This window comes from Epinephelus moara, chromosome 1, assembly GCF_006386435.1.
Source record: "Epinephelus moara isolate mb chromosome 1, YSFRI_EMoa_1.0, whole genome shotgun sequence".
Classification (NCBI taxonomy): domain Eukaryota; kingdom Metazoa; phylum Chordata; class Actinopteri; order Perciformes; family Serranidae; genus Epinephelus; species Epinephelus moara.
In genome coordinates this window covers 21,492,424-21,636,602 of record NC_065506.1, presented here as the reverse complement: position 1 = coordinate 21,636,602, position 144,179 = coordinate 21,492,424, and the positions used below count along the sequence as shown (strand labels likewise).

The following is a 144,179-nucleotide window of genomic DNA, read 5'->3' as shown; positions in this document are numbered from 1 at the left end:
AAAAGTGTTTTTGTTAAATTAAAAAAAAGCATGAAACAGCTACATGAGTGTTAGTAAGTAAGAAAATAAATGGTAAAAGTCTCCATCAAATGTTTGGTTCTTTTACTGACTTAGAGATTTGTTAAACTAAAATATTCTATTTTCAGTATATGTGTCAAAATCCTGCATATCTGCACGTGTATGACTGAGTAAAAATTACACATATTCAAAGCTTAAAAAATATTTTAAGATGTAACCTGACATGTTGTCCTAAATGTAGACTATTGACCGGAGACATTCATCATCATTTCTGACTCCTCTGACTCATCTGTCTAGTAAAATATTTCCCACTTTCAAATTGAGTTACCAAACAGATGAGGCAACAATATAAACGCAAGAGACGTCAGAAGTGTCAGAGTCAGAAGTTAACAAAACATGTGTTGGTAAGGTGTGTGGTAATAAAGGTATCTGTGTTTTCATATTACAAAGTTGAGTGACTTTTTTTGTTCAATATATCAGAGACAAGAACATGTTTATAAAAGACTGGATTGAATCACACAGATAAATGAATTGTACTCAAATTTTAAAAGTGGTAAAACATGCACACCAAAAAAAAAACATGCTCTGAATTGTCCCAGTTTGGGAATAGCACTGTTTTGCTTAAAGCAACTCGCATAAACTGCATGGCCTTGGAGCAAAGCCACATCACACAAAAGGATAATTATTTATTAGTCGAGGAGAGGGGGAGTTGTGTGTGTGTGTGTGTGTGTGTGTGTGTGTGAGCGCTTCAGAGATAGAGGTTTCGACCTTAGCTCAAGCTTAACTCAATGTGGAGCTACACAGGAATGCAGTAAGTTGGAATATGCCTATAAATCCAAGACAGCTGCTGTGGATCTTTTAACATTATAATATTTGTCAGATCAGCGGTTGGGTTCCTCCTTTCCTTGAAAGCTTGAAGCAGTGACAAAGTTGCTTTTTAAAAATTATACTGTGCTAAATTTGGTGTAGCGTAACAGTCAGATACAGTTAACCTGTGATTTGTATTACTGTAAAAGTCAATATAGTAAGATTTTAATAAGTGATTGCAGCTTGGATTTTGACAGAATACTCTAAAAATGCTGAATAGGTGGCCAGGTCATATCTGTCTATCTGCATTTGCTGGACTTTACTCAATGAAAATTAGGAAGAAATCCCCTTTTATGACAGAAAAACAGCTAAAAGCAAATACAAGCTGTCAGTTAAAATGACTTGCTTTACCCCTGAACTAATGGCTGATTGGATATCTTTAACATCTAGTCCACAACATGACACATAATAATAAATTATCCACTAGGAATTTGTTTTACAGAGTGACTTAACTCGTTAACACACACTAAAGTCCAGATGGCATTAAAAATTTCACTCCAAATTTACATGAAAGACTGGGGGACGACGCTGCGTGGTGAAGAGTGTTAGCCAGTTCCTGTCATCACCATCTGGAATATTAGTCTAGGATTCCAGAGAACGTCAGTGACCCCTAATTCAACTTATAAAGAAGTGGTGGGTGTGGGAGGGACAGTAGCAATGGGCAAAGAAAAGGGGAAAAGGAGACAAAAGGACCGAGAGAGAGAGAGAGAGAGAGAGAGAGAGAGAGAAAGAGAGAGAGAGTCTGAAGTCACTGTGAGAGTGATGAAATCAGTTGGTAAACTGCTGAGGTGGCGTTAATTATTGCACCATGTCACTGATCATTCAGTGTCCTTTTAACTCTGGTTTTAGTGAATGTCCCTTTTCTTGCTGCAGCCCTGAAGATACTGCAGTGTTACATTTATTGATTATAGTGTGAGTGGATCGAGAACATTTAGGACGCTGGTGCATAACCAGTAATCTTGACCAATACCAACAGCGGAGACAAACCCCCATTCCTGCGACACGACACATTGGCCTAGAAGAAGAGGCCTACTGCCAGATTAACTCCTCTAGGACTACAATAAAATGCTGTTTATTTTCCCAGTTTTTGAAAAACAAGGGAATACATAACAGTCTTACAGTTGGAGTGTATCTGATGACTTCCATACAAATGCTCCTATAAGGTAAACACAGATTTAACTGGGTGGTTTGTGACTATGTAGAAGATAAAGTGCTCTCTGGCTTTACTCTATTCTGGGAAATAAATGAGTGCAAAGGCAGACCCATACCCCTGAGGAACACCCAGACATTTCGAGGATGTCCACGTAGCTGACTTCAAAATAGTAGCAAAGAGAATTAATATCTCCCTGAGCGGTTTGGAAAAACCTTCAGTGGTCCACCCACTACAAACAAACACACACCAAAGTAATGAGCTACATGTACAAAAGGTTGTGGCACAATTAAAAGTATCTGCAGAGATTGAAAGAAAATGCAGTGCCTCTGAGCCAAGGCAAATGCCGGCCATGCCTTCCCCAGCGGAGTCTTTAGCGGGGATTCATCAAAGGTGACGGGCCCGGGAGAAAACAACCCTTTCAGCCCCTATGACGGATGGCAGTCCCCAAATACACCCATTCTTGAGATCAATCTGTGGTTTACTCAGGGTTTAAAACAACATCACTGTGCGCAGGAAGGGAAATGGTCAATACTGCCTCTGACCCCTAACAAGAAATAAAACAAGGCTCAAACTTTCTACAGCGTGATCAGTAAGAGGGAATCTGAGAAGGGTTTGTTTCAGCCAGGGAGGTGTATGATAAACTACACAGACGTGTGTCCTGGCAGAGCATGTGAAAAAGAAATGAATTTTTCCATTTTAATAAACATCTGTAATCATGCTACTGCATCTGAAAATAGACAGTTATTAAGGTGCCCCGGTTTAAATCACAGTGATTTAAAGTGACATGACTTCTTTCCTTAAAATATCAATAATCTGTATTAAATTGATTTTGAGAGGACTGCCAAACTGCAACAGGTGTTATTTTGATGTGCTGATGGTGGTGTAAAAAAAGGCCTCAGTCCTTCACTTCTCTGCGTGGGCATGAAAACAAACATGATAACAAAGCTCACAGCGCTGTGCTGTAATGTTTCATCATTTCCCTCCTATCTGCCTGTGGCCTCTAGGAGATGTTTACTATTGAAAACAAAACTCAGGCAGAACAATAATTCCTCTGTGTTCCCTCACCACTTTCTCAGAGCACTATTTGGAAGTTTGTGACAGCCAGGCTTCTGCTCTGTGTGATAACAAAATCTGAACATGCTGGCCATCATCACTTGTTGCTTTACACATTTAAGGATACATTTGGAAACATTTATATCGTGCCTGAAATGAGTTTCTCTTGAGGACAATGTCAAACTGCGCTCTAAACAGCATGCACATTGTTCCTCTTCCCTCTGACCCACATAAAAAAACAACAATCCGCAGCTTTTAATTCTCTCTCGTATCATCTCCGAGTGCTCTTCAAAGTGTTGCATATCACACTGGAGATAAGAAACAGAGAAGAAAGATCTGTGGGAGAGCGGCCATTTCCATGGTTCATGTGTCAGACACAACACTGGTCCAGTGATCTTTCACACACCCGCTCTCCTCTTGTTGTTGATGATCACCTTTCCCCTCTATCACCAAACCCAAGATTCCCTCCTCTCCGGTATTCATATGCATTCAGAAGATACAGAAGATATCTTAGACAACGGAATATAAACACCAAAAAAAAACTAGTGAATACAGACAGTCATCAAAGGAAAGGGCTGACAATATTCTAAATCTTTGATATTGTCAACAATCCTGTGAAAAGACTGAAAACAACAAAGTCTGCACTCAGGCCCAAGCCTACTGGTTCCCTCTAAAGACATTAACTTTTATATCGTACTTTTATACAGTTTAATTTATTAAAAGCTAAATAATCTGCTGTAACAGCTGGGCACTGTAGTTTTCAGCAGATGTTACTCAAACAGAAGTAAACAGTGTATTTGTTGGGGACTATTTTCAGCTGTGGATTAAGACACATTTGGTATGAGTATTGACAGCAGCAGGATGTTGTTTTTGGGACTGACTCAAAATAAACTAATGTCCAACAGTGTGGCCCATTGATGCATTTTTAATAGTTTTTGGACAACAATGGAGCTCAGTGGCAAAAACAAACAAACATCACAGTTTGATGTATCAGTCACGGCTTTTGGTCACCCCAGTCGGCACTGTACATTTCTGCAAACCACAAACCACTTTTGTACGTTTCATATGTATCATATCACCATTTGTAAGGTTACATATTTTTGATGATGTGTTTGAGCTGAGTTTCTCATCAGGAGGGGGAGGTGGTGGATGGTGTCACACCTAGGCGAGACAGCTACCGAGCAGTCAAGCAGCAGAGCTCTGGTCTAGTCATGTGTTTTAACGACACATCAGGACAGTTCCAGCAGCAGTTGTTGCAACAAAACCATGTATTTCAGGCCAAAACATGAGGTTTTCCTAACCCTAACAAGTGTTGTGCCTTTTTTGCCAAAACCTAACGACACATTAACCACAGTGCTGTCACAAAATAAAACTGGCTGTTCTCGTGCAATGTTTGTGTGTGTATCTATGAAAAGTAACGCACCAAAATTTGTATATAACCAGTAAGCCAGTAATTTGTGTATAACCCATGTAATCGGGAGGGCTGTGATCATGTGACCAATGCACTGACAGGAGCAAAGAAGTAAGTGGTATGAAGAATTAAAGTCTGCTTAGGTAAGCAGGTTAGGGTGGTGGATGGGTCAAGCAAACACAGGAGATTGGTGTTCGGGACCATGCAAACCCAAGTGAACTATGAGCCATTTTAAGATACACTGTCACCATGTTTCATTTCCTAAATCTAACCTACGTAACTTTATGTTAAGTATCTAACTTTACGTGAAGAACGTAGCGTCATTCGTGGGATGCTATTTGCTACATAGAAAACATTCCAATGTAACATAGCTGTGATTTTCAGAAACGTTCAATGCCAGCATTTATTCTGGTGATTGGGTTGTCTCGGTGGGATCAGTTCAAGGTTCAAGGTAGTTAGGTTTTCTAGGGTTTGCTGTTTAAAAGAAAAACATAGAACACAGTATCTACATAGTATCTAATAATTTTGAGGGAGTACAACTGAGCAGGCGACAGCAGCGAGGAAAAAAAACATCCTTTTTACAAGCAGCCAGTATAAATTACAACATTTAAATTAAGACAATCAATTTCCCCCTCTGCCAGTTATGGACTTTAATTCAATGTAATTATATACAATTTATTAATGAAACACATCCCCCATATTAGTGATGTTATCAGTGCATTGTTGAATTTTGCAGAACAACCTATGGCTCATCCCAGCAGGTGCCTGTGTGTCAGAAACAAGGCCAGCCTTTATCAGTTCTTTACTGTAAACTACAGCCTGTTCCGTGCTGTCACACCCCAGCAGCTGTGTCCGTGGTGTAAGCAGTCATCAGAAAACATTTCAGATATCTCTAGCGGTTACTGTCTGTTGTCATACCCTTGAGCCTGATTCTGAGAGTTGACGAGCAAAGGTTTACGGGATGACTCTGAGATGTGCACAGTGATGGGAAAATATGAAAATTGCCACACAATCTGCACAGGCTGTGACTACAGGGGAATGCCGCTTTACTGCAACTTTCTCAATCCTAGGAAGACAATACATGTGGCGTTTTCATTGAACTTTGCTTGATTTGAAAAGGCAAGGCTATCATGTTGTAGATTTAATTAAAATAATTCCTTTCAAACACATCTTTTGTGAGAAAAATTACATTAATCTTTTTTAATTTTTTTTGTCTTGTGTCTAAGCAGCTAAATTCATTACTGAGAAAGTTTTAATGGTTGCCTGTTCTCTGTCTTCAGCATCATATTTATCAGCACTAATGAAACAGTCTAAATGGTATCTCAGAAGCAAAGGGTCACACAGTTTAGCATGCCTCTAATTAGTATTTGAGATCTGGCATGTATGGCTTCACGCCAAATATTGTGCAATGCAGGCTATCCCCGATTGAAACCAATTTGACTCTTTGTTGGACTGTGCCTTTTTTAAAGTCCTAGTGCTGCTGCTAGCCTGTGAGTGTGTGTGTAATATAAACACTCTCTGATGACAGGAGACCACTCCATCATTAACAGAGCCGCAGTTCCACAGCAGTGACTCGATCTATCCAGACAGGAACGTCAGAATTCCTGGAAAACTGTAGCTTTTTTTTTTTTTGCTGCCATTAGGTTGAAACAGAGCACACACATTCCACAAAGGGGGGGGATTAACGACCTCAGATAGCTCAACACCACAAATGCAAACTGGCTTTGATTGATTGCTGCGGTCTTTGGTGTGATATGAAGCTGGTCATTAAGTGACATGGCGAGATAACGGCGGCAGCTCATGTACCAAGCTTTTTCTTCTGGTGATGCCTGAGTTTTTCAGTGTATAAGGCTCGTACAGTGTAGCCAAGTACGAAACCTCTACTGGGGAGTTTGTTTTAAATTATGCAGCCTGATTCTAACATTCAAAATGTTTAAGTTATCTAGGGCTGCATCTATGAAAAGTTTTTCATTATCAAATAATCTGCCAATTATTTCCTTGGTCTTTATGATATCAGAAAGTTGTGAAAAAATTGCTCCCAGAGCCTGAGGTGATACCATCAAATTTCTTGTCTTGTCCACCCAGCAGAAGATATTTAACTCATTATCACATATACGGATGGGAATTTATAAGATTTTATTGATAGCAGAGCCATGGTTGATTCTCAGTTTCATTTTTTATCGATTCTCTTAGTGATTCCTGATCAATTTTCTGTGTGCAAAAAAAGTAGGCCTACAAAGGTTTTCATTGTCAACGCAACTGCATTGTTATCTCTAAGTCTGCAGAAACAGAGTAGAAAAAAGGCATGCATGTGACTGTAGAAAAGCTACTGTTTAATTGTTTCCTTAGTCAAAGAAAAAAAATGTTGAGCCTGCCTGCTTGATGTTAGTATTATGTAACATAGGATATTCACCCTTGCTAATGGATGTACTGCTTGTTTGGGAAACAGTGGCACTCGTGCGTAGAGTGTGAAATACATGTCATTCCTGAAATTCAAGTTCATGTTGCATTGGAAGATGTTTCATCATATTACCGGTGTTCCCATCCTTACTTGAAATGATCACTATTACAAGCAGCACTGTTGTCGTCATTCTTAGTGAAATGACGCCCGGCTTTGGACTGTTTATTCATGTCTACCATGACTCTTTCTCGTGTCAAGTTTTCAGATGCATAATTTTGGCTTTTTTTTTTTTTTTTTTTTAGCAATGTGCAACTGTCAGAAAAACATGTCAGCATCAATAAAAGGTACTGATATGCTCAGAGGCATATGATTCTGATGGATCAGACAATTTGGAAGTGGTTCTCGATTTCCACCCCTAATCACATATGACAAGGAAAGGCGGCAAATCCTCACAACTGAGGAAATTTTTGTCTTTAATTTCGTAGAATTTTGCAACAATTTTACTCAACTTCTTACCAACTAACTGATTATCAAAATAGCTGCAGATATTTTTTCTGTTGCTTGACTACACAATCAATCGACGACTCTGTTCAGCTGCTTGGTCACTTGAAAAATGCAAAGAAAGAGGAAAAATGACAATGGGGCAATGTTAAGTGTACAGCTGACAGTGGATAATAAGGTCAAAGACAATGACAGCAACTGCACCTTTTTAACAAGTCAGCACTGCTCTTAGCATGACCACGCTAGTATCAATAAGTGTTTACAGGCTCTTCGGCTCTGATCTAGACGTATGTGAGAAGTGAGCTGAGATAGTGTAGTACAAGCAATTAACAGAGGATACCTAGTCATGCTGTGAAACCTATCTTTAACTATCAACTGTTGGATGATAGCCATGCATATTAAAATATCAATGCTGCATTAAAAAACAAGTGGCATGTGAAGGGGTCACAATATATCTCTGCAGTCTTGGACAATAAAAGTCCATCAGAAGACCCTGTGGGATTTTGCACACCGTGAACCATTATGGACCTCTGTTTAATACCTCGGTTTGTTTGCTTATTTGTTTCTGGTATTCGTGCATACGTGTGTAGGGAGGGTGGGTCAGCCTATAAGTAATTAACAAGCAATTCGCTCCACCTAGGGAAGCAGGGAAGTTACTCATGCGATGCACCCTGACAAGGTCACTGGCTGATAGATGAGCCTGAGCAAGGGGATTTTTCAGAGATTGTGGAGGCAGGCAGCACTGTGGGAACCAGACAATTAGTGGGTGGAAGGTAGGCCGCCATGTTGGATGATGACCATGAGACGGGCTTACATGGATACTCACCACTTGGCTGGCTGACAGGATGAAAGTAGACACCTGGGCTCAACTAACTCTTAACACACAGTCATTTATCTTTGAGGAGGCTGAGCGGGCAATTTGCCAACAGTTTAGGAAGAGCATGCGCTATATCCAATCAAACGGACATGGATGAGGTCAATATAGACATATTGGCAACATAAACAATTCAGACCTACAGATTAACATGAACAGATATTCATTGTGGCCGTTTGTCTTACTATACTTCTATATTTCCTAGATCTTACTATATGTTCTTACAAATAAAGAGGTGTGATCGACACACTAAATGCAGTATATTTGCCAGTAAACATAAAGTTAAAACCTAGTGCATCAACATTTCACCATCGGAAACCAAGGAAAACAGTTTTTTTAACCTGTCCCTTCCTCAATTTTAAGTTACAGCATTTACACTTCAGGGAAATGTTCAGTTTTCTCCTGTGACAAATGAGACTCTGTCACGACAAAGGTGAGAAAAATTTGGGATTTCACATAGAACATTAGGTTTTCCTGCATAGGCAAGATGATATGAATAATCTTTGGCAATATCTGTAATGATTTCACAACCTCCGAGAACTTGACCTCGAGAGACACACTGCATGACAAAAGCAGAATGACCAACACTCTTCCACTGAATTCTGTACACACGCACACACACACACACACCAACATAAAACACTCTAGCAACATCAGTGCAAGCTGAACGTGGGCAGTGTCTGCTACTAGGTTACGTATACATGTTCTGAAAACTACGTTGCCATGTTAGATAAAGAATGATACAAAACAGACTTAATCCTAGTTTAATACATGTACCAGGTACAGTCTCGTTGGAGTTTAAAGGTTCACTGTTGTCCAATACCCATGTGATTTTCAGGACTTCTGCAATGAATATTACAAAGGCTATCAAGCATCCTAAAACACCGTGGCATTTTAAAGACCTTTGAAAGGAGACAAAAACATTGTCTCACATGCACCTGGGGCTTCAAAGCCTCCAAAACTCTTATTCTAAACTTGAAATACACCAGGCACTTGACAACAGCTGTTAATCAGATAATGAAAGCCTCGCAGTTACACAAGCAAACTTGTGGAGAAGCAGCTATAAATTCTTTGCCATGACAGCATACGAGGGCAGGGAGAGACAGAGGGTGGGATTTGGTACCAGGCACTTTCTTTCCCCGCAGAATGACGCATCGCATCATACCAGCACTATGGTGAAACACACATCAGGCATTTCCCTTCAGCACACTATTTCTAGGTATTTATCCTGCAGAACGCGACACAGTTGAGGCCCCTTACTGAAACCGCAAAGAGAAATATGTGGCAAGCAGACTGTCAAAGAATTATGACAAGACACAATGTGTTTCCGTAGTCTATGAATCCCCTAAAATCCACATTTTTTTCTGACAGATGACGTGCGAGCTCCGGTGCGGCATCGAAATGGAAAACACTCCACAGTGTCTTCACCCTGGGACACAGTTTGCTCAACACCTCAGATGTTAGTAACCTGACTACATAGTTTTAGGGTGACCTCCTGTTCCACTTACCCTCTTCACCTCACTCACCTCAATCACCAAGTGACCTGCCATGGTAACAATACACAGGATCCCATGGCAGAGAGGCCCATCAAGCGCACCCATAGGTCAGCGGGTGTATGGTGGAAGAGTGCTGCCCTTTGACACTGACGGGGTTTCCGGGTTGGAGAGCTCTGGGCCAGGGCTGCCATGGTGGTCCACACAGACAGACTGTGGCTCTATCAGATAACCTCTCCCGGGGATCAGGTTCACCTCTGTAACTCTCATCCAAGACATCCAGGGTTAATCTCCCAGAGTGGAGACAGATATCTAGGTAGGGTATGGTGGTAGAAGTCTGGGTGAGAACAAAATATAGAAGGTTGTCTGACCTCTGAAGAAAGAGGTGAACAAGCTGAGGTTTTGCAGCACTCACAGGGATTTCTCAACACATCTGTAAAAATATTAATATGTTTTATAAATTACATATAGCTTTCAAAAGTAACAATACATGGAGCGGGACTTACACTACCACAGTCAGTGATAACCCTCTCATGAGCCGACAGTTTTAGGTTACTGTCGCTTTAAAAACATGACCCGGAAGTAGAAGAAGTTTCACCGGCACTGTCGCCTTTTCTTTTCCGCTCAGGTCAGCAGTGGTGGGAGCGTGGATTTTATCCCCAAGGCTCACAAAATCACCCAAAATGAGCGTCCCGGCATTTATCGATATTACGGAGGAGGACCAGGTATGACTTGTGTCTTTAAAAACTCATTGTGCACCGTCCCGCCTGCGGATGAGTCGGTAAAATGAAACTATCGAACCAGATAACTTAGCATGCTAGCTGGCTAACATGCTAACAGTTGATACATGCTGGCCGTTAGCGAGCTACATGGTGATAATGTGACATATGGAGAAGCGGGTTGTCAGTTACTATGTGATTTCACTTATCGTTTAGATGCTCCGTGTGGAAATATGTTGAGAATCGATTTCTTTTCGTTTCCAGGTCAATGTATTGACGGCTAACACTCACAATTGTCCACTGAGTTTTACGTTGGTTAGCTTACAATGCTACTTTCATAGCTAGACACCCAAATAAACAAAGACGTATAAAATGACAAGCACCTAAAGCAGCAGTTATTCTTGTTAGTCAAAACCAAAGACATGACACATTATGATAACCGATTATATCCTAGGTTACCCTATTACTTTATTTAGATATATGTAGCTTGGCACTGTTTGTGGTTTGGGGTTTTATGCAGCCACTAATGCTACTTATTTTACTGCCTAATGTTACAGGCTTCAGAGCTGAGAGCCTACCTCAAGGCCAAAGGAGCTGAAATATCAGAGGAGAACTCTGAAGGTGGACTTCATGTAGATCTGGCTCAGATCATCGAGGCGTGTGATGTATGTCTCAAGGATGATGATAAAGGTAGGTGGTGATGAAGAGCATCCATGCCTCTCACCCACTGTGAGTTTTTCATGAAATGGGCATTAACATGCAATGGACTCTTTGCATAAATAGGTATTTTGATTTGTGTTGCCAGGAAAAGCACACCAGTAGTAGCATTTATTATTGCTAAGTGTTATTAGGCATCCCAGACTCATTATGCACAATATCAGGACCCTGGAACTGGCTCATCTAAATGCAGTAGAGTTGTCATTAATTACACCTGCTGTGCCATGTCAAATGTGCCATGAATAAGACCTTTTATGTGTTTAATGCAACTGACTTTGATACCACTCCTCACTACTTATGAGCCTCTCTCTGTATCTCTCTGCAGATGTGGAGAGTGTGATGAACAGCATCGTGTCCCTGCTGCTGATCCTGGAGACAGAGAAGCAGGAGGCTCTCATTGAAAGTCTATGTGAGAAACTGGTGAAGTTCCGCGAAGGAGAGAGACCCTCCCTCAGGATGCAGCTGTGAGTCCTTTCACTTTTTGCCCTTTAATGTATACACTGCATTGCTTCTTGTGATTGTTGTTTCAAAAAATCTGATAAAGTATATATTCCACATGTTTGGACACTGTTTTGATGTTGGTTAATATAAGAGCGCTGTTCTTGCGAGCATAACCTAAGGTTACTGCTAATAACATCAATAGGCAGGAAAGCAGCTGTCGCCTTTAAAAACAAATATCATTTGAAAATAGCATGGAACAGTTAAAAAATTCATTTCCTGTTTAGAGTTTTGCCTAGAAAATTTGCTAGGCCAGTATCTTTGGATGGGGCAGCGGCCAAATGGCTTTTTTGACAGGGACCAGTGACAGACTGTGTTTTGATTTTGATTTCAACAATGTAGCTAAGTTAAATTAAGATTTTCTTACATGTTAAAAATAGCATTTGGTGTCATATGCTTATAGAATATGATGCAGATTTGGTGTGGATCCATGAGTTATGGGGGGCAAAAGAAGATTTTGCACAGGACCCACAAAACACAAGACAGGGCTGTTCTAGCTGGTGCATTTACTGGACAACATGCACCTGTCATGGGGAGAGGAGCAGCATGTCGCCAAAACGTGATGGAGAGATCTTATTGCAGCCAGCCTTATGACCCATAGGGGATGAACAGGACTAAGTGGTTAACATAATTGAAGATTTTGCAGAGTTTTGAATCCGCATAGTTAACGTTATTGTCAGCTCACTCACTACAAATGCAAACAGTGGCTGCTGACTCGTTAGCTAGTGTTAACTGTAGTGTTACCATTGACGCTAACCAGTCTAATGTCAGCTAACTGTAAATGTTAACATTATACCAGCAAGCTCAGCCTCTTTGACTTGGGCTGAATTTGCCATCGCTGCTGCGGCTATCGTGAGGTCAGAGGCTGGCAGCGCTGCACTGTGTGTTCCTGTGCTCTCAGTTTAATCTTTATTGATGTTTATTTTAACGTTAGCAGAGTGCAGTTTGTTTATAGTCTCTAGGCTACTACTGTACTTTAAAAGCATCTTAAAAATACATTTTTTAAAAATCCCTGATGCTTAGGCCAGGCAGACCACCTTGCTTGCAAAACACTGGCTGAAACCCTGTTGTTCAAACACTTGAGTTTGTCTTTTGATGTCACAGGCTGAGTAACCTGTTCCACGGCATGGATGAGAACACTCCAGTGAGGTATACTGTCTTCTGCAGCCTCATCAAGGTGGCTGCAACTTGTAATGCCATCGCCTTCATCCCCACTGACCTTGATCAGGTATATATTGTGTATTTCTTTACTTTAAGCTGCAGAGACAGCAAAAGGGAAAAAATGTCTGTCACATTTTTCAAATCTCTACTGGTTGCATTTTTTCCTGTACAGTTGATTTATGATACCTGTTTGTGCTGCTGATCAGGTACGCAAGTGGATTATCGACTGGAACCTGAACACAGAGAAGAAGCACACACTCTTGAGGCTGGTGTATGAAGCATTGGTTGACTGCAAAAAAAGGTAGCTACATGTAGGGTCCGATGTGTAAAATCTGTGTTTTGGTATGCACAGATGCAGGGACATGAATACACAGAATTTAGGATTTATATACATCCTGAAAAAAAAATAGTACACATTTGTTTTTATGCATGTATATCCCTCCAGGCCTGAGACTCTATGCGTTATCCTTTAAGCAACTTGCCTCAGTACAATTGAGTTTTCAATAGTGTATCTACTCATTTCATAGTGATGCTGCAGCTAAAGTGATGGTGGAGCTGCTGGGAAGTTACACAGAAGACAACGCTTCACAAGCACGTGTTGATGCCCACAGGTAAACCTGGAGACATTGTTTGTCATTTGTCATTAAGCCTCAATATAATGTACATACCTTCATACATACATTCATCTGTGTCCCTTATCTGTAGATGTATTGTCCGTGCTCTCAAAGACCCCAACACCTTCCTGATTGACCACCTGCTCATCCTGAAACCTGTTCGCTTTCTGGAGGGAGAACTCATCCATGACGTGAGTGGAACTGAAGGATTTACAGTGCCTTGTGGTGTTGCATATAAAAAACGTTACTGGCTTTGTCATATTTTTGCTAGAAACATCTACCCTAAGGGTCCCACCATTTTTATTTAAGGGACAGTTCACACCGAAATCAAAAGCATTTCTTACCTGTAGTGCTGTTTATTAGTCTAGACTGATTTGGTGTGAGTTGCTGAGTGTTGGATTTCTTTCCAGAAACCACGACCTGGTTACTCAAGATAATCCACAGACCTTGTTGTGAGCAGTTTCATATCAAAACTGTTCTCTTTCTACCGTACTACACCCGCCAACCATACCAACATTCAGAAGTAAGCGTGTCTACTACTAGCTCACCTAGCACTACTGAGCTAGCTAACATTACAGCTCAGCCAAGGAGGATGCCATTGATGTTAACATTTTGTGCTGTCATGCGCACAAGCCTCTCTTCCGTGAGTCGGTGGTTGTAGTTCGTTAGAAAGGAAATAGTTTGTAAATGTAACTGCTCACAACAAGGTCTGTTGATTACCTTAAGTAACTGGGTCATGATTTCTGGAGAGAGACATTGCTGTTGAGTTGTTCAATATATTTTTTGGCATTTTGAGCACAAGAAGCTGAGTGCCATCTAATTCCATTATATTAGAGAGAGGGCAGACATCTCTACTGCCAGTATCTCTCGCAGTAACTCACACCAAAACAATCTAGATTGATGAGTAACGCTACAGGTAAGAGGAAGAATATGTATTATTGAATGAGTCAGATGAGACAGATAGTGATCTGTCACTCTGTCTGTTCAAAAGTAAATGGAAAGCATTGTTTTTCAAAAACAACTTTTCCATCAGTCATGCCACCAACCCTGTTAATCTTGTATGTGTAGAATGCCTACTTAGGTAATGTGATTAGACTTATGACACACACTGATGTGAAAGCCTTTTTGATTGTGTTGGTTTGACGTGTAGTTTCAGTGACAGCTAAGGCAAGCACAACCCAATATTTAAATGCTGACCAGTTATAAAGGTTGAACGGTGAGTAGCAGGAATGTTTGTACAATACCAGCGAAACGGGTTGAGACAATGAAAAAAACATTTCTTAATAGGGCGTGTGCACAGTTTCTTTAAGCTTTTTCATGGGTCACCAAACTGGCATTTCTAAAGGTATTAATAGTTGAGCTCAGTGGTTCCCAGCTGGTCCAGCCACGGGATCCAGATTTTTCCTTAGTCATTAGTTCAAGGTCCACACAGTTTGATACATTCAGCATCATAATTGTGTTTGGCCATGTCTTCAAGCTAGTTTGCGGTCTCTGTCAAGTAGCTGTCCATTGTCACAGGAAACTGCATTTCAAAATAAAAACTCTGCGCTGGAAATTCACTGTACTTAACAAGTAAAGTGTGTTTTTTACAAACTTAACATATGTGAGCTACTTCCGGTCCATTAAGAATGGACCTGCGCCCCACCAGTTGGGAACCACAGGTTTAGCCCTATGTTCAAGGACAACATTTCTGCATTGTAGACAGTGATCTGTCTCCTCTCCTTACTCTGGACACGGTTATCATTACAATTTCAGCCTGTATGGACACAAAGATGACGTGACTCTGTTTCTAGAGTGTTAAAATGACATTTCTCTCTGTTCTGACTCTCTTTTCAGCTATTAACCATCTTTGTGAGCGGAAAGCTAGCAGCATATGTAAAGTTTTACCAGAGTAACAAAGACTTCATTGACTCTCTTGGTAAGTAGCCACAAATTGAGACATAAGTTTCATCACCTCTACGCAAATACACATAACTGACCATGCAGTACACAGTAAATAAATTGAGGACAAATTAACATGTACTGCAATAGTCTGATCAACCTACAACCTTAGCGTACACGTAGATCTTGAGTGATTAAAATGTGTCTCTGCTCCTTACCATATTTATAAATCAGTATTGACATATTCTAAGTGTACTATAATGTGATATGCTTAATAAGAAACCTGTTTCATGGTATAATGCTGCCACTGTAAGAGTGTATCAAAGGAGTACCATCTTTAAAGTAGTTTGTATTATTTCTTTGACTTTATCTAGTGTTTAAACAGTTTCAGACCTGTCTCACTGTAAGGACAGCCTTATTGGGATTAGAACTGCTGTTGCTATGATACGGGAAAATGTCAAAATCTGTAATAGGGGAAAATAAGCTTGCGGCATGACAAATTTGATTACCAGGCAAGTTGTTAGGTTTAAATACCTCTGCAGTACAAAAGTACACTCAAAGACCATCTGAACCACCTTCTCCTGTATTAAACTCTTATGAACATGGAGCCAATGAACTGTGTGCTGTTGACACAGTGCAGGAATGTGTGTGTGTCAGCACTGTGTCTCTTTGTCACTACCAAAGGCTTTGGTGTAATTACAAGCATGTGTAGGATGGACTCTCAAAACAGACAATGTGTGAGTGGTGTTTGTGTTAATGAGTAGATTCCCTGACTGCATGCCCCTAAATGTAGAAACAATTATCACAGGGAAACTCCCCGAGTCCAGAGTAATCGACTGTGACCGCTTTGTGCTTAATGATCCCTGCGTGTTGCTCTCCAGGCCTGTCTCACGAGCAAAACATGTCCAAGATGCGTCTGCTGACATTCATGGGCATGGCTGTGGAATTCAAGGAGATCTCCTTCGACACCATGCAACAGGAGCTGCAGATCGGCGCCGATGACGTTGAGGCCTTTGTCATTGACGGTACAAGCACTTCACCTCAAATTAATCCTTGCTGTCGACACTTGTTAAGTTTGCTGTTATTTTCTCATAGGTGTCTAATGGGGGGGGAAAAGGTATATTGATTGAACAGTGGTAACAAACAGACACATCCTTCTGACTTTTCTTGCCGTACCAGAAAGAATGCAGTGGTGATCGTATAAGACATGAGAAGGGTTTTTCAATGAAAGAATGACATAGAACCAAGTATAGGACTTAAAGTAGTGCTGACTCAGATTAGCGTCCTCTCTGTTTTCACTGTATAAGTGCGTTCTCTCTTAAAGCTTTTTTTTTTTATCAGTAGTTGAGGAAGTACTCAGATCTTTGACTTAAGTAAACATAGCAGTACTACAGTGTAAAAATACTGAGTTAAAGCCTTTGCACTCCGAGTCTGTATTTTTTTATTTTATTATTTTTATCTGTCATCTGGTGAGAAATCTTACACACCGAAGCCTTGCACACTGAGTCCAACGCATTCTATTGTTGTCTTTGTTGCAAAAACTCGCAATATAAGACAAAATGGAAAGACACATTTGCTCCCTTGCTTCGTTCCACTGGAGGTACTTCCCTGGCTGTCGCCACTCTCTGCCCGCGTGTTACATTTGGTACTGTGGCTCCCTGAAGGCTGAACTGTCTTCTGTGTCCACATACTCACACACTCACTCTCTCTTTCCTTTCAATTCATTGGCATGACGTTTAACATGTGTTGCCAAAGCACAAATACAATTTAAAGGCAGTTAATAAAATGTACAACTGATTACACAAATGAGGAAACACAGCAAAATAGGTAATTAAATATATATATATATATATATATATATATATATATATATATATAGACATACATATCTCATATGTCTCATATATTTCTACCTATAAACATATGTTTTATGTGCTTGTGTGTGAAAAACAAACAAAAAAATGGTGTAGAGGAGTAAATAAAAAGCAGACTGAGCTATAAGGAGATGAACTTCAGCTTTTATGTGTTGTTGTAGTTGTCGTTGTTGCTTTGACGGATGTGAAAAAAAGGCAGAAAATTAAACCCATTCCAAAAACTTTAATGACAGACAAAAGATGTAGAGTCTGTGTAAAAACGTTACATGAGGCTGTATTTATTTTCAGATGTGCAAGAATTCTGTATGACAAATACAGACTTGGTGTGCAGAGGCCTTCACAAGTAAAAGTCCTGCATTCAAAATTTTACCTAAGTCAAAGTACAAAAGTATTGGAGTCAAAATGTGGCCCCTTTCAGTATAAAGTGTATTATTGGATTATAATTATTGCCGCTTAATGTGTTTATCAATCAAATGTTGCAGCTATTAAAGGTGAAGGTAATTTTGATTACTTTATATACTGCTTAGTAGTTTAATCCATATTAACACATTGAAATGTATTTGTTGACTTATATTTTCTATTCACAATCTGATGTGAAAAATATCTAGGTACTAAAGCTTTGAAATAAATGTAGTGGAGTGAAAGTACAATATTTGCCTCTGAAATAAAAAGGAGTAGAAGTATAAAGTAGCATAAAATAGAAATACTCAAGTACAGTACAAGTACCTCAAAACTGTCCTTAATTAAAGTACTTGAGTAAAGGTGCTTAGTTACACCGCTGGTGTTTTTATTGCTTTCTCTCAGAGCTTTTGCTGCTGCTTTATTCCCTTCCTGTCTGCTTTTTCTTTCCAGCTGTTCGGACCAAGATGGTGTACTGCAAAATTGACCAGACACAGCGAAAAGTTGTTGTGAGGTAAGAACCGTTTCCCCCAGATTTCAATTTTATTTGTTGCAGTAGCTGACTGACTGTGGGGGGATGCGAAACGAGTCATCAATGATCCGGCGGACCTCTGCTGGGGGATGGGCAGGGAGCTCTGGGTGCTAGTGACACGGGGGAAGCCAAACGCCATTCATCTGCCCACTCTGCGATGACACAGAGTTGGTTAAAAATCAGCAAAGTTTCCCCTTAACTTGAACTTCAGTGTGTGCACGGAAGGGAGGCGCTACTCACGACTGAACTGCTGTTGATGTGTTTGTGTTTTTGTCGTCTGTGGAGTCATCTGTTTGATCTTTTGGCATTGTTTCTCTAATTGTTAATGATGGGCGTGTACGTGGCTGCAAGGATTGACTAAATAACTAGTATGTGGATGAGTTTGTATTCCTGAATCTGAGCAAAGCTATCTGATCTCTCTAGTCAAGGTTAAGGGTGCTATTTGTTCTGGTCTGCAGAGAAATGTGTCATTTTGTCGAAACTAGAAAAAGTGTCATTGTTTATAGATTTCCTTCAAAAAAATATTTCTGTTCATTTTAATTCACATGATTCTGCCTCCGTATGGCTGTGATTTGACACCTTAATACAGAATACAGGCAATGGCATGTCTCGTCATAGTTACATTTGCTATAGCTCTTTTATTTTCTCAACGTTGCGAGATGTGACCTTGGCCTGCCTGTTTTTTTTTGTCAATTTAACATTCTTGCTTTTCTGTTTTCCACTCAATCAGCCACAGCACACACCGCACCTTTGGCAAGCAGCAGTGGCAGCAGCTGCACGACAGCCTCAGCTCCTGGAAGGCCAACCTCGCAGCCGTCAAGACCAGCCTGCAAGCCCTGTCACCTTCTTCTTAATTCCACCTTAACCCAACTGTCTAGACTGCCTGGCCCTCTACTCATATCTGCTTTCCAAGTTCCCAGACTGAATTGATCAGCTTTTATATTCATCCAATAAAAGAACAATGGAGATCCCCTGTGAATGTTCCTTACTTGTTTAATAATTAAAGATTGCTAGAGTTATTTTGAAGTTGTCACAAACACTGCAAGTTGTGTAACACATGAGAAACTTCATTATGCCGTTAATGGATAATACATACAGTATACCATCAGTCTTCATCAGACAACTACCCCACCAGTTGCCTTATGATCTGTTCAGTAAGCCACACAGTGACTTTAATGGGGGCTCGTCCTCCAGCGGCTCTCAACATCTGGTTTCAGTTAGAGGACGGCATGCCAGTATTAGATGAGCTGTGACTTGGGGTGAGAAATAGCCTGCAACAAGAGGGTCACTTGTCTGGGAACACATGAGAGGTGACAATAGTAATGTGAACTCAAGATGACCCTGTCTGCTGGGGTCAGAGCTGCATTACTGTAGCATCAACACTTAAAACCTGTGGTGCAGGCTGATTCACTGCCATTACAAATTTGAGGCTGTCCACTGGGTTAAAGGATACTGTTGAGCTGCAGTCAGCATGACTCACTGTCTTTTGATGTGTCTGAATAGTGGGAAAACAAGGGCCGCTAAATTCCAGTTTTTAGTCTACCTCTCCTTCGCCCATTGATGTAAAGTTAAGTGCCATTTATCCAGCGCAGAGATCTGTTCTCAGGCACCAGTCCAAAGCATTAGGATGTGAACTCTTAATGATATATGGCCCAGGCATTAGGTGTAAAAGGGGTCTGTTGGAGTTCGCTCCCTCTGGGGCGGTGATGAAATCAGCACAAACTGACAAAGTGCAGACTACTGACATTGCACTCTTTAAATCCCCACCCCCACCCCGAATACACAGCGTTTTCTTTGACTAATTCAGCCACAGCTCAGCCTGTTTGATTTTTAATGATGTGCCACTCCAACACAATCTGATCATTTCAGCTCTGACGCTAAAATATTTCCACTGATAAAATTGACATTAGACATACACATTTATTGCTGCGGTGTGTTCTTTTTCCTATCATACCAGAGGTCTGCGGAGGCTCACTGCTCACTTCTGTCCAGTTGTCCACAGGGAGCAAGCATCTCCGACTCTTATCAGCGAGTGTAAATCACAGAACACATTGTCAGGAGCATAACCTCATCACAGCCACCTGCAAGCTCCGAGCGTAGAGCAGATAGAAACCAATGTGACTCAGGCTTAACACAATGTTTGTGAAGACATATCTTGGTTTCCATCGCTCCGTATATGTTCTTTTTCTCTGCAAAGAAATTGCTTCACAGCTACTCTTTTGTCATTCTGTAGAAGTGATGTCTCTGTCTTCTTGTCTATAATTTGTCTCACTGGATTTTAGTAGCTGTTCTGTAGATGGTCAGTGACATGAGATGTCCCAGATGTAAATACTGTGCACTGTGCTTGGTTTATCTTGTGCAAGCCTCACGACCTCTTCTTATCACAGTCAGATAGAGGTAGGCCTGCATTGTTCAGTGATGAAAAGCAAATGAGTTGATACTCCGTTTGGGAGCTGAGCCTTGTTTGCACATGCAGCTCAGGTCATAAGCAGATGTGGAAAGTAACTAAGTACATTTACTCCAGTACTGCACTTACAATTTTGACTTACTTTAACATTTTCTGCTAATATATACCTCCATTTCAACACATTTCCGAAGGATACATTGTCTTATATTAACTGCACTCCATTTATTTTACAGCTATGAACAATAGTTACTTTTAAGATTAAGGGGGAGCCCAGTAGCTCAGTGGGTATAGAGCAGGCATCCCATGTACGAAGGCAGTGTCCTTGCCACAGCGACCACAGGCTTGATTCCCGCCCATTGCCCTTTGCTGCATGTTGTCCCCTCTATCTCCCCCCTTCAGACTTCAAACTGTCCTGTCACTAAAGACAAAAAAAGGCAAAAAAAATAATCTTAAAAGAAGATTAATATCGAATTTTGTCTGACTTGTTAGCAGTTCCACAAAGATGTCCTCTCTACATTACTCAGATGGTTTCATTTACATAACTGTGCACCAAAAAGGTAAACTTATACAACATTTACAGATTACAGAACAGCAAAACTTGTTCTTGTTCTTTGTTCTCACCGAAATAATTATGTCCCAACACTTCATTAATTTTGTGACTCTTTGGACAGAGCTTGACCCGTTGTTAAGAATGACTAAACCACATAATTGTACATAAACTGTACATAAAGTGGCAAAAACTAGCTCCAGTGTCAACCAGCTACAACAGTAAAGGGTCATTATTTTCTACACAAAGAGCACTTTTACTTATGATATATGAATTATGCTCGTGGAAAAGCAGGTATACTTACTTCTAATTTAAGAAGTAGTTACAGTATTTTTACATTGTGGAGATGGATCTTTTACTTAGGTGATGGATTTAAATACTTCACCACTGGTCACACCTTCCTGTGCATGAGCACAATCTTGCTATGTGAGCTGATGTTTGGATTTCCCGGCAATGAGACACTATTACTCATTATAACATTGATATGGCAGTATGTGGTGTAAGGTGGCAATATCATCTGACGTCACACTCTAGATAAAGTCTGGAATCTCTCATTTGTGTCATGCATTTTCTTCATATCAACGGTCATCTGGGTAAATCTCAGACCCTGACGGTATCCAGAGACGTAGCCAAGTATGAGAGATGGGCTCTCACTGCCCTTCAATTAGCACCATCCAGTAGTCAGCCAGATAATGTTCAATTGCATCCTATCTCTGCGTTACATAAACACCGACCCAGAGGCCCAGAGGCTCACAGACAGATATGTGTATTTACATGGAGAGTGTAAAACATAAACACTGTTATGAATGGTTTGCCAGGCAGAATGGGGAGCTTTATCTTTGCTATGTTGCTGGGTGTTTAGCTGTTTGTGGTGTCTCTAAAGTTGCTATAGTAACCATTCTTTGTGGTGGAAAATGTCAGAGTAAGTCTATTTTAACACAGATGGCTCTTCTCTGTCAGAACGACTTCAGAAGCCATTACACAACTTTTTCCCATACAAGGCCTGTGCATGGTGATGTACTCATCAGCTCCGGAGCAACTGAGAGATCATAAAGGTTTATTGTTTTTAAAAGAGTCCTGATGCAAAGATCCCAAAGGATAGCATCGTGTTACAACAGTAATTTGTGCCCACCCATGAGAAGTGAAGATACAACATTGATACTGAGACAGAATGACCCTTTAAGCTTTAAGTGTCATTAAAGTAAGATGGCTCTTTATATCCTAATAAATCTTAGTGGGGAAAATCACCCAGAGGTTACATGACAAAACACAAGCCATAAAACCATCACATCAGTCTCTAACATGGAAAAAATGTAGGTATGTCATTTACATTTCATATGGTAAAGGCCTACTAGTATTCTGTATGTCTATTGCATGTTAGCCCCTTTTAAAATGAGAGTCTGATTGTGTAGATTGTTTAGCATAGGGCAGTATTCATATTACTTAAAAAATTACTATTTGTTTTGTCCTTTTAAGAAAAACAAATATCTCTGCCTATTTATTTAGATATTTTACTTCTTTATCAATTAGTCATTTACTACATCCCTCTGTCAGTCATGCCTTGTTACCTTGAATTTGTGAAGAAATGTTTGTTTTTCTCTCATGCGTCCACAGAAAACGGCAAGCATATGATTTATTGATTGACTGGGGACCACGATTAACAACAACAAAACTAGAATAGAATAGAAAGCTTTATTGTCATCATATATTAAATATAATGAGATTACGGCTGCCACTTCATTAGTGCATTTAAAAACAGATACAATAAGACAACCAGCTAAACATGACATAAACACAGCTATATAGTAACAGTAATACTAAACTAATTATACTACATACTAGAACTACTGAACTAACTAATACTAAATACTAAACTAAAACTATATCAAAACACGACATGAAAATGCATGTGTCTGGGAAGTACACAGCATACAACTGGATTAATGAGACTTATACTGCAAGAGTTTGTAACCAGATGTTTTGATAGTTTTTTTGGTTCTTAAACATGGACCCCAATCAATCAATAAATCAATCTGTTCACCATTTTCTGCAGAGATATGTGAGAGAAAACTATTTTTTCTTCATGAATTCAAAGTAAGAAGGCATGACTGACCTGCTGTCAGGGTCCAAGGACAGAGGGATGAAGTGTGTTGTAAACCCCTCTGAGGCAAGGTGGGATTTGTGATATTGGGCTTTATAAATAAAATTGAATCAAATGACGAATTGATATACAAATTGTATTTTGCGGGTGAAGTATTCCTTTAAGCTGTTGAACTTAAAAATTTGCCCTGAAAAAAAAGCAGCCGCTAAATATCTATAATGAAAAGGCAGAGATATATGTTTTTCCTACAAGGACATGATTTCAAGGTAACATTTGCAAATGGTCATATTGTGGGTGAAGTATTTCTTTAAAAATACACACAGAAAGTGCTGCCTCAGTATGATCAGGAGTGAAGGCCTCACAATGATTTGTCACTGGGAGGAGTACAGTTGTGGCATCTGACTCACAGTCAGAAGATAGATGATGCATGAGTAATGCTATTTTATACTTAGGTGTGAAAAGTCTTGCTGAAAGTACTTTCACTTTCCTGGCTTCAGCTGCCATCTAGCGGCCTTTTCCTCACAGAACTTATCACAGTATCCAGGTAAACGTGGTCGATTGGTCTAGTCTGCGCAGGTAGTTGAGGAGTCACTGAGGCCACATCTGTTGGCAGTAAACAAAACCTTTCTTTTACCCCACCGGGACCCTCCTGAGCTCTCCATGGACTACCACAGCTGTAGTGTACTGTATTCTGTATTTAAACGATGAGCCGTGTTAAAGTTGTTGTGAGGAAGTTGGTGAACTGTGCTGTTGTTTGTGACTACCGCTGAGCGTTTCCTGAGTCGTCTTATCAGCGCCGAGGCTGGGACACGTACCTACCACTCCTCGGTCTGTTTCTCTGAGCTGTTGTTGAACTCTGCCCGTCAGTATGTGCCTCTTCTCATCATAGGTAAAGTACAATACATGTATCTGACGCTGGGTGGTGAAATATAAGTGTACATATAGTGGTTTGAGGTGAAAAGGTGTTGTTAATGGTACTCTGCCCTCTGTACCGCCAATTAATGCCCCACCCGCTGTCCGCGCGCAGGTGCACGCGTGACCATGTTGTTTCATCTGTTCATACTCCTTCAACTCCTGTCATGCGGACATCTGGCCTGTACGAGGAGGTTACTGTCGCAACATGAAGACCAAGAAGGTGAGATACTGTAGGAGAAGTTAACCCTAACCATTCAGATGTATCTGTTCAGCTGTTGATCATATCACCTGTTTGGACACTAGTGTTTGTAGATGAGGGGGACGCCAACTCGTTCCTGGGTCGCCATCTGCTGTTCAACCGGTTTGACTTTGAGATTTTCGTCCCTGGAAATCTGGAACGGGAGTGTTATGAAGAAGTGTGCAATTACGAAGAAGCAAGGGAGGTCTTTGAAAACATCCCGGCTACAGTTAAGTGGTGATGTTCAGTGGGCTGCTGCTCATGAGCACTAACAGAGAGACCTCACAGCAGAGGACATACTAACCATGATGCTTTGTTTTGCAGGATGATTTCTGGAAGAAATACAATGCAGGTAAGAGAAAGAAAGAGATACCTTCATTTGTTATATAGATCATTTTAGATTCATGTTATCAAATATATTGTGCAAAATTGTTTACTAAGAGACATCTTTTATGGATATTTAATGTAATATTTGCATAATAACAATGCAGAACAACTGATAAACTGTGTCATTAACCCAAATATTGATCACAATAACAGCAGGGAGATTGTGTAAAATGAGAGATTTGGATGAATGTGTGAATGTGACATTTTCAGGGACATTTTATTCAATTTTCTGCCCGTGTTATGTATTATATTTTAATTTTTAACAATTTCACATATTTAATAGCCCTATTTTTGGACAAATTCAGTGTTGTTTTCTCCCCGATGCTTTGCCATTGTTCTATTAGCTCTTTGGTTGTTTTAATTGCGTACTTTTCTAATGCAAGAGGAGGCTGTTTAGCAGGGAGTGAAGGCTCTTTGAGTAAAGCATGTGTTCAGGGCTTCACTGTGCCCTAAGGTTTATATCTTAAGTAATAATCTTAACATTAACAAATAACAATGTCATTTACTTTTCTTCAAAGCAATGAACAAAACCCTGAGCCGTGAACCTATTTAATATATTTTTGAAAAAATTCTTACACCCCTTAAAATCAAGAACGCATCACAGCTTCCAGTAAAGCTTTGGTGACCCCCCTAATGGTGTCAGGACCCCCAGGTTGGGAACCAGTGGCGTAGGCTATGTGTTGTTTAGGAACACTTGTGCCTTGCCTGTAGCAAGCACAATTATGTTATGCTGCTTTCAAAACCAGTTTCACCACTTGTTTTACAGCGTACTGTAGCTGTGAAAATTATTGCTAGGTATGCAACCTATTGCTCAAATTCCAACTGTGAGGTGCAAATCACATCTGTACTCTCTTGTGTTTTGCATCAGCAATGAGGACTGAATTCTAAATAGATCTGATAACTGTATATCTGCTGCTACACAAAGTCAAACTATTGTCAAACTACTTTAGAAACAATATCTGATGAAAAAGAGCAACCTGTCTGTGATTTTCAGCTGGCTACCTTTTATAACATGTTGTCCAGTGACTCACTTTGGTCTGTGATGATCCACAGATAAGGACAAGCGCTCTCGGGTTGATGTGACATCTCTTTTGGTGGGACTGATCGCTGCTGGAGTGGCCATTGTTATCGTTGGCCTCCTGATCTGGTATTTTTGTCAAGAAAAATGCAAGAACAACTTCAGCCGTGCAAAGTAAGTCAGAGTATCTTTATTATTATTAATGACAGCTACATTATCCCTACACAGTTTCACCTTAGTATAGGACTACTAGGACCTTTCAGCTACAGTACCCCCAAGGCTATAGACACTAGTAGATAACTTTCGCGCTATAAACCCAGTTTACATTTTTACAAGCTGTTTTGACATTTTTATATGCTGACAACTGTAACTCACAATTTTATAGTGTAATTTGCTCATGTTGAGTATCTATCGTTGAGGGCTGCAACTAACTTATAATATATACCAATTAATCTACAGATTATTTTCTTGATTAGGCCTATTTGTTTTAATGAATCAAAGTGAAAATGACCTGAAATGATGAGACAATCATCGACACAGTTGCTGATTATTCTTGTTTTAAGATTCACCGTGTATGATTTAGGGGGGTGTATCGGCAGAAATGGAATGTAATAAGTATGTTTTCTTTAGTGTAAAATGGAAATTGGAGTCGTGTTTTCATTATCTTAGAATAAGACGTTTATATCTACATAGGGACCGGGTCCTCATCTACAGAAATCGCCATGTTGCACTGCCATGTTTCTACAGTAGCCCAAAACAGACAAACCAAACACTAGCTCTAAATAGGGACATTTAAGTTTTCACGTAGGCCACTGTAATTCGTGGCATGGCCCCTCCACGACGAGAGTGTCAGAAACATTGATTTTTTTAATGTGAAACTGCTTTATTCAGTGTTTTTAATGGTTCAAAATCATCATGTCTGATTATTTTGGAGGGGAAAAGACCTCTTCAGATAATTCGGCTTATGGTACAGACCTCCTGAATGTCAGGATCAAAAAATATGGTGAGCACGCATAAAGTTATCTGAGAAAAAAGGTGAGCACACATAAGCAGGTGCAGGGCTAGCAGCCCATCTGCGGCGTGCCAAACAGTGTAGGAGAAACACTGATCCGTAAAATGAAACTGCTTTATTCAGTCTTTTTTATCAGTTTTAGTCACCTGGTCTGTTTGTTTTGGAGAGGAGGAGGCCTCTGTAGATAAAAACCTCCTGAACAATGAACACTGAAGGTATTCTAACCTGGAGAAGTACCTCTAAGCTCTATACCTGTTCTGAAACTGTGTTAATGCTTCTTCTCAAATGCAGTTTGTTGTATAAAAAGAATAAAGTTCCACCATAACCTTATTACTCAAAGGCATTATGTTGTCCACATATCAGTGACACATGTATGTCTACACTCCCCTCACAGCTCCATTCGGGCGCGACCGAGGAGGAGTAATGCTTCTCTAATAATGCGACGGCTGGAGGAGGTGTCCTTACAACCTGTGCTCCCACCTGTACCCCCACCCCCTATGGAGGAAATAGACCCACCAGGACTGCCTTCCTATGAGCAGGCAATCGCAAAGAGTGGACCACATGATGCGCCGCCTCCTCCCTATCCTGGGTATTTGCATATGCATTCATATTTTCAGTTATGTCATAACTCACTGTTCAGGTTTTTCTCGTACACAATCCATGATGCGGTCACAGAAAGAACATTCAAACATATTTGTGTAATATCTCTTATTTTTGCTTTTAGCTCACAACCTGGAACTATTCGGCGGTAGTATCTTCGGGACAACATCTCCGCGTGTGTGCCAGCATCAAGCAGACACTTTAGGTTGTGCTGCTCTGCTTAGCATTGTATACCAAGTTTTCATCATCACAAGATTCAAAACACTTCTTTATGCCTGTTTTTTTATTTCCCTGATCATCTTTCTCCACTAATGCATCTCTAACCTTTCTGGTCTGTTGGTTTACATTTTCCCTAACAGTGTAATCCCCCTTCTAATGTGCCTCTACTACTGTATCTGTTCTCCCAGGTGTGATTATGCTCTGTAATATAACCTCAACCCTGTGCTGAATAAGCTTTTACACAGTTTGCTGCTTTTTGTATAATGAAAATGAAGAATCAATAATGTGTTTGGACCTGAGAGATTTAAGTTGCTGGAGTACTTAGGCCCTTAAGGAGCGACTGCTTTAGGCACAGCATGCGTAGAAGGAGTGAGAGGGAGATTATGATTATGTTTCATTACACGATAAGTATTACTCGTAATTGAAGAGAGACAGACTGATTGTGTTGTCGTGCACCTCCCTGTCTCCCTCAGAAGGAAAAATAGTAACAGCCAAACTGATTTCAGTGGCGTGATGGTATTATATATCGCCATACAGAAAATCCTTTTATAATAAGGATAATACAAGTGTTCTTGGTGTACTGGCCTACCAGCTTGCTTTGTTAAGATTCACTTTGTACTTTCATATCATCATCTTTTACCTCTTTAAATGTGCTCTTATAATAAGTGAAGTCATGTTTACGTTCAATATATTATGGTTAATTATTAAATGTACTAGAAATGGAAAGGCAGATTTACCATATTTTATTTTTACACAGCAGAATATTTTACAATTCTACAATAAGAATTATAGCTGTGATTGATGTGACGGCTAAAACATATTTCAGCAGTCGGGATGTGGCACAGCAGTAACAGGCAACTGTGCCTTATGCAAGCCTGTCGGACGCTGGTGTCTCATCGTCATCAGCTGATACAGTAAAACAAGGGTAAAGAAGTTATTATGTCCCTGTAAATTACCATTATAGAGTTTCATCATGACATTATGAGAACGTGTTGAGGGCCTGCTGTGTTGAAGCTGATCTGAAATATAACTACTTGAAAATCTTTTATAGATGTTTTAATAAAAGAGATATTTTAATTACTATTGTCTCATCTTTCAACTGTGTGTGATGTGTGCATGTGTGCAAGGTGACTCTGTACTGACTCTCACTTTGAGGCTTCGTGTAGATATGATCGGCTTTAAGGGTTTAGTTGGGCCATAGCAGATGAAAATTGTATATCCTCCTGAGACCCTGTGTCCTCATATGAGGACATTATATGTTGGGTTTACTGGACCTCATACGTCATGCTGCTTAACTTAAACCACACGTCCTTAGCATTTTTTTTGTGGTAGTAAGACCACTATACACTAATCCATGTAAAAACAAGATGGCAGCCATCTCTGCCAAGTCAGTCTGCAGCCGATCCAGACACAGAAGTGGACAAGGTAAAGTGCCTGATCAAATTCAATGGTTGAAACTTGTTTATCTATAATTAATAACATTTCTAGTTTGATATGCCATACAAATTTGACCAATTTTAGCAAAAGTAACAAGACGCTGTTATTCAGGAAGTACTTATTTGCAGACACTGGGAATTTTTCATCAGCTTGTTAAAGTCCTTTATTATCTCCTGTGAGGACATTTTTTTTTATTATTGTTGACAATGTTTAGTTTTTTTATACTTATCAGGTCCTACAAATCTCAGATAGCAAGAACACAAACTTGAACATTGCAGTTAATGACATCAACTGTATAAAGATTTTAGACTCAACTGCTATCATCGTGTAGTGTCACTGTCTATCAGATTTGAACACATTTATTGTACTGTACGTCAATTTGTTCAGAGGCTAAAAACTACATGAACTGGCTGCATGCTGTCACGTTGTGGGAGAACAAATCAAGCCAAAGTAATTTTCAAATACCTTAAAGAACTGGAAAGCAACCGTGTTCTCAGCTAAAGACACATCAAAAGCACAGAGATTATTGTCCAACAACAAAACGAAGTCCTCCCTTACATTTTAGACATTTTAAAGATTACAAAATGCAAACAACAACAATAATTATAATTTATATGTAATTTTAAAAGGAGGTTTCTCTGTTTTCCAAAGAGGGTTTCCATATTGTTATATTCATGTCATGTTTAATTGATTATACCTTGTATCAAACTCAAACACATAGTTCACATGGAACACACCAGTACGATCAAGTATTAATAGGAGCTGAAATAATTCATGCAACTGCAGAAGACTACTGCATTCATCACAATACATAAATCAACATTCTCCATATATTGTAGGAAAGGACCCCAAATGACTCCAAAGAGTGGTTGTTTATCTTTCATGATGTATGACATCTTTTCCAGAGGTAGAGTTATGGAGAACTCTTTAATCCAGTTAATGAACTTTGGTTTACTGCTCTTTTCCCAAGACAGTGAGATAAGTCTTTTTGCAAGCTTTGGACAGAGATTAAAGACAACAATATCTTTCTTGGATGTAAGATGTTTGTCAGGGTGTAAACCAAGAATGAAAAACTTTGGGTCCTGTGTTAATTGTATGCTCAATATATTCTCCAGAGCTTGTTTAATCTCCTGCCAGAACTCTTTGACACAGTGAAAAAGGTCCATTTCTCCTGTCCACACCAAACACACACAGGTCTGGGACAGTGTTATTAGACTTGTTTAATTTTTCTGATGTCACATAGGTCTTCATTAACCAGTCATGTTGCAGCAGTATGAGTATTAACAGTTTGTGTTTATGCTTCAGCACTTGCTGCTTCCCAGTCCTCTGAAGGGAAATCCTCTTTTAGGTCTTCTCTCCAGGCATTCAATTTTAATACAGAAGACTCAGAGGCTTATATAATTTGGAGATAATACCCTTGCCTGAACAATCATTTTGCACTTCTGTTTCCAAGCCAATGTACTGTTTGGCATCCTTTGTGAATATGAAGAAGTTTTGCCTTTTTATCAGTAAATATATTGTATTGATGTGAAATTTTGCCATTAAAATTAACCAAGCAAGCTTATTCATTCATTCTTAGTTGTAATATACTGCAGCGTTTGTTCTAAAATCTAATAAAAAGAAAAGATTTAGCCTAGTTACAATCAAGTATGCCATATGGTACATGTTTCCAAATGACATAATGGCTGTCAATATGGCTGCTGATAAAAGCACAAAAGTTATTGAAAAATTAAAAAAAAAATCTCATAAAAGGGAGTTACGATAAAACTGAACAACTATTTTACAGTTTCTAGTTAGGCTCCAGAGACATCCACAACAGAGAATCTCAAATGTCTTCTAATTTATTATTAATATTTAATTCATTTAGAATAAATTTGATATTGTTATACCAATTTAAACATATTATCCAAGCACAGTCTGGGTATAATAAATAATTTCATAGGGATTTGGGGCTCTGTGATAGTGTAGAAATAAAGTTTGGGTATTTCAAATGATGTTTTTTAATAAATACGCAGATTGGAGATGAAGCTGAACTTTTGCGTGGAAGGAAGGAAAACTACAAAACTTCCAGCCAAAGTCTGCGGTGCATCCTGGGAAATCCACCAACATGGGTACGTGAAACCATGCAGGGCTTGCACTCTCTCCATGACGGGGGATGAACAAAAATCAGCGAGACCACTCTGAGGGCTGAAGCTTCACTTTTATCGAGGATATATCTCGGTTTTTAGGACTGTGCGGTGCTCTGTCGGGACTGCCTACCCTGGTCCGTCGGTCGGTCGGTGGGTTGGACCCCGGGCTGCTACGATGTGTGTCCGCTGCTCTACGAAGCTCCGCCGGGGAAGTGAATCTCTCACCGGATGATGGACAGAAACTACCCGACCTCCAGCTTCGCGGACGCGCTGGCCCCACCAGCACAGACCGTAGCTTCTTGGGCCTATGACCGCAGCACCGCTAGTGTCAAGCCAAGGTAAAAGATGAAGGAGAGGGCACCTTACGAAGGAAATTTCGGTGATGGAGGGGCCTAGCTTTGCGTGTGGAGAAAAGTGCAGAGGTCCTTGTTATCGGGAACACTGGAGGGGTTTCACAGATATCGGAATTTGTTCGGAGTTGTTGGGGCTTTGACTTGTCAGTGGTTCATTAGCCGTTTGTTACTGTCTCCCACCTTGCTAGTTTTCGCTAGCACACCGCCTCCCCAGCATGGTGTAGAGTTGGTGTTAAGTAGAGAAGGGAATTATTATATATCTCTAATAAGTTTAACCAGCTAGACAGCTCTAACTAGCATTTTATCGGCCTGTTTTATACACCCACAGGTGCTCGCCAAAGCCCAAACATGATAGGTAGCTACCGATGCTAGTCATGTCAGTTATGGCACCTCAAATTAGTAATGCATAGCTATTGGTGTTGTTACCTAAGAGCTAAGAGGCGACGTGTCGAAGTCTGTACATATTCATATCATTATTTAAGTCACATTGCTGTCATGGACATTATGTTAACTAATACAACTTAACTTCCATTAGATAAAAACAGAGTTGATATAACAGCAAACATGCCAAAGCTGTAAAACTCTAACTTAGTTAAACTCAAGTTGTTGTATTATGCTCTACTCCATATTGCAATTATAAAAATGCCTTATGCTTAATGACAAAATAGTAGTGTGTGCTTAAAATAAATCAGATTGTGCTCACAAGCAGCACAAATAAATCACTTAAGTTGTTTCACATGAAACCGTCCTAAAGAATAACTAGAAAGGCAGGAGCAGATTAATATGATCCTCTTTATTAGGCTATATAAATTATTACTTAATCAATTGATGAATGAGAAATCAATGTTTATGGTCCTCTCGCCATTACAGATGAGTTATGAGAAGAAACAGTTGTGTTTCATTAAGACAATATGAATATGAATATCAATTGACATACACAGTGGCCACTTTATTAGGTACACCTCAAATCTAATGCAGTTTAGCACAACAGCTCAGCCATATATTCCACCTTTACAACTATAATAATGTGATGTTATTGCGTGGTGTTATGTATTATAATACTGTATATCGAGAGGTTGAGAGGTGTGACAATTGCTGTGCCCACTCCATTCAAACTTTTTGGGAAGGGGTGGTGCAGCATTAGAGACATATATTAAAGTGGAAACAGACAACATTTAATTCCTCCCATCCCACTTGTGTTTGGAAGTGTTGTTATTGTCGCTGTCCAAAAGACATACTGATTGTTTTCCTTTTTCCCCAGAGCCAAGCAACTACCAACAACAGAGGACACACTGCATTTTGTTTTCCTCAGTCACTTCCATGACGGTGTTTCCGCTGCCGGGGATAGTAACTCCACTGATACTCTTTGGTAACTGGGGATAGCTACCGTGGGGAACAAAAATGCTGTCCTCTTTTTGGTGGCACAGTATATAGTTTTTGATTATTTTTTCATGTCATTGCAGTGTCAGCTTGCGCAATAAACATCACAAAAGACTGCAATATTGCACTCAGGGTTTATTTTAGTTGTTTGATATAACATATGACTAGAAAACTGAACTGAACTGCATTTTGTGTTGACTTCAATGTTCAGTTTGTTCAGTAAAAGAATGTAGGAAATTATTCCCTTAATTTTTTTTTAAATACACAGGCAATTTGTTTTATTTTAGTAATTATACTAAAAGCAGCAGAAAGGCAGAACTGAGTAAACTGAAATATCTTTTTTTTTTTTTTTTTATCGCAAGTAATATCTTTACTGTCTTGATGTTGCGCTATTCAACAACGTAAGCAGATATCACATATTTTCCTTACACTGTGCAGCCCTAATCTTCCGGTTTTGATTGTGCAATGGTTAACGCACTTCCTTTGTGTTGTAAATAGGACCTTAATTTTCCCAGGGGATCGTACCCAGGGGCAGATAGAATTGTGTAGTGAAAGTGAGGCTGACAGGAAGTCGATCTAAATGCGGATGGTGTCATTATTTTATAGCCATTACACTATGCAATCAACACGATAAATAAAAGCAAAAATCTTGTCTATTTCCACTTTAATATAATGCAGTCCAGTATAACACCACCACTACAACCTCAGTTAGAAAACATACTGTTTTAATTAACACATTTCTGCCATTGTCAACAACAAACAAACATCACAGTCCTCAGAAATGTAAATATGTGGCAGATCTGTTGTGTTGGATTCCATCAATGGAGCATAGGTGTATGTTACTTAATAGTCAAACAGAAAAGAAGAGTTACATAACAGAAGATTGCTGGTACGTGTGTGTGGGTCTGTTGAAGGGACCAGAAAAAGAGGCTGATGACTCCCTTTCAGCGCTGTGTTCTTCCACAGATGTTTACCTTCTGGCAAAAAGGGAACACTTCAGATCAGGATGGCTGCGTCTGATTACCTCCGATTTTATTTTAGTTTCCTACGAGTTTTCCCAGGAGAGAATATGATGTAATGCATCAGATATTAAACTTTTTTCCCTAATTGGCGCAGGTAAACATTATCAGAGTTCCTCACACACTAAGTAGAGCAATTACCTTTTATTTTTGGACATCAACAACAGTTACTGGTGAATTCTACAATCCACAAACCATTTTAAAGCTCAAACAGCCATTTAGATTTTTATAAGTAAGAACTATGAACTTCTAATGTAACTAAACTCCTATGAACTAATATGCCATAGCCTGTTAGGCTGCTAGTTATTTCCATTCAGAGTAATATTGTCAAAATGTTTGTAGATTTTTATCTGTTTTTTTGCTAACATTGAGGGGCAAAGAGGTCCTTTTTTCCCCACACAAATCATTGTCTTGTTTTTGTAAGTGTTGCTCATAATAATAGCCTTAAAGATGTGCTGTGTTTTGTATGAATAACTTGACTGACCTTCTGTGACGGACTTAAGTAGCGTGTATTAAGCATATTTTCTCAAAGCATGCTTCATTAAGTTATCAGGGCTTGCTTTCTGCAAGTAGGCCTTTTGTCTGTCGGTGGACAGCAAAGACTTTACAAAATCAGTACTTGAAAACAAACACGCTGTGTGTTGAGAGAAGTCATTTACCGAGTTGGGTGTGTCACCACTGCTTGTGAAGACGAGAACTTTCATGTATGCGTTTGTGTGTCGATGCAGTTCCAGTTATGGTGCAGCACACCTTGATGCAGAGCTCCTCCAGAGGCAAAGCTACACTTCCACCCACCAGCTTCCCACCTACACTACATCACACCTTCCTGCTGCAGCAGGTGAGTTATGAATGCTATTCACAGTGTTCTTAAAGGTTCAGTTCACCCAAATTACAATGACCTTTCTTCTTTGGTGGCATCTAGTCATGGCTGTATCTTTGCTTTATATGCATTGCTTACTTGAAATATGACCTTGTGACTTGTGCCACTAATCAAAATAGTGGATGTAAATGAAATTTCCTTTGTGATACTCAAAACACTGAAAAACTACATTTTTAAAAACTCAGCACTTGGGGATATAACAATTTGCGTTATTGTATTGAACAATCAAGTACAAGGCTTTCAGTTCAGTACGCATTACAAACTGAATGATTCGTTGAACTATTCTTGTACATTTGCAAAATTAAATATACAGCTTAAATTGTGTTAAATTTAATTCTTAATGCCACTGTGCTCAACAAGGCAGCCCACTCGACTTAACATACAACGTGCTGTCTGACCCTCCCACCCCAAACCAAAACATTCTCTTCCAGTGAGACAGACTAAGAGGCACGTTACGCTAAGCTAGCTCATTGCAGTATGGTTACTAACGCCCATAACGCCATTACCAGACCAGAGATAGAAAATCCTTGAATAACTTTCAGAGTTCACGTTTGGAGGGTCTTCAGTACGCTGCGAATTATGACAGCGATGGTGTGCGAGTGGTGGATAAAAAACACAACAGTATGTCACATCTGCTACGTGACAGTAGGATACATCAGTGGGAATACTTAAGACATGTCAACTCATTTATGTCAACATCATCCCAGTGTGTCAGTAGGTGGAACTAGAAGAAAACAAGGAGAAACGCACACGCTACATGCTAATTTTACCCCTGCAGCATTAAGTCAGTGATTCCCAACTGAGTTAGACAGAGCAAAAGAAACCACTGCAGCGATTGTTACATTTATAGCTGCGGATATGAGACTCTACTCTGTAGTAAAAGACGTAGGCTTTACGAACATGCTTCATATAATTAAGCCCTGTAACAATATTCCTTCACAAACCCATTTCAGCCAGACGGTAATTCCTGCTTTGGACACATAAAAGAAAAATCTCAAATTATGAATTAATATAACATAAAAAATTTTAAAAAATTATTAAAATAAAAGGAAGTTTTTCTGGCATTTCTATTTTGCTGTATCCAAGACATACCGTACCATGACACCCAAGTCGTATCGAACCGAACCATGAATTTTGTGAACTGTTGCACCTCTACTCAGCGCTATTGTGTCTGGATAATACACAAGCCGTGCTGTGGACAGTTTTAATTGGGGTCATTTCTTCAGCATAAACTAGTTCCATTACAAATCTAATTTTTATATTGTTTTATACCAATACATCGGCCTGGCCAATTTATCGTTCAGGCTCTTGTAGATATCACTATTACTTTGCACACAGGATTGTGTTTTCTTCGTTACCTGTGGTCATCATTCTTTTTCTCTCTTGATCATTAGGAGCACTCGACTCGAGCAGTAATACTTCTGAGACCTCAATCATGAGCTTCCTGTCAGCCATGGAATCTAGAAGCCTTCAGGCTGGTCCTGTTAGTGCCTCACTGCTTCCTCCTTTCAGACCCCCATCATGGCCTGCTGGTGAGAACAGAACACTGTTATACTGTACTAGACCAAGTCATTTTACATTTACCCCTTATAGAGAACAGACGACACAGTTTATATATAACTTCTGAAATTATCTATGGTGCTCACTGGCAAATAAAGGATTTCTGCATCATATTATCTCATGAAAGACTAATGTGAAATTAACTCCTGGAGATAAGAGGCATAGCTTAGCAGTGGGCGATGCATCAAACATATCTGATACACTCAAATGTCATTACATATGTGATACAGCAGACAACCATATTGAGACATTAGGATATTCCTTGCACATTTTTGTAAACGTGCATTTAAAGCAGGCCCTATTTATGTACAGTTGACTCCCCCTCCCCCCCCCCTCTCTCTCTCTCTCACACACACACACACACACACATACACACCAAAATGATCAACCACGCCCATTAGTTTAAAGTCAATTTAAACATTTAAAATAGAGGAAGATCCTGGAGCAGGTGGTGAGAGTGAGAGACATCCCTCAATTGGGACCCACGGTACAATACCAGTGAAAGTATCATGATATCATGACGAGTATCATGATAAATCACTTTTCTATANACTTCTTCGCTGGTAAGCCGTTATAATGCGCCACCGTATTTGACAGGAATACGTATTCCTGTCTGTGTCTGTGACCCCCGTTCAACCCACAACCGGCAGGATTCGCCGTTACTGTTTATCGCCACACTGCCAACATTTTACTCCATCCATCACTGCACGCTGTTTGATTAAGTTATCAAAACACGCCGCTATTATTCAGCCTTGCTTTTCACTTAATCCGAATGTGTGGGGTTTTTTTTGCAATATTCGGCCGAATATATTCGGTGCATCCCTAATGGAGCCTTCCCCCACTCCCCACTCCCCTCACCGCTGCTCTCCTCACTATACTGGCTGCTGCGCTGTGCAAGTGCACAGATGTCTCAGAGTGGTGGTGCATTTGCAAAAATATTTTGAAGGAGCAGCAGCGGTAGCAATAATTTAGCAGCGGCGACACGCCACTGCTAAATGAATGTAGCGGAAACACTGCATTATGGTAAGAGCATGTAAAAACTGATTTCAGAATAAAGTGACCTTCTGGTGAACAAGTCAGTCAGTTTGTCAATAATAAATAAAAATAGGTAAATAAAACAAAATGAGTAAGTATTAAATAATAAAGTGAGTGTCACTCAGACAATATCAGGACAGTCTGATGTTGAATTTCAAAATTAAAGCCCTCTAAAATGTCACATAGGAGCTGTGTTCCCTCTAAATTCAGATAAGTTTACTGAAATGATCACATCGATAATGATCATATGCGTCAAAGGGTTAAATTAAACAGTTATCATTCATGTCAGTATAGCATAAAAATGTCAAGATAATATGTGTAAGCCATATTTCCCAGCCCTAGCATAACTCTTGAAAGTGCTTAGAGAAGGGGTTGGTGATGTCCGTATTTACATGTTTTTGGTTAAACACAAGTTTTGTCCATTGTGTACAATTTAATTCATTATGTTTGGATTATATCGAGTCATGTTGCCTGTCCTGTCCTTACATTGTCTGTTCTGTGCTGTGCAGGTACCAACGCCTCCACCACAGAGCTGTATTTGACTGGTGCTCTGCCTTCTACTGCCACTTTCCCCTCTCCTGCTGCTCTGTCGTCCTATCAGCACACTGGTGCCTACCCTTCCAGGAGTTATGCTACCAACCCATCCTTGGCACTCCAGGATCCTGCCTTCAGCACTTCAACCAATGGCCTGTTTTCTCACCATGACCCCCTTCTCCATCTCAAATCAAGCCAGACTGTGCTTCCCACTGCATTGGCCTTTAATCATCTCCCTGCCCCTGCTTTGGGCTCGGCTTTGCCTGTCCAGTCCTCTACTTACCGATCAGCCCAGGAGTCAGCCCCCCACCTCCTACAGCCCCAGTTCAGCCTGCTACCCTCTGCCCTGCCTGCCCCTCATGGTGCCCCACAACCATACGGGGCCACAGTATTCTCAGGCTCTATTGAAAGAGCTCTTCAGCGTGAATGTAGTGTGATCAAACACCACCAGAGGCCTTCCAGCAGCCACGTGGCCTCAGAGCAATTGCCCAATGCAGAGCACTCCTTACAGGGGTACTTTGGCTCTGCCAGTGAAGCTGATGTGTCCTACCAGCAGGACCCTTCCCGTCAGACCCCGGTATCTTGCAGCCCTTCCACAGGAGCAGATTCCTCTCAAGGGGTCAGTCGTGCTCCACAACCCAAAACAGCCTCAGTAACTCAAGCTTATTCGTCCACTTCTGTGCCAAAGGCTAAAGACTCTTCCAAATTAGCTCCACACCCTTCTGGGGGTGAGGAGAGTCACGAGCACTCTCAGAACCTGACAGGAGGGTCTCCTGACCGTTACTCCTCCCCAGGACACAAGCAGAACTCGGTGATTGCTAATCAGCAGTCAGTACAGCTATCCAGCCTTATGTCCAGTAGTTTGTCACAAACCTATATCACCACCCATACCCAGTCACAGCCCTCCCATTCCACCTCAGACAAACTTTCCCCCCTTTACAAGACTCTGCCTTCCCTCTCTAGCCAGTCTGACAATGTGGCATCTGTTAGTCAGACTCTTGTTTACTCCTCTAGTCCCGGGCTGAGCCAGCAGCAGGAGATCCAGTATGGAGCCCAGGTCCAGGGCTTGTGTCAGGGGAATCTCTCTGAGAGCTACCCCACCACTCACTCTCAGGGTGCCCCAAACGTGACTTTTACATCTCAGTCACAGGAGCAAGCTTCGGTGACTCAGAGCTACGCCACAGGACAATCCCTTAACCTTAACTCCTCTTACCCGCCCACGTGTGTGCGGAGTCTGCCCTCATCAAATTCTTCACAGGACTACACCCTCATGCAGGCCTCAGTGGGAGTTAAAACACATGACACACTGTCTCAGCAGCAGACACAGCCCCATAAATATGTTTTGTCTGCACCGTTGCCTACCTACTCTTCAACTGCTCAAGCCTTACAAAATAACATCAGATCCTCAATACAAGACATAAAGCCAACATACGGCAAACAGAAACTTGGAGAGCTTCCTATCCAGGACATTGATGCTCTCCAGCAGGCATCGATGGAAGCCTCTGCTGCAGCTAGCAATATGTCTGCTCACAACAATGTCATCTATGTTGTTTCAAAAATGGACGATCATCACAAAACTCAAAGTGTTATCCGAAGCAATTCGCGATCTGATGACCAGCTCATGGGACTAGGTCATACAAACACAGCACAGATGAAGGACGAAAGAATGGGTTCTCTGAGCCAACAGCACATTCATCTAAGCAGTGCCAATGGTCAGGAAACTGTCGACACAAAAACTACAAATTCCAGTATTATATCTTCACATGTACCCCTTAGCTCAGAGCAGGTCAAGCAGCACCCTCTCCAACTCAAGTCTCCTGAGCCACATCATCAAAACCACCAGAATCATACTCAATCCCAGAGCCAGACCCCGGCAGCCCACACCCAATTCATCACCGTTCCCAGCACTCAGGTTCTCCTCGAGCCCAACCAGATGATTTTGCTCCAGCAGCCTCTTGTTCACCACAGTCAAAACACATCAAAGGTGGTATCAGTGCAGGGTATCCAACAAACCCAAGATCTGGGCCCTGTTCATGTCCAGTATCTTCAGATGGGCCGAGAACTGCTTTGTCCCAGTGTCACCGAAAACCAGAGACAGCAGGGCACGGTGGTGTCTGAACAGAGCTCAGGATGCCCTGATTCCTCCAAACACCACTACAGCCAGTCGGCAAATCAGCAACCAAATGATGCCAAGAACCACTTTGCTCTCAACTCCATTTGCTTCCCAGACTCTATGCTACTTGCAGATGACAGAAATATTTTGTCAAATGTCGATGACATCCTGGCTGCCACGGTGGCAGCCTGTGGCGTCACACCACAAGACTTTGTCAAAGCTACATCCTCTGCTGAGGCTGAAATGGCAGTTATGGCAAGCCCTGTTGATTCTAAAGGTCACTTCCAGACTGTGGATATAAGGCACATGTCACCTAATTTCTCCTCAGCACAACAGCCAATCATGACCAACACTAATACCCACAACATGACCATGACTCTAAATGGAGCTCAGATGGCTGCAGACTGTCAGCCTGTTCACAACAACAGTTCTGAGCTTGACACAAATGGAGATGGAGGGAGCTCTGAGAACGACTATCACTTAGCCGGACATGTTTATGACCCCACAGGTCTCCACAGCAGAATCAAAGGGAATTCAAAGTGCATTAAAACAGAGGATGGCTCCATGGAATCCCCAGGTGGTGAAGACTTTTCCAAAAAGAAGGTTCGCTCTAAGTCCTTAACCAAACCAGGTGGTCCCGAGGAGGATAATGGACAAGCCAGGCAGGCCAAGCGCAGTGGGCAGGCCAAGCGGCAAAACTCCAGGGGCAGTGACGTCAGCTCGCCATCTGCCTCACAGGGTGTATATGATGGTTGTCCGCAGCAGGAGAGAATCAGACAGAAGATCCGTGAAGTGGAAGAGAAGCAGCCAGAGGTCAAAACGGGCTTCATTGGCTCCTTCCTCGACTTTATCAAATCTGGCCCCAAACAGCAATACTCTCCAAGTCCTACACGAACTATCAGTCGCCCAAGAAAGCCCTGCACCACATCGAAACCACTGCCATGTACTTTGCCTTCTTTGCCTCCCAAACTGCAGACTCTGCCTGGGCCTTTGATTCCCCAGGAGAACCAAGGAGTGAGCTCCCAACAGAAACGTCTGGATGAGGATTTGCAAAAGAACTTGGAGACTCTGCCATCATTCAGCTCCGATGAGGAGGAGAACACCGGGAAGAACCAGGCCCTGAGGAACAGCATCAGCTCAGCGCTTTCAGCTCTGGATGAGGCTTCAGATCGGAAATCCAGGACAGGTAATGATTCTCTGCTTAAGCTCGTCAAGAGCTGAAGAGCTGAAAATATTGTGAACAGAACACCAGCCTAAAATCTTTTATATTATTGTTCATCTCTTGCAGAGGTGTCCAAACTTTTTTGAATGTAGGCCAGATGAGATCATGTGAAAATGTGGGGGCCAGCTGTTTCTCACATCATACGGTTTATGAGAAAAAGAAGTCCCATACAAATGAGACAAACTCAACTGTTTCATTTTTTAGTAAAAAGTATTCAACTTTCCAGCGCTCCTGAAAACAATGGACCTCACTGTTGACCTTGTGTGTGTGTTTATGAGAACACATAGTTCTGCTTGCGTAGTTACTACTTGGTTCATGTGTACAAGCTGTGTAATAGTCCTGCTGTTGTTGGGTGAAAGGACAAAATGCAAAGTGAACGTGCTGGATTGACCAGTATAGGTGGCAGGACACATTTAATATATTTTGAAAGACAAGCTGAGTTAAATTGGTCCAAGGGCCACCATTGGCCCCCAGGCCAGACTTTGGACATGTCTGATCTATTAATTGTGTTTTTGATTATAATGTATTTTATACCACCTGAAAATGATAACAAATCCACACAGGTTACTTGAGTCCAATCAGTCAGATCCCTTATTTTATATAAAATAAAGTTACAATAATGTAAAAGAAATTCAAATTTTTTGTGTTGCAATAACTGGTAAAAGTTAGGTATTTTTCCTGAAAAATGGTCTGAAACATTTTATCAGAAGTGTGGCTGGCACTGACATTTGTTTCATGTTTCTCCCATTTTCATTGTTCCCTGTTTCATGCAAAACATCAGCAGTATTCTGTTTCCTGTGCTGTTTTTTAACCTTTATCACACGTGACATCAATAATACCCTTACTTGTCAGTTCTTTTGGTAATATGCTGTGATAAGCATTGTCTGTGTTTTTGTCTCTTGGAGAATGCTGTCTGAAATCTCTTCATGTATTGTTCATATGAGGAGTCTTTCTTTCTGAAAATGTTTTTCTTAAACACATCCATACTGTATATTTGCAACCCTTCTCCAGATAACCAAATCCCCAGTGTGATGATGAAGCCAGACCAGGTTACCACCATGCCTCACACTGTCACCGAGACCTGTTTGTCACGAATAACTCCTCCTACACAGACAACAAGCGCCCCCTCACTAGGGCCTGTGTTTGTGGCCAAAGAGGAGTCTAAAGAGACCCCACCAGGCCAGCTGGCTGTGCAGTTGCCGAGTGTGGCCATCGAGGGACTGACTGACGAGGAGCTGTCGGATAGTGGAGGGGAGGGAATGTACCGGGAGAGAGACGAGTTTGTCGTCAGGAATGAGGACATTGAAAGCTTAAAGGTACAGCTTTGAAAAACGGGGATGGAAAATGAATCCTGGTGGACACGGGATTTGGTGTTGAGCTAAATTTAGGGTTGTCATATCAGATCTTGTGTAAACTGGTAGTTGAATATTAATTGTTAGATTTTCTTAAACTGTAACTGTTACTACATACTGATGTATTTTGCATATGTCCAGGTGACAATGAGATCAGGCAGTGAGCCTCCAGCCATCTGGAAAGTCCAGAAGGCTCTGCTGCAGAAATTCGTGCCTGAGTTGAGGGATGGGAAAAGAGTCTTCTCAGCCACTAACAGTGTAAGGAAATGCAGACATGCCAAAACCCATATTTACATGTAGAAGTATTCGATCATTCAGATGTTTTTTTTATTTTTTTATTCTGCGACAGGTAACATGTTGTTTTTCTTTGTGTGTGTAGTATCTTGGATACTTTGGTGACGCCAAAACCATGTACCAGAGGGTATATGTGAAGTTCTTGGACACAGTAAACAAAAGGGAGTATGTACGAGTTTGTAGTCGGAAGCCACGCTGCAAGCCTATGAACTCGCTAAGGTACGCTTAAAGTGTTGATTGATGTGATTCTTTTTTTTTCTTTTTTTTTTCCCAAACATGACCAGTGGTGTAACTTTCTTTGTTCTGCCTCCCAGGGGGGTTCAGGTAAAAACTTTGCTGGGCCTGTCAGCCGCCCCTCAGTCCTCAGTCACCCCAAGCCAAAAGCCTCGACCCAAACAACTCAAGCCCAGAGCAGAGCCCCCACCTAAAAAGAGGAGGAAATGGAAGGAGGAGTTTTCACCGACTGCCTCGGGATCATCTGCAGAAGAGGGTGGTGAAGATGATGGTGAAAATGCCTTTTGACTTTTCTCATTAAATCTAGTTTGGATTTAAGTTGATACGATTGTTGTCTGCGTCTTCGTGCTTTTCTGATCTTTGATCTCTCACACACACACTCTTAGAGTTAAACCCTCCAGTGCCATTTGCTTCACGGTTACTCAACACACGAACCATGAAGGAGACATTCAAGAGCTTTGTGGAACTGCTCATCAGCATTGTCTTGGATGAAGATGTGATGACAGCACTTGAGCGGGAAAAAGGTGAGTGAATTGACTTTCTGGACGTTGAGCCACTGGCTTAAAGAAGCTGTATGCAACACTTGGAGCGTATCTGTAATTGAGAGTCTGGGCTGGGATTGTCTGCACGCAGCTCTCAACATGGAGGGGGCTAAATCGGCAGCTAGCAGCTAACTGTGCTAACAACAGCGAAAGTGCTTACAGAGCTAACAGTGTTAACCTGTGGGAGAAACGGAGAATGAGTGCTACTTTTTCTCGACGCCATGGCCCACCACTGTTGCTCAGGGCAGAGTTATCAGTGGTAACTGCCATATGAGCACAGTGCAGAGCGGCAGCAATAAACTAGCGAGTGGGATACACACACAGGGACTCATTAACATGAGTACACAAACATGCATGCGTGGCTGGAACATGTACCAAAACAAAGAGAGAAGCTCGGGTTACAACACACATACACAGGGAACGTGACTGTGTCCTCTGCTCAGGATGCCATTACTCCACCATATCTTTACATAGCAGATAGTGGTTTGCTGCTAAACTGATGCCCTGAATGTGATATAGAGCTCCTTTATAGAAGCTGAAAGAAAAAAAATTCAAAAACAAGAGTCAGGTGAGTCAGGTAGTAGACTTGAGCCATGTTGACTTGTTAATTTGTCTGTCAGATGAGTTGCTGCTGCCACATATGAAAAGAGTGGATGGGATGATCACTGACAACAGGAAACGGCTGCTTCACAAACTGCACATAGGGCAGGTTCTTAAGGTGGGTATGATTTTGTTTTTGTTTTTCTTTCCTTTTTTATGTTAAATGTCAAACTTACAAACAAACCCTGAATCTATTTTGATAAGAAAAAGAAAAGCAAAACTACAGTACATTGTCTGCTGTGTGTGAACCCAAGTAACTCCCTTGTCCTGTGTCTTCAGACGGCTCTAGACAGCTTCCCGGAGATTTCAGTGGTGACTGAGCTGAAGAAGGACGGGGAGACCCCTGCCTTTAAGGTGCGTCTCAGTGGGAAGGCCTACAACAAGAAAACCTTGAAGCCCTACAAGGTGCCTAACAAAGTGCCACAGGTAAGGCAAGATCATATTTTGGCAGAATTCACTGTGTACTGTGTTGTACGTCCAGCAGAGGGCACAGTGACACCATTTTGTGTTTCTTACTCATTTCTCTATTGTGTTGAGCACTGAAGTCACTGTTCTTTCCTGTCATGTTTGTTATTGGACCAGATATGACAAATTTAGTAATAAATGTCCCTGAAAAGTTTTTGCTCTGCCTTTTCTGTTTTTAGGAGTATACAGTGGACCAGCAGAAAACTCAGTGGTTCTCTCTGTACCACTCTTTGCAGCATTACAAGTACCACACGTACCTCATGTGTAAGGACGAGGTGAGACGTTGTTGTATACCTGTATGCTAAGCTTGTGACTTAAATGAAGTGTTCTCTGTGTAGGTGCTGAGTGCTGATTCATTGTAGATTTTACTCTGTGACGAGTAATATTTTGTAGGTTTAAATTCACACTGTTTGTGGTTCTACCCTCCAGATCGCATCTATGCGTGTGCAGACAGGGGATCTGGGGCAGGAGGAGACGGTACAGAAGTGTCTGCAGAACGGAGCTTGGGTAGAGGGGCTCTTCGATCGCTTCGGGGAACTAATCAATCAAGTGCAGCAGGCCTGCCGATGATCTAGCCCTGACATGCTTGGCTAAAACAACAGCAAAGTCCAACACCTAAAAAATATGAGGATGCCTCCAGCTCAAACTGGCAACACAGAGAAGGATGGAGTGAGTCTCTCCTTTCTGAATCAGGGACCTGTCAGCTGTCTTACCTTAGAGACGTTCGGGGGGGCCTGTGGCCTAAAGTGGCACGAGTGAACAGAGGGACAGCAGTAAAGGTAAAAGTCCGCATCACTGCATCCCAGCAGGAAGCAGTAACGTGATCAACAGAGGACAAGGACTTTGGTTTTGGGAGCATTTTGGGAAGACTTCCACATAATGCTTCTCCTAGTCTTTGTAGGTTTTTGTAGTTACAAGCCCACTTTTTATGGGCCTTTTCATAGATTTATAATGTTTTTTTTTAGTTAAATGCCAGATTATAACCAGTGAGTATGCACTAGATAGAGAGCAATTGGCATAGGAAGTAGAGCACAGCCAGTAATAAAAACGCAGAAATCAGATTGCCTACAGTTATAACAAGCCTTCATCCATCATTTGATACATAGGCTCACATCCAGAGAAGTTGATTTATTGTTAAAAAAATAAAACTCTATATATATTATGTATAACTGTAGTTATATACTGTTTGTAAAACATCCATTTTGTAATGGAGCGCCAACTTATATATAATGTACATTTTGTATAAAAGAACAGGGAGGTGGGAACTGCAGCGATTCTCTTAGGGAGGAATTTAGTAACTATATACTGTATCTATATTGTGGTTCAACTTTTGTGCTTCAAACGCCCTTTTGCTTATCAGATGCAAATCAGTGCCGTTCCAGTACTGCTTTTTATGAATTTTGTTAATCAAATATGACTTACCCGAGGGTAAAATGAAACAAATAAAAGTTGTCTTTATACTCCTTTACAGACATAGCCCACATTTTATGACAAATAGATATATATATTTTTCACAGAAGTAAATATTGTTATGTTCTCATTACAGTTTCTAAGACACTTTTTCATTGTTTTTTCACAGTTTTCCAAAATGGACTCTTTATAAGTCAGTTATCAATTTTATGCTATCAAAAAAACAATCTTCTTCTTTACAGATGCAGTTTGTAAATAAAGTGCCGCATGTATCAGATGTTTGCTCTGGTATGTTTTGTCTGAGGTGATTAACCTTTTCCAAATTATCCTATGTGATGTGACAGGTTTTGAAAATGCAGTTGCAACATAAAAGTCCTAGCTCGAGGGATTACCATGTTCGTTTGGTACATAAAATTTGCTCGATGTCCTTGGTGTTTTCACAGGCTATGTTGACAGCTGTCTTGGATGTTTGAAGGAGGGAGAGTGGGTGCAGTGTGAGATTGTCATCCATCATTCTTCTGTTATTGTGTCAGTGACATCGTGCCAAAAGCCTCAACAGCGAGTCCTGGCGTCCTAGGAAAATCCAATAAACACTGATCAGACACTCATATACTGAGTAATACTAATTACAGCTTTGCTTTGCCAACTCAAAAAACTCTGTCCACAGCTCAGAGGTCAGTCAGTGTTAAATGTCACCTGCTTGTCGGACTGTGCAGTTAATATTGGCTCATATTCTTGAGTGGGGAGGATATGGTCGTGATGCTCGCCCACCATGCTCTCATGACCAAACTATTCACAGTGAATGGGTGGCTGACTTTGTGTCGTCTGAGAGGGTCTTGAGCTCGTTGAATAAAATATGATTGTCCAGCCAATCCAGCCACAATGCAAAATTACTGGCAACCCCCAAACAACAAAAGTGTCTCTGTGCTGCAGCAACAGCTCTGTAAGGAAAGCCACTGTCCTCTGTCCTTTGGAGTTGCGGAGGATGGCCAGTCAGGCAAGCGTTTGAGATTCCAGTACGGGCACAACTGGTAGAGACAGATACTGAATGTCTGCTCTCCAGATGAAAAGCATATGAATTTTAATGCACTGCATTGTTCCATATGTGGGAGACAGACTGAGAGGACCCTTGAGGCAGCGTGAGAATGTGAGACGGGTAGTGTTTGGTAAGACTGCAAAACACTCACTGCCTATTGGTTTTGGAAATGCCCTGTGGTGAAACTTAATGTACTGTGTAGTAATGGTGTCGTTTTAAAGCTGCTTTAACCAGTCACATACACACTCCTATTTAACTTCAATTTAGAGGAAACTGTTGTGCTTTGTATTCCACTGCAATCATTCAGCAGGTCTAGTTACTTGAACTTTTCACATACACACACTGTATGATATGCTTATAAACTAAACCAAGTACTTTCTGGCATGTGATTCTGGTCAGAGCCTCTAGTCATGTTTTAAATGTCTACCAGTTCCACTATTTTCCCCCTGTAAACTTCTCAGATGGTTTCATTTATGTAAATTTTTTTATGCCAAAACAGGTAAAACTGTCAAATATTTCACAAAAAATGAATGTACTGAATACAGATTTGTATCTGGGCTGACACATAGATACAGACAACCATTCACACTCGCATTAGCGCCTACGGCCATTTTAGATTCACCAATTAAGCTAACTTACATGTCTTTGGACTGTGGGAGGAAGCTGGAGAACCTGGACAAAACTCACACTGACAGACATGCTGGAGTAAATGCAAACTGAATTGGAGGGCTCCCCCACCCCAAGGTTTGAAACCCTCCACCCTAGGGTCCAACCAGGAACCTTCTTGCTGTGCTAACCTTTGCACCACCATGCCACCCAGTTTGGGTACCAATGGACTAAACTCTACCTAAACCAGCTACAACAGTAAAATGTGACTTAGGCAGGACCTTAAAAATGCCCTAATTTGAATTTGTGAGGTCTCTATTGCCACAGACATTAAATCTAATTTAATTTATCCATCTTTTAATTTCTGTTTATCAAAATGAGCCAAGCTCTTCTGCATGATAGTCCACATTTCTGATGTTACAAATCTTTTATCCATCCATCCATCCATCCATTTTTATGCACTTATCCAGGGCCGGGTTGCAGTGGCAGCAGGCCATGCAAAGCACCCCAGACGTCCTTCCCAGCTCCTCCTGGTGGACCCCAAGGCGTTCCCAGGCCAGATGAGATGTATAATCCCTCCAGTGTGTTCTGGGTCTGCCCCAGGGCCTTCTACCAGTGGTACATGCCCAGAGCACCTCTAACGGGAGGTGCACAGGAGGCATCCTGATCAGATGCCTGAACCATTTCAACTGACTCCTTTCGACACGAAGGAGCAGCGGCTCTACTCCGAGCTCCCTCCGGATGTCCGAGCTCCTTACCCTATCTCTAAGGCTGAGCCCAGCCACCCCACAGAGGAAACTCATTTCAGTCACTTGTATCTGCGATGTCATTCTTTCAGTCGCTACCCAGAGCTCATGACCATAGGTGAGGGTTGGGACGTAGATGGACCAGGAAATCGGAAGCTTTGCCTTGACAAGTGAGGGTAGACTGAGGAGGGTTTAAACTTACCACTAAACCTAATACTGCCTTTTCACTTAATAGTTGCCTTTACATGTTGGCAAAATGTGGATTAACCTAATTTACTCTAATAATCATATTCCAACAACAACAAAAAGAACTAGCACTGCACAGGAGTACCGTTATGCTACGTACCTTCATACTTTACCTGCAATGCTTGAATAAGAAAAAGATGCCCAATATTACCCTTGAATTTGATCAAATATTTTTGATAAAACATTCAATTTAAGTGTTGAATACCTGCAGACCCTGTTACACTCGGATGCATCTGTGTTATTTTATGTCATATTTTGTATCAGTTACAGGGGGCAATTTACTGCAGAGTGAGAACTTGTAGCAAAGACATGTATTTTTACTCAAGCAGGATTTTAATCCATAACTTTTACTTGTTAAAGATTAATATTACATTGTGGTGTTGGTATTTTTCCTTGATTAGGGGATTGGAGTACTTCCTTTATCGCTAACATCTGAGACATTTTTTCCACGTTATTCCCTAAACAGAAACTTGCATATCTTTTTAGTGGCACCAAAGTGCTTCGTCATCATCATACTGTAAGCAAACTACGACTTGACCAACAATCCATGACCGATAAGTCTGAAGGGGAAAGAAAGGGAAATATGCAGGGCTTTCCGGGCACATGGAGAGAAGCAGGAGAGTAAATATTACTTTGACCTTGTGGACTAGAATTTCTGATTCTATTAACCAGAGTGCTCTCTGTCTGCTCTCACTCTCTCATTCTCCGTCTCATTTTCTGTGTTGGTGTAAATCATGTTTCCTGCTGCAGCACTGAAGTCAGCTTCGTGGCAAGTTTACAAAATACCAGCACACTGGACTGTAATGCATTCTTTTGAAGAGTTGTAAAACCAGTTAGGCCCTCGACCAAATCACTTCAGGTGAATGCACAGAGTTACCTTTCATTTAAGGTGTGGTTTTTCTTTTATTACCTTTGCTTGGACCTAATGGCTGTGTAAATACAAAATATCTCTACATCATTTACAGCAGCAGAAAATGTGAGTTCACACACACATACAGCACATTAAAACTCCAGCAGAGTATCCTGCTGTGAATTCAGCGCTCAGAGACAGTCTGATGCAAGAAAGTGACAAGATTATGAGTCATACTTCACTGTGGCGATAATGTCAAGTGTTACTGTTGCAGGAGTAAAGAGTCGGGTTTACTTTTGTGACCTAATGCAAGCAAGATAACATTCAGATATGATGTCATGCCATTTTTATATCGGGGAAATGGGGTTTTACTGGAGCAGCTTTTAAATTGCATTAAAGCTGTTAAAGTTTTATAGTCCTCATGATGGGATGTTGGTTTTGGAATAATAGTGTGTCATTAAATCATTTTCATTCCTGTATTTAGCCATCATGGTAATTGGGTCTGATTAATGATGATTGATCTTTTTAAGTCTGCTCTGCCTGTTCTTTCTTTCTTTCTTTTTACCTTATTAGACTGCACAAGGAGAGGGATGCAAAAAAGTTCGCCAGCCAGACTGAAACCAGCCATATGTTCAAACTTCCTAAACATTTGTATTTTCAAGTTAAAATACTTCCGCATAAACAGCGCGGACCCACTTCTCGTCAGTCCATGGGCAAATGCATGTGTCTGGGAAGTACTGAGCATACAGCTGGATAAATGAGACTTGGATTATACTGCACGAGTTGTGGGAGAGTTTGTAAACGGATGTTTTGATATAGCTTTGCTGTTGTAATAGGTCCAGTGTGTAGGATTTAGTGGCATCTAATGGTGAGGTTGCAGAACTTAACTTCTTCCATGTGCCATGCATGTAGGATAATTACAGTAGCCAACGCGATAACAGGAATAACCCTGTCTAGAGCCAGTGTTTGATTTGTCTGCTCAGGGCAACTGTAGAAACAACATGGCGGACTCAGTGGAAGAGAACCTGCTCTGTACAGCTCCACCCTCTGAGCTTGCAGACCGAGCCCTCGCCGACTTCAGTTGTACGTAGTGTAACGTATTTACTGTCATCACGTAAAGTCTGCGAGGGCAGAGACTGCAAGTGGCCGATGGACAACCCTCGAGACTGTTTTACTCGTTGCCGTGGAAACGTTTAGCTATCACTGCTGTCATATTCATATTCTGTCATATAAGTTGATGAACAGTGCCTACTCATCAGTTCCTGCAGATAATAAGATATAAATCCCTTGAAGAGCCTTTTTTGTGACTGAACAAAAATGTATCAATACATCTCAATATAGCAGGCTACAGGGGTTCAAAAACAAATGTTTGTAATGTTTCTGTATCATGATGTGGTTGAATATTATTTCTGAACCACACAATTCAAGTAGCATTTTGATAGCCTATAACTATCAATAAAATTTTTACACGTTAACAAGGTTTTGTTTCAGCAATTGAAAAAACCACAACGTCATGTCCGTATTGCAATGAACTGTGGGTCATTAAATCAGTGAAGTCTGCTTAAGTCTGCACCCCAAGCAGACTCTCTGGAAGTCTGCAGAAAGTCAGCTAGAGGCCCCTTGTGGACTTGATAAATTGTGGATTGGACAGCCCTCAGCACTCCCAGACTTCCTGCAATGTTGGTGAGCCTGCAAATACGGTGTAGTGTGGACATTTGGATTCTGCCTATGTAGATATAAATGGATAATTCTAAGGTAATAAAAACTTGATTCTTGGGGCGTCGGTGGCTTGGTGGTGGAGTGGGCGCCCCATGTGCAGGGCTGTTGCCGCGGCGGCCCGGGTTCGGGTCCGGCCTGTGGCCCTTTGCTGCATGTCATCCCCTCTCTCTCCCCCTTTCACACTTAACTGTCATGTCCATTAAAGGCAAAAAATGCCCCAAAAAAATCTTTAAAAACATGATTGTTATTTTTAGGTGATTATAAACTAATGACATTTTATACACCATTTCTGCCAATAGATGGCCCTAAACCCTACACACTGGACCTTTTAACGTGGTCCCCCTTTACACCAGTTTATCAAGAATTTTCTCCAATTTTGGAATCTTTGTTTACGCTGGAGGCATGTGTTGGAGAAAACAAAGTTTTCCACAGGAATTCAATCTTCAGAGTCAGCAACTGATATACAAATTGTCATATTGGGGGTGAAGTATTCCTTTAACCCCTGAGCCATGTGGATGTCTCCATTTTATATTCTTAAAGGGGTACCCAAGCAATTTATTACTGCACTTGGTGGACACACAGGTGACAGATTGATGTATTTCCTAGTGGAGCTCAAGCACCAAAAACACTGCAGCTCAAAAGTAAGTGAGGGAGACAAAAAAGGTCCTTCTGTGCTTTGTCTGTGAAGGCAAACTGTTGACCTTCTGCTTACAGCTCTCCTCTTATCAAATGAGATCTCTTCCTTTTTCTTTACTGCCTGCACATTCTCACTTGACCTGGTGTAAAACAACATTTCTTTATGTGAAAGAGGTGAAGACGACAGTAATCAAACCGGTTTGCACGCCTCACCCTGTTGCACCATACTTTTGGCTCATGATGACAGTCGCTGTCTTCCTTTCTGTCTCCCTTTCAGCGAGTGACCAACATTGGGTTTACAGTGTCAGCTTACTGCTTTTCCATTGTCAGATTACACCTCAGGAAAGAAAGCACCAGGTCAGAGGCTCACTTTGTGAAATCTGTCCCTACTACAGCTCCTGTGTGTTTACTCTGGGCTGTGTACATTTGTTTACGATGACAGTATTGAGGAATGACCTTCTGCCTGTATAGATGACCCCAGGTTGGATCACTTTGACACCCACAGCACCTGCAGTCACGTATTTAAAGACTGTGTCACTCCAGCGTAGTCTTGTTTTGGCTGAAGGACAGAGGAAACTGTTTTCCCCAAAACATTTCCATTCACATATTTTGTGTTTCCTTGTGTATCCTTTAAAAGTCAGTCATTCAAACTGCCTCTGGTGGCTGCTGTTTAATACTGTGGGTCTTTATCAGACCAGATTTACTTCAAGTGTTGGCTTTAAGGGTGTTACTGTGTGAGTGAAAGGTTATCTGACAACTTCCTGGATTTTTACCATTTCCTTTAAACTGAAAGATTTTGATTTGACAAGTAAGTGAAATTTAGGAGGAAATATATAATCAATTGCCTGTGGCTACTCAACATTGCTTTCTAATGACTAATGCTTCCATGTGATAAATGAAAATAATCTGTGCCACCTGTAAAGTTAAAACAATCCACAGGAGGAGCTTTGGTTACACCATGGTAGCACTGTAGTGTGCCTGACCATGACTTTTCCTTATTTACAGTTTCAGCTCAGGAAGAAATGCCCAAATGTAAACATGAGTGAGTTAATGTGCCTTTTGCCAGACCTCAGGGAAACACAGAGAGGCTCATTATCACGTTAATAATACCCAGGGAGGGCGGTGATTGGCTCATGAATAATATATCTCAGTAGGAGGGGACGGTTTCGGGGTTGACTGGAGTTAGTTGCGTGCGTCACGTTGTGAATTGAAGACCAAGGACATGGTCTGAATGGCTTTTTGTACAGTCACTGGAGGAAGTTTTCATGCATCGAACACCAGGTAATACAATTTTACTCACTTTAAAATGATCAGAGAAAGACTAGATGTTGTTTATTTACAGCAGTGTTTTAAATAAGCTGAAGAGTTTGGCTTGTTCAGCTGTGTAACCTGCTGTGTGGAGATGGGGTGTTTAAAGAAATTACATTTCCATGTGTCGCCTGCTGCTAATTCGGATTTATTAGAAACTAATGGTTTCGCAGTAGAAATGTAATGTGCCATATTTCAGTGATGTTTACGCGCACCGTGCGTCTGGGAATATTTGTGTTACCACTTCTAATAGGACTAGGGGTTGAATGCGCATCGAAATGTTTCTACTAAAGAGTGTTTGTTTTTCTAAAATATGCTTACAATATTTATATCACCATTGTATGGGCTTTTTTAAAGTACATCTATTAGATAGGCTATTATTTAGGATACTGGGTTTATTAAAGTTTAACTGTTATTAAATACGTTTCTGATGAGTTTTAAAAGTCGAATAATAGCAGCATTGAAGATCTTTGACATTTGTCATCAGTCGACTCAGCAGTCTTCAGTGTTTGTGTTAAAACACTGGTAAAACAGGGCAATTACGCGTGTGTATAGGCCACCATAGGTTATCTATACCACACAGGATACGAGGGTTCAAATTCATACGGGCCAATGGTGGTTCAGCTTCTTCATATTGTGCCCCGAGGCTTCATCGGTTAATCTTTCTGGTCTCAGCATGTTGGAGGAATGAAGGTATCTGCCACAGGCTGTTATCAACCTGCTGCTCTGATGGTGCCAAAGCGCATTTTCACCGCCTCAAATCATTAGTTGGTGCAGGGTCTGTCTGGCAACAGGGCTCGGAAATTAACTCCATGCGTTTGCTTTGCTGCGAGCGATAATACAGCTCAGGTTATGAGCGTGTTCTCAAGAGGAAGATCCCCCTGTGTTGACTGCGCTGTTCCCTCCGCGGTTATTTACCTCCACTGATGTGTGCAAACACACGGCGCACTGTTGTCACAGGCTGAATTGCAGGTCAGTTCCCTCTTTTCATCATCCTGCAGTCAATCTGTGTGTTTTTTATAAAGAGGACCAAAGTCACAGGGAAGAAGTCTGGCGTCAGCTGCGTAAACTGGGCTCAAATCTCAGCCTGGCTCAAGCAACAAGAGGTGACAGGGCTCAGCCGGGTTCCCAGGATTGTTCTGACCCACACCTGACCCCCAACTCCTTTTTTCCTTTTTAACAAGCATTAATGGATATTGATCAGATCCGGATTAATTGTGTGACTGTGTAATCCAGGGACCCCTGATGGGAGTCTCCAGATGGTCCTGCTCTAACTCCTGTACAAGGATTTAAGTCTGATAATGCAGTTTGTTTCAGTTAGCTGACCAAAAAGTAGTTCAGTTTAGGACTAGATGTTACAATCCCTGATGCACATACTTGACACTGTGAGTGGGGGTAATAGTGCCGTTTGGGGGTCTGAATGGGAGCCAAAGGGTTAGATGGATAGAAAAGTAGAGCCAAGCCAATTCCTGCAAGATATTTGCATAATATGGTCACACTTAAAGATCATTTTTCAATCTTTAGCAATGCAAGAAACATTTGAATTCTTTGCATCATCAGCCTGTTGTAGTTCTTATAACTCCTATTATGCATACAAGCTGTTGAAAGGTGCTCTTCCTCAAACAGCTGCTGCAGCCCCAGTTGTTCTTCCCTGATATGCAAATCCCCAGTTCAGGACAGTTTCTTCTCCCCCAGAGGTAGACGCAGTTTGATGTAGATGTATCCCATTAATCAGCAGATCACAGTGATATCTCCCGCTCACCTTCCTCAGCTCTGTATGAGTTGTTGTACTTTCAAAAGGAGTGGGCTGAACATCTGTGTGCTGCTGCACCGTTCCCGAGTGTTTTTGTCTTCAACTTTTACAGATGGGTCAGTAATAGTATTTGTCATGTTGCGTTATCATAACATGGAGCCTGGTCTGCTGCCGACAACGCCTGATTTATGTTCCCAGGCCTCGGTGAGCCTCTCAGATCCTCCCCTAACATTTGCTCAACGAGCCTTAAATGTTTCCTGTTGTGAGATGAAAGCCGCACTAACGACCCACTAAGGCCAGCTCTGCTTTCTGTCATTGGTCTGGTTTGCGGTGGATGACAAAAGTCATTTTCCCTCTACAAAGAACCACTAAACACAGATGAGCTATGTTGATATACTGCATGATGGAGCCTTGTCAGTGTTTGATTGCATGAATCACAGAGTGATTCGTGCTGGTGGCAATGCAGTCCGTCCAGTGGAAAATACAACATGAACACATGAGGATATCTCTTATGATAGAAGGCTGTCAATATGAACATTATCTGTGTTTCCTTGTGGGTGTGTGATTGAGTGTAACGTGAGTAGACAGATAGCATTGGGTGTCTGATATGGTAAGAAAATCAGGCACAGATAATGTTGTTTTCCTCAATCTCTTTAACCCATACTGGCTGACTGCAGCCTTTGAATCTGAGGTGTTAAACATCTGTTAAGTGAATTAGAACAAAGCTTTGGAGCATTAGCGTGAGATGCACCCCTGTGAGAGGATCCTGGACCCTTGAGCTGTTACACCCACATACAGTAACATGAAAACTGATTCTGTGACATTACACAGAGGAGAGGGAGTGTGTTTTTGGTAAAGACACAAAGCACCATTTCCTGTATTTTGTGAGAAAGTGCTCAGACAATAGACAAAGCTGAGAATGTCGACTGTGGAAACAACTGGATCATCCAAAATACTTGTGTTAAGGAAAGTTGAGCAAGAAATGTAGAGGTTTTACGGTGTCTGTGTGTATTAAAGTTTATTTTCTTAATTATGCAGTTGATTATTTATCCCAATAATTTGGTTAATTTCATGTGATTGACGGTCCAAAACCCAAAGATAGTAAATTTACCATGATAAAATCAACAGTAAAATAGCAAATTCTCACATGTGAGAAGCTTCCAACTAGCTCAGTGGAAATTGTTGATAAATTTCCTATCAGTTTCCTATTTGACTGATCAACTTATTCTTAATCCTTTTTCCTTTGCCTCTGATTGTCTTTCCCACCATCCATCTGATGCCTCCCTCCATCAACACCAGGCATGGCTGGGAAACCTTTCCGTGCCACCTACATCTGGAGCAGCATCATCTCCAATCTCCACACTCATGTAGAGGTTAAGCGCCGGCGCCACAACCTCAAGTCCTACCATGACTGTTTCCTGGGCTCAGAGGCCGTGGACGTGGTGCTGGCACACATCACCCTGAACCGTTTCTTTGGTGATGAGGCGGTGCCCCGCTACAAGGCCGTGCGTCTCTGCCAGGCCCTGATGGACTCGAGGGTGTTTGAGCCGGTGGGCGTTAAAGTATTTGGGAAGGAAAAGAAGCGAGCCACATTCGAGGACAGTAGTTGCAGTTTGTACAGGTTCCTGAGCGCGACGACTGGCTCCTCATCACCGCTGACCAACGCCAAGTCTCACTCCACTACCACCATCGAGAGCGGCTATGACTCACCGAGCATGAGCAGGAACAAGAATGGATACAGTCCGTCACGTGAAAGGTACAGACTAAAGTCATAACATCTCCAGATCTAATTTTTGATTTGCTTTGTTCTCCTTCCTCCAGAGCTAATCCCCAATGTAGTATAGCTTTAGACTGGGTGCCTCTGAAAACCAGTGAGGCATGACCACGGGCTCTTGAAGTCCCATCATGCAGTCATGTCTTGATACTGTTAAATTCCAGTAACCCCCTTAATTACCAGTGTGTGGCAATCAAGAGAACCGCGAGGCGGCGGGGCCCTTTCAATCTTATGAAAGTTGCTCAGTTGTGTGCATGAAGACAAAAAAGTTAAACTTTCTGGGTATGAAATTATTGGATCTTCTGCATCGTAGCGACCCATAGAGCAGGCATGCTACAGACTCTCACGAGCTGAGCGTCTAATTTAACCCTCTGCTAACTTGAATGTGAATAAAAATGTTTAAGGTTCTTCTGGACTTTCCAAACGCTACTGGAGCAAATGGATCAAATCCTGATAGTGAAATAAGTCATTTTGCTGGGGTTAAAAATGTATCCACTGATTTAAAGACGTCTTTTTCACAATGTAAGTCAATGGGAAAACGTTTTTTTGGCCACATGGCATCAAGTGACAGACCTTAATGTTGTCTTTCTTGGCCACCACAAAAAATGGCTTTAAAGCCCAGCACACTTCCTTCTAGTGTGCAGGATTTAGTGGCATCTAGCGGTGAGGTTAAAGAATTGAAACTTCTCCCACGTGCCAAGCATGTAGGAGAATTATGGTGGTGTGTTTGACTTGTCTGTCCTATAGGCTACTGTAGAAAGAACATGGCAGACTCCATAGGATAGGACCCGCTCCCTGTGTAAATATTAACGGCTCATTCTAATGTAACAAAAACACAATGATTCCTATTTTCAGGTGATTATAAACTAATGAAAACGTATAAATGTTATATACCACTTGTGCCAAGAGATGTCCCCAAATCCTACACACTGGACCTTTAAATTGCAAAATCATAAAGTAGTTTTAAAATTGAAATAGACTGGAAATATGGGGGAATGACTGCAACAGAGGTTAAAAGATATCTTCTTACTGACACCTCTAAAGCTACTAATTAACATGTTATATCTTATTTGTATATGATACTAAAACATTATGTGCTGGAGTACCACTTCTTGGCTGGCAGCATGCAGAGGGTGATGAAAAGACTCCGGGGAGGTTTACTTAGCAAAGCCAGGAAAAAGTCTGGCACATAACCTACATCCTAAATCCTAAATCTACAGTGTGTCTTCGACTTAAAATAGAGATATAACAAATCAATTAGTGAGCTTTAGAGGTGGCAGTGAACAGATTTTGTTACAGAGCAATGCTACCTTTTCCCCCCTGTTTCTAGTCTTTGTGCTAAGCTAACTGACTGGCTGTAGCTTCATATTAACTTTACAGAGATGACAACAGAAACTCTCTAAGCAAGAATGTGAACAAGTATTTCCAAATATGTCAGCCTACTCCCTTAAACTCTGTTGATTCTTCTGTACTTTGAGGCAGCATAGTTAAATTCTGGGGAGGCTGTCGAGCATGAAGCAAAGACAGACAGGATGCATTACCCGTGAGGTGCTAACACATGGCCTCAGCACTTTGTGCTGTTGTGAGAGTGACAGCTCCAGACTGGACCTGAGAGCAGACCTCGCTAATGAGAGATGAAAGATTCAGAGGAGCCATGTGCTGTTACGGTTTAAATAAGGCTTAAATAAGGCTTAGGTAATTTGCAACGTGGGCCCAATTTAAGTCTTCTTTCAAATAACGTAGATAAAGAGAAAAGGCTTCACATGTCCTATTTAATGTTCATCATAAACTGTTCGGTGCTGGAAATTGAGCATTTACTTTGCCTGTTGGATATGAAATGACCAGAGTCACAACAGCACTAAATTGTCACTGAATCACAGCTACTAGAAAACATTGCAGCCTGATGCTGAATTTGTTCTTGTAATAAGTATGTATTTTTTCTCCAATCATTTCCGCTGATTGCTGTTATTATGTGACTCTTCAGACAAGGGGTGCTGAGCTACTCCACCCACTCCCCTGCAAAAACAGACAAAGCACTGGAGGACGTGCTGGGAAACCTCAACCTGAGCTCCACTATCACCCCTCAGATGATCAATCTCGGTCTCTCACAAGAGCGTAAGTGGTCTTCTGTCTGAAGAGAATGACGTAAATCGGCACTGTGTTTTCACTCACAGTATGTGTCTTACGTGTCTGTGTACCCATCACCCTCATGGCTTTTAACTGTGTTTTCACAGTTGTGGATGAGGTGTGGCACCAACAGGCGGTGTTTAGGCTGCTGCAGCTGGTAGAGCTCCCCCTGTTGGAGAAGCTGCTAGAGGGTAAAGACTCATCGAGGCCTCCCCTGAATGGCATGGACAGTGACTCGGACCTGTTATATACATCAAGCTACCTAGACCGAGAGGTCCTCAAGGCCTTCAGTGAAGCACAGTAAGTCCTCTCATAAAATCACATGAAGGATATGTATGTAAGGACTTTGTGTTTCTGTTTGTGTTTTGCCCTGCCCTTTAACTCATATGAAAATATGAACCCTTTAAGCACTGATGTGCTGATTTGAATGTAAAATGATGGTTAGGTGTCGAGGATAAAAAACCATTTAAATGTTGGCTAGTCACAGAAGTGATGGTTAAAAAAAACATTGCATACAGTGGTGGTAAATAAATGTGAACATGACATGTACTCAAATACTGTATTTAAATACAATTTGAGGCACCTGTACTTTACCTGAGAATTTCCCTTTAATGATACTTTGTACTTACCTATCTTCCTCTGCTTTTCAAAGGGGCTTATTGTACTTTTTTTTTTTTTACTGCACTTCATTTATGTAAAAGCTATAGTTGCTACTTACAGTGTAGATAAAGATTTTGAATACAAAACACGTGATCAGTTTATAAAATATGATGCAATTTTACATTATAGAGTAAACCAGGGATGCTCAGCTTGATAGATAGAATTAATAAACGAGACAAATCCCTCACAGCAGTCCTGCACAGGTCAGGTAGATGCAGAGGTGCATCTAGGGTATGAGGACATTTGGGGCTTAGCCTGGTCCTCTGTTGAAGGCTCTGAGGGATCCCCCCCCTTGCACCTTTATTTTTAATAAACATGCAATCTTAATGCTTTTTTAATCCACTCTGGCAGCGTATTTACATTTAAAGTACAAAAAAATCGCAGTGTAAATCAGTTTATTTTAATTGTGAATTAGAAAATGGTCAGCGGGCCACTCGGCACCCTGAGGGCCAGATTTGGCCTGCAGTCTGTAAGTTGAGTATCACCGTGCTTAACTATGAGGCAATTAAAATCTGCTTGTTATATTAAACAAACTGGAGCTTACATGTTAATGAACGAATAATATAATTATAATATGAGACTAACAGGGGCCATTCTGCATAACTGGTACTTTTACTTTTGATACCTTTTATTGGTAATAGTATTACTGTATTAGTGTTTGTATAGTGTGGTGTTGTTACTGCTTCTTGTGTAAATAATCATGATGAAATGTTTCTTTTACCCCTGGTGATCAAAAAAAAGTAATCTGATTTTAACCTTCATGTGTTTTCACCTGTAAACGACCAAATCCATGCTTACTGGAAGCAGTCGAGTTTTCTCTAAATCACTGAAAGCCAAGAGCTTATCTGGACCTTCTTTTTGTCTGTCGGCTGTGTTTACAATCATTACACTTTCCTCTCCACTCAGGGCTGATGAGTGGATGTCGGGGGCAGTCGACTGTCTAGAGTTTCTGCCTGACGAACTGGTGGTGGAGGTGAGTCGAGGTTTGGCCAGCTGTGTTGACGACTTGCTCAGGTGTAAGAGTCTGCTCTATGAGGTCCTGGCTCAGCATTACGGACACATACAACAGCCACCTCTGCTCAGCAACCACGTTTTTGACATCCACTCTGGCATCTCGGAGCTACTAGGTAAGAACTACTATACTTTGGCGTCCTGTTGTTTTCAGGAGGGTTGATGAGGCTTTAATAGTGATGCATTAAGGCAGGTTTCATATATTTTGCAGCCCATGCCAGTTTAATCACAGGGGTTGCTTTTCTCAAAGCTCAGCATTTTCATCCCTGTATTTTCTCTGGTCTTTTGTCAGTGAACGGCAAACAAGAGCAAGCTCTAGAGGCTCTGCAGCTGAGCCTAAAGCTGCAGGACTCCCGCAGCAGGGAGGAGCTACGCAGGCTCCTGAGATTCATGGCTGTCGCAGCCAAACCACAGGAGGTCAGACTGCACAAAGAGGTGAGCGCTCATCTGCCTCTCGTGTGAGTCAGCGCAAGTGTGTGTTTGATCTTTGTTAAGTTGAAATATTTTTCTGTCAGGTTGAGAACAGAATGGCGGTGAAAAGGTCTTTCTCAAGTGCTATCGTCTTCAGCAGGAGACTCTCCAAAGGAAAGGTGGACTTAATGGTTCTGTTCATGATGGATAACCACCGTGATCTGTTCAAAGTGAGTGTTCCTAATTCATCTCTTTGTGTGTGCACATCTCTGTGAGAGAACTTAGTCATTGGGTTGATAAAATGCTGCTGTACACAGGCTGTTTAGAAAGTTCCCAACCCTTACATCAGATATTACTTGAAAGAGAATACATTCAACAGCCACAGACTAAGTAAACATAATAATTCTACTTGTTATAATGTATTCATATTAAAATTGGATCTTTAAGTCAAGATAAATAGAAACTTAAGTCTTATTTTGCTCTCTTTGCACCAGATTCCTGTTTCATTGCACAAGATGGTCAGTGACAGAATAATGAATATTATGACGGGGAAGGATCCAGATGTGATCACAGGTTTGTGGATTTTCCTTGTACATATTCACCAATCAGCCGCAACATTCAAACCACTGGCAGGTGAAGTGAATAACCTTGATCATCTCTTTACAATCTAATGGTATGCTGGGAAACCTTGGGTCCTGCCATTTATTTGTGGACGCCATTTGATGTAACCCACCCACCCAAACACTGTTACAGACCAAATCCCTCTCTCATGGCAACAACACTCCTCAATGGCAGTACCTCCCTGTAGAAGGACAATGGGCCATGCCACATCGCAAGAGCTCATGGCAGCAACCTGGCTTCCAAATCCCCGGATCTCAATCTGATCAAGTATGTGTGAGACATGCCAATACCCAACCTCACAACCCACAGGACTCAAAGGATCTGCCTCCAATGCCCTGGTGCCAGACACTGTAGGACACCCCCAGAGGTCCTGTGTCCATGCCACGTCAAGCGCCACACCACGGATCGAACTTGGCTCTGACCTGTCGAGGCATGGACACAGGACCTCTGGGGGTGTCCTGTATTGTCTGGCACCAGGGCATTGGAGGCAGAGCCTTCGAGTCCTGTGGGTTGTAAGGTGGGGTACTGGCGCATCTCACAGATACTTGATCAGATTGAGATCCTGTGTCCATGCCTCGACTGGTCAAAGCCAAGTCGGATCCGTGGTGTGGCTGTTGACCTGTTGAGGCACAGACAGAGGACCTCAGGGGTACCGGCACATCCCATGGATGCTTGATTGGATTGGGATCTGAGGAATTTGGACGCCAGGGTGATGCCTTGAGCCCTTTGTCACGGTCTTTGGGCCATTCCTAAACAGCTTTTGTGGTGTGGCATGGCGCATTGTCCTGGGAACTGGGGACGAACTTGGTCTGTAACAGTGTTTGGTGGGGGACATGATCAATGATATTCACATCACCTGTCAGTGGTTCTAATGTTCGGTGTTGATCTTACACCATCTGTTGCTTTGAAATGCCTTGTTATAAGTGGAGACAAATTCTTCCTTGACTTAATTTGAGTTTGTCCAATCTCTCCTTACTGCAGGATCAACATACTGCACAAGAGTGAGCGCCAAGGCCTACTCAGAAACTGCACAAAAAACCACTAAAGAAGAACTCTGGACGTTACTCCGGACAGTACACGAGAACCCTAAACTCTCGGCCAAAGAAAAAAGACGGCTGCTTGGACAGTTTTATAAAGGCCACCCAGAGATTTTTGTTCAGTACTTTGGAAATAGACTGTCGACTGTCAACATGTTGCTACAGTGATATTTATTACTTCATGTATTATAATGTAAAAAGAGGTAGATGTAGGAAAGAACAAAAGCTAATGTGATGTAAAGATGTGAAGAAGTGCAGTGTAGCATGTGGATTTTATTCGCTTGTATGTAAATAATTAAGACTACTGAACAAGAATGTGAATTTCAATTGTGATACTCGTGATAAGCTGCGATATTTAAGGACATATTTCATTTCTCAGATATTTTATTTGGTGCAGGACACTAACATGAAATGTCCTTGTCAGTTGTATATGAGACTGTTACTTTTCCAGAATGACAAATGAACCAAGTGTTCTGTTGAGGTTTTTTTTTTTTGTTAATGTTTTCACACTGCAACACACTTGACGGAATTCAGACAAGTCTGCATAAATCATTTTTCAATGGATGTATTCTTTGTGCTTGTGCAATAGGAACAGTGTTAGCAATAAAAATGTGTCTGTTCATGTGGTTTCTCATATACACTGTGATGCACAGTGGAGCTATGTCTCGAGGAACGGAAATTTGAACCTGGACATTTGAAAGTCTGATGTTGTGCTGTAGTGAACAGTCGGGGGCATTCATGAGAATCAGCCCTCTGGGTTGTCATGTTTGTTGCACCATATAAGAAAACAGATGTTTGTAAGGTTTTTTTTTTACTCAAACTTAAAAAAAAAGCCACGTTTTAGTGGTGTCTTCAGGGTTCTGTTTTAAATAAGTTTTACGCACTCCTTCTAATCGGCTGAGGAAATGACTTCCACATTTCCAGGTAACAAAAACATCCCCAGACTAAGTTTAAACCACTTACATGTTGATTGTATTTTGGCAAAGCTTAATAAAATTCAACAGGACTTGTCTAACATTCATACGTGCACATTTCCCCTTTTTAATCGCTGATACAAAGTGTGTGTATTCTGATGAAAAGAGAACAAATGTAACTTATCCATACAACCATGGGTGGCTCATGGGACAATGGGCCCTGGGCACAGATATGCAAAAGGACCCACTACCCCTCCTACACAGCAGTGAGACACACAGACTTTCTGGTGGTTTGCCTTTTTTCTCTTGTTGTTTGTGTCTTTTTGTAGTCATTGTGTTTCTTTGAGGTCATTGTCTTGTCTGTTTTGATTGATTTGTCTCTCTCTGTAGTCATTTTGTGTCTCTCGGGTTGTTGTGCTCCTTTTTGTGGTTCTTATGTGTCTCTTCACAGTGCCTTTGCATCTTTTGTGGCCTCTTTGTGTCTCATTTTGAGTCCCTTTCTGGTCGTTACAAGTTAATTTGAGTAACATTTTGCAGGTGGAAGCCAGGGGGGGCCTCACACTTTGGGCCCCTGGGCCTGTTCAGAAATCCACCCATGCACTCAACACAAATAATACTGACGTTCTAGGTACAGTTTGCAGTCCATTCTTAGCGGACTCCCACACAGGCTTTGTACATGGCCCCCTTTTAGACCCGCTCATTTTTATTACAGAGGCAGAACTGTGAAATCTAAGGCTGTTTTATGCTGTTTCATACACTCTGTAAACAATTTTTAAAAAGCAGGTTAGAAGTACTGTGATGTTGCATCCACTTTTTATATAAGGCCAGTACTGTTTCACATATTATGTTAATGTTTCCCGCCAAAACACTTTGATCAACATCTCATGGGTCCAGTTTAAAATGCAAAATGGTGGTGCATCAATTCAAATCACAAACTGAGTGGTGCTTTCCCTTCCAAGACTCTTTGTTCAGTTTTGTTTTGGTGGCTGACATTAGATATGTCTTTGATGCTCGACAGCAAAATCACTGAGCCCTTAATGTATTTTGACTGATGTCTAGCTGTAATCAGTGACATGAAATTCTGAACTAACCTGACAATGAGAACCAACAGGAAGTTACTTTGCTTGATGGGTACTCTTGGTGGCACTGTTAGTAAAACAATTATTATCCGTCATTCAAACACTGATAAAAACATCCACAGAGAAGACTTTTGTCTGTATTATAGTGGTTATTGGAGTTTCTGAGAGCAATTCAGTTCTCCAAACGGTGCACATTTTAAAGTGGCCTTCCGGCTTTATTATGTGGCAGCAGAGTGGTGTTCTGCATAACCTGTGTTATGCCACAGGGTTACCTGTGAATAGGCTCAGAGTGTAGATAGGCCGCCATACACTCAGAACAAAGGCTGTGCTGGGCAGACAAACAGTGATGTAAGAACACCAGTGTGAAAACAAGCAGCTGTCCGGAATTGAAAATGTTTCCTGTGTAAGTTTTTTTTCAGTCAAGTAGAGTTTATCACAACTAAGGAACTGTCTGGACACGACATCTAACATTTTAATGTATTAAAGTGAAAAGACGTTATGTTGCTAGGATAAAATTAAGCCTATGAAATCCTGCTGTAAGAGGGAATCTAGTAATTTGCAGATATGATGCTGCCCACTAGTGGCATTCATAAATCCTGGCCTGGCTGTGCTAAAAGAGGACTCAAAGGGCAGCAATGACGCATTATACATCATTAAGTCAAATATAAGAGCAGATCTGGTTGAATTCTTTTCAGTTTTTATTGAAAGGAACTGTGTTTCCTCCAGTTATCTAAAAAAAAGGTTGTTTCCACTTTGCCATCACTGGAACATCACAAGGCCAAAACTGAACTGTGTGCCAAAATCAAAGGGTGAATTAAAAATTTTGTACAATATAATGAACAGTCTTTAAAAATAAAAACTGTTAACAAAAAAGCCACAAGAACACTCAGTTGTTTGTGTGTGTGTGTGTGTGTGTGTGTGTGTGCGTATGCTTGTCTTCTGTACAGAGATAAATGGATGTATAATCTGTCAGACACACTCAGAAATGTGGACATGTACGTTTACCCCATGTGACCACCTGTTAAAATTACATTCTCGTTGGGTTCAGAGTGTGTTTCGGTTGGTTTATCGAATCCTCTTCTGTTGGCGTGCGCGGTAGATGTCGTGTATGGGCGGAGCCACGGCTCCTTTGTCATCCTCCTCGTCAGAGTCTGCGTTAGGCCTCTTGAGTGACTTGGCGACGGCATGGTTCTCCATGGATCCATTGCCCTCCCCTCCTGCATCGGGCTGTTTACCAGTGATCAGCTCTACAGCAGCATCAACAGCTATGGAAACAGAAATAAACATCAGTAACATGTCAGATAGGGAGCAGGACAACATCTTGACACACTTCATTAAGCAGTTGTCAAGATATTTCACTCTGGATCCAAGTGTTGGTTTGATCACTGGATGACCTACCAACCATCTGACTCACATTTCCATCACCAGAGCCACGTTGCTCCTGCGACTAAAATTAGAAATGGTCTGGATTCATCCAAAGTGCTGACAAAAGCAACTTACTCTCAGGAAGTGTGCATCTCCTGAATGTTTCCATGAGCTCTTCCACTTGAACAAAGGGACCCTGCAGCAAAGAACAATCAACTTAATGCATCGAGTAGATAAAAAAAGCTCCTTTCGTCTTTTATTGCATTACCAGTAAGCATGAGCTTGATAGTATTAAGCTGCTGCTGGTACTCACAGTGAAGCACGTAGGCGGGGGGAGCAGCTTCATTAGTACAACAGCAGCCGGGGGGACTGGGAAAACTCCACCAGGAACAGGGTGTAGACCTGGAGCTGTGGGGAGGAACATGAAAGACAACATCAAAGATGGATCCTATGATGTGTTGAGGAAATGTAGGAGAGACAGAGGGGCAGACGCACAGCAACAACATAATTCTCACACACATACTGTGCAGGATTTACCTAAAAAACAATGAATAGCCTCACAAAATCCTAAATCACCACTTAGTAACCAAACATAGTTTCACTGATTTGTGAAACACATTCAGTAGAGTTAAGAGAAGACCTCAGACAGTTGAGGGCTACGTACGGGCAAGGTGACGTGGCTGGAAGGGGATCATCTGATTGGTGTCAGGCTTTGGGTACTCAGGTTTGCGGTCTGCTTCATCCTTTAGTGTAGGCGCAGAGGGCGTCACCACGGTCTCTGGGAGCAGTGATGCCAGTTTGGCACGAGACACATCCTACAAACACATAGTGGAAACGGTTTAAATATCAGTTGAGAGAAAAGTCTGATCTGTGTAACTGCTTTTGCAGCAAGAGATGGGGCAGAATGCACACCTTGTATCCAAGGGCCTTGAGTTCACTAGCAGAGCAGGGATACAGGTCCATGAACTTGTATCTATCTACAAGCAAGGCTGTTTCTTTGCCCTCGTACTCGTCCTTGAAAGCGCTGAATCGCCTGCGCTCCACTTTCAGGATACTGGCCAGGTCTCCTATGTTGCTCTCGAAGGCCAGGAACCGAGCCCAGATCTCGCTGAAGGGTGAAAGGAAAAACACAAATCAACAAACGTCGTCAGAGATTTTGATTATTTTACCACTAACACACCTGCACCCAACTTCAATCAATACTTACCCTGACTTTTCTGGTGACAAGCTCCCTGAGGTGAGGACACGTTCAAACAGAACTCTGGTGTTGTTATCCTCTGGAGGGAGAGAGGGCACACACACACAGGAAAAAACAGGGTTAAGTATTTATCTTCCATTACTATGAATGAAGCAACTTTCTTTAAGAGAATGGATTTGTAGTAAAGAAAAGATTTCTTACACCGTCTTTATACACATGACCTACCATTAAGGTGTGAGAGGTAATCAATGTACGCCAGTATGTACTCTGGAATGTCACCGTACTTCTTCAAACCAAGCTCAAAAATCTTGAAGGCCACCGATTTATCCTGTGGAGAAAGATTTAAAGAGTTTACAAAAACAAAAAATACACATTTAAGACAGACTTTAGTCACACTGTACATATACTAAAGATGTGATGGGTTGAATGAGGCATCAGACTCGAGTCCATTTCTGTAGCTTGTATTTGTATGTTTAACCTACATGGTTTCTCTTTGCCTACTGGTGACCTCGTATTGGTACAGCTGAGCCACTAAAACCCCTCCTGGCACAACCCCTTTCCTTCACATATATTTTGTCTACTATTCTTTTATATCTTTTTAAGAGAATATTTTCATGTTTTTTGTACTTGATATTTATGGTATCTTAATGGAAATGTATGTAATCTGGATCTACTTATCCTCTGTTGTACTCTTAACATTGCTTGTATCTCAATATTGTATAAAAAGTAACATTTATTCTAATTTTGCACAGTAGAATTATAGTTGTCATTGCCATTATTGTTCATCTTTTGTAGCACACCAGTTGGATTCTATCCCATTTAGCACATGATTATTTAGAAGGCACACCTGATGGCAATTTAGCACAGAGGGAATCTGATAGAGCAACATGTGAGAAGTGTTGTTTGCTCCTTTTTATATGTAAGCTGTCGATAAAATAAGTGTCAATCCAAGTATCCTGGTGTGAGCTGGAACTGTGGTTTATCCAGCACCAGCTGGCACCCGGGGGAGAGGCACCACTGTGCTATGTGATTGTGTGTACTTGCCTTGCTGCAGTAGTACTCCATCAGTGCTGCTGTCACGTACACATGGTGACGCGTGCGAGCATCTTCCCTGGCCTTTTTGAAGATGGTGCGACCTGACTTGATGCCCTCTGCCCTCCTGGCAAACTTCATGTACTGAATGTAGACCAGCGTGGGGTCAATGTCCTCGATGGCCAGCAGCTTGTTATAGATGCTGTGGACCTTCTCGTACTTCATGCGACTCTGCGAGGGAAGCAGAAAATGTATATGCTGATGAGTCCGCACATTTCTTACTGTGCTGATTACGGCTTGTGCTGAGTAAGCAACAGGACGCTCACTTCTTCATAGTCGGCGAAGGAAAAGTAGAGCAGCATGTTCTTCTTCAGGAGAGTCCCGATGGCACGCTCGTAGATGTTAGCTGCCTCGTCACTAAACAGCTTGGAATTATTCATATCCTGAGGGGAAAAACATTTTCAGCTGAAGTTAGACGTCTCTGAAAAAGACGCAACAGGTTTTTGACAAATTCACATAACATGTAACATTTAGGTCTTAAATGTTTTTACCCCTTTCTCTGCTAGCAGCTTGCTGGACTGCTCCAGGTACTGTGCTGCCTCATACCATATGTCAGGATGGTGGCCGAGCACCAGCAGGCACTGCTCGTATGCAAACATCACTGCAACACAGAACACAACAAACTGAATACAGAATCAATGCATTTAAATGGGGAGAAAGTGTCAACCTACGCCCTCCAGTGGCTCCATTCCTACAGGACTGAAACACTCATGCATTATGTATCATGTATTATGTATCTCCATTTACTGTTGCTCAAAATGCATATCAGGGCAATTAGTGGAGTAAAAGGGTTCATGGGGACATATATAGCAAAGATTTACAAATTTGAACACAATATATCCTGAGCACAAACAGTCACCTCTCTTTGTGATGAGGGTCTGGTCTTCTGTGCGCAGTGGGTTGCTTTTCTCCCACTGGATGTACTTCTTCCACATCTCCACTTGCTGTGCTTCCTGAGGGGAGTTCTGGGGTGGCACTGAGGGTGCATTCCTGTCCAGCCCCTTCATCACAGTCTCATACTCCTGCGTTATAAACAAACCATGCAGCAGTTTGTATTAGTTCACAAAGACAGCACAAGGATTCAAAACGAGCCCGTGCATATTTGTCACACTTTCTCTCACCTTTGCCACCCTCCTGGCATTCATGTAGTCTCTACTTCGGTCCTCAATCATCTTTTTGGCCAAGTGCACATTGATTCCCTGTCAATGAAACAGACAGGTCAGTCCAGCACTTCATTGCTCTCATATTCTACCAGCTTTGACTATATATGTGACAACATGTAGAGAGACATAGGCCAAGTGTGGGTCACTCACCTCCTCATATTTGCTGTAATCTCTCCAGAGCTGCTCAATGTTGATCATGGGGTTCACACAGCCCCTCTGGTACACCCTCCGAACCGCAGTGATCCGTTGGTTCTCTGCGTACGAGCCCACAGCCTCACTGAAGGAACACAAAACAGAAATGGCAACATTAAGACCTGGCTAACGCATATCATGAAGTCTCACACTATGACAGGACAAACACTTACACTCCTTTGAGGAAGTTGATGTAGTCCACCCAAATCTGAGGAGGAGGAATGAAAAGCCATTAGGTGACAGCAGTTAACAGAGACTCATGTACACAGGTACATATAAACAGCTCTGATCTGTGTACCTGATAAGACATGATTTCCATGCCAATTTTATCCAGGGCGAAGTCATACGCCTGGGCCATCTTCTCTCTGAGGGGGAGAAAATGAAGCATGTGTATTTTACAGTGCAGCAGTACGTAAACATACTTGACCTCACTATGGAGCATGTTCTCTTACTTGTAACTGGGCAGCTTCCCTTTGGTCTCTCGAACATATGAGAGGTAACATTTCCACAGGTCGATGTGCAAGACTTTCATTAGGCATCTCTGAAACAACTACAGGGGCAAGAACACAATACAAAATAACTAAAATAGACACACATTTTACTGTATTCTACCTGACAACCACCTATCTTTAGTGTTTCATTCATTCGTCTTTATAAAGCCATGCTTGAAACTAGCATACCAATCATCAGTGGCCTATTCCATGTAGGAGGATTACAGGGAAAGCGGTTTTTATTTTGACCCATATGCCAGATTTGGGGGGAGGTTCCAGGTTTTACTCAGCATAGTTGTGCTGTGCACTTTATTCTGCTTCATTAGACAGGCCTCAGATGTGCCCTACATTTCAGCGAGCTCCTCAAAACTCAAATGAATATGCCGCAGTTTAAAGCTTGTTTGAGGGATGTGCCATCTTGATGTGTTTTTTGACACTGATACACTCACTATGATTTCTTAAAAGTGGAAACCAACAAAAAGAGAAAGAAAAAAATCAGTTTCAAGCTAATGCAAAGGTAACAGTGTAATCGGTTGAATAAATTTACATTTAAATCAAAACCATGGCTGTATATAAAAAGGTGTTTCAATAACAGCAATGATTACAAGTCAGTATGCAGAGAAGTCAACTCCAAAGGCACCTTATTTAACAAAAAACAAAAAGACATTTTCTGCCATCTGCACTTTTTGTGCTTATTGGGACAAAAACTTGAATGCCTGATAATACAACGATTATTTAAATGGACACTGTAATTGTGAAACTGTGTGTGCATATTCTAGGGGAAATAACAAAAAGCATTATGGTATACAACAGGAAGAAAATTTAGAAACAGTAAGACGACCCTCCCTGATTATCAGAATCAGGAGTGTGATGGACACTTACCTTTTCTACCTTGTCATAGTTTTTAGCCTTGATCTGCAAATAAGAGTGTAAATGCAACGTTAATTCAGAAGTCTCCTCTACTTTGTCGGCTTGCAGGAAACATGCATTCATGCAAATGTGACCACTCACACACTCACTAGACTTTCTAAGATCAACAAAGTGAAATTCACACAAGAATGACAAATTACTTTTTAAGAAAAGGGGTTTATTTTCTTTATAACCCAGGAAAACACCAGTGCCCATGTGATACAGGAAAAAAATCCAGAATAAAATTCAAAATGCAGATTTTAAATATTAGTTTCAAGAAACATACTAACTATATAATAGTATCTAATATTATAAACAGCCGTAGGTGTGTTCCCTTGGTAAACACTGTTGCAGCAATTAATTTTTCATGGCCAACTGCTGGTGAGTTGAAGCTACAGTCTGGCAGCACCCTCCAGTACAGACAGCAGAGGCTGTTGTTTCTGTGGTATTAGCAGGTGGGTAGAGCAATCCCATCTCATGTTCCATGTTTAATGTGCTCTACATAGTGAAGAGGCTAAAATAAACCAGCCTGGAAGTGACATGGTAATAGTTTACATGGTAGGTAAATATCCCTGAGGCACTGAGAAGCTTGTTTTGTTACAGTGAAATCAACAACACTGCTTTGCAGGTGAAAGTTCACAAGCTTGTCTTCATTGTGAGATATAAAGAATACTGTTTATAATATTCACACAATATTATCAACTGAACTCCCCTGTGTCAGATTGGTTGAGTGACCTGCTGTAACAAAGTTTAGTTGGTTGAGATGCATTCCACACTGTGGTAAAACGTTCAACCCCTGCCCTTGGCTTGTGTCCTGTCTCTCCTCTCAACAGTCCACTATAGATTACCCAAAAAGTACTTTAAAAAGCATAAATGAATCTGCATCTGCATTGGTATGTACAAATGGTACACAACAGCCAAAGAAAAATGCAACATTTAATAATTCAAGATGAAAACTCTGAGGTGTTGCATACATTTCACACAACTGGCCAAATAACTTGAAACACGAAAAAAAAAAATCTAATTTGGCACAACCTCTTCACTGGACCCCTACAAAAGTATATTTAAAAGAAAGAATTTTTTTTGCCGAAGCTGGATTTTTGTTAACCTACACAGTAATAACTAATGACAATGTAATGTGCCTTAAGGGTACCTTCCCCCAAAAACAGAATGACCTACATTAGTCATTCCAGGTACTGCCACAACACATCTGACACATTTAGGTTTCACCTTCATTAAAAACACAGACACAGCAAATGTGAATCTCTGATGGGAACAGAGAGACTTTGGTGTTATGACATGCATGTGCTGTGTTTATTCCTATTTGCCAAGAAATCAGGTTATTCACCTGCAAAATAATATTAAGATTGTTTCGGATAACGTACACTGAGCATGACCTAATGCAAGATTTGAGCTTTTCAGTGTGTAAATACATTTGGTTACAATGTAGGTATAAACTATACGCCATGGTCGTCCAAAATCAGTTAAATCTGAGCCCTTAAAACAACTGAATCAAATCCTCCATGTGTTACGCTGAAATAGATCAGCTATATAATGCACAGCAGTTAGGCTGCAATACTGGTATAATATGCTGATGAAATGGTTACAGATCTTTCTAGATACTCCTCCTGGAGGGAAACACTACGACACCTCTTGGTGCTGCTCTAAAAGTTATGCACCCTGTTACATCACAGCCTTCAAAAACACACTTTATAGATCACTGCCAGAAAAAAAATCTCTAAAACACCTATATGATCCTTGAGACACTCTCAACTTACTTTAATATGAGGCAATAAAATTCACATAATAAAATGGAAACTCATTAATCATTCGGTTGTGATCCATTTCTCTCAGGTCCAACACAGTAAGTTGAAAGTACTGACTGACTGACTGATATTTGTATTATTCTACATCTAACAACAGTGTGCACTAACTCAAAAATCAAGCTGTGAATACACAGAAACTTGACTGCATTTGGTTACCACTTTTAGATGGAGTACAATATTGCAAATACAAGCAATAAGACTTTAACATTTACTTTCTATGAGAAAATAAATTAGTCTCTGAGTTAGGATTTTAGTTCTGGCTGTCATACTGCCCATGCTGTGACCCTCTGAAAACCGATTAATGGAATCCTTACAACAAAAAAAAGAAAAGAAAGCATGACAAACGGTACCCTGAAATAGTTTCCTAAACTGACAGACTGAGAAAGTCGGCCTCAGTATGCCCTTCTCACACACTGCACGAGACATGTTATGATTTTCAGCATCACGTTATGGGGGGGGTGGGGCAAAAATATCTTATTGTGTCAGACAACATGTGTTGGCACATTTTCTCCACTGGGCGTTTCAGTGAATGCAACGTGTGAGGTAATCCTTATTGAGCTGCACTCTCTGCAAGATGTGACCATGAGATTGGTGTAACACCTAAAGTGAACCAGACTCTCACACACTGTATTCTATAAAGTAAAAAGTGCAGAGTATTGAGAATATCACAGNGAGCTAATCCACATACTTACCATATATGCTATGAAGTGCAAATGAGTTGCAAGCTATTAAAATACACTGCCAACACGTGCACTGGTTTGAAAATTGGATTTTAGAACACACAGTCTGCTGTTAAATGTCCAAATGTGCCAAACTAGTATCTCATGTTGCGTTTTGGGTTAAATGGTTGTTTGGAGTTTAGTGGGGAGAGGTGATAGCCAAATAATTAATAGGTGAAAAGAAGTTAGAACTCAATAAACAAAGCTAGACTTTTGTTTTTCAAGAGACTGGCCTATTTGAAGTGTAATTGGCTCATTTTTTGAGCCCACTTTCCCCTAAACTAAATTCAAAGTGTATTCATAGTATTTCTATTTGGTAGGAACCTAAACAAATACACAAAATATACCAAGATACACTTATCAATTAATTTGAGAATAAAAAACTGAGGAGCATCATTGTTATATTTATTTTATTTTTGTTGCCAATGTTAACATTTACATGACATTATGTACCTCAAACAACTGGGTGCTTATATTTATCTGCTATAGATGCACTAGTCAGTTAAATTGTAGTCATACCAGTATCTTGGGATGCGTTTTGGGCTGAATTGGAGTTGAGAGTTTAGTGGGGAGAGGTGATGGCGAAATAATAAATAGACAAACAGATTTTAGAACTTCATAAACACATAAAGCTACATTTTTTATTTGTAATTTGAGGGATTTGGTCTATTTGCAGTGTAACTGGCTCTTCATTTTTATTCTGCCCACTTTCCCCTTAACTTTATCTTATTTAAAAGTATATTCTGTGGATTTGTTGCTTGGTAGGAACCTAAAAAAATACACTTAGAAACACTAACCTACCACTTGACAATAAAAAAATAAAAATCGGATCAAGAGATCATTATATTTTCTTTATTTTGTTGCAAATGTTAACATTGACATAATATGTCATTCCAACAAGTGGGAGCTGTTGTCTGTCTGCTATAGATGCACTCCGGTTAAGTCATCCCCATACTCCACAGATACTTTTGACAATTACCCTCCTCCCCAACAATCACAGCCCAAAGCTGCACCTGTATGAGATTTATAGCACTTAATTTCAAACTATCTTTTCTCTGTCTGGAGATACTGCATATTTTACTTAAATATGTAGAGCATCAGGGTAATTATGGGCTTGTGTCAAACCAATCTGAATATTAAATCTGGCACTTAAGAAGAAATGTACTTGCCTGCCACAAACTAAAGCTTTAGTGTGTTTTAATCTACTTTAATTTTATTCTCTCACTCTCTTCCTTTGTATTCTTTAGGATCCACAAATGAAATCTCTCTACTCGCTGTAGTAACTGCGCTGGCTTTTTAATGCTGGTGCTGGCTGTCAACTCAGTTAGAGGGCATGTTAGTGGTGTGGAGAGTGACACTAATGCTTTACTGGCACAAGTACAGTTAGTGCCATCTGTAGGCTAAAAATAAAATATTAAGGACTGTTCCTGAGAAGCCTAGTCCATTTGGAAAAGGCTGCAGTGTGTTCCTTCTTCATGTCATATGTATAGCCGTTTCATTACATATATCACATCAGGCACTGGGTAATCCTAGTGGGTGAAGACTGGGAGAGGGTATGGGGGATGGGAGGGGGCAGCAGTAGCTTGACGCAGGGGAGCAACCCCACAACAAAAACCACGACAACCTCGACATACTGCAACGTTCAGCTCACAGCATAGAGGTAATCATTATCCAAAACTACATGCTGGACTTTGCACTAGGAGCTAAATTCTGATGCTTGATAATGCTGTGAAACTCGGTGCAATGTGTTTAACACCAATTGCAGTAGTCCTCTGCAGAGGTGGAGGGCATCAGAAAATGCACTTCACCGGGTTAGCAAAAATGATTATGTGCGAGGGAAAATGAATCATCCTATCAGTAGCTTATTGCATAACAGCAAAGCCCGTTGATGGCATCAAGGGAAATGGGTCGCTTGTTGTATATTCAGGAGAAGTGGGGAGAGATATCTCAAGGAAAGAATGGGCCACACAATCAAAATATTTGTTTATAAAATTACCCGAAAGAAATGACACAGGAGGCAATAAATTGACACAACAAGTGAATAAAAGGCTAATGCACTCCAATACCATTAAAATAGTTTTAATACTGTTGCAGACCAAACATGCAACAAATGCATTTTTACCCCATTTTAAATATGACGCAGAGAATATGTATTTTTTTTTTTAAATCCTGGGAACATAAAAATTGTCTGAAAAAGAAATGGTTATAGCTTATTTCCCCTTTGTTTGTGTTTAAAGGCACAATTCTTCATGAGTCTTGCTAGAGCCTGACATATGAAAAGTCTACTACCTGTTTTCCTTACAGGTCCATCATAGTGTAGGATATTCTTTGGCAGGAAGATGATTTCAGCTGTCCAAATGTCTTTATTCATTAATCATGACCGTCAATAATAAACTTGAGCTGATAACTACGACTGAAGTAGTCAGGCCTGGTGACTCAAAACAAGAATCGTGACTTTAAACTTCATTGATTGATGAGACATTTTGTTTGTGTGAAAATCACATTGTTGATCATGTTAGAAAAATCCCCAGCCATGCACACTATAGAAAAAAAAGAAAAAATATTAACCTCAGCTTCAATGAATAGTTTCCAGAATCTGCCAGAACTTGGGAACTGTGCGACAAGTCGCTCATATGTCTTCCTTGCTTTATCTATGGGTTGGTTCTAAAGAAGGAGAATGCATTTACATTCCATGAGCAATCATAAAGGAGAAAAGATTTAGTGCTATGTATTTTAACAATCTATCATTCCTAACCCTCTTATCCACCCCCACCCGTATTCCCAGTTTGCTTAACCCCAGGAATACAACTCTGTGTCACTAAACCTGTGCTTCTCGAATCAGAATGCTCCATGCGTCAAGGTCATATGGGTTTTCTTCCAACTTCTTCTCTGCCTTCTTCACCTTCTCTGGAATATACTCTGCCGCCGCCTGCAACACAACACAAAGGCACACAGAGAGAAAAAAGGGTTATGCTGCTGAATGGCTTGCAGTGTACTGTGATGCTTGTGGTGACGAGTCTCGGGGCTCGCGGCTGAGGAGGGACAACATAGGGCTGAATGCATGTTTATTATGCACGGATGGTTGCAGTATTGATTAATGGGGCCGTCAATTCGTGGCCACGCCCCTGCCGTGTGCAGCATAACTATAAAGAGCGTAAACCCTGCGGCTATTTAATCGGCAAATCAAGGTACAATTTAAGAACACTGTTCCCCTCCCCCACTAGCTAGCTAAGTTATGTCTGTGTAACTGGCATCACCACGAAGCATCCAAAATCGTTAATCAGTTACAATGACTACCTGGAAGTTACTGAGAGTGTATATCAATGTAACATGCAGGTGATGTTAAATTAACTCAACGCGTTACCGTTGGACAACCGTAGCAACAATGCTACCGTTAGCCAACGGCAGGCTAAAGTTACACCTTCACGACAAACCCCCAAACAAACCGTCTCCATACCTGTATAATACCAGCTAACAGTGACGTATAAACATACCTTAATGAATATATTCAAGCAAAGTTTACATGCTTACGCTATCCAAGATTAACACACAAGCTAAACTATGCTAGCGCTTCAGCCAGGTTTAGCTAGCCCCTGAGCACAACTACATGTAACGTTAGCTAACGTTACCTGGTCGGCTGTTCCCTCGGCGGACATGGCTGGAAGAGTAATCTGGGTTAGAAATGTTTTATCAATTGGATTAACGCCCAAATAATAACGTGATGGCAACTTTAAAAACGACTAAGTAATCGTCATAGCTTCAAAAGAGTCGATCACATTGCCCTCGAGCAACTAGCCGCTCGACGCCTGGCCGATCTCAAAATGGCGAGAAACCTGACTTCCGCTCCGCCAGCACCAAAAACAATAGCACTTCCGGTGCGATTCCTTCACTATAAAACATTAATCTTCACAATCAAAATTATACACATAAAAAATAATAAATGACTCTAAATAAAACCAGTAAAATAATACTCCCTCTTTATTATTATTATTATTATTATTATTAGTAGTAGTAGTAGTATTTGTATTAATATTATTATTACTATTATCTTAAATTATTGCAACACTTCTTTGTCTAATGTTTTAGTTTAGTTTATCATGGTTTAGTTTAGTTTAAGTTTAGTTTAGTTTTATTCTTTTTTTCTTTTTTTTAGTATATTTAGTATTTTAATTAGTTTGAGTTCATTTCTTTATTTTTATTTCTATTTTATTTATTTATTTTTTCTATTTATTTTTTGCTTTCTTTATTTACGTGTATAAAAAAGACAGAAATAATTTATAAAGGAGAGAATAAAGGAGAGGTTAGAAGCCAAAACGGCTCATAAAGATACCTCCTCGATTGAATAACAATAATCATACATTAAAAATAAAAACATAAAGACAACGATGGCACAGTTAATTTAAGTGTCAAGACTAGGCAGTGAGAGAAATTGATAGAAATGTACAAGCACGAAAAAAGCTTGTATTTACAAGTTAAGACGCTTTACAAATTAATCAATGAAGCATTATGAGTCTTTGCAAATAAGTGTCCTTATGTTCTTTTCATCTCTTTTATAACTCTAAAACGCTAAAAATGCAACGAAAAATAATTATATCATATTAATACATCAGCAAAGTATATTTTACTTTAGTGTACATATATATTTATGTATGAGAAGCACGTGCATTCAGGTGACTCATACGAAACTGGAAACCAAGTTTCTAATTTTGGCCGATAGGCGGCTTCTCGCAGTGGCCACCAGACAAATACAGACCTTTATATTTATAATACCCGACTAATTTGAGAGGTTTATATCATGGACCTCAATGCACTTTATAAATAGGACTGTAAGCAACCCAATTTTGTTACGGTGACCAAAATTGCATTAGATCTATGAGCTGAAACACAACAAAAGCTCGTTTTGTACCGCACAATGCTGGTCACCGTGCAGGCCAGTAGGGGGGGACAAATGATAGTCACCGAGAGCGCGCGCCAACAACCAGAAACAGACCAGAGCAAAAGACCACAGAGCGTCACAAGTGAACAAGTGTCTTTTTTACTCCTCTTGTGTATGATTATTTACAAGATCTCACAGTAGTTGTTATGTGTAATCATGTTATGTTGGTTTTTCATTTACTACACAAAGTTTTTTTTGTTTTTTTTCTGAGTCTGAAAGGTTTTGAGCTAAACTTGGATGTGGCACTGCTGGTGTGTCTTTTACGGACACTGTTACTGAGGTCTTCCTTGTCACAGTATTAAAGAATGTACTGACAGTATGAGGCTGGAGGGGATTGCATATTCTGCCTGCGGTTAACATGAGCCGCAAAAAAGACTTAAGGGGGCCTTTATGTGTGTGGGCTACTGTGCTTCCACTAAGACACCAGCTGTGTTTACTAATGATGCACCAGGTTAGACAAGAGGTGTTCACACCTGCTATCCAGCTGATAAGGCCTGTTGGTTTGTTGTCAGTAACTGGGGTGGGGACCATTGAGGACTGTGGAAAACAATTGCATTTTGGTGGATTAGATTAGCCTACAGCTGGTCTTCTCAGACACCGGGGGTTTATGGGCAGCTTTGTTTGTCAGCTGGGTGCCTCCTGAATGTCTGAGACTTCAGCCCCACTAATTTCCTCAAGAGCACACTGCTGTTGACACTTTGCTAAAGAAGAAAAATTAATTAGTATTGTTTGTTATCATTACGTTCTTCAATTGCATTTAAAAATAGCAAAGTTGGAGCACATTTGAGAAACTAATCAGTGGATTCACCCTTAATACTTGTGTCTGTAAAACAAAATATGCAGTTTTCTCATTCAGTTGATCATTGCCTATAAAGCCTTCTCAACTCTATATTTAGTGCAAAATTTCAGCTTTTGCTTATTAAGGAGGCTGTCTAGAGAATGCGATTATCTTGTCCTCAGTGTTTTTTAATCAACTTCCTTGAGAGTAAATAGCATACACTGACCAATGACCTATAATTTAACTTGTTGTAGGCCTATTTACAAGTCATGTCTACACTGTAGGAAAGGGAAATTTAAAATAAGATATCCCCTTTGTCCTTCCTATTTCTCCCAGACATAGCCAACTAATATAATATCAATAAGAGATTTTGGCCATTTTCTTATACTTCTTAAATCCAGCTCCTGAGAAGTATCCCTCCTCTTGTCTCTGCCCAATCCTAATTTAAGATCTTAAACTGCTTCTTTTCCTCTCCCATTGCAGTAATGTTGATTTTTCTTAAATAATCAGCTCTTGAGATAACAGTGAGATCCAAAAGAAGACTTGATTGGCTTATAAATGAGCCTGCACAATTTCAGAATTGTCTCAGTGATCAAATTTTTAAGTCTCAACTCTGTGTATCTGTTCTCAGAGTTGAGAAACCAGAAGCCTATGATTACAGCAAAGGAACTCCTGCTGAGTTACTCTTCACTCCTTGTTCCTCTTCTTAATTCCCAAATAGGAAGCTGATTATTTTCTGATGAGACAAGGGAAAAACCATTGTAAGCAGCAAATTTTCCCCTCATGGGTATCCCCTCTGACTACAGCAATCCACGCCTTTATTCCTCTTTTATAATTTCACAAAGTCAGTGTGTATCTTCCCACCAAATGTTAATTAAATATTGTGCTTTTCTAATTAGGTAATCCCCCCATTTTCTTTATTGTTTTGCGCTGTATTGTAATGCATTGCACTGTACTGTGTTTACCTGATCTTTGTGAATGCATCTGCTCTCTGATCGATTGCTCTTGTCTGGCCAATGCCGTCAGTTCACAAACATTCGCTTGCAGTTGCTAGAGAAAAGGGACATGTTAGAGGCTGGCAGGCCCGCGGAGCAGCACGTCTAGACGGGGTAACGGACACCCTTTCAGAGATGGGCTACTTCGCCCAAAGAGGAAGGAGACGAATCTGAACTGTGCAGCTACAACCTGGGCTCGGTGTGGTGTTTCTGGACGCTCGTATGCAAGAGTTATTTAATGTTTAAAATGTGGGAGATGGTGGCGTTACCGAGAGCGAGCTCTCCCTTCCTGTCGTCTAGGACAAGATGGCAGCAATGCAGGCGAACTGTGCATGGTATGGATTTATAAGTCCATAACATGTTCAGAGAAGCCCTGGATTATACTTATAGTGACTCTATGTGAAGGTAAGTGTCGGGGTGAGGTGTGTTAACGGTCATATTTGTTTAGCCTAACCTTTGAAACGACAGTTTAAATGTGACGTAATACAAAGTCATAACTTAGCAACAAACTTAGCTAGCGAGCTTTTTGGCTGTATAAGGTTTCAACCCTTTCAACATAACCTTCGTACGTAGCTAGCTGTTAGCTCTGTCAGCACTTTGGATAAGGAACGTACCAGTGGGGAGTTGTTTTTTTAAAGCCTGCCAAACAGCGGTGGCGATGACGTTGGTGGCAATTATTAACGTGAGTGCACTGGACACTCTGTTGTGTTTGTTATTTCAGTGCTGTCACGGAGACCCCTTGGTGTCTGTTTAGCGTGTTGCTTAGATCATTAACGCTAGCTGTGTTTACATAACGTAGATTATTCTGCCATTAACCTACCTGAATTGGACAGTATGGACCGAGTGACTCAACTCCTGAGTGCTGTGTAACTTCATGTGTGTTAGCTGAATGTTACACTTGGCTTCGTGCGTGACTCGGTTGACCTAGGAAAACATTATAAGATGATATTATAATCATAACATAAACACCTTCTTCTTCGTCTGACATGTCTAGTAGAGTCACCTGTTACTAAACACGTATTATTAATAGGCTAAGCTATGTTTATCTTGAGTAACTTATGTCAAAACTGTGTTCTGGAGCTAGGTAGCTAGGTTAGCTGAATGTACGTGTCTCTCAGGGTGTGTGCCCACTGATGTTGTCAAGTATTTTGGTCACTGTGGCTGGTTTGCTGTTCATAGAGTTGTCAGCAGTGCACCACAACTTCTATTTTCTGACCAACACAGCTCAAACAAAGCAGTCCCTTTCCATCACCTGACATCTACCCTTGCCAGCACAGCAGATATAATGTTAATCAGGCTAAACAGTGAGAGACAGACACAAATTCAGTTAACATACTAAACGTGGCTGTCATAATCTACTATTGTAAGGTCTTATACCACACTGAAGGTGGTTGTTTGTGTTAAAGACAAGGTATAGGGTTTATAGTTAAGCTCCTGTGAGGGTGTGGACATCACCACCACACACCAGCAAAACAAAAGTACCCTATATAATTGTAGGGAAGGTTGTTTGCGCTACTGGTCATTATGTGGCAGGGAACCATCACTTGGAGTTCCTCGGCCCAGTGAAACTTGTATTTTTTTGTAAAATGGTGGAACTGGAAAGGGAAAATCAAAAAGTACTTTGGTCTGTAGAGCTAAAAGTTAAGGTACTTTCCCTCCTGCATGTTTGTCCCGTATAGTAGTAGGAATGTTACTTCTTTTGTTGCATTGAAACAAAGAAATTCAATATTGTGAGTATTTGTTTTGCTTTCCATTTATAAGCTGGAAAATTAATAAAAAAGTCCAGTTGCCCCAGCAAATACTGACTCATTCAGCAGACATTGTGGCATAGTTTTGCGGTCTCAGTTCTTGTCCCAAAGATAATTGCTAACTGTAATGTAATTTCTGTGATTGTATTGAACACTGATCTAATATGAATACTGCCAAGTTGCTCAGTAGCATTACTTATCCATTCTTGTGAGTAGAGATGCGCTGGCATTCAAGTTTCACATCCTACTGCATCTAAAATCATGTACGCTAAGCTGTCATCAGTTACTATCTGTGAATACTGTGAACCTTTTAGACAACACCAAGACTAATGTGCTGTACTGCTATGTTTGTGCGATTCCCCTTTGCATACACACTGCTGTCTGCTTTTTGTGTGTCACACTCCTCAGCTTATCACTAGCAAGGCCGCAAAAGCAAGGTTGTGGGTGGTATTGATACCAGTAATGCCAGAAGACAGTCAGCACAGTGTGGCCAGTAAATAAATGTGTAAACAGTGTTTTCCCCTACAATAATCGGTATTAGCGGGTAATGTTGGTTGTTAACGGGGGTGGGGAGGCAATAAGACTAGGGAACATGTTGTTATGTGATGCCATGTGATACTGATGTGCTATGCTTGGGGCAGCTGGTTATCTGTATTGCATTGTGGTCAACTTGAAGACAGGATTCCGACTGATGTCATCTTGAGACATGTGTATAGACACAAGGCAGAGACAACCATGACAAGACGATGTTGTGCGGTAACTTGCATGAATCACGTAAGTGATGGGTGGAAAATGTCCAATATCCCAGGAAGTAAACATCGGTTCCAGTACACAGAACATAATTACCAGCGAGCTGGTCAGAGCCCTGGATTTTAATAACACGGTAGATGCTTTTGTCTGGAAGCTGGTCAGGAAAAAAATATCTGGTGAAAGGTAAAACGGCTCCCTCTGCTACCGTGTTCATGGCTGGTTTGATGAGAAGTGTAACAGTTTGTGCCGCTCTATGATCAATGCTTTGCTGATCAATACAAGAGCTTGTTGGGGCGTCTAGTATTTCCGTGTGTGCAACGTGGTAACAGCTGTTATGTTTCAAAGAGGTAATAGACTGGTGGCTTTGAATGCAAAGTACTTCACACACATATTTGTCCGTAGTGAAACGTTATCTATGTAGGTTTTGGGCATCTAAAATTCTGAGTTCTGCTGCTGGACGTATAGCATCTTTCATTTTGACAGAAAGAAGGAATGACTAGTATTATGATGAGGCCTTTGTCTGCTTTATCTCTGCCCATTTGTACTTGGTATCTTTTGTGTAGCCTGCATTTGCAAAGTGTATAAAAGGTTGATAGGTCACTACTTTATGTATTCAAATAAAGAGTGCACCATGATGGCGTGATATCAGCAGGGTGAGAAGAGGTAAAAACTGGTACGGGTGCTTATAAACAGCCTTCACCATCCCTTCAGTACAGTAGTCAACTGTAAAGTCTATTGCCTGTATACAGGCGCCAATCCAACAATGAGTTCTCTTCTAAATGATAGTCATAAGTTCACAGTGGAAATACCATGTGGTCACATGCTTTAGAAAATAGAGGGCCTTTTCTATCTAATGAGCGTAGAAGATCATGTTCACGAGACACAGGCAAAGCACCACAGTGTGCAGTGAGGTTGTGCGACTGTGAGTTAAGGCAGTAAACCCTGCTTAACAATCAAGGGATAGCTTCAACAGGAAGCGGAGATGGACTAAAGTAGGTGCTTTCATTTCCACTTTTACAGTCTGCATTTGGTCGTCATCCTCTGAACTGAGCAGCAGCCAAGAAGACGTCAGTGCGTTATTTCATAAATAACGATATGTGCTCTGGGTCACATTGGGGAATGAAATTAAAATCACAAGTAGCCAAAATGAGCTTGTTCTTCACATGATAGAGCATCTAACCAGACCCCAACCCCACAATATCTCGTACAACCTAGATGAATTGAAAGATACTAAGACCTTAATTTAAAAAAGCATACCAAGGAAATGTTCTTTGCAAAGTATCTATTTGAATGTGGTGATACAGTGATGTAAGAAGATGTAGGCCTATATGTCGGCTCATGTTTTTGTAGCTGTAATAAAACACACAGCCATTAAAAAAATCTTGTACAGTAATTCAGTGTCTCTATATAACACTTACAGCTGTTTTTTGTTTATTTGCCAAACAAAATGGATGACCTTAAGTTATTGTGCATATTGGCCAAGATTAATCCTGCTAGTTAACTAGGGAACAGAGAACCAAAATACCATTGAATTTTACCTATGATGAATTAGGTTCACATGTCATCACCACCAGTCCAGTGGACTAAGGGGCTGTCCAAAATCTTTGCTTCTAACAAAGCCTCACACATAGAGGAGAAAAAGCATGAACTCTAATACATGTTGCTGTCTGTGGACTTGGGTTATGCACACTAATGCCCTTTTACTACGTGAAAGGCAAAGAAATAGAACAATTTGGGTTAATGTAATGGTTAAGAATTGGCGTAGGCAACTAAAATTTGCTTCAGGGGAGGCAACTAAAAATATTTGGCTAAGATTATGGTTAGGGATGCATGATTAATTCAGATACGATCTTGATTCAGGCCCCTATGGAATCTAATTTTTATGTGAGAACTATTTCTGAGGTGTTTGTATTAGCAGAGAGAAATGTTGGATTGAAACAAATTCATCTCCCTACCCCTCCAGGGCAAGACATCAATGTAAATAAATCAGATGTGTGTGAAAGACAGTGGAGCAAAATGCTATGAAAGAAAGATCTAAGTTACAGGAACAATAAAAATATTTTAGTTGTGGAGGAACTATGATGGTGAAGAGGAGCAAAAGATCTTATACATCTCAAATTCTTACAAAAATGCTGTTCTTATACTCTGCAGTCTTGGAAAGAGGATGATGACTGTCAGATACAAATGCAACAAAGCAAATGTGTATGACATTAAATGTCACAAAAAGGCCAGGATAACCTCAGCGGAAAATCCCTGTCACTGACCACTCAAACATCCACAGCTAGAGGCCAAAAAAGAGGGAGAGGTTAGACTTGTACTTTACTTTGTAATCAATCAGTCATAAAAAATACCAAAGCACACTGCTTTGCAAAGATTAAGAAGCCTTTAATAAATGGTCTTAGCGCCTATGTGTTTTAACTCAAAGGGTTCATCAGGGCACGGCAGGGCAGATCCACAGCTGGAGCCTAAAAGTCTGTGGATACCATGACTTATTATTGCTTAAGTAGCCAAAAATATTGGCTGTCATCACCACTGCAAAATACAGGATTAATGCTTTGCTAAACAAATGCTACGCAAAGTCTTCTCACCGCTGTTCTCCATATTGTGCTACCTGCTCTAAGGTTACACTAACGTTAGATATCAAGCAACAGTCGAGTCAGAAATGAGAAAAATACTTCATTTTAAAGCCCCAGATTTATGATCAAGCTGAACTATAGAAACATATGTAAAACTGACAGGTTGTTTTTAGGAGTATGGACTTTAATCATGAACAGTCTGAGCCTACGTACTGTGGCAAATCTTGAGGATCACACAGCCTTTTTTTTTTAATTGATGAACTGAAATAGGCCTCTGTGTTTTGGGACATGGAGCTACCTAACAAATGCCTGATGATGTTATCAGCTGAGCTGGTTTTGCGGTTATCTGGTGTTTTTAAAAAGTGTGCATGAGTAATGGGTCTGTTGTTTGATGGATTTTACATTTATAACTCATGTTCTGGCAGCATAACAGGAGTACTTGAAAACACACTGATACACATTGTTGTATATTGTTGACTTTTTCAAAATGTCTTTTGAATTTGCACGGCATTTGAATTGAAACCCAACCTTTGACTGTAGATTACAGTAGTGCTCTGTTTTTCCTTAGTAGGGGAGGAAATGAGGTGGAAAGATTACGTAGTTTTGTGTTTGTTTTTCTGCCCACAACATGGTGTGGCTGTCATCACCTGTTCATCCTCTCACCTATTACCATTATTTCTGTGTCTTTAGGCACTTTCGCTTTGTCTGTCAGTACCATTTGTTCATCGTGGACAGGTGCTCTAGTGTTTATTTTCTCAATTTAATTTTGAGTAGACCAGGGTCAAAAGTTTAACTGTGAGCAATTACTTAGCAGCTCAAGGTTGCTGGAACGGTTCTGCAGCTTTGACGGCAATGCGATGCCACAGGAGGAGCCTCACGGCTGACCAAGGGAGTATCTGGCTTCAGATGGTAATAATAGCAGCAGCTGCCATACTTTGGAAACAACAGAGGCTGTCTGCCTCACATCCTTGAGTCAGACTCTTCTTGACCACTTAGTGATTGTATTTGTGTGGCCAGGGAAATTAACCGATGCCCAAGTAAGTTTTGTTTGAAATTGAACTTGGGTGTTTTTATTACACTAAGCTGGTATTGAAATCTGGACATCTTGATTGCTCAGTTGGTGAGAGTGGTCCAAGTGCAGGCTCCCTACGTCTAGGGACTCTTGTACCAGACAGCATGCTCTCCATCTCCAGACCAGCCAATTTACATCTCCATTCCCCAAGCGCTGAGACAAAATTCACAGTATAAATGTAACATTTCATGTGTTTATCATGAAAAATATGTGGAAGAGCTGTCAAAAATATTAGGCTGTGGCTCTGCAATATTGATTGCTACATGGCTTTGCTATATGGCAAAAATCTGAGTCCTATTAAGACATTCATAAAACTTCTCACACCACTTCTGCGGCAGAATGAAGTTCTCTGCTGTTGATTTATAGGTTCCCAACACTCATAGTTTGCTCACAATATAGCCAAACGCACCATGTGCTGCAGCTCTGCTGTTGCTTCCTTATATTTGCGAAGCTTTGACACAAGTAACTTATTGAGGAATTTAAAGGCGAAGTGAGAATAGTTTGAAACTTGGATCTGTAAGCTATTATAACTTGTGTGTAAATACTGCAATGCGGTGGGCATTGCTGTCTGCCTCGGTGTCTTTTTTGAAAATCCCATTTAGGAAATTCTCAAATAGTACCCACAGTGGCTGTAATGAATAATAGAGGCCAGGGTAATTACAGTCAACACACCATAAACATAGGTGCAGCAGCAATGGCCCCAACAACAATTAGGCAGTTCTAGCACACACTGGGCGGGAGGTGGGGTGCTGTCTATTTCAGGGCTAGGAGATGAAGGCTGACAGAGACAGGCAAAAATATTCACTCACACACACCTACTGGTAATTTAAAGTCTACGATTAATGTGACAAGCATGTCTTTGGATTGTGGAACCCACACTGGCACGCTGAGAACATGCAAACTCCACACAGAAAGTCTCCAGCCAGCTGCCATAACATGATAATTAAAATGTGTACAGTCTAGTGAACACCATTACAAATCCTTTTAGCTGTATGGGGTGTAGAATGAATATGTTTGCATCACTGTGGTCGTCTTCCAGACTGGACAGCCAGGGCAATTATTCGTAGGTGTGCCACTGTGACCAAATTTAATTTCCCAGTGGAACGCGTCCAATTTTGTTTTCATTCCCGACCAAAATGGTTACCCTTTTGTGCCTCGCTTGGGATAATTTGAGGAATTATTTCGAAGAGAGAAGATGGTAAACAGTGTCACCAAACAGTAACACAGGGTGTTATTGTGCAAAGAGCTGTCAAGGGAATAGGTTGACCTTATCTTGCTGCTCAGAATAGAGTCAAAGGGGTGGCTCACAGCGCTAGTGTTATCACAACACAAGTGTGTTTTCCATCAGGGGTATTTATTTTTGGGAGACCACAGGGGCACTAACAGCCCAAACCGGACACACTTGTGTTGTCTTTTAGTCTGATATTTCAGTTTGGCTCAATTTAATCATTTATTTGTCACATGGATTTATTCAAGGTAAAACTCATCAGCTCAGTCCTTTTTTGCGTCTTCTTATGTTTGTGGCTGCTGCGTTATAATTGTCCATGTCTCCAGATCGTTCTGGCAATCCATGGTTTCTGGTTGTGGAATGATTTAACTGTCACATCCTGACCTTAGCAAGGCGGCCGCTCCTTCTGAGTACGACAGCACGTCACTGAAGCCGCTGTTAGCAGTGATCCACAGCAGGACTGGTTAGGAGAGAACCTCACATTCCCACCGTCACACCAGTCCTTGTTTGTCGTAAGCACATGTCTCCTCTCATGAGAGTTTTCTGCTCTGTCAGGTCGGCATGTAGAATAAGAACCACTAGTTAAACTAGCTTGTTTTTTTTATTTTTCTAGCTTTTTTTTAAATTTGATTTTGTCTGATTTGTTTTTTATGGAGGTAAACATGGTTCTGCAAATGTACTTTTGATTAAAGTATGGAAACCCTCGGGGACAAGCTGCTTGTGTCTCAGTCAATTTGCCCTGGAATGAAAGTAGGTCAATGGCTCCACTTTGGCACACAGACAGTGTCTGATAAGGTCACTGTGCCAGTTTTGAATATGGATTTTAAATATGACCGGGATCATGGAACTTGTTATTTTACTTCATTGCTCTTTTTCACACATAATTGAGTTTCAGAATATTTCAGCATATTTTAGCGAGATGTGATGGTCGCCATGAGAATGAAGTGCTTTATTCACGCGCACGCATGCACACACACACACACACACACACACACACACACACACACACACACACAGAATGGGGGATGGGGGAAAAATAAACCATTTCTTAGGTAATTGGACACGTGGGCCTGATGATGCTTTGTGACTTTATTTTTCTCTCTTTGTCTGTCTCTTATCCTCTCTCCCTCTGTATTGGTTGCCTAGAGACCTGCAGTAGGATGCATGGAAATGGCAGGAAAAGGTCAGGCAAACCTTTGAGAAGTTAGTCATCCACCGTGTGGAGGTGTTAGTGGGATTGCAGTGGATAGGGCAGAATGGTGAAGGTGTTCTCAAGCACTCCACTACAACATGTCATCTTGCCCTGATCCATTTGACATGTGCCGCTGGAGTGATGGATGTTAGTGGGGGCACTCGTAGTTGTGACTTCATCAAGTAGTAGTTATTAAACATTATCGGATTGGGGGTGTCTCTCAGTTGTTTTTGGGCTCAATTTATCTTAAACTCACCCTCGACCTTAAGTAAATAAAGACGGGAAAACACTCCGGACTGCTCTTTGGTTTTTCAACTGATCATGTAACAGGTAGATAGGTTTTTTTATTGCGCAATGAGTTGTTCAACATTTAAGTTAAGTGTGAGTGTGCTACGTAACACTTTCCAAAGTTCTTCAGTATGGTTATTGAATATGACAGTATTTTACATAACATGCTAAAATGGCTGTTTGTTGAGGAACCAAACCGATGACCTGTTGCTTTATTCTCTGTCTCCACAGGTATGGCCTCACAAGTCTTGGTCTACCCACCACACATTTATCAAACCCAGACAAGTGCCTTTAGCAGTGTGAAGAAACTCAAAGTTGAGCCCAGCAGCTGTGTGTACCATGAGAGGGCACACCCGCGGACTTATCTGAACAGCAGAACCCTTGGCATTGTGCACCCAACAAAACAAGCCCACTCGTTTGTGAACCGAGACTTGGCAGTGGGCGTGAAAGTGCGTGGAGGACAAGAGTACCCGGTGCAGACGGTGGTGGTGCGTGGTGTACAGAGACAACAGCCCGGTAAAGGAGGAGGAAGAGGAGGAGGCGGAGGAGGAGGAGGCGGAGGAGGAGGAGGCGGCGGCGGAGGCCCAGCTGCGGCCCAGCAGCGACAGGACGCAGGGGTCGTCCACTCGCAGGGCAAGGAGCAGCAGCAGACAGACACAGCAAGTGGGGGCAGCAGTGGAGCAACAGGGGCAGGAGGAGGGGGACGGGGAGAGGGCTGCAGTGGAGGAGGCGAGGGAGGTGGAGAGGAGGAGGGTGACAGGGAAGAGAACTGTGGAGGTTTGAACTCAGCTGACAGCTCTCAGCGATGTGGGCTGAAACGTAAAAGTGAGGAGCTGGATAACCGAGGGAGCACCATGCAGATTGTGGAGGAACTGTCAATGTTGCCTGCCATGATGCAAACGACGAATGTGGGGAATGCAACCATGACTGCGCCTGCGGCCGTGGGGGCTGGAGGGGGCCCCTCCAAACAGGGTGTAGGTGCAGCAGGAGGGACGGGAGGAGGGGATGGGGACTATCAGGTAGTACAGCATGAAGTCTTGTGTTCCATGAAGAATACTTATGAAGTGCTGGATTTCTTGGGGCGCGGCACATTCGGCCAGGTTGTTAAGTGCTGGAAGAGGGGCACGGGTGAGGTAGTGGCTGTGAAGATCCTGAAGAACCACCCTTCATACGCACGGCAGGGTCAAATCGAAGTTGGCATCCTTGCTCGTCTGAGTGGGGAGAATGCAGATGAGCACAACCTGGTGCGAGCCTTTGAATGCTTCCAGCACCGCAGCCACACCTGCCTGGTGTTCGAGATGCTTGAGCAGAACCTGTACGATTTCCTGAAGCAGAATAAGTTCAGCCCGCTGCCGCTGAAAGTGATCAGACCTGTGCTACAGCAGGTAGCTACAGCTCTGAAAAAACTGAAGAGTATGGGTCTGATTCATGCAGACCTCAAGCCTGAGAACATAATGCTGGTGGACCCAGTGAGGCAACCCTACAGGGTGAAGGTGATAGACTTTGGCTCAGCCAGTCATGTGTCCAAAGCAGTGTGCTCCACGTACCTCCAGTCTCGGTACTATAGGTAAGTACAAAAAAGGAGAACCAGATTTTTTATATTTTTACACAGCAATTTTGAGGTCAGTGCAAACTAAACTATTTCCAGTCTCTGCTGGTGTCCAGGCCCCCATAGTCAGGTAAAAAAAAAAAAGTCCTTCCTCTAGCAAAACAAGGAAATGTTTCCCATACTGCACAACATCCTGCCTGTTTAGGAGTCACATACCACAGACTCTGAAAAAATGTGACCCTGCAGTGTTTACTAGCCGACTATACACTCACTGTTCATGTCCCTACAGACTGGAAGAGAAAACTGTTCTGCATGACATTTTAAATCATAAGAAAAAAGTTATTTACGTTCAGGGTGAAGCTTCATGGCCTGAGGAGTTAAAAAGAATTACAGAGATTATGTTATGAAGAAAAGAATGGACAGGCAAATATTTGACGACTGGCGTTAATACACAGTATGAACAGTTAGGTTAAGTCAAGAAAGGTTGGGAGAGAAATTACTGAATGCCATTCCAAACATAAGTATGCAGTTACAGGCTGTAGGGTATGACATGGCTGTAGATATAGTACCTAATGTTTATTTTAGAAGGATGTCTGTTTCTGGTCTTGGATGTGCACTTGGAAAACCGGCAGGACAAATTACCTTTGGCGTTATGTTATGAGTGCTTTGGTTTGATTAGAAAAACAGGCCTGAAATGGTTTCAGCTGTTGGATAAGAGGCCGGAGTGACCTAGTTCACTGTTTGGTTCGTACCTCTCCCTGTTTTGCATAGAGCCACTGAGATAAGATATAAAGTCATTTTGCACCAATAGTCTCCTCGGATGGCTTCCACTAATTTACATGAGGCTTTGTGCGGAGTTTGACATGGTTAATCCTAGCATCTAGGTATATGGTTGATGCGCAAGTGGCGTGACTAATGGTTGTTAAATGATTTGAATTCAAACCTTCACAGCCTGTGTACTCTCTGTTCATTAGAGGTAGTGATTCAACCAAGGCATATTATGACTGAGTCACAAGCTATAACATCATTATAGCTTCACTGGACCTTTTCTAAGGCACAAGGAATGAACTGTGACATTCAATTTTTGCCTGATGTCCATACAGTTAGGATGCCTGCATTGTGCTGTTGTTGTGCTCGTGACCCATTGGTGTGAGAGCACAGTGGAAATGCACTGTGTATTACATTTAGCCCATGGAAAAGGGACATATTCAACTTTCAAATTGAATATGTGCAAGACTATAGATGTGAGTATATTTCTCTCTATTTGAGCACACAGATAGGCATCATGTATTAAGCTGTGATCTTGGTCACCCTGGAAATATAATGTAAGGATGTTATGTATCGTTACGTGGAGAGTATACGACATTATACACGTTTGGCTCGGGCTGCCATGTTGGTGAATGCCCCCACAGTTGGCACAGTAGCAATGGGCATACCAGATTTTAAAGAAATGCAATGTAATTAAATTAATAATTCAATTAGAGAACAAAATATCAGTAAAACTTGTTAAGAAAAAGTAAACAATATTTAAAATATGGCCTTAATAAACAATAAATATATGGTGCAGTAAAAAATCTGTCACATTAAGATTTCTGTCAAGCTACCAGCTACAATGAAACATGTGGTGTGTCTCAATTCACATACTTCCGTTTGTACACTTCCATGTAGTATACTATGTGCACTATGTACTTATTAGTGTAGTGCGTGAATTTCGACAGGGTAGTGTTGTCCCAAACCAAACACGGCTGTTGTGCACTTACCGGAAATGACGACCGCAAATTTCGACCTCTTATTCCTCTTTAATGCCTAATTGTAACCGGCCAGTGGAGCATTACCACCATCATTTGCCCACAACGTCAAAATGTGCAGCTTTTAGCTAGTTAGCAAACTAGCATTAGCATTCGTGTTATCGTTTGCGGTACCAAATCATTACAGACTGCTAAATTAACCCAATAAACATACTGCTGGCTTATATCCGACAACAGTATAGTGGTGCTTAGTGCAAAAAACATATATAACTTACATTTGTACAATGCAGCGACATTCACGGTTGCGCAGTCCTCGGCCGCCATTTCCTGTTTGAAAAGTGCTCCCTCCCCTTCCGTTACATAGCCAAGTTGGCGACCATTGAGGGCGAGAAGTGTCCATAGTTCCACACTCAACTTCTTGACCGTTTTGAGTTCACCATCCGGGTACTCATAGTGCATTGCATTTTTCCATACTTCTCAGTGTGAACTTATGCACTCAAAACATTAAGTGTAAATACAGAAGTATGCGATTTGAGACACAGCAATGGTCTGATTGACACTAGAGCTGCAGGATGTTAGGAAAATTTGCAATATGCAATAACATTGAATATTGCAAGAACGATACTACTTGCGATAAATAATGCTGAGGTAACTTTTTACTAGCCATGGGCCATTGGAAAGTCCTTATTGTTGGACTCTGCCTAGCTGTGAGGAATCTGTCTGATTGGTTATAGAGTTAACAGCATGGCACGTGTCAGACAAGATGGCACCTACAGACAGAATGCAATCTAATATGTTGTTACTATATTCAGAGTGCAATATTGCAGTCTTTGGCAATATGCTTATTGCAAACGTTGACACTGCAGTGACAATAAAAAACCAAGTTGTGCAGCCCTAATTCACACTGGTGGCGTAGGTCGATACTAGCAAGCAACCTTTGTTTTCTTTCTATCATGTCATTGGGTCTTCCTCTCTGATGACGTGCTAAAAAAGATAAGATGTCGACTCTGCATCAGCGTAATGCTGTGGAGTGATTGATGTAGTGTGTGGATTTATGCCTGATCAATTTGCCCCTCCTCTAGACTCTCTCACTCTTTGTACCTTGCTCTCACACATGGCAAGCACCTCACCCTCCAGTCGTATCTAATTTCCATGAGTTGTGATGTTATCACCTAAATGTAATAAGTTAAGAGGAAGACTTCAGGCCTGCCTCTTTTTAAAAAAAGTTGAAAAGGTCAGTTAAGATCTAGACTTGGACATTTTAAGTAGACATACTGCCTTGACAGAGCTTGTCAAAGAATACCAAACCAAGTGGAGATCTGCTCACATGGCGAGATTAAGCCAATTGATTTTGTGGTACAGATGGTTTTTGTCTTAAACCGTGCTTTTTGAGGCTGGGAAGAAGTGAGCAGGATTTATGAGCCACATTCAGGTCAGTGCTAGCTGTTTTAGTGAAAGGCATTTACATGGCATTTGAATAATTCTCACTGCCTGCACACTGAGCCAGTGAAGCAGTATGCTCCAGAGGGAATAAGAATACTGTTGATGAAAATAGATGCAAATAAATGATTTGATGTCTGTCTCTATTTGCATTTACCGTAGCTTTTCTCACTGGCTGAAGTGAGAAGACAGTACTTGCTTTGACCCGTTCCTTGGCCATAGTTTCGTGGGAACAGTTAAAAAAAAAAATAGACTCGTCAGTGACACCTAATTATTACATTCTCTTTTCATCTCTCACATCAATCATTCTTCATTTTTGTGAATGTTGTGGTATTGTTGTAAATGCACTTTGTTTCAGGAAGTTGCTCAAAATAGAACTGTCGTGCCTTGCTGTGCTTTTATGGGGGAGGAAGTGAAGAGTACAGCTGCTTCAACTGTTTGTCAGTTCTGTCAACCTCAGACTTTGGTGACCAGCAGTTTCTCACAGGTGTTTGCATGGTGTTGTATTTTTATACACTATGACAGATGAGTTAATATATCAGTAATTTAAGCAGCGATACATTTTATCCTAATATAAAAAACAAAGGATACTTACTATATTATACATATCACCATCATATAGTAGGATTATGTGGCGTTTTCATGGTAGTTATATTGTACAATAATACTTGTCATAGGCTATAAGCAGAGGGGCAGTTTCCTTATTCATACAGGACATCATGAGACTCTTCAGTATGTAATGTAAGAACAGAATATTTTTTATTTATTTCTGATTGATTCCCCTCTTAGGACTACATTGTTTTGATTACAAAACACATAGATGAAAAATACTTTGAAAAGACGTGTTCCCTCTGTAGTTTGTCCCCCCTCACAGACAGGAGTATGCAAAGCATACTGTGAGGGAACAGCGTTGCTGAGGCTAAGAGTGAAGGGTTGCTTAAAATAGCTCCTGGGATGCTGGCCAGTGGGCTTTGACTTCTATAGATGGTGAAGCACATAGGCAGCCAAAATGAAATAAGGACAGCTTGAAATACTAGAGAGCTCTCGCTTACTCACTCAAGGTCAACCAGCTCTAACGTCAGCTGCTTTGATTGTCGTATGTCCATTTGTGTTTGTGTGTGTTTGGTTATGTGTGCAGCATTTATTATTCTGTAATCAAACGTGGCTGGTGGATACCTCCAATCTATCATCCACTCAAACCGATACGTTTGACAGATACAACAGCCGCTTCCACAGTTTACAGGCATTCAGCCAGTGGCTGCTTGTAACTTGCCACCCTGATTTGCACAGTCAGCTGAGAGCTCTCAGAGCTCAATTTGCTAAATAAAAGTGGCGATTTTTACACAGTTTTTAGGTGCATATATCAACAATATAATTACAGACAAATGATTTGGGTTGGTTTAGATCAGATGGAAATGAGACATGGTAGTTAATTATTTGGATGTGGATTTGCAAATGCATTGTCCTTTCACTTTTTGATTTTATTTTTAAGTCTTTTAATTTTGACCGTACATTGAATTTGGCATGCAGTAGCTTTTTTCCGTTACCACATTTTGTTTGTGTTCCTCTACAACATTTCAACATTGACATTATGTAAAGGTCTGCTCTAGATTGGCCACCGTGGACCAGTACCTCTTATAAACCACAAACTGTTGTTCATTCTCGTGTCTACACATGGAATAATTGAACTAAGACTACTGGATTTACTTTTCCTGAGAAGTAGGTCTGGCATTTTTACAGAATGAACAAGTAATCCCCCAGAGAGTCTTCAAAACATGTTTTGTGTGTGTGGGAACTTTTGGGCACACAGGCGTTTCTCTTTTTGTAAACTGTATACTTCTTTTGGGTTAGTAGGTAATGGGTATTTCCAGGTATTCATATTGCCAGTAAGCAGCATACCAAAGTAGCTTGCAATCTGTCTGTTAGCAAGAACCTAAATTATGCATCAAGGTTGGTTCTCATGATGGTGTTTTCTGCAGCATCTTGTATTTTATTTACAAGATGCGATCGTTTAGTTTTCAGTTGACTTTGATGCTGTGTCAAATCAGTATCCCTGCTGGTGATAAATTCATGTTGCATCTGTAGCAGAAGCAACTCCCTTAAGGTTTGCAAAAATGTCTCAGATTCGTGCTCACATGCTAAATTCAGCTTGATGTACCAACTGGTGTGAAGTTCCCATAACCAGGGCTTTCTGATTGCTTCATATTTTCAGCAACAAATGACTTTGCTGGTGTCGTGCCAACGGTCACATTGTTTTAATAAAATAAGTTGTTACTGGTATAAGTAATGAGAACTGCTGCATTCACCAGAGCAGCTAAGAAATCTTTTTATGAAATAGCAATTTTGTTATCCTCCTGCAAAGCTTTAAACGTATTGTTACATTACAATAAATCTTCGCACACTCAGTTGAGTGAGCATGTGATTGTCGACTTTTGCCAGTGTGTTATTATGGTACAAATACTGTTTGAATAATCCTGAAGAATTATTGAAAGTACCACAGTGGGCAGACACAGTTCAGCCTAGCACAATGTGATACTACTGCTTCACAATAAATGCTGGCCTTTCTGAAATGGCTCTTTGAGTTGGTACTCAAACAAATCGCTCAAACATAATAACAGTGGAAATGAAACCTGCAGAAAGTGCTTCAGACTCCACGATCAGCTTTGTATTCCAGAAAGCCTGGGTGAAATGTTCATGGAGTAGTTGAGAGACACCTTGAAAATGGCATCCTTCATGATTAAGGCCGTGCAGTTGGCAACAAAAAGCTTAGATATGTTGTAGTCAAGGCTGTAAATTGCTAGTAGTTCACTTCATGCATTCTGGCAGGCTAAATGTTAAGCTTTAAGAGATTTTAATTGATTAAATAGGTGTGGGTTGTCTGTCTGCTTTGTTTTTATATCATTTGAAGAGTTTGTTTCATCATAAAATTACAAAATGATGAACATCAAATAGAAGCAATCGCTCATTAAGCTGGACCTGCTAGTTTAAATCATTTATAAGCCATCTGTCAAGGAATTTTGATATAGGTGTGCAAGTAAACAAATGTTTTTGTTAAAATTGTTGAATTATCCACAGGCTAGGGTTATTGTTATCTTGTCCAGAGCTTGCTGAACTCACAATACTTGGATTCAAACAGCAAAACTGCAGAGAAGATGCTCAGCCCACCAACTGGAAAAGTATCCCTCTCAACACTGGCTCCATGTCAGCACATTGAATGGTTAACATCTGTAAAACGTGTCTAAAGCCTTGTACCCTTAATCTGAGGTCTGGGCAGATCAGAGTGCAAGTGCTACCTCCGCCTTTGCTGCACTGCCTCTGTGTTCCTCTGAATAATGCAGAGTGCCCAGAGAGTGTGTGGAATTACAGTTCCTGGAAGAGACGTGCGGTAAAGCTCCATTCTTCCATCATGGAGTCACCGTGTAGTCAGTTTGTCTTTGTGACTGAGCTCACGCCAACTGCAGTGTGGCCCAAATGAGTTTATTTATCAGAGCAAGCTTACTGAAAAGCCTGCGTAAGCATGCCACGGCAATGACCCCACCCCCTCCCTGTGTAGCCACCCTTATTTGCTGTTCCCTGTGTGAGCTGGTAGGATGCCACTTTACACTTGGTTCCTCCCTGTGAGGACAGAGCAGGGAGGATCAGAGAACTATTTTTGGAGTGTGAGATAATGGCCATGAATAAGAAATAGAGATGGAGATAATTTCTCTGCTCTGCCATGTCCCCTCTTGCAAAGAATTAGACTCGTGCCAGCACTTTTTTTTCAGGTGAGATAAAAATAAGATACAACTGAAGGAAAAACATCAGACCTGCATATCAAAGGAACACTGACATTTTGGGAATATGCTTGTTTACTATCTTACCTGCAGTCAGAGAAGAAGATTAATAACAGTTTTGTCTGGCACCCTTACTCTGGGTAGGGGACTATTGACATACTTGGCGCTGCATTTTTTTTAGCTGAACTCTTGACAGTTTTTAATTTAATAACTAGTTCCAAGGAAACTGGAAACACAGTTAGTAAATATTCAGTTGACTTTCAGTGGTGAAGACATAAAAATGCAGTCTAGGTTAAAGAAACATGTTTATCAGGATATCAGGATAGAAGACACAACTTATTTCCAGTGTCTGAGGTGTTGATCTGAACCTCTGGGTCAACAGTTTAGTGCACACGTACACTGTGTGTTTTGGAGTCTGGCCATGCATCATGTTTGCATTGGTTCTTCTAACATAACATCGCCTTGCGCCTCAGCCTCTGTGTGGATGAGAGACAGACAAACAAAGAGGGAGGAAAAAGAGGAGATGCATGGGAGAAAGGAAGCAGCTGTTTGAGGCGAAGGAGCCAACAGTTGAACTTGTTGACCAGGAAGAGACTTGTTTTCATTGGTCACAGCCTATCCACAAAGGAGCAGTAAAACATAGCTCAGGCTTGGGGCCGAGAGGAGAGAAAAAATGGCAACCAAACCTCACCACTGCTCCCGCCTGTTTGGGTTTTATTTTGTGATTGTTGCTGAATATTCTACCTGCAGTGTGGGCGGGTTATACTTGGCACAGCAGTGGTGTGCCCGTGCTGGGCCTGCTGTTACTGCTGCGCTCAGCATTGTGCAAACGGGTTTGTTAGTGATGGTTTCCATTAAAGCCAATGCAGAGACTGTTATTCTAAGTCAGGCCTTGCTCAGTAGTGACATCACCAAAACCAAATGTCACCACGTCAGCCTGAATCTATTAAATAAAATCATTAGAAGCACAACTTATTTAAAACACTCACAAGATTATTTCAAGTATTTCCAATCTAATAAACACATATTAAATTATATGGTTTACAGAAAGGTTGAAGTTCTGAAAGTGAGCTGTGAACAGGGGAATGTTTTGAAAAAGAGTGTCTGACAACGCTGCCAGCAGGCGCAGAAAGCTCTTTGAAGATGTGTCTTTTTCCCCCCTCTGCTGCCTCTGGATGTGTTTTTCACCGATAACACACGAGGCTCTATGGAAACCTTTGAACACAGTGATATTGTATACAACTCTTGTCTCACTCATAGCCGTTCATTTCCAACCTTTGAACAGCGCAGCAGTATCAGTCAGCAGACTTGATGTGTGCCCTTTTGTCTTGGTGCTGAGAGAAAACATGTTCAGCTTTCATACAAAGATATACTGCAGCACATTAAAGCATTAGTAAAAGATTCACTGCATTTAATGGATGGTAAAAGTATATTAATGTTATGTTGATGTGCCCCTGGTTGTTGCATAAAATATAAAGAGAGTAAGGCCATAAAACTGATATTAAAGGGGAATTGGACCCATTTTCAAAATTCATACATTATTCCAATGTCCTAAAACAGTCCGAACATATTATTAAACATAAATCTCTCCCAAACCCTAAAAACTAGAGTGCTAAAACTCAAAACTGTGATGTCATAAGGTATAAAGTCTGGAGCGGCTCCATAGGTGATGAATCAGGAAAGATGTTATAGACTGAATTACTATGTTTACACTAACTTCTGGGTAGAAAATCCCAGCATCATGTACCTAAAATCAGACAGCACTGACCAAACGCCACCAAAAAAAATCCATATCAGTTGAAGTGTCACTATACATAGACTATTTTCACTGCTTTACTTGCCGTCAGACAGCCTTTCCTGACGGGGATCTGAAGCAGTCATCTCAAAGCCACCAGACTCCATTGACAAAAACAGTGATTTTACTAAGCAAAGTATGACATTTGAGGGTCTACTGCTGCCTTTATTTCTCTCTAAGGTGTAAGGTAATTGTGGAGAAAAATATTCTAAAAATAGCTTACACTTAAACTGATACTGATTTTTATTTAGGTGACTAAAATATGTTTTGCTGCGACCCCTGTCCACACAGTACATAGCTTAGGTTTCGTGCCAGTGGATTTAGTTTCTCAAAAATACTAGCAAAGCGACACAACACATAATATAAGATATAAAATAAGATAGGATGGACCACTGAATTAAATAGAGGTAGGAATCACCAGAGACCCCCATGATCTGATATTATGACAATACTTAGGCAATTTTAATTGGTTGCAACATGCTGAGTGTTGCGGTTACATACATTGTGATTTATCCCTATTTTTCTTCAGCTGCTAATTATGTCCCCAAAGGAATTACGCTAAATTGCATCGTCCCTATCAAACAAAATTAAAACTTTGTCTTATTAGATAAAACAGAACATTACAGGTACAACTGAAAATGGCAACAGAAATTAACGAGCTTGCCAGTTTCACACATCTCCACAATTAAAATCAATTGCCAGTACAAAGTCACTTTAATTTGGTTTATAGATGACATTGAGAGCACCCAGAGTTATGTTGTGTATGTGGGTATATTTTCTGAGAACACTAAAAAAGAGCAAAAGCTCATTTGGGTATAAAAGAAGCTAACAAACATTCTGTGAGTCCAAAAAATCTGACTCCAGTATCACAAATTGAACAAATAACTGCCTGTTAAGGTGCAGCTATGAGGCATCGGGTCATTGAATATGATCATTGTAGTTTTGTCCCTGTGATAAACTTGACCTCCAATATGTTATTCTACAGGTTCATAGGTGCAGGGCCGGTGCTTTGTGCTGTCATCTGTGTGTGAGTTTGTGCCTGTTCAGGAACCGCTATTCATTTAATTGCTATACCCACTTATTCCTGATAAGTGTTTTCATGTAGCGAGTCTGTCCATGCACAGCAGGATGCTACTCCATCACCTTAGTCATTTTTTTTGTTGTACCTGTCCATTTCTGCCAGAGCCCTTGCACGTGGCCATGAGCGGTCACGAGGCCTTTGCTCTTGTAGCTATTCAGTGGCCCCTCAGGTTGTACTTCATATCCTCAGGACGGAAAATAGATTTGGTTTCACGGGAGGGCGGTGAGGCTTCAGTTGCGTTGATTAGCACGTGCAACCATGGCAACATCCCTGCCCAAAACCCCACAAAACTAAAGAGAGGAAGGACCTGCTGTTTTTTGTTTGTGTCTCTTTATTTCACTCTGAGATTTCACTGTTGCACTGCTACATGGCATTCAACAGGGAAAGGTAATGGCAATACAGCAATACAACCTTCCTCTGTGTACCTAGAAGCACTTGTTTTGAATTGAACTGTTGGTGGAATCTGACAAAGACAAATAAGAGCTAATCATAACGGTGATGCCTAAATGCTCTGTCACTTTCTTTTCTTGGTCTATGTCTTGGCGATTCTCCTGAAAATAGAACTGGTTCAGGATGACTTAAGTTCATACTGGTGTCGTTATTTTGATTGATGTGTTTTTTTTTTGGCTTTTAGATTATGAAAGCAGCCTAGAGCAGTCTTAAAAATGTTATTTATCACATGGATAAGAATACTGAGCACCTGAGAAGGCCTTAAAATGAATTGTTTTGCTGTAGTAATTATTGTTAGCATAGGACACAATGAGCAGGCTTATTGTGACTTTAAGAAATAGGGAAGTATTCTTAATAAAAGCAGATTATGGAGGCCTGAATAGAAGCTCTTATCTGCTGCATCTTGAATTGACGGAGCCAGTGGGCAGTCAAACTCAGAAGTTGAATATGAGCTGTTGATGGTCTCATGCATTACCTGCTGCAGGGGGCAAGACTGCCAGGTTTTGGTTACAGAGTAGTCTCACTACTAGACCAACGCAACGATGCCTTGTTGTGCTGCTCAAGCTGTAGTGATCAGCTTTACTGTACATCCCTTTATTAGCCTGGTGTCCTGATGAATGCAATGCTGTGTTGATGTGTAGCTTCTCTCTTCTCACTCCTTCAGGGAAAACCTGTTCCTTATAAATAGGACATGCCTGTGAGGCTGAAATTGTTGGCATAACTGCCTGGTTGGTGTTTCTGCAGCTATGTTGCCCACTGCACCAGCTGTTGCATGCATTTGTTTGGGACCATGTGATAAATAAGTCTAAAACTTATTTTAGCAGGTCTTAAATTTGCTGTTGCTATCCATATGTCCCACACCATTCAGTCCCATATGGCTCCAAAGACGTCATAGGGTAATTATGAAAGCTCAGGATTGCCTTAGTTGGTATGTGCAGCTTTCTGAAATAGCAATCTTAGTCACTTGTGCCAATTGTCTTGAAATCTCATCCTCGTCATTCTTGGGATTACTTCAATCGTCTGGATTCCTTCACGTTGGTAAATAGATTGTAGAGGCTATATTTTGTATAAGTGCTGAATGGAAATGAAATGAGATCTTTCAGTCATTCAAGTTTCTCTCTAAGTTAGTATTAGAGCTGAGGTAGTCTGATGCTGTTAGCTATGTAGAGAATAAGGGCATAATTATTTTTTTGATAATTATCAAAGCACAGTCTCAGTATATTTGTATTGAATCATTATGATTATAAACAATGTTCAAACATCCCCAGCCCTGTTGTTGCATAAAATAGGGGATATCTAATGTCTAATAGGTATGTACTGTTATTCTCAGTGCCAGGTAGTCATTGTGTCTTGTCTTATTTTAACAAGCCCGGAGGCCACTCCTGCACACGCAGGCTTGTATCTGAGAAAAGAGCTCAGGCTACACCGTGCTGTCAGTGCACTGTCACAGTTTATAGGCTTTGTGGTGTGTCCTAAACACAGAGTTCTTGACAGTTGTCAGCATGTTTTACCTGTATTGGTGCTGACAGGCCTGCGTCACTGCTAGCCATCCCTGTGACATGGTATTACAGCGCTTATTATGGAGTTACTTGAAGCAACTGAGCCAGCACGTAGGCCAGGACATAGTGGCTGTGTTTCTTATTTCCTATCAGCCCTAGAGCAGATACAACAGCCTGTCAAAGCTCTGATCCTGGCCTGGCTGACCTGCTAACCCACTGACTCAGCCTGCTGACACCTGGCTGGGCGACTCTCACGCACAACACTGACTTACAAGTCACTTGGCACCGACACACATGTACGACAAACTTCCTTCCCACCATGACAGTGTTAATAATGGAAATTAATTTGCTCAGGACATCAGCACCAGCCTAAAAAGCCAAAAAGAAATGCATGCATCAGTGGTGAAACTGAGAGAAAATGGTTTTAAGGTGTTGTTAGTGCTTAAACTGAGTTAACTGACTTAAATGCTTTATATGTGAAAGTATGATAACAAAAATATAAACGATATATTAAAGGAGTTTATATTCTTCTCAGTTTTTTTTCTTCAGGGAAATATTCAGTGTTTATTGTGAGCTTTATGAATATGTAGTGTTTGTTTCAGAGATCTGTTTTAATTTTGGCACAGATGGCACAAAGACATCATTTAGTCATTTTTAAATGAGAGAAAAAAAGTACAAATAAATCACTGTTTCATATAAAATAATGTTATCGTGTGACCTTAGACTAACAGTTGTGTGTTTTGTCTGTTCCGCAGGGCTCCAGAGATTATTTTGGGATTGCCGTTTTGTGAAGCCATAGACATGTGGTCCCTAGGCTGTGTGATAGCTGAACTTTTTCTGGGCTGGCCCCTTTACCCCGGGGCCCTCGAGTACGACCAGGTAAACAACCTTCTTCTGACCACCGCTCATTTTTAGCTGCAATTGGTTTACGGTTTTAGCTGCTGTTTTTGTGCTGTTCAATCCCTCCTGTGGGCCTCCTGCTCTCCTTTCCTTTTTGTTCTATAGGCAACTTATCCCCGCATCTCCTGCTTCTAGTTCCAGCTCCTCTGACTCAGTCTCTCCTCTCTGTACCATCTCCACATGAAAACTGTTTTCCTCTGGCACAGTGGGCCTTCCCTCCATTTATAGGTTTTACCCTTTCTACAGCCTTTTCTCCATTAGAGGTCAGCCCCCCCATCCTTACCCCACTCATGTGGCTGTCGGAGCAGCGTTACGCCCTCTGTTTCCACCCAACCAGTTATTTTCCCGGTCTCCTCTCTGTCCCTCTTTTCTTCTCTCTTTTCCCCTCCTTTTTCCATTATCCCCTGCACTTTCCAATCAAGGCAGCCCACAGAGGAGTGGGTTCACTGTGTTTGTTTCCGAGTTTGCATTCAATCCAGTTTTCTATTACAGGCTTGCCTTCAGGTTACTGACTCACACGTGGCTCCCGCTGTTGAAGTTTAAGGGATATGTGATCCATGGCCACTTCAGTCTAAATCTCCCAAAAGACGTGTCGCAAGGATTGAGTTGGGAAGAGAAGCTGACAAAGCCTTAAAAAGGCAGGCTGGGGTTGTCAGCAGCCGAGTTTAGGACAGATGGCTTGAAGCTAGAACAAGAATGCGACATTGTCACAGTGTGTACAATAGCAAGAATCTGTTATTTTAATCTGTGTGAGATTTACGCCTAATGCCATTTTAAAAGTACTGGAGGGATTATCTGTATAAGGATGACGTGGATGGGAGGGAGCAGAAACTTTTGAAGTTTAGGGAAAGAAAAACTTGTGTGCGTAATCACACACAGAAAGATGGTGATGGATTGTTTGAATGAAGAAAGAGACCGAGGGCTCAAGTGACTTACAGTAACAAATTAGTGCAGCATTTACTGCTTCCGTGGTGACGTACGTACCCTGAGGATTGTATCAGCTGGCGTCTGTGACAGTGAGCAGAAAGGCATATTATTGTGATTGATGGTATGTCTATTAGGAGCTGTTGGATGTCTGCCCCTCCCGGTGGAGCCCTGACAGTGTCTTCCCTGGACTAGACTGATCTGGGCTTATGTTGAGCTGCTTTCCCCTGCCCCGGAGCCCTATCTACTCAAAGCCTGCCAACAGAGCCTCAGTCAGATCCTGCTGTGTCCCATGCAGCACCCTACATTACAGCACTCAGCCCCACTTCACACTGCGCTCATACCAAAGTATTTTTATGGCCAGGCATCATTTTTCACTCTCCCCAGGACTGAGACAGGAGAGATAACTCAACACCTCCGAAAGAGATTTGACTTGAGCGCAGCACCACCAGTCTAAATATGATGAATCTGTTTTTGCAGGAGCCAGTCAGCATGTCGCAAAGCTGCTTTAGAGATATCTGGGGGGGAGCCTCCTCGATTTAGTAAGGGACTGCTCGGAGCTGATGGGGTTGACAGGGGTGGGTGGAGAGAGACGATGAAATAAAAAGCAAGAAACATTTGAGAAGGAGCCTGTGGAATGTAACATGTATCAGATAGAGATCAAAACCTACTGTGTGTGAACGGACGACTGAATTCGAATCCAAAAACGGTGTAAACACTGGCGGTGGATTGTGGTGGACGGTGTGAGTAATCTACAGAGAGAAAGCAAGAGTTGGCGCTTTAGGTTTCAGCTTGTTGGCTCTTGCACCTCTCATGTTACCATCTATTATTGTCTGATTATTTTAATACCTGCAGTGAATGTTAAGCTCTGGATGTTCTCTGGGATGACTGAACTTGCCACCCTGGCCCGTTTTAGCAGAACGGTTATGTAGTAGAGTCGGAAGCACGTCCCAGAGGATCCCTGTTTTTGCCCCGTGCCTTTGAGAAATACACTGAATCCCTGCTCTCTGACTGAACTGTGCTTTGACACCCACCCCACATAGGAAACACTATCTCTCTTTCCCTTGCGGCCAACTGGTGCGTTGGATTCAGTTTGGTCATGGACCTTTCCAGTGAATGGGGAAAAGCAGCCTGTGCAGAAGCATAGGGTGAATACAAAAAAAACAAAATCCCAATTTAGTGAGTTTATTTTCTGTTTTTTTTTCTGGAGGCTTTAATCTCATAATGAAGCAAAGTACAATGCACACATAGCTAATTAAAGTTCTCTCAAATAAGTCATCATCAGTTATAATCATTGTGTAAGCGTTTCAGAGAAATAGAGTAGCATGAAGAACACAGACTCATACTTGTCTGCCCGTCTTTTGTCTCTCACAGTCACCCACAGCCCTATCAGTGACAGAAAAACATGACATACAGTCAAATGAGCTCACAGATGCAAACCATCATCCTTTCTATTCAGAGGTGTTTGATGTTAAAAGTATCCAAAGTTCAAAAACAAAAAAATAGCTCATCCAACTTGTCTCGATATAAATGGACATCCTTAGTTTTTCTAGCATCAAAACCAGCTGTTACTTTTAGGTTTGCACCACTTGCAGTGCATCTCCTACGATCCTTTATTGGCTTCCTCCAGCAAAACAAGAGTTTGAAGTGAGTTCAAAAGGTTTAAGACATGTATGATCGTAAATTGGCGCTCCATGTGCTATCAGTCCGATACATACTGTGTATATATATATATATATATATATATATATATATATATATATATATGTAGCAGGACTTTAAAATAGAAAGCTTGTAAATTTTTATTGCTTTAAATAAATAGCCAACTGACTGTATGTCAGTAAACAGCTAGGCAGCTGACTGCTGGTGTGAGGTGTCATCCAGGGGCCACAGGGTGATCTGGCTGGAGCAGACTGAGTTGCTGCCACATCCTTCTTCCCCCCTTTCTTCTTCTTATCTTTCTGCTAGGGGTCTTGTTCCATGCCACACAGCATATTGTATTTATAACCCTGGCTCCTCCTCCTCCTCCTCCCATCCTCCCCTCGCGCTCTCCCCTCTCCTTACCTCATCCCCCAGTCACACCATCTTTTACCACATGCGGACAGCACGAGGCTGCTCACCTCATTGATGTTGCAAACCTCACGACTCAGCCAGTGTCTCATTATGAATGGCTATGATTAGCCCAGGTGCAGAGTCTTGGGTATGACTCGTCCTGATCCCATGTTTTTGTCTTGTTGATCTCTCTTTATGTCCTCTTTGAGCTCTTTGTCTCTTGCTTTCTCAGACACCGTACAAGTAAGGGTCGGTGCACACTGTTGCAGAGATCAAGGATATGTGTGCTTGCCCATTTATTTCCTCTTTGTGGCTTGGCCTAGCTGGCAACCTGGAGGATCTGTAAGAATAAGAGGATGTAGGCAGGGTCAGGGGAAGCAAAAGGGATTTGGGTTAGTGTCAAGGCTCCAGAAAGAGTTTTCCTGTTTGTAAGCTGGCGCGACCTCCTGTACCCCAATGTCAAAAATGTGGAAGAGATTCATTGTACATTGGATAAGTAGGAGGGTGTGTGTCCATTATTTTATTTTAATTTATCGTAGTGAGTATTGTCATGTCATGGTGTGTTTTGTTATCTGGACAACCATAAAATAAAATACTGCCTGTACTTCCTGTCTGCTCTGCAGCAGGCCCAGGCTCGCTAGATAGTTGTTTTGTGGAGCCGTAGCTTTGCACCAGTGATCTCACTGGTTTGCGAGATCTCTGCAGAGACACGCCTTCTGGGAAAAATAAGGGTTTTCCCGTCACAAGAATTTTCCCACCCACACATACTGGCGGGCTGTGTTGTTTTTTGGTGTCTGTTTCTGTTTATATGATGTTGCTGAACTGCAGCACAGCTATATTATGGACATGAAAAGAGGGGAATTTTGTCGGTGTACTTTAAGGGTGAAGTTTGTTGGAATTGACAGTGTCGGTAAACCTTGACTAGATTATGAATGTGAATGTGTAAGACTAAAAATGAAAGAAAGGGAGAGAGATCTTGGCTGACATAAATCATGTCCTGAGAAAATGATTTAAGGAAAGCAAAACCAAAAGGGAGAAATGGACAGTGACACAGTGTGCTTTATGATACTTGGATTTTAGTGTGTCTTGCGATAAGCTATGGGATCTTCATCCCATCCAATCTAAATCTCTTGGCAGATGAGATTACATTTATCATGCATGCCGTCAGAATCCCAATGAATGCATTGCTTGATCATAAACTCATCTATAGCCAACTATCATAGGCATAGGTCCCACCCACACAAACAGAGACACATTGCAGTGTTTGCACCTCAGCAACAGACTGATATAACCCTTCTGCTCAAGCATCACATTGGCGAAGGGGAGCAACTTGAAGATCGACACTTGAGTAGCTTCCAACAAAAACAATTTCAGTCTCCGTATTTCATCTTTTAGATGTGAGGGGCGTCACTCACTGACTCACTCGTTCACGTTTATCAGGCTGCAGTGTGGAAGCTTCATGTGTGAAGTAAAGGGGTGAGGATTTGTTTATCTGCCTTAGATCTAGATGTGTATTTCACAGAGAAAAGGGAAGATGGATCTCATTATGTTAATCTGCTCCATTTTAAAGTGTCCAGTGACTCCTTCAGTATCCTCACCGTCCTCCCAATGTGCGACTCTTTGCTCCCTCTTTGCTCCTCAGCAGCACTGAATCTCTAATGGTTGTTGTCTTTTACACTTGTGTGTGATTGACGTCAGCCAGGCTTCTCAACCGGACTCCTCTCATAAACCTGTGTGTGCCACTTTTGCCCTGCAGCATCTGACTGATGAGCATCATTGCCCAGCAAAGCATGTGGCATTGAGACTGTAGGAGCCTTGTTATCAGAGTTTACATGAAAAGACCCTGACACCTTTCAGGGATAATAAGCTCAAGTTACACTCAGTACAAGGGTCTCATTTGAGTCTAGCCATTTGTCAGGAATGTGGCATCTTCAAGGTCTCTGCAGCTGTCTCCACTATGTACACATCCACACACAGTAGCTTTAACTGTGGGGGATATTATAGTGTGATGTCACTGTGAATGACCTTGTAAATTTTCAGCACATAAAAGAGTGTCAGTATAAAGTGCTGTGGTGACATGCTGGTTTTGGAGAGAGTGTGGATGACGGAGAAATTAACACTAACAGTGAAAACCAGCATTTACTCTTGAAATGACATGTTTAGAATGAAGACAAATGTTGATTGTTTAATATAAAATAGCACTGCAGAGCTTCCTCTTTTAAACCAACATATATTGCCTTTTTCTTTAGGCACAAGATTAATTTCTTCTTCTGTTTGTATTCTTGTCTCTTCCCACTTCCCCTCCCTATGTCCAACAGATTCGCTACATCTCTCAGACACAAGGTTTGCCGGGGGAACATTTATTGAACACGGGGACAAAGACAGCACGGTTCTTTTGCAGAGAGTCTGACTCACCTTATGCAGCATGGAGACTAAAGGTGAGACGTATTTACACACCTGCAAAATATGGCAGATTGGCTCACTGCCACTAACCTCAGAACAAGTAACCTCTACCCTTGTTTTGCTTCACATAAAACTGATGGTGAAAATCATAGGTCAGCTCCAACTCAGTGAACAAATATTTTCTTCCGTCCTCTGGGGAAACCAAGAATGCAGTTCCCAATAAAGAGGCAATGATAGCTTTCCGGAAGCAAAACCAAAACATGCACAGAGGGACCAACTGTGTGGTTAAAGTCTTTTCAAAGATAAAGCTAGAGAGAATATTATACTAACAGTCTGCTCGTCTTAGTGCGTCAAATACTGTGAATCAGCTTAGGGATCTAAAATGACGTTTTTTCCAATAAGCACTTTACTGGCAGAGGCAATGCATTTTGGGAATATGAGTCATGAAAACCCACCCTGCCTTCCTGCTTTGGGCTTTGAAGTTCTTCTTAGGAAGAGTGAAGTAGTTTATAGGAACATATAATGTATTTAAAATCTTAGTGTAACTGAGCATGGCAACTGCCTTGCTAAATTCAGTTCTTGCGGCCCGATTTAACTTTTTCTTTTTCTTTAGTCAACAGATGAACATGAGACGGAGACGGGAATGAAATCAAAGGAAGCCAGGAAGTACATCTTCAGCTGTTTGGATGACATAGCGCACGTATGTACAGCTGCTCGGACCACAACGTACCTCACAGCTCTTCAGAGGAAGTTCAACATCAGATGTTGAGAGGATGTAGGCTACTGGGTCTTTACCAGAGGAAGTACACCCACAGCTGTTTGAGCAGAATATGAAGATTATAAGTGGGAAAGAAACAAGCACCCCTGAGCTTGACTTCCCTTCAGATAGATGCATAACCCAAATTATAAGATGGAGGTTCAGGTTTCACTCACTATTCTCTGTAGAAACACACCACAGGTGGAAATTCCCCAGATAACCATCATTGTTGTTTCAGATCTGTTACGTAGTAAGTCTGAGGAGATTCTTGAGAATTCATGTTCATGACTAATTAATTAGCATTTTTAGGAAACTGGTATCATATTTAAACTTGTGTGTAGCGTACTGTAATGTAATAATTCTAATTTTACTAAACTTTTTTCTTTTAATATGTTACTTTGTTGATGAAAAGTAGTTTTAATACTAAAACGTTTTTATTCCAGGTGAACTTGGTGATGAATCTGGAAGGTAGTGACTTGTTGGCAGAGAAGGCAGACCGTCGGGAGTTTGTGGGCCTGCTGAAGAAGATGTTGTTGATTGATGCAGAAGAGAGGATTGCCCCTGCTGAAGCTCTCAGCCACCCCTTTGTGACAATGCAACACCTGCTCGACTTTCCCCATAGCAACCAGTGAGTCCACTTTGCCTCAGACTTTTCAGACATGCTGTTATTTTGACCTTCCCACATAACTTTGTGTCACTCCCCTGCCTGTAGTGTGAAGTCATGTTTCCACATCATGGATGTTTGCTGGACTCGTCCCAGTGCATACGAGGCGGCCAACAGAAATAAAGGTCCTTTCATCAGACCTGTGACCACAACCGCTGCTGCCTCTGTCAACCACCCATTCAGCAAGATTACCGGTGTCCACACACAAGTAAGTCGCTCAGGATGTGTCTGCATCATGATCTGACATCTGTGTGTGTGTGTGTGTGTGTGTGTGTGTGTGGTGGGCATGTGATTATACTTACACATAGTAATCTGTAGATCAGGGAATTAGAACAAAGGAACCAGCTGATAAGTTCGGAAATACTATTTATAACAGTTACATATTTTCTTGTTTCCTGAGCTGGAGATTGAAAAAAGAAGTCTAAGCAATGGAATAATCACAGGTGGTGTGGGTCAATGACATGCAGTGTGTTCTGCTCATCTGCTCCTGTGAGGACTGATCATGTAGATAATTTCCTCGCCTTTATTGCTTTCGTGTATGCCGACTCGCCCATCTTATTGCGTCCTAGCACTGCTGTCATGGCAACAAAATCACGTCATGTTTCTGAGGTCATGGCAACGGTGCAAATCAGTGTTGTTGCTGAGGAAAAAAAAGGAGCTGACCCTTTTTTTTGGCATTGGCTCTTTTATAAAGCAAAACATCTCAAAGTCTATTCATAAACCATTATTCTGAGGATGTGACCTGGAAAGATGACGGGTTTTGACAGCATAACGGTGACTACACGTGTGTTTGATCAGTACAGACATAAGGATAACATAAGAAGGCTGTCTTATTATGTAGAATTGAAACCTGATGAAAGAATAACCAGTCACTTTCTTTGAAAAATAAAACTGCTCAGCTGTAGTTTCTGTTTCCATGGAGCAGTAGAAATGGTAAATCTTTGTTCTTCAGGAGAAAAGAAAACTGTGGTAGCTTTTTTAGTATTATCCTCTGAAAGGCTGCTTTGTGTTTACTATCATGTGTATGGGGGCTGGGCTACATGCAGGAGCTGTTGCAGAACAATATAGGCCTAGTTCTCGTTGTTCAATAAATGTGATTATAGCCAGGCACGAGAGCAGCCTGAGTAGTGAAGCAGAGGCACATGCTTGACTGTTCTTTGTTTAGCCCTCAGGCCTTTCTCAAAGAGTAAGTTCAGCATCATCTGAGGACCTTTTTGTTATCCAACATAAAGAAAAATGTAACATTGCTGAACCTGGATTAACTGGTGAATCAGTTTTATGAATGTTTTTTTTTTTTTTTTTTTTTAAAAGGTGTCCAATCATATGCAGTTTCAACAGATGAGATGAAAGTATTGATCAAGACATGTTCAGTAGTTTCCTTTGCCTAATGGAGTTCTTAAAGCATGGTGACTTCAGTTGTAATCAAGTGGGCCTTGGATTCTTTTTGATTCAGCAGCCTGAACTTCCTCTGGAGTAGTTCAGTTCATGTGTTTGAGGTCATGATAGTGATCTACCACAGGTGAGCTAAGAGAGACTCTGTTGTTCGACTGAAAAGGCAGGGTAATCCTTAAAGGTCACTGACTGACCCAGTAATATCTCAGTACCAGAGCGGTCCCTGGGCTCTGTATGGATAAAATACAGACAACTCTTGACAGAGATGTCGCCATCTACTGGCTCTTTCATGCTATTGTTGTTCATTGTTAGACCTCAGTAAAGTTCAGTCACACTCCTTTTTCTTTTTTTTAGGGATTAGCCCCATCAGCCCCATCAGTGATGCACCCTGGGATACCACTGCAGACAGGAAGTGGTCAGTTTGGATGCAACGATTCATTTCAGCAGGCACTCATTCTATGTCCCCCAACCATTCAAGGTAGGACGGTTGAATCTTTGTTTTTCTTGTTTATTATTCTTTGCGGTAGTTGGATTAAATATCTAAAAGTTAAATATTTCCTGTCCATTGTCCCCACAGGAATCCCCACCAACACAGCTAAACCAGCAGGCTACTCTGTTCGAATGGAGGCGTCTGTGCCTCTGGTCACTCAAGCACCCCCCATCCAGCCCATACAGATCAGACCTGGAGTCATCACACAGGTAATGGGGTAGCAAGGATAGGAATGATGGCCTTAGTGGTCAAACACTGATTGAGAGGGAGAGCTTTGCTTAATCTGCCTGATATCAGACAGAATTGTCAACTTGTTACACTCCATTTCCATCTTCAGTCTCACATTGCGCCCACTGATTTCCGTGGGGGTTCGATTTTTCCTGATCAGTCACTACAGACCAATGTATCTGCCTGTATCTAATGTCATTTTAAGTCCACACTGATGTGTAGCCATCCCAACATACCCTTTTTTCTAGGGTTTAAGAGTTGAGCAGAGTGAAGTACAAACTACAATGTCTGGTGATATTTAGAACATGATGATTTAGAACAGCCTCGAGAGCAGCAGTGTTTACCTTGTCTATAGTGCTTGTATTATCACACTTCATTGGTTCCAGCACAGTGCTTGACAACAGCATTAGTCCTGCCTATAACACTGAGTGGCTAATCGTCAATGCCCCTTGGATTGGTTGGTTTTATTTCAACCGAGAAACCGCTGTTTCATGTCACAAAGCCAGACAAATCGGTTAACTCAAACTTGGTGGAGTGGGCGGATTCAGAGGTCTGGTTCCAGGTAATGGCTTCATTAGTAAGTGTAGATAAGGTAAACGCTTTGATGGGTGAATTTATTTAATATCATTTATATTTCAATGTCATTCAGCAATAGATGTAACTGCTTTGCTTCTCTGAACTTGTACAGGCCTGGTCAAACCGTGCACAGCAGATCTTGGTGCCCACTTGGCAGCAGGTGACATCAGTGCCACCACCACCAACCACTTTGGCATCTGACACTGTGGCGGGCTCACAAAGATTGGGTGACTGGGGGTAAGGAATTTGTTTGTCTGTTTCAGGGGGTTGCAGCACAATACCTTTTTTGATACGTATTCCTTCTTGATGTGTTCATGTGTTTTAATATGCAGCATTATCTAAAGCAATATGTGTCAGTGCTTTATTACCTTTAGTTGCTATGTACACCCTTGGGAATGGCTGCGCTGCTCTGATACAGCACGCCTGCTCCCCTGAATATTAATGATCAATGAGTCATACATGTCCTTTGGGACCAGTGACTGAGACCATTTTGTCAGTAACGGTGCTAAAGGCTTCTGGCTCAATTTGCAATGTTCTGTTTTCTTAATGCAGGAAAGTGCGTCCCCATGGTAACCATTACAGCTCCATGATTGCACACCCTCAGCCATTCTTAACCAACCAAATGACCATGTCCACCCACCAGCCAATCAACATAGGCATTGCACATGTGGTGTGGCCACAGCCAGCTGCCAACAAGAGAGCCAAGCCTTGTGTGAACAGGTACGGCATGTGAGTTTTGCCTTTTGCAGCTAAAACACATACAGTTAAAGGGTTCTTCCTTTCTGAGACGACCTGTTTTTCTTCAATAGGGGCAGCAACTTCTCCCAAAACACGAACGTCCAAAATTTAGCATGCCAGTCCCCAAAGATGGCCGATACAGCAAAGAATGTGCAGCAGGTAGAAGCCAGGTGCCCAGAGGAAGGGCATACTGCAGGAGAGCAGCGAGGAACAGAGCAGGTGGAGGAGGATGATGAGAACTGCTGTAAGGTGGAGCCAGACTGTGAGGAGCTTTCAGTTTCGCAGGAGCAGCGGCAGGCTATGGTGATCTCTGACCTAGCTAGCCCAACTGTTAGTGTCATCAGTATCAGCAGCGACGAAGAGGAGAGTGCACAAAGACATTCAATGGGGGAGTGAGTATCAGCCATCAGGTTCCTTTTAATGATATATCTAAACTGGTTCAAAAATGTTGTGTCTCATTGTATTTGTCTCTCTGCACACAGGTGTAAGGGTAGTGCAGATTGTGAGGCGTGTCAGAGCACCGTCAGTATGGAGAGAGTCTGTTCCCTCAGCAGTCCAGACAGCACGCTCAGCACTAGCTCTTCAGCCTCAGCCCAGTCCAGCACCTCACCCTGCAAACACCCCAACAGGTACGGACAGTTCAACCGATTCAAACAAAGCTCCTACAAATGTTTTTCCTCGTTCTACATCAGTTGTCTCCTCCCTTCCTCACTGGTTTCCCCCCCTTGCAGTATGTCAGATGATGAACAGGAGAGTGGTTGTGACACAGTGGATAGCTCGCCTGCCTCAGACGCGTCCGGCCATAGCAACAGTCCCTTCGCACAGCAACGCTTCATTGGCGACAGCAACCAGAACTGCGAACCTCGTGTTGCGTGCGTTGCCCCAGAGACCGAGCCCAGCAAGCCAACAGTTCGTACTGTTGTGGTGCCTCCAATGAGGGTGCAGAACAACAACAACCCTGCTGTCAATGAAACATGTGGCAGCACAGGTAAAAACTGGACACATGATGCAGTGTTAACACACATACATTCAATATGTTTTTTATTCAAACATACAGACTGTAATTTCTGCAACTAGGGATCTTTCAATCAAAACAATTACAAAAGAGGGACTTAGATGACGTTGTAAAGTAGCATGGGAGTTGTTGTCTACATTGTTAAACAACCGCCATTTTGGACAAAAATCTATCTGATGCAACTAGGGATGCACCGAATATTCGGTAACCGAATATATTCGGCTGAATATTGCAAAAAAACACACATTCGGTATTCGGTGGAATAAGTTAAAAGCAAGGCTGAATAATAGCGGCGTTTTGATAACGCAATCAAACAGCGTGCCGTGACGGGCGGAATAAAATGTTGGTAGTGTGGCGATCCGTCCGTCACGGCACTCGCATTTGCGACTAAAATAGTTGAGCGAGCAAAATAGGCTTAAATCATTCAGCACGCTGTGTGAGCAGCCTACAGATTTCAACCAGCAGCAGAAACGAAAGGCGAATCCCACTGATTGTGGGTTGAACGGGGGTCACAGACACAGACAGCAACGTTAAGGTATTCCTGTCAAATACGGTGGCCATTGGCTTACCGGGCGACGAGGAGTCGGTTCCAATAATATCCTCTTCTTGGTGTCATGACTGCCCAGAAGTACCTGAACAGCCGAGCCAGCCTAACACAGGTATGTGATGTGTCAGAGGAGAAACGAGCCTTTCACATTTCTCTTTCTGGCAGTAACGGCCCACAAACCTCACCGCACTTTAGGGACTGTTCATTACTTATGGAGGGACTGTCAGGGGAGGAGGGTGGCTGGTTGATTTTTATTTTATTTATTTATTTTATTTTGATCCCCCCTATGTTCATCACTGANNTGGAGGGGGTTCATCTGCAAAAACTAATGAAAAACTAAACAATGATATTCGGTATTCGGTACTCGGTATTCGGCCAAGCGTTTAATAATATTCGGCTTCGGCTTCAGCCACAAATTTTCATTTCGGTGCATCCCTAGACGCATCTCAGGCAGAAATCATGTTCACTGACGAGGTAATGTATTTAAGTTTTGTTTCTGTTACGTTTATTTATGTTTATGTTATGTCATCTCATTCTAATGAAATAGTCGAAACTTACCATTAGCGTTAGATGAGTCAACTACCCATACAGCTACTATAGCTTACCTTATGTGGCAAATTCATCTGGATCGAAATTGAATTATAATATCAATAAATTAGGTCTCCACTGGATTACTGTGTGGCAAAATGGCATGCATTTAATGAAAAAATATGCTGTTTGACAGACAAAACACTGTTTTGCTGTTGCTGAGTAAAATTCTGTGACATTGTATGATTTACAAAGACATATTATCTGGTGTTTCGCAGAAGTCAGAGTAACTTGTATGCTCTTCACACTGCACTTAGCCCCAGGTTAAGGTAGCTGTTAGCGTGGGGCTAGGAAAGCCTTCACATTGGCACTGTCTTGACACATACCAAGTGGACGTACCCCAACTTTAGCCTATAGCTTGCTGGCCCTATTCTGGAGCGGGGTTAGCCCAGGGTTTGCAGGGTTATCCCCTGAAAAGGGACTTAACTCTTGGCTAAAAGTGGCCAGTGTGAAACGGAACTAAGTAAAGGCTAGAATTTGAGATGTTAACATGAGGTATATGTTCCATCTTACATTTAACCTAGAGATAATAGAAGTGCAGTGTGAACCATGTAGATCCTCAGTTTAGGTTAACCCTGAGTTAGCAATATTTGTGTGAAAAGGGGCTAGGTTAGCCCAGGATAAACTCTCAATCCAGGGATAAGGATAGCCATGGGCTAAGAGAATGCAGTGTGAAGAGCCTATAGAGGAAGTAAAGGGGATATGACGCCATTGACAAAACAAAACCCAAACGTAAACATTTTGGATGATACAAATACACAACTCAACAAAATATATAACTTGGGTACTGTCCGTTTTAGACATTTTAGTGCACAAATGTTATGTATTATATCTTAAAAGTCTGACTTTGAGTTAACCTAATAAGGCACATCATATTATATGTAAGGCCTACAGGTTGAAATTTGTGCTTTGTTACTTAATAACTGCTGGAAGTGACAGTGGCCATCAGAGTATTTACCCTGGTTGTTTTTAAACCTGAATGTCTCATATGAATGAAGCATGTGACAGGACATCTTTCCTTCTGCACACTCAGTTGCTTTGTGCCTGACACTCTGATCGTGTTAGCTGGTCAGAAGACTAGCAAGTGCATGAGTAGGTCATGCTGGCTCAAAGATCCAGTCACCACTGCTGCTGTCTGCTCCACAGGTCACATGGCCTGGGATTACGCTGTCTTTGTAGGCCACAGAGGTTTTCACAGGTGATTATGAGTGACCTGAAGTATCTGCTCTGATCTCTGGAGTGGATATTTGTTTGCTGTCATCACTCCTTACTCTGGCTCCAGACTGACTGAGTGCCCCTTTATCTGTGTGGATGTGCTCTTTTTAAAGCTACATAAGACATGCGTAATTGCTCAACAATGTTTAATGCCCGGAATAAAATATTCAAAACATGGATGTCAGGCAGAGAACATTGTCTGGCTGTCAGAAACAAACAAATGTGTGATGAATGTTTCTTTCTGGTGTTAAAGTGGAGTTACGCATGCTCTATGTAGGCGCTATAACAGCTGTGGTCAGCGAGACATCAACTGTCTTTCTCATAAACTGAGTACATCTAAGAGCTACCTCTTTATAGGTGTTTTAAAGCAGAGGGTTCAACTGTAAATCCTCAGAGAAAATCATACAGAGTCATATCGCCTTTCATGTCAGAGGCAGCCTCCCCCCAAACCCTCAAACTATTGCAACGAAAGCCACACATAAAAGGGCACAGCTTGCTATTCTAGTGCTACCAGGTGTATTTATAGCTGACAGTCTGACCCCACTATAAGCTCTATGAACAAGCTTAGTTACAAACTCCTCCCAGATCCTCCCAAACATATCTATTTATAATCACCTAGATCATATTCAGAGGACAGATGCCACTATGTTTAAAGGTTTGGACCAGATCAAACACAGCTGAAATCACTGATAAGCTTACAAAGCCTCCTGACACAAATGTTGCCATTTCTGCAGTTGTAGTTGGATCCAATCTCTGGTTGCATCTTTTTTTTTTTTTTTTTTTGCCTTTTGCGTGCCCTTACTTACACTGTGATATTGATAGTGCAACTCCATATTGTCTGCATTAACACATGTCATCTCCATCTCTCTGTGTTTCTCTGCTGCCCCTCTTAACATGACCTCCTACCTCAGTTTTGGAGTCTTCATGCCAATCCAAAGGGCGAGGCATTCCTGGGCGACAGCATCACCACTCCACTCCCCTCCACAACAGGCCGCAGAAGATCACCCCTGCATTCCAGCCCCAGCAACAGCAGCCTATAGGCTTTGGGCAGGTAAGTTGCAAGCAGGTATTTCACAATCACACTTATACACAGCTTTTTATATTTTATTCGTGTTGGCTGCAGAGAGACATTAGGGACATTTGGCCCCATAAATCAAGCAGAATATGTAGGACAAGTATTTGTATGGCCAAAGAGAATTGGTGTTTATTAAAGCTGACAAACAGTTGCAGGGATAAAAGCACTAATGCACGACCTCGGTTTCATCACTGGCAGAGGTAATGCTTTGGAGTGTTTGCTTGTGGGAAGTCCACATTTATACTATTGCCATGTCAAGTCATTGTATCTTGCACCTGCCTCTTTTCTGGAATGTGAATAAGTGGAGAAGTTGGCAAATTGTACTAGAAAGTGCCATTTCTAAAGTGCGTGTGACTACACTCTGTACATTTAGGTGATAAAAAGCACATTTGAATTGCAAATACTTCCTATTTATTGAGAGCAGCGGCCAAGAGCACACTTCATACTGAAATTAATTCATCTGCTACAGTAGCTTTTGTCGCAAACAGATCTACCAGCTCCGCTCCGAATTACTCACAGTTGGTGGGTGAACGTTTCCAATTGTGTTTGACAGTGAAGGCATTTTACTGTTACACTGCCTACTTAATGGATTGCTAGCAAGACAGAGAATGAATGGAATATTGTAATGTTAACACACAGATTGAACAATGAAATGAGGCGAATTTCAAGGTGGTTAATGACTGATTAGAGACACTGCATCGACATGTAGGAATGTGGAAACAGCAGCATCTAGTGGCTCTTAAAGATAAATTCTGTGTCAGTGAAGATGGTGAATCTGATAAGCAAGGTGTTTTCTTCCTCAGGTGCAGCATTTCGGTTCCTGCCATCAGGAATGGAACGGCAACTTTGGCCACCGGAGACCACAGGCCTATATCCCACCCACCATGCATGGGCACACATTCACCCTGTCCCACAGCAGCCCAAACCACACTACGGGCCCTCATCCCCACCTTGGGGGCCACCCGCACACCCAGCCCACCTTACTGTCCTACCCGCCGTCTGGTCCTCTGGTTACGGCTGCGCCCGTGGCCCACCTCCTGGCTTCCCCTGTAGCCTCCCGCCCCGTCCTCCAGCCCACGTACAGCATCTCCCACCCGGCAGGCATCGTGCATCAGGTCACAGTGGGCATCAACCCGCGGCTGCTGCCCTCCCCCACCTTGCACCCCCAGGGCCAATTCAAGCCCCTCTTTCCCCCGCACTCCTACATCGCCTCGCCCGCCTACGCCAGTTTCCCTCTCAGCCCCACCAAAATAAACCAGTACCCTTACATCTGAGCATGGCTGCCCAGGTACCCTTTATACCACCTGAGGGCTAAGCGAGCAGGGCGAAATCTATCTTAAACCACAAACAACATGGTTTTCATTTCCAAAACCATGGCACAACCACAGAGAAAGCAAGCTATTTTTTGAATCATGTAGACTTGGGTGTAATTGAACTTCAAGCTTTAAAAAGAAAAAAGAAAAAAAAAGAGTTCCAATGGTGGAGATGATTTGGGCAAAAATTAAGAAGGAAATAATGTATGAATGATTGAATGAAAGAATGAATGAGTAGTTAAACTCACACTTAATGTGTTTTGCACATTTGATATATATCTTTGCATTGGATCTTCTACGAATACTCCTCAAAACAGGTAAATAATTGGGGTGGTGTTGAATAGTTAGACTTTGCACCCCTGATCCCAGCTATTTTTCTATATTGCCTTCTTATGTGTGCAAGACACATCCATATTTGTAAAGCCATCCCAGTCTCTAGCTCTAGATCGACAGATGCACACGTCGTCCACAGTGTATGTTGTACTGCGTTTGAAGTATTTGTACCTTTTCGGTGTCTTTTGGTGTTAGCAATGTCAAGTCAATTAACCGATTTATATAGGGTTGTTCCTCACGCTGCATGTGGTCTTGCATGAGCAAAAATGTAAACGGAAAGATGCATAGACGTTGCTCTTATTGTTTGTGTCACAAGACTCGCTGCATTGTATAACTGTCCCCAGCCATAGTGCCTTACATATTTGAGGTTGTTAATGTTACTACTTATATATGACTATATACATGAATATTAATGTACTGGACTGCAGCACTTGAAATTCCAATCAGTCGATGCATCCTATGTGTGAGTATATATATGCACACGTGTATATGTCCATGCATAGCCTGCATGGATGTGATGTATCGCGGATAGCGGTGCTTATCTTTTGGAGTCAGTGTATATTTCAGTGTGTAGTGAGTTACTTTTCTGTTCTTTAAGAACAGCATGCTTTGCTGTTGCGAATGCTTACTGTTTTCATAAAAAAACATTTTTCGTTTTTGTTTTTTTAGTTCTCCCTTTCCCCCCGAATGAACTAGTGTACAAAGTGCAAGTACTGAGTATTGCTTAATATTTGATAATCACTTTCTATTTAGTGAAACTATTACTACAAACAGTATTTGTACTGTTTGATGAAACTGCAATACAATCTAAATAGTTGTTGATTCGTTTTCTTTTCTCGTCTTCGTATTTTCATTTTGAGTGTTTTCACTTTGTTTCTTAGGTGTTTAGAAGTGTGGTGGGCATGGCTTTGATTAGGTAAGGAAAAAAATGCAAATTAATTCACGGTATGGAATTTTCTAAGCCTGAGCAAACCATGCAGTATTCGATATACACACATATATGGACATATATTATAGAGCTAGACTATTTAGTACAGATGCTTGATAAGGTGTGAGTTAATTGTGTGCAATTCTCTCATTTATGCATGTGTGACAAAGTTAACTTTTTCCCTTTACATTATACCATTTGTTAAAGGCTTAAGGCTTATCGGTGTCGACTGCTTATTTTATACATTCCGTCAGGGAGGATATATACATATATATATATATGATGGTAGCACCAGTCTATATATATGTAGATATGCTGTGTGTGCATTTTATCTGTTCATTTTACTAGTTATGTGTTTTGTTTTTTTTGTCTTTTATTTTCAAATGAAGTTGCTTGTGCAGCACCAAAGACTGTAATTCATTTCCTGAGCAAGGTAGCTATTCTGTTTGCATAGACCTCAGTTATACTGTAGTCGTAGAATGGGGTTAAATTAAAACAAACAAAAAAACATTGTATTTAAAAAAAAAAAAAAAAACACGGCCGAGGTTTTGTCTAGCTTATTGGGCAATTAATAAGTCGTATCATTTCTTTCTTGAATGTATCATAGATAAGCTGCTATATGATGATTGCCACTTCGATAGCTGTGAAATTAGGTGATTTCTCTGAGTTTAAACCTAGCGTTGCTATTTTTGTATAGGTCCCTAATTATCTGAAATAGAAGTGGTTTTTTGATTTTTGTGTTTTTGCGTTCATATTTGGAGTGTCATTGTAACTACTGTATTGCTGATGATGAACATTAGTTGCATTTGTTGTTTCTCGGGGTGTGTGTTTTTGCATCAGTATTTTATCCTTATTAACCTTTCGGGCTCATCACTGCATATAAATGATGTATCGATGTAACTTAATTTTTGTATGTTTTCATATTGACGTTTTGTACACATCTAAAGCTGTAGCTTGCAGGATTGATTTAACTTTTTCATTGTACGTATCTACGGTATACTACCAGTACTCTGCTGTGTGTGTCGCAGGAGCACTGTGAGATGCCAGAAAAGAGAAAATCCATTGTGTTCATTGAGAAGCTTCAGTAATGTTTCCACCGATTACACAGAAACACACTCGCCACTAAGCACTCATACAGGTAGTTAGGCTTGTAAGGGTTCGGGGTTGATTGGACTGTGTGTTCAGAACTAAATTAAGCCCAATGTTTCTGTTCCAAAAATAATGTTTTACAACTCGTTTTACTGTTAAATTGATTTGATCAAATATTTATTGCAACCTTTTTAACTGTTCAATGTTATATCCGGCTAGAATATCAGCTTCACAGCTCGTTATTCTAAACTGCCTTTTGTTCGGATCGCTCTCCCCTTTATGAGTGTCTCATATCGAAATGATGTTTTGTCAACGCAAAACTGTGGCCATCGTTATGTGTTCCTTACCGAAATTGAGACAGTGTGAGCAGCACTGTGTACGTGCCTTGAGCTTCAGAAAGTGAGAATTCAAGATGGTGATTCTTCACCTCTTATATGAGGAGGAAGGCATAGAATCCACCAACAGTCCGTTACCATATAGAGTAGGCAGTCTTTCTACGGCCACATGACCAGGAATAATAACAACAAAAACACAAAATAGGACATGCACATGGTGGTGGTGCTCTTTGTTTCAGATAGCCGCCGCCAAAGCCTCTCTGTGATAACACACACACACACACACACACACACACACATACAAAAACACAGACACACACACTTTGAATGATATGACACTCGACGATCTTTGGATAGTCACTCTGGCTGAACAGCAGATGCAATACTTTACATTGTGCGGTCATTGCACCACCAAGTGTTCTTAGATAATCTCCATGCTTTACATTACCTTGCATGTACACCTAAGTTGCTTCACTTTGTCTGCCTCGAAGCTGTCTGCTCAGAGCAGCTTTTCCATCGTGCAAGTACAGGCTGAGCGGGAGTAACCAGAGCACAGCTGACAACACTGGCCTTTAAAAAAAAAAAAAAATCCGAGGAGCCAGTGCTTTATATCCAGTCTTATCTGGATTCTGTGCTCTGGATGGAAACTGCTCTGTCAAGGAGATTATTGTGGTTTCTCTGCACAGTCAGTCATGAGTACAATACTCCACATTTAAACACTGACATTGATATGGTTTTTTTGAAAGCTTTTTTTTATATATATATTACTTGTACGCTTTACCGATCGTACTCGAGTATCATTTTGGGAAAGTAAGATTACGATGACAACAAGGCATGAACTTGGCAGATTAGTGCTTGAAATAGTTCCCCAATAATACGCATGTTGAAATGAAATCTGTGTTTTGATTCCTCCAAAGGTATTCACCAGCAATGCGCCTGCATAAACTCTCCCATACTTGTTAGGAAAAGAATGGATGCAAGCGGAGAGATATCTTAAATCTGTTTTTATTTTCCACACGATTGACACCTTGGGTTTTATGGAATTTTTTTTTCTTTTTTTAAAGATTCATGTAACATTTAACAGATAAAAACAGTCATTTGTAAAATTACTACTATTAAAGTTATGACTTTGATATCAGAAAACAAATCCTCTGCTGCGGTATTATCCTTTAGAGATGTTAATTCAGGGTCTGTATTAGTCTAAATGTACTACTGTGTTACTCTTTGCTTTGATTTGATAAGATTTGTTTTACTCAAGCTCTTATTTTTCTGGTCATCTGTATCAATTTCAGAGTTAATTCACACTGCAAGTTATGGAATCATCTGTTTAGATTGCTCATCAAATAGACTTGATTATGAAAAATCTGAACTGTTACTGTTTTAATACCTGTAGATTTTTTGTGGCTTTGTTTTATTATTTTTTTTTGTTTTTCGTTTCATTTTGCTTTTTTTATTTTGTGCTACACTAGTTTGCCATGTAGCAATTGCACTGTGCAATATTTACAGTATGAGGACTGGGAAAACTAACTCTATGGATGTGATGTCTCAGTTTGCGATAGTGTTTCCTCTCTAGTTCTCAGTGATTTAGGTGTGACCAAGCCTTCTCTACTTTGTCACATTAAGCGGGTTTTCCAGGTGACTCTTTTGGTGAGTGTCAAAATAAGACTTTATCGTGTATTATTGTTAAGATTCACTTTGAATTAAAAAAAATCTATTGATGCAGCTGTTTCTGACTCGGTCTGTTTTCACCATCATTTAATTCATTCAGATCCTTTTTATTTAGTATTGAACACATGCATGTACAACAAATCTAATTGGTCATATTACAACTTCTACACCACATTGTCAAACAGTGCTAGTTAGTGTTTCCAAATTTGTAGTAGGAGGAAAGGATCTGCAACTGATTTGTGTTTTTCAGTTTGTCATAAACATTTCTGAGTTAATTTCTGGGTGATGTACATCACAATTTTCCAGACACCTTCACATCCCTTGTTTTGTCTGACCTCTAAGATGTTGAATTTGAAATGATACCAAAAAGAGAAAAGCAGCAAATCCTCACATTTGAGAAACTGAAATCAGGCTGTTTTTTTTCAATATTATCAAAATTGTTGTGAATTAATTTTCTGTCTGTAAAATGCTGGATTGGTGATTAAGTTTCTGTTCCAAAACACATAAAAATTTGGACATTTCGTGGGAATAATTCCGTTCTTACTGTGCAAATTTCATCTGATGATGACGATAATTTTATATGACTGAGAGCTCAGGAACACAATAAGTGGACCCTGTGGTGAGATCTCAAATAATAACATGGGCGAGCGCTTCACAGCTTATCCTAGATTCAATTTAAAACAAACGAACAAACAAAAATAAAATGAAATAAAAATAAAAAATAAAATAAAATAGAATAAAAATAAAAAAATGAAATGAAAAAATAAAATAAAAATAAAATATAGCAATAACAATAATAGTAAATAATAATAAAATGCTTATTAGTGTTATTATTATTGCTAAATATAAGATATGATAAGATATATCTAATTGTACCTGGATGCAATACCCAGCTACAATCAACATGAAGCATTGGTAAACCACAACAAAACACATACATACAACAACAACAAAAAACAACAGGTTATATAATGTATTGCACATGCCTTGAGAAAAGCTATAAATACACAGGCATTGCAGAAATTATAAGGAAGTCATTAAGTCATTATTGTGATTATAAAACGAAGCCAGTCAAACGAGGTTGCTCCAATTTCCTACACTACCCTGCAGCCCCTAACATGCACCCGTAGTTGCTTCTTCCGGGTCTGTGCTGACATCTTGTGGCGGTGAGGAGGTACAGCAGCCGTTCTTGTATCTACTCAGTCAGATATTCAGGTAGTAATTACTGTAGCCATGTGGACACATTGTATATACCTCTTAGTGGAGTTAAAGGAAAACTGTAAAGTCACCCTTTGTATATGTATCCGCCATATGTGTGAGCAGTCTGAGATGTGACCTGCTGCATATGGACATGTGTGTTGCGTCACTCCTCCAGCAGAGGTCGCCCTACAGTCTGCTCGCTTTGACTTTCTCCCGACAATTAACAGCACAGAGGCTAATTTGCTCAGTTAGACCAGAGGGGTGTTTGACTTTAAATCTGTGACCCAGCTGCGTCCTTATCTTTATATTTGTGGCTACTTGTCTCTTGAGCCCACCCAAATGTCTGTCACGCACGCGGAGCAGGTCAGTGCGAGGCAGTTTACCGCCAACAGCTAAATGTCAAACCTTTGGCAAAGTGTGCGCGCCTCCCTGCGCCACTCGGTGATGATGGGTGGACCGAGCGGAGCGGAGGAGCGATAGGGCGCATTTCTTAATTTCCCTTCAACGCCGCGTCCCCGTCTCCCCCCTCCAGCCCTGGACACCACGACGAGACCGCGGGACCGCTGTGTTTCCCGTTCACGCACGAGGATTGATCCAATGTATTATTTACGACCGAAACTTCAGCAACTTATCCACTGGATATGGCTCCCGGTGTGAGGAGTGGGCGGACAGGTCACCCCAAAGTGGTGGGAGCCGGCGGAGCGGAGCCCGGTGGGTGCTCGCCGCGGAGGACCGATGCCGGAGGAGAGGGGAGGTGTTTGAGGACCAGGTGGCGAGTCGGAGCAGCGGGGATGCTTGCGAACTGTCTGCTGTCTGTGGGGACGCTTTTACTTCTTGTCCGGTGCGCTTTGGCCGCAGAGGGTAAGCACACCGCCGAGCTGTCTGCTCCCAACAACACACACATGCTAATGTGTTGCATTAACCTCTGTCACATCCACACTGCCAGTCACATCTATTGTGAGGAGTTGGATCACAGTCGGCGGAAAATGGGTCTTTTGTCTCACACAGGCTGCGTTTTGTAATCCGCACATCTAATGCTGCTCATTGCACATAGCCTACAGGCTGTGTGGATGCCTTTGTAGCTTGCTGTGTCATCTTTAGTCAAACAAAAACTACATGTGATCCATAAGCTCTGCACATATGCTGTGCCATGCAGAGGGTTGTTATTGCATTGGAATTTGCGCAGTCAGGGGAGTGTGTCCAAACGGCTATTATCCAGGATTGGTTCCCCTCACTGACCGCACTGGCATGATATATTGTATGAGAGATTGTGTTGATGCTGGAATGCGCAGGGGTTTGCTTGTACGTGATGTAACTCCCTGTCACCTACTAATCTGTCCACCTGACGCCAGTCAACTCTTTTGTCTCTGTGATCATCAGATTGCACTGCACATACCTCAAGCCTCTGCCTCTCCTCTGCAGCTGGATGTGATCTCAGCCTCAACTTTGTCTTGCACCTCAACTTCACTCCCTCTTTGTTCTGCACTGGGCATCTCATTTTGCGTTCATTTCCATGATGGAGGTTATTATTCAGTGTAATGAGCTGAGGGGAGTTTTATTCTGGGGGAAATGCAGAGCAGTCACAGGACAGTCAGTGTTTCAGAGCATCTGGGTCAGCACTAATGACACACATACTGTAGCCCACTGGAGGTCTGTGTGTCTCTGGCGGCATGAGAGGCAGCTGGGGTAAGGTTGGCCGACATAGCTGCCCTTCAACCATAAATGCATGGGAGGGAAAGGCTTGACTGCAAAAGACAAGTCTGCATGTGCACTGATTTGGCTGCATCACCTCATTTTCCCTCTCCTGTGGCTGTTTACACCACCCCACTGTGGACGGCTTTAAAACACTCTGGTATTAGCAGCAGAAGACAACAAGATGTTTAGGCGAGTGTCAAGTGTGTGTATCAAACAGGGGCTCCATCACCTCCCTCCAGTCTGCAAACTGTGATGTAGTGGCTGTAGTCTCACCTCTGCTGATGCACTGCTACAGTAGCAGAGTCTCCTCCTCCTCCTCCTCCTCCTCCTCCTCCTCCCTCTTCTCACAGTCAGCACATCCATTCTTAAACACATGAGCCCAGCAGCAGCAGCAGCAGCAGCAGCAGCACCTGAGCTATACAGTACATATTTGGTGGAGGAGACATATGTACACTCTGAGTATTCGCCTACGTCAGACTATAGGAGCAGGAAGCTGTGCTCTTGGACTGTAGTCTTTTGTGTAGATACATGTACTGGTTCACTGAGAGTGAATGCTTGTTTTTTTCGTTTGCACTGGTTGACTGAGTGTTTACAACAGTCGCTATACTGTCTTTTAGTAGTGTTACTGGTGTGAAACATGGAGGATGTGCTCCCAGCTCCAAAGAAAACCCCCCATGATCCTGGAGTTGCCTTCAGTCACAATGAGTATCTTCTGTGTAACTACTTACGGAGCACACAGGGACCTCATCCTCTTTCAGTTAGATTATATTTATGGTTCAGTAATGATGTGAATATAATTTCTAAGATTTGGCTTATACCAGATCTCCTCCTTCCTTGGTTCCTCAGGGATCTTTAATTGGACAGATTATTGAGTGAATTAGGGATGCACCCATTACGATGTGCTGGTATTGGCGCAGATGCTGACCTTATTAAACAGATCAGGTACTGGCCACAATGTGACCGACACGCATTAAAGACCATTTCTTTGTCAATGCCATTATGAAATCATGTGTTTCCTTCATCAGTTACTTTCATTCAGTGATGGCCAGCCACTGATCAGTTATTAGAGCTGGCCTCATATTACCTTACATAAAAAAATGACTCAATGTGAGCTACACTTGGGCTGCACAATATCATTTTTTAAACTGTCATCACCAGGGCTGGGTAGTATATCGATATTAAATCGATATCGTGATGTGTGACTAGACATTGCCTCAGATTTTGGATATGGTGGTATCATAAGTGTTGTCTTACTGGTTTTAAAAGCTTCATTACAGTAAAGTGATGTCATTTTTGTAGACCCCTTTTACCAGACTGTTTTAGCTGTTCTATTATTTTTATGAGACATCTAAAATCTCTCTGTATATTCAATAGTCAGCCCTGCAATACATGGTGTCTACAGGTCCTTAAATAGTCTTAAAATGTCTTAAATTCATTGTTAAATAGAAGGCATTAAAAGTCAATAAATAGTCTTAAATTGGAGTTGTGAGGTCTTAACTACAAACATTTTATCTAATTTCATTTATCCATTTTGAATTTCTTTTTGTGAAAGTGAGTGAAGCCTTTCTATGTTAAAGTCCACATTTCTAATGTTACAAATCTTTAAAAAACTATAACACTGTCACTTTGCTTCATATTTGCACTTACCTGTTGGCAAAATGTAGATTGACTTAACTCACTCCAATAACCATAATCCTACATAACGCTTAGCTCTGCACAAGACCACATATATACCACTTGCCTGCAGTGCCTGTGATTTGGTTAAAAGGTGTCCATAACAGGTCTTAAAAAGCATTAGATTTAACTGTCTGATACCTGTAGACATTTTGCAATATCATCGCAATATTGAGGTATTTGGTCAAATATATCGTGGAATATGATTTTCTCCATATCGCCCAGCCTTACCATGATGCCAGCTTGCACGATAAACCTCAAATGTGCAGTGTGTCAGTTTTAGGGGGATTTAGTGGCATCTAGGCAGGTTGGGGCAGTGGTTAGCATTGTCGCCTCATGGCATGAGGGTTCCTGGATCAATTCCACGGTGAGGATTCGAACCCTGGGGTGTGGGAGCCCTTTTGTGCAGAGTTTGCACGTTCTCCCCATGTACTCTCTGGGTACTCCCAAAATCCAAAGACATGCAGGTTAACTGGTGACTCTAAACTGACCGTAGGTGTGAATGTGAGTGTGAATGGTTGTCTGTCTCTATAGCCCTTTTTAGATAGGAATTGGCATTGGCAGCATGAAAACAAAATTTGGGAGGGCGGAAAATTGCCGCCTACCTACTTTTGTTTATACAGAATGCGCCTTTTTCGGGGCAATGGGGGGCGTGAGCAAGTAACAAAAGGTGTAGCTCAGCGTGTGACGTAAACAGTGACGTGGGAGGGAAACCGTGGCTAGTCAGACGGTGATTCTCTCGTAAATCGGCCCGTTCTTCACCGCCCCCGTCATTTGACGGTTAATGGCCTCTTTGTTTGCGAGGGCAAGGAGGGTATGCAATGCCTTGTCTCCCCAGTTGCTCATCTTTACAGTGTCTGTCAGGTTTGCGTTTCCCTCTTGCTACTACCTGCTCGCTAATTCCTGGTATCAACTGTTTTCTGTTTATCCACCGCCAGTGGGTTGCACGTGCGGCGTCATCAGCAGCTCCTCCCACAAGTCTTCAACAGCCCCTCCCGGTGCGAAAGGCCGCCTCTGTCTTTTTAAACTTAAAAGGTTCCGCCAATATGACTACCCTCTGAGGCGGAAAATTTGGCGTCTTGGATCAACTCGCCTTTCCTCCTCTGTGTGTATAAACGCTCGCAGCTGGCCGGCAAAACGGCCCAACATTCGCGGAAAATCTGGCAGTGTAAAGGGGGCTTATGTGTCACCACTGCAATAGTCTGCTGACCTGTCCAGGGTGTACGCCGCCTCTCGCCCAATGTCAGCTGGGATAGGCTCCAGCCCAGGATAAGCAGTTACGTAAAATGAATGAATAGTGGCATCTAGTGGTGAAGATATTACACTGCAACCTGGTTAGAATTTCTTCAGTGTTCATTGCTCAGGATGTTTTTAGCAATAGCCGAACTATCCACGGAGGTCTCCGCCTCTCCAAAACAAATGGGTCGGCTGATTAAAACCAGACAGAAACAGACTGAATAAGCTATGCTCGTTGCAGAGGGGTTACTAAAACTATGGTGGATGATGCAAAAATGCACCTATCCCTATCTAGATTTAGTGTTTGGTTTGTCTGTTTTGGGCTACTGTAGAAATATGGCGGTGCAGCATGGCAGACTTTGTGGACAAGGACCCGCTTCCAATGTTGATGTAAGGGGCTCACACAGAGATTCTTATTTTGTATTTTTATACACAAAGGAAAATGTTCTTATATTTTAGTCCATTTCTTGCATATATATACCCCTAAATCCTAAACACTGGACCTTAAGTAGATGTTATTGTAATATTTAACAACGGTATTGCATATATAACATTTCCTCATATAGTGCAGCCCTACAGAGCAGTGGTATTGGACTGATACTCAGCCAAGACAATAAAAATAATGATGACCAGACGGCCTTCTTCTAACATTGACCATACATCACGATATGCCTTTAGGTGGGTAAAATCACATTTCAGGTTGTTTTGCCGATGTCCATCATATCAGCCTTCAAGGTGGCTTCAGGTTTAACAAAATGATAACATGATTACCACGATAGACAATAAATGATAAATAATACATTACAAAGTTGACCCTCCTCCTCCTCCTCCTCCTTTATGTCTTTTCACAACGTCAATAATATAAATATGCCATTGGCTTCCATGTCATGTTGGCTGCTCCTGAACAAAACACAAGTATCGGTTGAGCTCTACTGCTGTGTTTGTGTGTGTGTAAGGTTTACTGAATGAAAAACATCCTCGGTTGCTGTGAGCTGGTAATATCCTGACTCACAGCTTCCTCCCCTTAATGTGTGAAACCAGTGCAACATGAGGTTACGATGGGAACGCCAATTTTTGTCCAACAACAACCTATCCCCTCTTAAACCCTTCTTCAGCAGCCAGCAGAGTAGAGAGGACAGTGCAGGGTGGGCCTCCTGAGTAATGTGCCTTCAAAGATTTAAGCCTTTCCATGCAGTTAGATTGATCCTTAATGCACTTGCAGCATTTCTTGTCTGCTTTATGGCTTTCTTATTAACACAGCTGGTGAAATTATGCTCAGCGGCAGCAGCTGGAGGACACGCAGAAGCACGAGCTCAGCAGAGGCATCTTCGGCCCGTCTTCTGACGTCAGCTCTGTTTACTCCTACTACCACCACCGGCCCATTGCTTATGAGTGCTGACAGCTTGGTTTTGACAGGGGTTAACCCCACAGACCTCTTGCTGTATGAGATGCTATCCCTGAGCTGTTGCCAGTCATCACTATCTGCTTAGGAATTCATTGAAAAGAGACACGACAGTAAGATTCACAGTCATTTACTGGTGCTTTTAGCCGTTAAATGCTGTTATGTGCACCGATCGACCGGGGAGCTGCACGTCAACACTCTCCGTGGTCTGCTACTTGTTTTGTGTGGTGCAGTATCTTGCAGTCTAGGTTAGCCTTTTTAAGGCCTGTCACAATGGATAAAGTTAAAATGACTTCCAGGAATTGGTTTTAAAAAACAGCAACCATGACTCACCCTTGGTCTGATGACCTGTCTGCGTGGGCTCTGGGTTTTCAGGAGCGCGTAGAGGGCACGACTTCCCTCTTTATTTTCCTCATTTCACCTCACTGCAGTGATTTAATGTACGGCAGTTAATTACGTTGTGGGTAAAGCATGTCAGAGGGGCTTAAGATGTATGTGCATGTGTGTGGACGGTGTCTTCTCAGGTGGAGCCTCAGCCGAGCCTTCAAAATTGATTTGCACGTTGTTTATATTCTCCTCACAATCGTCCATCTGTTTCTCTCATATGTTACGCTGATGTTTTGACACAGGGAGTGTGAGTTGTGTTTAACATTATGCAAGAACTTGAGTGCCAGGAATGAAAATGCTGAAAGGGCAGAAACAGAGTGTAATAAAATGAAATGTATATATTAGTATTTTATATATTAGTGCTGGCAGTCGCTCTGAAAGGAATATAACATTCATTGTTATCCATCTCTGCTTTCATTTACCCACAGGGCTCTTTTGAGTACGTTTCTGTCAGATCTTAAAGAAAGTCAAAAGGTTTGCAGTCTTCTCTCGTTCACCGCTGTAAACAAAGCAGGAAGCACTTCTACAACACATAGATGTAATGATAAGACAGGCAAACAGGCTTCTAATTAGTATCTTGGACCATCTGCCTCGCATTATCCCTTGTATAGTCAGTGCAATCAGGGAATATTGTGTGAGTGTGTGTGTGTGTGTGTGTGTTTCCCTCCAGTATCTCTGTGTACCTTTGCGCCTCTCTGTTCTTTCGTCTGTCTCTCTGTGTTTTGTCTGTTTGGTGCGGGTTGATGGCAGACAAAGGCTTGGCTCTGCTGCTGCTTGAGAAAGGACAGCAGGCTGCCTGATTTATTGGGACACACTGTATAATACACCACACTGCTCCTCACAAGGCCACCGTTCATCACGCCGCACAACACCACAGCAGGAGACAGCTTGAGAGGCCTGATTCCTTTTGAAACTTTAGGAAATTCTGATTTTGAAGAGCAGCTCCCCAATATAATCTTAAAATTGACTCCATCTTTGAGAATGAATATATAATACCAAGTTGTTTTGTGTCTAATCATTCTTGCTTTTCATTAGATTGCTATTTGAGAGTGTAAATCCACTTGTGTGACCTGTAAGAATAAAACTTTAAAACAATATCAAAATGCAAACCTAATAACCTACCATAGAATAAACTGTGATCAGAGAGTGGGGCTGCAACTAATGATTATTTTGATTGTTTATTAATCTGTTGACTATTGTCTCACTTAGTCAGTTTGTTGTTTGGTCTGTACAGTGTCAGAAAATGGTAAAAAAAAAAAAGCCTTGTTTTGCCCACAACCCAAAGACCTTTAGTTTACTGAAGTAAAGAAACCAGAAAATATTCACATTTGAGAAGCTGGTATTAGAGAATTTTGACTATTTAATAAAAACAGACTTATCAAATTAGTTGGTGACTTATTTGATAGTTGACATCTAAATGATTGACTGTAGATTATTTGTTGCACCTCTATCAGTAATAGAGGATTCAGTCTGTCAGTGGTCTTTAGGGACTTTCTTCCCTAGAAAATAATTTAGGCTAGTTTTGGGGCTGGCTGTATTAATGGTTTACTTAATCCATACTAAATGTGTGCAAAAGGGATTTAAGTTATTATATAAGATTCTCCTATTTTTAAGGAACATAGTAAGAACAAATCGAGGAACTTTGCTTTCAAGAAAGTTGAAAATACATCACTTTAGCTTAATCTATTTCTTAAGACTATAGCCCTGTTTCTACCGAGCAGTACGGTACAGTACACTTCAGTTTGGTACGCTTATTTTCCATTTCCATTGTGGAACCATTCCGTACCATCCCCATTTTTTGGGATCTAGCACACAGATCTGGTACTAAAAGGTGGAGCTGTGAACACTGCAGTCCACTGATTGGTCAATAGTGGATGGTCACTCTGCTCAGGGCTGAGTTGTGGCTGGTTTTGTAACCACTGTGAGTTTTATTAGTAAAAAGGCACGTTACCTTGTTATGTTACTGCATGAGTAGATGATGTGAATCCATCAGCACACATTAAATTTCACTGTGACAACTTTGACCATTACTTTAGTTTTTTATGACATACACTTTAGTAATGAGAAGATCTTATAGCATTTATATTAATTTCAACCAGGTTATGTGAACTGCATTCTAATCCTCACTCGGTGAAAAAAAAAGTGTTGCGGAGCGTTGTTCCCGTCGGCTCTGGCAACACTAAACCCCCAAACATGCCTGAGAAGGACTAAATGTACAAACCCACTATTTTTAAATATCCCATGTAGAGAGACTCTCACTGTAGCCTGTTTCATGTTGTTAAGAAAATGTCGGCATGCTGCCCCGTTCTGTGGATGATAAATGAGGCACAAACTTCCCTCTGTGTCACCGGAATGAGGAAATATGAGTGCTGGATGGAGCAGTGAATGACAACAACCCCGCCCACATTTAAGAGTACTGTTTTATGTGGAAACGCTAAATGGACCTAGGTTCTAGGTACCATGTCTGAATGGTTACTTTTGGTTCCAAAGGTACCGTACCGAAAGTGTTTGGTGGAGATGGGGCTTAATAATTAGCCAGGGAAGACACACCAACCAAACAAAGATGTTTGAACAAAGATGAGGAACAAAGACAGAAAAATTGACACAACATAGTATCGCAATGTTTTGCGTGACAATATTGTATTGATACACAATGCCAAGTTTCGATTTTTAATTATATAACTTGTTAATGTTGCAAATACAAATTAAACTTGTTATAGCCTACTGGAATAAAAAAATCAATTGCTATTTCAGTCCGCTGAATACAATTTGCTTCAATACAGATCATTAAAGTGAGATTGACAGATAGTTCCATAAAATAGACAAAGTTTTCCTTTAGGAACACAATTTGCAATTGGAAAAAAAGGTAATAATTTGCAATATATCACAATATATGTTATCATCAAAATACTAGAATTGCAATAATATGGTATCATGATTTAAATACTGTGATAATATTGTCCTGGGGGACTTTTATCTAGTGTTCACAGATCCTGCACTCCTGCACAAGTGTTTTCTGTTCTCCTGGCTGATTAAGCTTCTGCTCAGGTTGAAGGTGGGCGTAGCTACACTGCATGCCACCAGTCCTCATGTAGCAATAAGGATGATAAATATATCTCACTGAAAGGGTCGGGTTATGCTGGGACAGTGGTGTCTTGGGTCTTTAAAAGTTCTTGAACATTGTATTTAAAGAGTAATTTATGGCTCTATAAACTATGAGGACCTTGACTTTGGTGGTCTTTGTCATGTTTCAACAAGTGAAGTCATTCTCTGCAACTGAGAGATTTCATGAAAGTGAAAGATATGGATTTTAAAAATGTAAGAAGATTTCTAGCAGAAGTTAATGTGGCTGGATCAGATCTATGGTGTGCATAAATGAGGAAGACAGAAGGACAGAGAGAGAGAGAGTTGGGGGATTTGCCTCTTAGCAGACGGGGTCATCAGTCACATTTAATGATGTCACTGCCACTGTATCATACTCCGTTTTTGTCTATTATTTTTCTAAACTGAAATGCTAAGTGCTATGCTAAGTGTAGCTGTAGGCTTTGCTTTTTCACAGTGGACGGTGGCATTTCAGCTAATCTCTCTGAACCACTGGAGAAGAAAATGTATACAAATGCACTTTTTTACACTGAGCCTTCGAAGTGTTACATGCTTTGCAGCTACAAAAGTGTACACGCAAACTCACACAAGCAATAAATACTAGCCACTCAGTAAATCCTGTTATTAATTTGTCAGTACTGTAATCAGTGTGTGGCATTTGTTCTTTTTTTGGCCACTAGAGGGCAGAAAAACTGAACAGCAAACACTTGACAGTTTACAAGGGTGTTAAGCTAACGTGCTACCAAACAGTGGCCTACTTAGAAATATAGCAGACACAAAACTACATTAATGTCCCACTGGAGTTATGTTTCTGTCCACCTGAGGAATGCAAGTCCAATACTCAGTCCTATTTTTGCTTTTTTTCCCCCGGCTGCACCAGTACATAAGAAATAGTTTGGTCTGTAGCTTGCTAACGTTAGCTGTTCAACGTTTTTCACTTGTTAGCTTTGTCTGCCATTTGAGACTGAGCAAGTGGTTCAAGTTCCAGTGAGTTTATATATGTTTGTTTGCTAAAAATGCTTGAAGCTGCTAGGAAAATGCATTTCTAGAGTGGATCAATTAAATTAATAAAGTATGTAAAAATAAAATCTGGCCAAAAATGCAGTACCAAGTTAGCACAGTGGGTAGTTAGCTACTCAACATTGGCCCAGTGTAGGAATTGCTTGTGTCTTTCGAGGTTCAGGATTGGTCCTTTGACAGCCAGCCCCTCAAAATACAGTGAAAACATGAGGATTTAACAGATAGAGCAGAAATGTGACTTTTACTTTCCATTTTTTTCCCTGCAAAATCTCAATTCGTTGTTGGAGCCAACAGGGTCATCCCTATTTTCCCGGGTTCTATGTTCCCCACTTAACCCTGCAAAAAAGCTTCTATGTTCCCCGCTTACACAAAAAGGGTTCTATGTTTCCCTCTTGGTTCAGCGGGCAACATAGAACCCGGGAAACATAGAAGCTTTTTTGTGTAAGCGGGGAACATAGAACCCGGGAAACATAGAACCCTGGAAACATAGATACGCTCCTGAGCCAACGCAGTCTTACTCCAAATTTGTCAAAAACTAGCTGAGTGAGAATGTGTTGTTGAACAGCTGATAACAGCACAACTAGCCTTCAGTTGAAACTTGATGAAATTTAGTTGATCTACATTTAGACAAGTTTTGTGGATTGTTACGTTTAATGTTAATTGATGGCCATATTTTCAAATATAATAGATTCTAAGGGATCTGTTGGACAAATTTCTTGGCAAGGCATATAAAAAATGTAATCTTTTTAAAACATTACACTTAAACTTACATAATACCCTGTAATTGCAGTGTAATATGTGGGTTTAAACCTGAAGTGCCTAAAACTAGCACTTGTGTATAAAGTAGGTTTGTGGATGTAAAACGAAAAACAAAAACTTAAGCTAAAAGAAGCCAACTGTGTAAGCATCAACATTAGAATTATTCTTTGTAGGTTTTCACTGCAAGTAACCTCTTTAATATTAGATGTAGTAGTCTGAGTCAGTGATACAACAGAAGATTACCAATGAATGGTACATTGTTAGTCTGTGACCTCTTTATTGCTGTGAGAATTCTCATGACCACAATGATTAGGACATTTTCATATTGTCATGTAAATGGGAGGATGCCATTGTTTTGTGCGCTCTAATTGGACTGTATAGAAATTGGGACGAGGCTGTGGATAATTCATTATTTAGCGACTTACAATAGAATCGCACCATGATGATAATATTTGTGTAACATGTTAAGATTTTTTTGTTTTCTGATATGATGCATAACACTGCAACAGTTTATCACACTGACCATCCATTTTATCATTACAGTATGTGATATTACATGTAGCTATATATGATGTTATGGTATTGTGATAGCCATATTATCAATATCTTAGAAATATTCAATATTGTCATATTAGTTTCAGAAATAATTTATTCATAACAGCAGTCCAACATGTTCTCACTCCCAACTTGTCAAATATGGTAGCGTGGTCAGTGGCCCCACACCTCAAACTATGATGCTCTGCGTATCTTCTAGCATCAGTTTTGTCAGTTTCTGTTACATGCATACAGTGCCTTTTCAAAATAAACCTTTGGTTAGGTTTATGCACCAAAACTACATGGTTAGGCTTAAGGAAAGATAATGGTTTGAGTTTAAACAGGTACTTTGTTAAGTACGTTACTTAACTTACAAAGATTAAGCAGCCTGTGTTACCTAAATGAATGTATATGTGTTAAGTTAGGTCAACTTTGACTTTTGGTTTCACACACGACACAAACAGCAGTCTCCTGGATAAAAGTCCTGTGTTTGTTTGACCCATCCATCCACCCCGACCTTGTCCGTATGCAGACTGTCGTTCTTTAAACTACGTCACCTGACCTCCTCCTTTGCTCCTGTCATAATTGCCCTGGCCACGTAGAGTGTCATACTTCGAAGCATATGGCCACTGACCAAGCTGCTGTATTTGACGAGTTGGAGGCGATAACACCCTGATCGGTCGTAGACATTGCTCACAACTTACTCAGCACATGAATTGACCCCATATACAGTATAGTGTCCCCAGCCTCAGGCAGAGAGAGGTTGTGTGCAGTATATTATGTCTCTGAAACATCAGCGTCCAACTCACAGTCTATAGAGAAGCCTTTGATTTTAAATCCCAGTGACATCACAGATTCAGGGGCTCGCTCTGTGATTTCTAGCTTTAGTGAAGCAGGTTTAGAGTAGAGGCAAAGATGACAGCGTCAGTGAAGCATCAAGAGTGCCAGGGAGGGCTTAGCTGAACTCGGAGAGCATTAAAGGAAGTGATCAACAGTTTTAGAAGCCTATCTTATTAATCAGTAATCAGGCTGTCTTAGGACTTTAAAGATGTTCCACTGACAGAATATGAAAGTGGTTTTAGTGCTTATACTTACTTTTATCACATTTGGAGGTAATTTGAATGTCTTGCAGAAACTAAATTAGGGTATGCTATCCTGAAAGTTGAATTAAGATAAAACCTTAAGATGTGTCATGTATTTTAAATCATGGACTCTTTTGTTGTTGTTTTTACAATATTGTTTTTTAAGGAAGAGGATAATTTTCTTGCAGTCACACACCCACCCACACACACACACACACACACACACACACACACACACACACACACATATTCATAAATGCACTTTTCTGCACATTCATAAATCTATAACATGTAGCATTTGTTTGATTTATGCCCTTACTTTAATGCGCTGAAGTCATCCCCTAAGTCTTAAAATGAGACAGGCTGTTCCCTGCAGGCCAATTCATTACTGGGATAATCCGAGTGTGTGGCTCCACCGCCTCTGGAGAACTAACCCTTTGCATACACACAAACACGGCCCTAACGCATGCTCCTGCTAATACCTATCTGTGGCAAATGTCTCTGCAAACTTTAGAGTTTGGATACCGTATTAGTCTGTCCTTGGAGACCATCCCTGCACGTGTGTTTTCATGTGTTTGCGTGATTTGCGTCCACTCTCAGCACTTTGTACCGTGCTGCAGAGAGGGGAGCTTTACTTTTGTTTCCATATGAACATTTTTTGAATCGTGGAGCCTCCATATTGGATGTTTAATTTGTCTCTTAGTATCAAGTGTATTGCATCAATATAATTGAAGCTGAAATACAGTACAGCACAAGCTCTGATATATTGCACATGAGACCCAGAGCTCAATGATTTAATTACAGCAATGAATGCCTCAGTTTTTCATCTACCGAGCAAACAAGCAAACCAAATTTAAAATTTTACTGTACAATATCAATGAAATGCAGTTTAGAGTATGACTGTGTATGTCTTGTGTTTGTGGCCTGTGAAGGTCAAGAGTTTGTCCATAGGATAAGATCATGGTACCTCATGGTATACGTACATCTCAGTAATAATACTGTCACCTAGGAGACGGGCCTCTCCTTGACAGTGGACGTCATTACAAGTCATGGATGGTACCCATTAAGTTGTGCGTACTAAATGTGGGACAGGGAGTCGACCAAATTAGAAGAATGACAGAATATTCAATTCAAAAAGTAAGTCTGTAAGGACAATGGACAAAGTATGCAGCTTAGGGTTGATAGGATCAGGCAGACACTCTTTGGAATCAGATGGAGGAAAACTTAAGTTTTAACTTGAAAAATTAAGACGAGTTTTAATATCTAAAAACATGTATCAAAAAACTTAAGAAATCAAGGCTCTTTGTCTTGTTTGTCTCTTCTCTCTGATGAAGAATAATCAGATGAGATCAGAAGTGGACTTGAAATAAATTGCATATGAAAAAGATGAAAACAAGAGTGAGAGCACAGGGAATAGATCCAATTATTTCCATTTCCTATGTCAGTTTCCTCAAAGACACAGCATCTTACCTTTTCATGCTTACAGCTTAATTCACATGACACCATAGACGCACATCAGAAAAATGTCCCCATTTTGATATGTACTGATCTGTCCTATTTTTTATTCTGAAAGGAACCTGCTCAAAGGAGGCTACCTTGGCTTGCTGGATAAACCCTTCCTGAAAAGACGGCTCCCGTGGGGGCGTCCATCCTCTTAATAGTATCTGTCTGCTCGCTATTAAACTAGTCTGGAATGAATCGGCAGCACTACAGTGGGCTACTGTGAGTGGATATATAATAATTGTCAAAAATCAGCTTGTAGGTGTTTTATTAAATTATGAATTTTATCCCCCCAAAAACAATAAGGAGACATTTTCAATGCAGATGGCCTCATCTGAACTCTGACGCTTTCAACTCTGTGTTATTTTCCCACCCACATCTTGAACGGTGTCCAGCAGAATCAATTAAGTCCCTTGAAGCAGACATGTTTTTAGTATTTAGAAAAATGTCCTCTGTTCTCTGCATTAAGCACTTTCAGTCATAGTCCCCGAGAGCTGCATTTTCTTACAAAGTGTGGGGGGGGGGGAAATCACTGAATAATATATTGAATCCATTATACTTGTGAACTAGGATACTCAGTCTAAGTGTTGAAGTGGAGTTCTTCTTGACAACCTGAGGAGCACAGAGGAGGTGTCTTAGCTTCAGGAAAGGTATCTCTGAAAAGATTTACCTTTCCCACTTGCAACAAATGTTTTCAGCCCATTTAAAGGCTCATTCAGAAAATGAGGATTCTTTTTTCAATGCCAGACTTTAGAAGAAGTGCAGCTTTGTCTGTATGTTTTTTATGGATCCTTCCGATATGTACCTCAATCAAGATAGCCTATCTATTCATTCAGTTTAAAAGCCTTTTAGACTATGCGTGTCTTTTTGGTGGCAGAACCTGCTTTGTGTGCAGAGTTACGTAGGAAACAATCAGTGCCTTTGAGTTAATGTGCATCATATGCTGCAATGGTAAGAGTTCTTCTTAACTATACTGCCATAGAGCCCCCTACACTGTCTAACCTTTTGTTGTTGTTTTGAGTTATATAAAAAATCAGCCCTTTTACAGCTGTCATGAATGGGAAAAATTAGTTATAGGGACCAAACTGTTTTTGTACCAGGCTTTAAACATATTCATTTCTACTTTAAAATTGGGCATTTTAACATGAGGGTCCACAGGGACTGACTCACTTTTGGAGCCAGCCTCAAGTGACCAATAGAGAAATGCAGTTTTTGGCACTTCTGTGTTGTTGCTTGGCTGTAAAGAGAACATATGTTACATCTCTTGATGGCCATGTTAGGGACTCCACTGAAAATATCTATATCTATTTAGGGAATTAAATAAATTGAAAAGATCCAGAATGTGTTAATCTAATGACTGAAGATTGATTCTTCTTCAACACTATCTTTAACACCACAAAATAAAGTCACAAATCTTAATAAAACATCTACCTCAAAGCACGCTGATGTTGTATTACCAGGTGTTGTAACATCTCAATCATTATTAGGGTTTAGGTGGATCATACAGGGACCCAGCTCTATCTCTAAAGTATGTAGAAAAGCAAGATCACAATTCGAGACTGACTTAGTTTTTTGTGCTCCCTCTGCCAAAACAGTTTCAAATGTATTATCCATTGATTTTGCAATTTCCTCTAAATTATGGCTGGATTTTAGAGACATTAGTCAAAGCTAAATCTGTTTTCACCGTCCGCTGAGCATTCAGATCTCTGTGCCAGGTCTCACCTCAGGTGCTACTTTCTAACAAATCCTCGTCTCTCTTATCTAAATTCTTAATTCGCTTACATAAGATGGCCTTCGCAAAGCCAGGTTTTATGGTTTTAAACCGTACATATCTTTGAGTATGCCCTCCGAGCGCTCTTTGTTTTCCCAACTGTTCTCGTAATTGACTTGCTTAATTAGATGTTTGTTTTTTACCCAGCTGAAAGAGCGTTACATAATTGCCTCTAAATCATTTAATTGCACGTCTCCATGCTTTTCAAAATGGAGGAAAAGAAGAAATTAGAGAGAAGTTTTACATCACTTTCGAATTATAGTTACATTATAAGGTGACAAAAGAATATCCTACCTGGCAGCAGACCTTAAAAAAACAATGGTTAACTATAGGAAAATCAAAATAAAAACTAAATCTTAATTATTGGAAAGGCTTGCAGTGATGTAATGGATATTTATGATAAGTAAAAACACTGGAATGGCCCTTAAAACATATCAGATGAGATGTCGCTGTGTATCTGTCATACACAGGAGGATGCTGACGTCACTGCACTGGTGTAAATAACTGCAATGTATGCACCCAGGCTCATTAAAGACATGACAGTATCTGTCTGTGGCAAACATTGTAGCTGTAGCTGCAGTGTGACACAGCCGTTGGCACGCTGGTGTTGTGGTGAATTGAGGATGCGGCCAAGGCCTTTGTTTGAGAGCTCATCCATCATGCTGCCTGCTGGAGTCGGTGGTGATCTCTGTGTTTGCTTCGACTGTGTAGAGTGTCAAGGTCGGATTTATGATTGCTGTGATGTGAACCATTAACAGTGTTGTAGCTCAGACGTGTTGTTCGACCAGTATTCAGCTTTGTAAAATGCACCCATGTCTTGTTTTTATTCTCACCTGCATACTGTGTCTGTAAGATTTTCTCTCCGCTCTTGTTCTCTTCCTCCCAATGTGCCCAAAACAGAAGGTGTTGTGTAAACTGTTATTTTCTGTTTCTTTTCTGGTCACGAGAAGCAGCAGCTTTGCTCTTTGAAGTCGGGGAAATATTTCAGTGATATATATTTCAGTTATTGCCATTTTAATATTTCACTCTGACTCACCGACACAAAGCATAACCAGTGGTCAAATAGGCCTAATTGAATAGTGGCTCTGGGCTCCATGCACCTCCAGAGATGCATGAGCCAGGACTGCACCTCACGATTATTTTCTTGTTTTGCTTATTGTTTTCTTGATTAAAAACACATTAAATAGAATAAAACTGTGAGAAATACCCGTCATATTTTCCCAGAGCCTGAGTATACATATTTAATTAGTTTGTTTTGTCCAATCAGCAGTTACATGCCCAAAGATATTCAGTTTATAATACTAGCAAACTAAAGAGTAGCAGCAAATAAATCACTTTTTAGCCTGCTATTGGATTTTCAGCAATTTTGTTTAAAAGATTTGTAACACAGTTTATCTATTTTTTAAGTAGTTTATAATATTCTGTCAATTGGCCGTCATTATCTGTAAGTATTAGCTCATGAAGGTGAATGCTATAGGCTAAACTGTATTGAGTAGGGGCAAATTATCAGACAGTGGGGTTCTGGGCGCAGATATGCAAAACCCCCTACACCTCTCCTCCATAGGTGCAAGATACAAACACCTAATAGTTGTTTCGCCTCTTTTTGTGTTGTTGTCTTGCATCTCTTTGTAGTCATAATGCGTCTTTTGGCTGTTTTGTGTCACTGTCATAATTTTGTGTCTTGAGATAATCACACCTCTTTGGGGTGATTAAAGCCCTGTTTCCACCAAACACTTTCGGTACGGTACCTTTGGAACCAAAAGTAACCCTTCAGACATGGTACCTAGACCCTAGGTCCACTTAACGTTTACACCGCAAACATTTCTCTTAAATGTGGGCGGGGTTGTTGTCACTCACTGCTCCATCCAGCACTCGCTGTATTTCCTCCTTACCGGTGACACAGAGGGAAGTCTGGTCTCGTTTATCGTCCACAGAATGGGGTAACATACTGACATTTTAATACCAAAATAGAACAGGATGCAGTGAGAGTCTCTCTCCATGGGATATTTAAAAATAGCGGGTTTGTGCATTTAGTCCTTCTCAGGCAAGCTCAGGGGTTTTGTATTGCCGGAGCCCACAGGAACAAGGCTCCACAACACTTTTTTTTCTCAGAGTGAAGATTAGAATATATGCAGTTCAGATATATATAAACGCTTGAAGATCTACTCATTACTAAAAGTGTTTGTCATATAAAAACTAAAGTAATGGTCAAAGTTGTCAGTGAAATTTAAGGTGTGTTGATTGATTCGTGTTGTCAGCTCATGCACTGAGTAACATTGCAAGTAAACGTTGCACCTTAAAAGTCACCGGCAGTCGTTCCAGTGAATTGTTGTTGTTGGTTTTTTTTGCGACTACAGATGCTGTGAGAGGCAGCAAAACATCCTTTCATTTTATAGTTACAGTCTAATAAAACTGAACAGTGGTTACGTGAGCCTTAAAGCCAGCCACAACTCAGCCCTGAGCAGAGTGACCGTCAGCTACTGACCAATCAACAGACTGCAGTGTTCACAGCTTCAGCTTTTAGTACCAGATCTGTGTGCTAGGTGACCAAAAATGGGGATGGTACGGACCGATTCCAAACGGAAAAAAAGCGTACCGAATTGAACTGTACCGTACTGTACTGCTCAGTGGAAACAGGGTTTTAGTGTCTTTTTGTTGTTGTTTTGCATCTCTTTGTGGTCTTTTTGAATCTCTTTCTGGTCAGTACGTGTTAATTTGAGTGACATTTTGCAGGTGAGGGCCAGGGGGGCCCCCTTTACACTTTGGGCCCCTGGGCCTATGCCCAGTAGGCCTGTTCAGTAACTCTTCCATTACACAAGTAATGTGTTGTCCATTAAAAACATTTAAACACTTATCACACAACAACTTTATTTTGGATTACAGTGACCTTCCAAAAATCCTTTTCAAAATGTCCACACACTTTCACCAGGTAAAACACAAGCAACTAAATTTGAGGGCCAGCTGCTTGCACTGACCCCAGATTATAGAGCATTGTGATTGTATTACATACATTTTGACATTCTTGTGCTTG

The 144,179-nt window shown here is 41.2% G+C and overlaps 7 protein-coding genes across 9 annotated transcripts in view; 6 read left to right on the top strand and 1 right to left on the bottom strand.

Annotated features, from left to right (window-relative positions):
- The first annotated feature begins 10,341 nt into the window (after positions 1-10,341).
- On the top strand, positions 10,342-19,134 carry eif3m (eukaryotic translation initiation factor 3, subunit M). Its single transcript, XM_050049374.1, has 11 exons — positions 10,342-10,496; positions 11,048-11,180; positions 11,533-11,671; positions 12,810-12,933; positions 13,073-13,167; positions 13,394-13,477; positions 13,572-13,671; positions 15,317-15,398; positions 16,243-16,386; positions 18,088-18,148; positions 18,897-19,134. Exons 1-11 carry the CDS (start codon positions 10,455-10,457, stop codon positions 19,018-19,020), a joined length of 1,128 nt encoding a protein of 375 aa, XP_049905331.1. The 5' UTR covers positions 10,342-10,454; the 3' UTR covers positions 19,021-19,134.
- Positions 19,135-23,780: 4,646 nt separating this feature from the next.
- On the top strand, positions 23,781-28,684 carry prrg4 (proline rich Gla (G-carboxyglutamic acid) 4 (transmembrane)). The gene is made up of 7 exons (XM_050044611.1): positions 23,781-24,110; positions 24,249-24,356; positions 24,440-24,603; positions 24,699-24,726; positions 25,815-25,953; positions 27,186-27,380; positions 27,516-28,684. The coding sequence occupies exons 2-7, from the start codon at positions 24,263-24,265 to the stop codon at positions 27,541-27,543; spliced, it is 648 nt and encodes a 215-aa protein (XP_049900568.1). The 5' UTR covers positions 23,781-24,110; positions 24,249-24,262; the 3' UTR covers positions 27,544-28,684.
- Positions 28,685-31,145: 2,461 nt separating this feature from the next.
- Positions 31,146-46,446, top strand: qser1 (glutamine and serine rich 1). Of its 2 annotated transcripts, XM_050044717.1 has the most exons (14): positions 31,146-31,514; positions 32,791-32,898; positions 34,657-34,766; positions 36,203-36,340; positions 37,913-41,236; positions 42,284-42,588; positions 42,766-42,882; positions 43,004-43,137; positions 43,233-43,423; positions 43,539-43,676; positions 44,315-44,412; positions 44,574-44,720; positions 44,939-45,034; positions 45,189-46,446. In XM_050044717.1, the coding sequence occupies exons 1-14, from the start codon at positions 31,405-31,407 to the stop codon at positions 45,327-45,329; spliced, it is 5,157 nt and encodes a 1,718-aa protein (XP_049900674.1). In that variant the 5' UTR covers positions 31,146-31,404; the 3' UTR covers positions 45,330-46,446. The 2 variants fall into 2 exon arrangements, with proteins under 2 accessions (XP_049900674.1, XP_049900681.1); XM_050044724.1 differs by lacking the exon at positions 32,791-32,898.
- Positions 46,447-53,192: 6,746 nt separating this feature from the next.
- On the top strand, positions 53,193-63,731 carry depdc7a (DEP domain containing 7, paralog a). Of its 2 annotated transcripts, none has more exons than XM_050044064.1 (9): positions 53,193-53,289; positions 56,369-56,825; positions 58,828-58,958; positions 59,078-59,270; positions 60,537-60,757; positions 60,934-61,076; positions 61,157-61,282; positions 61,547-61,625; positions 62,655-63,731. In XM_050044064.1, exons 1-9 carry the CDS (start codon positions 53,274-53,276, stop codon positions 62,876-62,878), a joined length of 1,590 nt encoding a protein of 529 aa, XP_049900021.1. In that variant the 5' UTR covers positions 53,193-53,273; the 3' UTR covers positions 62,879-63,731. The 2 variants fall into 2 exon arrangements, with proteins under 2 accessions (XP_049900021.1, XP_049900031.1); XM_050044074.1 differs by lacking the exon at positions 53,193-53,289 and adding an exon at positions 54,106-54,288.
- Positions 63,732-65,380: 1,649 nt separating this feature from the next.
- cstf3 (cleavage stimulation factor, 3' pre-RNA, subunit 3) lies at positions 65,381-77,502 on the bottom strand. Its single transcript, XM_050044051.1, has 20 exons — positions 77,288-77,502; positions 76,483-76,587; positions 76,227-76,322; positions 71,087-71,119; positions 70,166-70,263; positions 70,012-70,078; positions 69,887-69,921; positions 69,672-69,798; positions 69,480-69,557; positions 69,218-69,380; positions 68,850-68,959; positions 68,625-68,741; positions 68,311-68,529; positions 67,492-67,594; positions 67,276-67,345; positions 66,981-67,176; positions 66,733-66,883; positions 66,382-66,476; positions 66,204-66,264; positions 65,381-65,968 (listed from the first exon to the last, which is right to left on the bottom strand). Exons 1-20 carry the CDS (start codon positions 77,312-77,314, stop codon positions 65,769-65,771), a joined length of 2,151 nt encoding a protein of 716 aa, XP_049900008.1. The 5' UTR covers positions 77,315-77,502; the 3' UTR covers positions 65,381-65,768.
- Positions 77,503-80,430: 2,928 nt separating this feature from the next.
- On the top strand, positions 80,431-123,836 carry hipk3b (homeodomain interacting protein kinase 3b). The gene is made up of 16 exons (XM_050045375.1): positions 80,431-80,772; positions 89,453-90,788; positions 103,312-103,435; positions 108,751-108,870; positions 109,449-109,535; positions 110,036-110,220; positions 110,305-110,464; positions 112,003-112,126; positions 112,226-112,347; positions 113,055-113,179; positions 113,495-113,662; positions 113,752-114,072; positions 114,163-114,309; positions 114,412-114,668; positions 117,957-118,096; positions 118,924-123,836. The coding sequence occupies exons 1-16, from the start codon at positions 80,700-80,702 to the stop codon at positions 119,392-119,394; spliced, it is 3,960 nt and encodes a 1,319-aa protein (XP_049901332.1). The 5' UTR covers positions 80,431-80,699; the 3' UTR covers positions 119,395-123,836.
- Positions 123,837-125,325: 1,489 nt separating this feature from the next.
- The window catches only part of chs1 (chitin synthase 1), a 64,977-nt gene continuing 46,123 nt past the window's right edge, over positions 125,326-144,179 (top strand). Inside the window, exons 1-2 of the mRNA XM_050050302.1 lie at positions 125,326-125,349; positions 125,519-125,847. Coding sequence (XP_049906259.1) covers positions 125,326-125,349; positions 125,519-125,847 — 353 coding nt within the window. The remainder of the gene's footprint in view (positions 125,350-125,518; positions 125,848-144,179) is intronic.

Bases quoted from the DNA above. Each gene is read 5' to 3' on its own strand.
- eif3m (XM_050049374.1), top strand. From the start codon at position 10,455: ATGAGCGTCCCGGCATTTATCGATATTACGGAGGAGGACCAG. The intron at 12,934-13,072 runs GTATATATTGTG...GCTGCTGATCAG, and splicing joins TCCCCACTGACCTTGATCAG to GTACGCAAGTGGATTATCGA. The intron at 13,168-13,393 runs GTAGCTACATGT...CTCATTTCATAG, and splicing joins TTGGTTGACTGCAAAAAAAG to TGATGCTGCAGCTAAAGTGA.
- prrg4 (XM_050044611.1), top strand. From the start codon at position 24,263: ATGTTGTTTCATCTGTTCATACTCCTTCAACTCCTGTCATGCGGACAT. The intron at 24,727-25,814 runs GTAAGAGAAAGA...GATGATCCACAG, and splicing joins CTGGAAGAAATACAATGCAG to ATAAGGACAAGCGCTCTCGG. The intron at 25,954-27,185 runs GTAAGTCAGAGT...CTCCCCTCACAG, and splicing joins AACAACTTCAGCCGTGCAAA to CTCCATTCGGGCGCGACCGA.
- qser1 (XM_050044717.1), top strand. From the start codon at position 31,405: ATGATGGACAGAAACTACCCGACCTCCAGCTTCGCGGACGCGCTGGCC. The intron at 42,883-43,003 runs GTAAGGAAATGC...TTGTGTGTGTAG, and splicing joins TCTTCTCAGCCACTAACAGT to TATCTTGGATACTTTGGTGA. The intron at 43,138-43,232 runs GTACGCTTAAAG...TCTGCCTCCCAG, and splicing joins AAGCCTATGAACTCGCTAAG to GGGGGTTCAGGTAAAAACTT.
- depdc7a (XM_050044064.1), top strand. The intron at 61,077-61,156 runs GTGAGCGCTCAT...TTTTTCTGTCAG, and splicing joins AGGTCAGACTGCACAAAGAG to GTTGAGAACAGAATGGCGGT. The intron at 61,626-62,654 runs GTTTGTGGATTT...TCCTTACTGCAG, and splicing joins GGATCCAGATGTGATCACAG to GATCAACATACTGCACAAGA.
- cstf3 (XM_050044051.1), bottom strand. From the start codon at position 77,314: ATGTCCGCCGAGGGAACAGCCGACCAG. The intron at 68,960-69,217 runs GTGACTGTTTGT...TCTGTGTTGCAG, and splicing joins GACCCTCATCACAAAGAGAG to TGATGTTTGCATACGAGCAG. The intron at 66,265-66,381 runs GTGAGTACCAGC...TCTTTGCTGCAG, and splicing joins CCCCGCCTACGTGCTTCACT to GGTCCCTTTGTTCAAGTGGA.
- hipk3b (XM_050045375.1), top strand. From the start codon at position 80,700: ATGGTATGGATTTATAAGTCCATAACATGTTCAGAGAAGCCCTGGATT. The intron at 113,180-113,494 runs GTAAGGAATTTG...TTCTTAATGCAG, and splicing joins CAAAGATTGGGTGACTGGGG to GAAAGTGCGTCCCCATGGTA. The intron at 113,663-113,751 runs GTACGGCATGTG...TTTCTTCAATAG, and splicing joins GCCAAGCCTTGTGTGAACAG to GGGCAGCAACTTCTCCCAAA.